We start from the raw sequence: 144,179 nt of genomic DNA, 5'->3' as shown, positions 1-144,179 counted from the left end.
CAACAGTGGTAAGCCTGATCACAGACAATGATGAGACAGCCTATAAGGAGGAAGTCAGAGACCTGGCCGGGTGGTGACAGAATAACAACCTATCCCTGAACGTCACCAAGACCAAGGAGATTATTGTGGACTACAGGAAAAGGAGGACCGAGCATGCCCCCATTCTCATCGATGGGGCTGTAGTGGAGCATGTTGAGAGCTTCAAGTTCCTTGGTGTCCACATCACCAACAAACTAGAATGGTCCAAACACACCAAGACAGTCATGAAGAGGTTACGACAAAGCCTATTCCCCCTCAGGAAACTAAAAGGATTTGGCATGGGTCCTGAGATCCTCAAAAGGTTCTACAGCTGCAACATCGAGAGCATCCTGACTGGTTGCATCACTGCCTGGTATGGCAACTGCTCAGCCTCTGACCGCAAGGCACTACAGAGGGTAGTGCGTGCGGCCCAGTACATCACTGGGGCTAAGCTGCCTGCCATCCAGGACCTCTACACCAGGTGGTGTCAGAGGAAGGCCCTACAAATGGTGAAAGACCCCAGCCACCCCAGGCATAGACTGTTCTCTCTCCTACTGCATGGCAAGCGGTACCGGAGTGCCAAGTCTGGGACAAAAAGTATTCTCAACAGTTTTTACCCCCAAGCCATAAGACTCCTGAACAGGTAACCAAATTAATACCCGGACTATTTGCATTGTGTGCCCCCCCAACCCATCTTTTATGCTGCTGCTACTCTGTGTTTATCATATATGCATAGTCACTTTAACTATACATTAATGTACATACTACCTCAATTGGGCCGACCAACCAGTGCTCCCGCACATTGGCTAACCGGGCTATCTGCATTGTGTACCACCCACCAACCCCTCTTTTACGCTACTGATACTCTCTGTTCATCATATATGCATAGTCACTTTAACCATATCTACATGTACATACTTCCTCAATCAGCCTGACTAACCGGTGTCTGTATGTGCCTCGCTACTTTTATAGCCTCACTACTGTATATAGCCTGTCTTTTTAATGTTGTTTTATTTCTTTACCTACCTATTGTTCACCTAATACTTTTTTTGCACTATTGGTTAGAGCCTGGAAGTAAGCATTTCACTGTAAGGTCTGTTGTATTCAGCGCATGTGACAAATAAACTTTGATTCGATTTGATATCATATTCTCTTTTAAATGTCATGTGTTGGGAAATTCATCCACCTCTCTATCGTCTATTGGTCCTAAACAAGTTTGAGACTGATATGTCTGTACAAATCTCTTTATTACATTTACAATTCATATGGTCTTTGAAAATAGAATATCATTTATCTGGTTTGTAATACCAAAACCTTAGCTGCCACAGAACCTGAAAGGCTCGCATTACCAGAGGAGTTTTGACATCACTACATATGGCCTACAGTACTCCACAAGAGTCAAAACACTTAACCCGCTGCCTGTATTGCCTTGCACCTTATCTCTCAGTAATGTATTTGAAGTCATTATTTGAAAAGGTGATCATCTCTTCAGCTGCCCCAGATGTGTTGCGGGTACTAATTGAAGTGGAAGTCTCAAGCGTCATTCACTAAAATGAGCTAGCTCAAAAACTCATTCAACGCAACATTGATACTAGGACAGTGCCATGACTGGTTGAATGTCTTTCGTATTCAGTCTTCTGACAGACAAGACAGGATTAAATATGTAATCATCTGTGGTTAAATCACAGGATTATCTTCCTATGGGAGGCATAGCTGTGAGTTTGGAGGTGATGCTGAGTCTGATCCATAGCCAGAGATCCTGCTGCAGTAAAGGTAGATGTTTGTTGGAGCAGAGGGGAGGAGGGGTGGACACTGTGCATGACTAATGCCCTGGCATTTCTTCCTTCATTGCCTTTTGTTTTGTCCTCTTCTGTTTAGACAAAACAACATTTTCAACAATACTTTTTCAATCTTGTCTCATTACTGCTACTCCCCAATGGGCTCGGGAGGCGAAGGTCGAGCCATTCCTCCGAAACATGATCTGCCAAACTACGCTTCTTAATTGCTTGTGTGACAAAATTGTACCATCCTTATTTACAGTCACTCATAAACAAGATAAGTTCCTAATACATTTTTTTCCAAGAAAATTGGTCTTTCCTCTGTCAGTACATTGGAGTTTAACTCTATTATTTGCTATAATATTTGGAATTGTAACCAACTCTGTATGAATACCGTTGCCAATCCACCAGAAATGGTTAGTTTCAATGTGCATAACAGCAAAAAGCCCCCATTTGAACATTGGATGTGTGTCTTAGCAGCTTGCTGGTAAAACCATTTGGATTTAAATATAATAGATTCGGTCAAATGGATGCTTTAATTGAGAGATTTAATGTCTTCATTTTTTATTGGTTTAACCCTACAAACCAATTATATAAACTTTCCCGTTTAACTGTGTCTGTCTGGTTTGCCATTCCAGATGAAATGTTAAAAATAATTGTCACACAACTTGAAAAAAAGATTCTCCTGGAGTTGGTAGAGCCATGAATAGATACTTAAACTGCGATATCACTAGAGAATGAATCACTGTAATTTTCCTGTAGATGGACAGGTTTTTCCCTCACCATGGTTTCAAGATCTTTTCTATTTACTACGCTTTCTATCAAAGTTAATAGATCGTTAGACTTTTCCGGGATATGTACACCACAGCACATCGACTTCACCATCCGCCGATTTAATTGGGAGACCACATAGCAATTTAAAGTTTGTACATTTTAGAGACCCAATCTTTAACATAATAAACTTATCATAGTTGGGTTTTAGTCCAGAGAAACTGGAGAAATTATCCAGGTCCTCAATAAGACCCTTCAGCATCGATGATTGAGGTCTCTTGAATCATCGGCATACATTGATAATTTTGTCACTAAACAAAGGGCGAAATTGTGGTGTAGATATTAAGGGAGATGAACAGTAGACGGCGGTCTACGGGGTCCTCCACCGGATTTTTAAAAAATCGCATTTCCTGCGATTCTACACAGTTTGACATGACTGATTATGCCTCTCTTGAGGGGTATTTTGAGGGGTATATGGAGGGATATTTTGAAAGTATAAGTATAAGTGGGAGGTAGAATCACACCCAATTTCTGTTTGAAAATTGAGAAAGTGGAGGAGAGTAACTTTTTTTCATGCTTTCATGCCCAAAGTCAACCGCTAAAGGTAATTTCCAGAGGGCTTTATTTTAAATAAATGATTGGGGGAGTGGGGCTTTCTCAAAATCTGCTATAAACATTATACCTGGTTTCCTTGTATTCTCATAGTTTCCAATTATTTCTAGTAGTTGTCTAATGTTGTCTCCAGTATATCTTCCCTTTAAGCATCCTGTCTGATCGTGATGAATAATATCCGGTAGGACCTTTTTAATTCTATGAGCAATACATTTTGCCAATATTTTTGTGTCGTAACATTGAAGGGTGATGGGCTTCAAATTATTTTAAGACACTGGGTCTTTGTACTGCCCTCCTGGCTCCTGCTTCAGTAGAAGAGAGATCACTCGCTCTTTTTTGTGTCACAGATAGTTTAACATCATTTGTGGGTGAAACAGATATCACAAAACTCATCGTCAAGTGATGTTGGAAGAAAAAAGGATTCCTCCATCGTTTGTAACTATTTTATGTAGTTGTAATTTTTTGGGAGGATGTTCTCCATCCAATTTGCTCCGTTTTTAAAAAATAAATAAAACCCAATCTTTCATGAATAAGTTCTTCAAACTCTTTTGTTTTGCATCTAGAGTATTCAGTGCTTCAGTAGTACATTTGTGACGCATTTCAGGAAACTAGGCCTGTGTCGCGCGTCACTACTTCACAGGAGCGCCATTTGAATTTAAACGTTTTTTAAAGTCAAAATGCCTTCCGGAACATGTGAACAAACTTGTATGCCATCTGTAAATATGAATAAAATTGTTACATTAAGAGCCTAGTTGGTTTAGCCATGGAAAAAGCCCGCAACCTTTCTGCTAGCCATTTTTGGCTGAGATAATGAGTGGGCTGAACATGTAGAGAGATGAGTTTGGATTGATCTGCCATGTAACACATTTCTGTCCATAACATGAGCTGGTCAGTATGTGTAGGTAATACTTTCTAACTGAGCTTTTTTGAAAGATATCACGTAGAGGAACTGCATAACGGTTGCTATCCACTTTCTGGAGGACCAGGTTTTGAAATCAGTGGAATTGGAGTATGATAGCAAAGGAGATGGAGAAAATGCTGCCCTTTTATTGCAAATATGCGGACAGAGTCGAAAAGAGCACACACAGAAAGCTGTTGGATAAAACACCTGTCTCTGGATTTACAAATGCTCAACACCCATTTTTATTTATTTTATTTATTTTATTTAACCTTTATTTAACCAGGAAGGCTAGTTGAGAACAGGTTCTCATTTGCAACTGTGACCTGGCCAAGATAAAGCAAAGTGTGACACAGACAACAAACAGAGTTACACATGGAGTAAACAATAAACAAGACAATAACACAATAAACAAGTCAATGACACAGTAGAAAAATAGAAAGTCTATATACAGTGTGTGCAAACGGCATGAGGTAGGCAATAAATAGGCCATAGGAGTGAATAATTACAATTTAGCAGATTAACACTGGAGTGATAAATGAGCAGATGATGATGTGCAAGTAGAGATACTGGTGTGCAAAAGAGCAGAAAAGTAAATAAAATAAAAACAGTATGGGGATGAGGTAGGTGGAATATGGCCGGTGTCAGTAAACGTTGACAAAACAGTATAGTCAATCACCAACGCTATGGATAACATAAAAACAGCCTAACCAGCTCTTCTTGGGTGAATAAAATGATCCGAGTGAGCTGTTCTCTCCTTTGTGTCTGGAAGTAGCTAGCAAGCTAGCCAAAATTAAGTCAGTTAGCTTGGGTGCTTGACTGCTGTTGCTAGGTTAGAACACTTGGATCAACCATACTCATTGGCCAGAGCGTCCAATGTGAGCTCTGAACGCTCTGAGACCGAAACGCTCTGAATTTACGAATGGACAATCTGACAACGCTCTGAGTTTACGAACGCCCGGAACACACACTGGCACTCCAGATTAAATTTGCGAGCTCACCCGTAGTATAAACCAGCCTTTCAACTTGAAATCTTTAGTTGTTTAGTACATAGCCTCACATGTGAATCATTAAAGAGATGGGTGGGGCTAAAGCTTAAGAGGGTGTAAATAATGCAGAATGGGTGTGAACAAAGAAGAACTCACCAGTAGGTACTAAAACATTCAAGGACCATTTTCAACTTGATCAACTTTCAAAGCATAATTACTTTCCCGTTGTTCCTCAACTGTAGTGTAAGATACACCATTTTCTAACTATGAGTCTCTACTTTTATCCAATGTAAAAAAACACAATTTCTAATGTTGATACATAAGACCGAATCGAGCCGGTATGTCACATTTATCAACATCATTGATATGTAATGTTAGATTTTTTATTTCTGTTGCCCTTTTTTGTTTTTAGGATGAAAACTGAATAGGAGTGGCCTCTAATGGCAGATTTAGATTCCAATATGACTGAAACGGTATTGTGCAGAAAAAATCTGTTGTGAAATACTTTGTTTTTGTTAAGAAAGTACTGTCTGTCAATAAACCCTAGTCCAATATCCCTGTCCTCCTGTCAAGTCTGTCATAATTATCTGGAGGGATACAAGTTGATGGTCAATTTTTTTTCACTTTTGGCCAGAGGGTGATAGTTGGTCGTATGATTGGCTTTACTGTCTATTTATGTATTTGGCACATTCGTAAAGTATTCAGACCCCTGTTTATTTCCACATTTCTAAAATTGATTCAAAAATAAATAAATTCCCATCATCAATCTACACATAATACTCCATAATGAAAAGCAAAAACCAGTTGGTAGAAAGTTTTGCAAATTTGTTTAAAAAAATATTCAGACCCTTTACTCAGTTCTTTGTTGAAGCACCTTTGGCAGCGATTACAGCCTTCGGTCTTCTTGGCTATGATGCTACAAGCTTGGCACACCTGGATTTGGGGAGTTTTTCCCCATTCTTCTTTGCAGATCCTCTCAAGCTCTGTCAGGTTGGATGGGGAGTGACGCTGCACAGAAATTGTCAGGTCTCTCCGGAGATGTTCGATTGGGTTCAAGTCTGGGCTCTGGCTGGGCCACTCAAAGACATTCAGAGACTTGTACCGAAGCCACTACTGCGTTGTCTTACCTGTGTGCTTAGGGTTGTTGTCCAGTTAGAAAGTGAACCTTCACCCCAGTCTGAGGTCCAGAGCACTCTGGAGCAGGTTTTTATCAAAGATCTCTCTGTACCTTTCTCCATTCATCTTTCCCTCGATCCTGACTGGTCTCTCAGTCCCTGCCACTGAAAAACATCCCCACAGCATGATGTTGCCACCACCATGCTTCACTGTCGGGATGGTGCAAGATTTTCTCCAGATGTTATGCTTGGCATTCAGCCCAAAGAGTTTCATTAGACCTGAGTCCTTGTTTCTCATGGCCTGAGTCCTTTAGGTGCCTTTTGGCAAAATCCAAGCGGGCTGTCATGTGCCTTTTACTGAGGAGTGGCTTCCGTCTGGCCACTCTTCCATAACGGCCTTATTGGTGGAGTGCTGCAGAGATGGTTGTCCTTCTGGAAGGTTCTCCCATCTCCACAGAGGAACTCTGGAGCTCTGTCAGAGTGACCATCGGGTTCTTGGTCATCTTCCTGACCAAGGCCCTACTCCCCCAATTGCTCAGTTTGGCCCAGGCGGCCAGCTCTAGGAAACATTTTGGTTGTTCCAAACTTCTTCCATTTAAGAATACTCGAGGCCAATGTTTTCTTGGGGCCTTCAATGCTGCAGAAGGTACCCTTCCCCGGATCTGTGCCTCGACACAATCCTGTCTCTGAGCTCCACGGACAATTCCTTCGACTTCATGGCTTGGTTTTTGCTCTGACGTGCACTGTCAATTGTGGGACCTTATATACTGTAGACAGGTGTGTGACTTCCAAATCATATCCAATTAAATGCATTTACCACAGGTGGACTCCAATCAAGATGTAGAAACATCTCAAGGATGATTAATGGAAACAGGATGCACCTGAGATCAATTTCGAGTATCATAGCAAAGGGTCTGAATACTAATGTAAATAAGGTATTCTGTTTTTTATTTGCTAAAACTGTTTTGCTTTGCCCATTATGGGGGATTGTGATTGATGAGGAAAAAATATATTTCATCAATTTTAGAATTAGGCTGTAACGTAACAAAATGTGAAAAAAGTCAAGGGGTCTGAATACTTTTAGAGCGCATTGTAAACGGTGTTGTAGTCCCCTACCATTATAATTGATAGTAATTATTATTCCGTCCAGATATGTTTATGAGCCACGTGTTTAAAATAAAGTAATATATTCAATGCAATCCATCTTCCTTGATGATCTATTTTAACAGATTGCAATACAATATCTATGTTGTTTTTCAGCAGGATCGATATATGTAAGAGTCAGCATGGGTTTGAATCCTACTGCTCTTTGAGGCAGCAGGTAGCCTAGCGGTCAGAGAGTTGGACGAGTAACCGAAAGTTTGCTTTTTTGATTACCTTAGTCGACAAGGTGAAAAATATGTGGATTTGCTCTTGAGCAAGGCACTTAATCCTAATTTGCTCCAGGGGCGCTGTACTATTATGGCTGACCATGCAAAAAAACTTACTGCATCTATCAGGTAGCCCCTGATCACTCCACATCTTTATTTATTTAATGGATCCTAGAGCACACAAGTTGAGATGTGTCCCTTAGAAAGAGTACATAGTGCCACTTACAGCACGAAACCAGGTTAGTAGCAGTAAGTTAGTAGCAGTAAGCATTTCTAACCCTTTTGCCTCAGTTGTACTATATACATGATGTATTTTTGTTTATTATTCCTGAATATCTTTAATTCCTTTCACATGACATGGATAGTGTGTGTAATGCTGTAAGAATCTCCTCTAAAAGGATAGCTACCATTGACAAAGGTATCGGGCAGTGGAACATTTTGTCAAGCAGAAATTATTTTAAGTTATAGCTTGAAATTCCTCCCATAAATCAATCAAATCAAATCAAATTGTATTTGTCACGTACACATGGTTAGCAGATGTTAATACGAGTGTAGTGAAATGCTTGTGCTTCTAGTTCCGACAATGCAGTAATAACCAACGAGTAATCTAACCTAACAATTCCAAAACTACTACCTTTTACACACAAGTGTAAAGGGATAAAGAATATGTACATAAAGATACAGTGGTGCAAAAAAGTCTGGCATTCTCTGGACACAGCCACTCCATTGAATAGCAGGCTAACGTTAGTGGTTTCTTTGCAACTCTTGCAGTTAGCCACTGATTCCTTACAAATGACTCATTGTTGAATTTGTGATTTCCAACTTGTTGTGCAATCTTTATGTACAATGGCCGAAAGCACTGATACGTTTTATTTATAATTTCTCTTCATTATTTCTCTTCATATGACAAGGATTAAAAAGGATTTGCCAGTAGATTGTTGATGAGAACTGATCATGACTGCTAGCTAAGACTTTGAATGTAAGAAGTTGACATGATCAGTCCAAACAAAGCGGGGTGGCAGGAAGCCTACTGGTTAGAGCGTTGGGCCAGTAACCGAAAGGTGGCTACATCGAATCCCCGAGCTGACAAGGTAAAAGTCTGTCATTCTGCCCCTGAAGAAGGCAGTTAACCCACTGTTCCTAGGCCATCATTGTAATGAAGAAAAACATTTTAATTGACTTGCCTAGTTAAATAAAAAATGTTTAAAAAAATATTTTAAAAAGCTACAGATACAACATGATTGATGTCATTCTATCTGTGGCCAATGACCTTGAGCCTTCTTGAATTGGCACTTCTAATATAACTCTATGGCAGAACCCAAGGGGCTAACATTTTCAAGTTCTAACCTTAGAATTGGGGAGGATGTACTCTCCCATGAGTGATAGAAAACTGAGACAATCAGGCGCAATGCTCTGTATTTTCTGCTGGCTAGTCTCACCACCACAGAAAGCACTGAGCTAGGCTGAAACACCTGCATTGTGGAGCTGCCTTACTCAAGAAAGCAAAAACGAAACCATGTTTGTATGTGGCTTTATTAACTCAATTACATTTTTTTCACATTGTTTGCAAACTGATATGTGACACTTATTAATGCCAAAATAACACACAAAACAGGCAAGCCCCATATATATATATATATTTTTTTTTTTTACTTAAAAGTGTGATACTCAAAACAGGTTGGGGCTCTGCCCCACCTGCCCTGAATGATGAGTCGCCACTGAACGCAGCCATGCAAAAACAGGAAGTCTCTAGTGTAAACATACACAGTTTTATTGAATAAAACGTGATGACTTCAACATCTGCGCCGGCACGGACATCGATCACTGAGGGTTTGAAAAGGGGCTATTATAACCCCTTTGTTTCAGTATCCTATGTTTATGCGTTTAGTGGATTTTAACTGGTGGTGGGGTAACGGGGTTGACCAAAACAATTAACCAATGGAAACAATTACATCATTATGTTGGTCCTTGAAATGTCTCATCATAATATGAAAATGAGTAGCCTATTGTTCAAAAGAAGGCATAGATCAAACAGGCTCCTTTTGTCTGGCTTCTGCTTCACAACGCCTGTTCTACATACATCCAAGGAGCCTGTCATTTCCACCCTGTCACACAAACACTTTTGAAGGCGCCCAATATACTCTATTCTGTTTAGCATTTTATGTCATTTTCTTTGGTCTGATTCAAGTAGGAGGATAAAAAGCCTTAGCTTACTCTCCATGTGTGCATTACATAGGAGCTCATTAGTCAGAGAGACCTGCGTGCATTATTCCAATTCTGCAGAGTCAGTGAAGGAGTCACTCATCACTCCACTTAATCCAGACACCTGCACATCTGGTCTGGCAGCTTCAGCGTGACCTGCGCATACATACACACAGGCGCACACACAGGCACTCACACACTGGCACGCACAGACACACACACATACTAAAGCAGGTGCGCATACACACATACAGTGCATCGCCCCTAATACATGCAAAGCAATGCATACAAGCCCAGACCTACTCACACAGGCACATAATGTAGCCTACACAAAGCTATGTTCACACAAAGTCAGCACCTCCCCACATACACAGAGAAAACAATGCACACACATACATATATGTGGTTTACAGCCAACACACATACACACATACACACTCACACAAGCACACAAAACAAGCACACACAAGCGAACACACACTTCAGTTATGAAGGTTTTAAACGGTTTAGGGATTGAAGGTTTGTTGTACACACACACAACAGAGATACATTTAGACTGTGGTCACCCCCAGTTAGTATGAACGTTATACTGAATGTGCACTGCAGTATGATATCTAATATGTTGCCTATGTGCTTGTATCTATCAGAATACTATGTTGCCTTTATCAGAGTACAGCAGCATCAAGTTAGAAGGTTTTTTCTCATTCTTGAACCTGAAGTAAAACAGAGTTAAGAAGATAGGACAGTTCAATCCCATACTGAGAGAGAGATGACGTGATAGTATTGAGAACATGTCACTATATATTCATCTGACGGACATTCAGGCATTGTTCCAATGGCATCACACTGACAAAATAAGAAACAAAACAGAGCAGTGGCAGAGGCTATCAAATTGACTGAGAGTTTCAGCTTAGATGAATAGCTTGAGCAGCCATTTCCAAAGCCGTAATGAATCAATGGAGTCCATTGGAGCAGCCTCAACATAATTGCGCTCACAGAGGGCAGTCGTTTCAGATTAAAGCCACAATTAGAAATCAATACTTCTGAGTCTCTTTTTCTTCCAATGCCACCGGCAAGATATGGTTCTAGCCTTAGCATAATACTGTGAGGCACAATTAATTACTTTTCAAATTGGGTTCCTGAGGTTTGCGGATAAGCTAAAAGTAAATTATTCCTTCACAGTGGGACTATTCATTTACGGTAATCAATAAACTGATGTTGAATGTCTGAAACTAAAGGGGATTCGTACTGTACATAAAGGTTTTTTGATGTACTTGGTAGGCTGATTCATTCTCTCAGCTGAGTGCACATGTTTGTACCCCAAAATCCTGAAGACAGCTGCAGCTTTGGAGAGTACCACTTTCCCTTCACCTCTCCATCCGTCAAGCTCTCTGCCAAGCTGGAGAGGTATTTTGGCCCAGCCTGTGATGGCCATGTGTGTTTCATGACTGCAACACATCTCTGGTACCATGGCAACCATTTCAGCTGAGTTTCCATTGTCCCGTGGACAGATAGCCTCAACTAGTGAGAGTATCTTTGACCCGCCAACATCACCATCACTTCTGGTTACTTTTGGATCACTAATAATTTAGGCAAGCAGTGAGTTCAGACTTTCTTTTTTTTTTACTGTAAATTGTTTTCTGTCACAACAGCCCTCCTGAAAGCTACTAATTGGAAGGTATTTGCTCATTTTGAAAAAAGGAGAGAGAGTGAAAGAGAGGGAGATAGAGGGGGAGTGAGAGACTAAGATGTCTAAGCTTTGACTGCCACAGAGTTGCATGTCGCTGCTTCTCCTTAGAGCATTGCTGCTGTGAAAAGTGTACAAAGGAGCTCTATGGCAGATTCCTCTGTTAGCTTTTTTGGGCTCTGGAAAAAATACAGCTGTCAACGCAATCAGAATATAGTAGTCTAAAATCTTGCATAGGATTCAAATTCGCTCTGATATGTGTCATCCACAGACGTGAATATAATAATAACTAGATGGTTACTATACATGAAGTAAAGTTGTGTGGCTTGCTTTAGTTCTTTAAAGGTATTTTTGTGGTAGTGGAAGAAGTTTAAAAAGTTTAAAGTTAAATGTTATTTCTTTCATCACATTCCCAGTGGGTCAGAAGTTTACATACACTCAATTAGTATTTGGTAGCATTGCCTTTAAATTGTTTAACTTGGGTCAAACGTTTCGGGTAGCCTTCCACAAGCTTCCCACAATAGGTTGGGTAAATTTTGGCCCATTCCTCCTGACAGAGCTGTTGTAACTGAGTCAGGTTTGTAGGCCTACTTGCTCGCACACGCTTTTTCAGTTCTGCCCACAAGTGTTCTATAGGATTGAGGTCAGGGCTATGTGATGGCCACTCCAATACCTTGACTTTGTTGTCCTTAAGCCATTTGCCACAACTTTGGAAGTATGCTTGGGGTCATTGTCCATTTGGAAGACCCATTTGCGACCAGGCTTTAACTTCCTGACTGATGTCTTGAGATGTCTTGCTACAATATATCCACATAGGTTTCCTTCTTCATGATGCCATCTATTTTATGAAGTGCACCAGTCCCCCCTGCAGCAAAGCACCCCCACAACATGATGCTGCCACCCCGGTGCTTCCCGGTTGGGATGGTGTTCTTCGGCTTGCAAGCATCCCCCTTTTTCCTCCAAATATAACAATGGTCATTATGGCCAAACAGTTATATTTTTGTTTCATCAGACCAGAGGACATCAGACCAGAGTATGATATTTGTCCCCATGTGCAGTTGCAAACCGTAGTCTGGATTGTTTATGGCGGTTTTGGAGTAATGGCTTCTTCCTTGCTGAGCGACCTTTCAGGTTATGTCAATATAGAACTCGTTTTACTGTGGATATAGGAGACAGAACCCGTCTCCTTCCTGAGTGTTATGACGGCTGCATGGTCCCATGGTATTTTTACTTGCGTACTATTGTTTGTACAGATGAACGTGGTACCTTCAGGCATTTGGAAATTGCTCCCAAGGATGAACCAGACTTGTGGAGGTCTACAATTTTTTTCTGAGGTCTGTCAGACTGGCTGATTTAATTTGATTTTCCTATGATGTCAAGCAAAGAGGCATTGAGTTTGACAGTAGGCCTTGAAATACATCCACAAGTACACCTCCAATTGACTCAACTGATGTCAATTAGCCTACCAGAAGCTTCTAAAGCCATTACATTTTCTGGAATTTTCCAAGCTGTTTAAAGGCACAGTCAATTTAGTGTATATAAACTTCTCACCCACTGGAATTGTGATACAGTGAATTATACGTGAAATAATCTGTCTGTAAACAATTGTTCGAAAAATGACTTGTGTCATGCACAACGTAGATGTCCTAACCGACTTGCCAAAACTATAGTTTGTAAACAAGAAATTTGTGGGGTGGTTGAAAAACGAGTGTTAATGACTCCAATCTAAGTGTATGTCAAATTTTGTGTATATACGTCCGTGCATGTCCATGCACAAAAGTGGTCTGTTGTCGGAGATTTAGAGGGTGTGTGCAGGGCCGAGCACAGCTGGACACTTGCCCACAAATTTCCAAAAAATTGTATGTTTTCGGGCTTGTGCACTGGATTATTCTACCTGTAAATTTGCCTTTTCATGCTGTGTGAAGTGTTCCAAAACCACATAGCTTCACATGTGAAAGGCTATGTGATCACATGTGAAAATCCACATGTGAAATCATGTTGTTTTTCTGTAAGTAATCAACGTGGTGTAGTCCTTTGAGAGACAAGGGATGCAACCTCAGTATCTTTGCTACTTATCCCATCCCACTGGGCACAGACTATCACATTTCAAGGTAAGACCCAGATGCAGACAATGTTGAATTAACAACTGTTTAATAATCCAACAGGGGCAGGCAAAAGACAGATCAAGGACAAGCAAGGGTAAATAGGCTGGAAACAGGAGACAAAGGGATGTGAAACATGAGTTTAACTCTTGGCACATGAGAGGTTGGGTGTATACAAAGGGCACGGGGCAGAGGAAGACAAACAGCAGAGGGGCTAATCATTTTAGAGATGGGAAAAGGGTCCGTTAAACTGGGGGGAGAGTTTGTGGGATTCCACACGGAGGGGCAGATCCTGTGTGGATAGCCCTACCTTCTGCTCGAGATGATACTGGAGAGCCGGGGTCCGATGGTGATCCGCTTGTCGTCGATACCTGGAGGTGGTCTTGAGGAGGGCCGACGGACTCTCCTCTAGGTACGACAACAGCGGCGGACAAACATCTGGGCAGAAAGTATTGCCGACCTCTTCTTCCTGCTCGGAAATGAGTGGGGGCTGATACACCAGGGAACACTCAAATGGTGATAGGCCAGTCGCAGAGTAGGGAAGGGTGTTGCGGACGTATTCCACCCACACAAGCTGCTGGCTCCAGGTGGTGGGGTTGGTGGAGACCAGGCAGCGCAGAGTAGTCTTGAGGTCCTGGTTGGCTCTCTCCGACTGGCCATTTGACTGGGGGTGGAACCCAGAGGACAGGCTGGCCGACGATCAATGAGGGTGCAGAACGCCTTCCAGAACTGGGACAAGAACTGAGGCCCCCGGTCGGAGACCATGTCCACGGTCAGTCCATGGATCCGGAAGACGTGCTGCACCATGAGCTGGGCCGTCTCCTTGGCCGAGGGTAGTTTGGGGAGAGGAATGAAGTGGGTGGCTTTGAAAAACCGGTCAATCACAGTCAGGATGTCAGTGTTGTCCTCAGACAGGGGGAGACCCGTGACAGAATCCAGGGATATGTGGGACCAGGGACGGTGAGGGACAGGCAGTGGTTGAAGAAGACCAGCCGAAGCTGGTCTCGCGAAAGCCAGGGTTCGCGGGAGCCTGGGTGGCAGGTAAACCTGGAGGAATGGGCCCCCTCCAGGACCACGGAGTGGACAGTGTCAGCCACAAACATCCGGTTATCTGGGCCTCCCCCCAGGGTTTTGTTGAGACAGCTGCGCCTCCCGGACCTGTTTCCCTTTACCCCAGCTGAGAGAAGCTCTCAATTCCCCACATCATAATTCCTCTCCGTGGCGTTGAGGCGGTGGGAGAAGAAGGCACAGGGATGCTTAAGGTCAAGGGCAGAACGTTGGGCCAGGACAGCCCCCCACTGCGACATCCAAAGCATCGGCCTCCACCACGAACTGGCGGGAAGGTTCAGGATGAACCAAGATAGGAGCAGTGGTGAAGCAATGTTTGAGGTCCCGGAATGCCCGGTCAGTGGCAAGGGGCCACATGAATGGAACCTTGGTAGAGGTGAGTGCAGACAGGTGGGAAGCCAGTGTGCTGTAACACCGGATAAAGCGACGATAAAAGTTGGCAAACCCCAGGAAACGTTGCAGCTGCACCCTGGACGTAGGCTGGGGCCAATCCACTACCGCTCTCCCCTTCCAAAATCCTTCGGGACACTCCCAGCAGAGAAGATGTAACCCAGAAAGGGGATGGTGGAGCGATGGAATTCACACTACTCTGCCTTCACAAACAGCTGATTCTCCAGAAGACAACCTCTCTGCGCACAGAACCCATTAGCGGGATAAAATCCGACAACATACGGTGATCGCTACATAAATAGTCATATTAAACATTCATGAAAATATAAGTGTCTCACATGTTTCAAAAGCCTAGAATCTTGCTAATCCAACTGCGTTGTCCGATTTAAATAAGGATTTACTGCGAAAGAATACGATGCGATTATCTGAGGATAGAGCCCCATAAAAAACAACTATTTCAACCAGCACAGGCTTAACAAAATCACAAACTGCAATAAAATTATTTGTTTACCTTTGACGATCTTCCTCTGTTTGCAATCCCAATGCTCATTGTTACACAATGAATTTGTCTTTTGTTTGATAAAATCCATTTTTATAGCCTAACAGGAAACATTTTCTGAACCGCTTGTGTCGTGAATTCCGTCTCATTCCATTTTCGACGACACATTTCAGGTAAATACACACACAAAACGTGATTTTTCCAGTCATGTTTGGTTTCATTGCAATCAACTGGTTTGTTTGTAACACAACCAAACCTGGTGGGTCATTTCGCGGGACGTATTGACTGAAAGAAACCGATTTGAAGACAACAAGTAATGACGTCATTGTGCACCAATGATTTGTCCGCTGTTTCGATGATTGACTGTATTTTAACCCAATGACCACTGATCGTCTTGAAATCTAGCTGGGTAGATAGCCAATGAGCTGAGGTAAACGGCAATATGTAACGTTCATGTGTTGGAAGACCAACCCATGTAGTAAACTCCAGCATAAAGAGGGTCTTTCGCCATTGACGTTTCATACCGGAAGGAACAACGCATGTTGCGCACAGCATTGTTTTGGTAAAACCCATATTCAGCTGTTTATATATGAATCAGTATGGCGACTAAGTCAGGGAAAGCTAAATCTAAGTCTAGATATACAGATGTACACACAATTTTAGAAGAAATTGATCGAGGACGATTCATTTAGCGATTCCCAAATGGAAGAATATTTTTTGAATGGAGAGAACATCGTTTTGGACTGGTAAGTTCTTCTCATGCTAATGCCGTTGTTTGAAATGAATAATATAAAATATTATTTGTGAAATGAAATAGCCTATTTGAGGCTGTTGATGGGAGGGCAGGCCCACAACAATGGTGAAAGTGAAATGGTGACAGTAGATATAGCTGGTCTGTTGTAATATAATAAAGACAGTAGATATAGCTGGTCTGTCATAATATAATAGAGACAGTAGATCTAGCTGAAATGTCATAATATAAATGAGACAGTAGATCTAGCAGGTCTATAATAATATATTCAACCTTATGTTCCCTGTACTCTATAAATATCTGTTTATTATACCTGTTGATATAGGGCTCATATGTGAAACTATTCTAACTGAACATTTTCTTTCACAGTAACACTGACTCCGAATGGGAGCCCCCAGTGCCAAGGTGTCCATCCCCCACTGAAGCTGGTTCATCCAGCTCCTGCCACATGTGGTGTTCATCTGCCCAAATGTATTTCTGCGGGCATGGATGTGCTATGGCACCTTGCATGAGCAGCACAATATTGTGTAGAGCACTGAGGGTCTTCCAAATATTGAAAGTGTTATTTTGTAAATGTATATATTTTTTTCATGTTTTTTCTCAATTTTTTGGGGGATGTGTTAGAATACCATTTTGGTATTTTGTACATAGTTATTCCATTCAAAATGTATAACTTCACTAATTTGGCCACTTGGGTACGTTTGGGCTACTTGTGTGGGACACCTGGGTGACTTCATGATACATGTCATGTAGCACACTCATTTTGGAAGTTATCATTCTGAAACTGTACTGTTGCCCTCTTATGTTTTTCACTGAAATTGTCCCCATCATCCTATCTGAATGTTTGTTTTATCTGGTTCATTTTAAAGATGATGATACAACAATTAAAATAAAAAACATATGTTGTTTTTCATTGTATTATCTAAACCAGATCTATTGTCTTATATTCTCCTACATTCAATTCACATTTACACAAACTTCAGAGTGTTTTCTTTCAAATGGTACCAAGAATATGCATATCCTTGGTTCTGTGCCTGAGCTACAGGCAGTTAGATTTGGGTATGTCTTCAGGCGTAAATGAAAAAAAGTAGGGGGGTAACTCTAAGAGATTTTAAAGAACCTGCCGGGCGTGGAGCACGTGTTCTTGGGGGGAGTGGGAGAAGACGAGGACATCATCAATGTATACGAAGACGAACCCGTTCAACATGTCGTGGAGAATATCATTTACCAGAGCCTGCAACACAGCAGGGGCGTTGGTGAGGCCAAAAGGCATGACCAGATACTCGTATTGGCTGCTGGCCATGTTGAAGGCGGTCTTCCACTCGTCCCCCTTTCGTATCCGCACCAGGTGGTAGGCGTTCCGTTGATCCAGCTTAGAAAACATAGTGGCTCGAAGACTGAGGAAATGAGAGATAGCGGGTCATGGTTCTCAACAGTTATGTCATTGAGTCCCCGATAGTCAATGTGGGTGGAGGGTCTTCGAGGAAGAGGGACGGAATGAATCCTACAGCTATGGATTCCCCAATGTTAGTATCCATAGCCTTGATCTCCTGTCCCGACAAAGAGTATAGATGTCCCCGGGGCGGCATGGTGCTAGGGTGATGGACAATCCCGCAGCCATAGGGTTTATGCGGTGGTAGTGAAGTGGCCCAGGCCTTGCTGACACCTCCCGGAGGTCCTGGTACTCCGCAGGGTTGGCATAGAGGTCCGGGGGACCTTCCGAGCCCACAGGAAGAAGTCCTGAAGCAGGTTGTGCTGAATTCAGACAATGGGCATGGCAGAACTGAATCCAGCCCATTATGGGACCTGTAGACCAGTTGTTGAGGGGATTGTGTCGTCAGAGCCACGAGAATCCCAAAATCACAGGAATCTGAGGAGACTTGATGAGCAGAAATTGAATAGTCTCGCTGTGATTCCCTGACACCCGTAGGTTGATGGGAGTGGTATTATGAGTGACCTGACCTATAAAGTGCCCATCCAGCGCGCTAACATCCAGGGGAATAGAGAGGGGCTGAGTGGGGATATTCAGCTCGGAAGCCAGGGTAGCATCCAAAAAGCTCTCTTCAAGTCAATGAGGACCCGGAGAGATTTAGACTGGTTTCCCCACAGCAGAATGGCATGAAAAGGGGTGCGAGCAAGGGAAGCAGAAAAGTTCTCCATATGGCCCACAAGAGTACTCGCTCCTACCGGTGAGCCTGGTCTTTTTAAATGACAAGAGGACACAAAATGACTAAGAGTCCTGCAATACAGACAACTCTTCGTGTTGATCCTGTACTGCTGTTCCGCTGGCGACAGCCCAGCTCTGCCTAGTTACATAGGCTCGGGAAGCGGTGATTCAGCCGTCTTCGGAGAATCTCGTGGGAGGTCAGGAAGCCCCGGGTTCTCTCGGCAATGGGACCGTCTGGGACTTCCGGGATGACTCGGAGACCAGGTGGAATCCCTGGACATGCGAACGAAATTGAATTTCCTCTCCCTCTGTCATTCCTGTAATCGCCAATTGATGTGGATGGTCAATGCGATGAGGGAATCGAGATCTGTAGGTAACTCCCGAGCAGCAAGCTCGTCCCTGACGCCTCCGAGACGCAGTGCAGGAACATATCGAACAGCGATTCCTGGTTCCAAGCACTCTCCACTGCCAACGTGCGGAAATCGACCGCATAGTCTGCCACACAGTGGGAGTCCTGTCAAAGCTGGGGAGCTATGTGGTTACCACCATGGTAGACTGCCTCCTAGAAAACCTGTGGAATTGCTCCAGCAAAATGTCCAACGCCCGGTCATGGTGTTCAGCCACATTTAGACCCCCTCCATAAGGCCATGAAGCAATTCCTTGTGCCAAACGATGGTGGCTCTAAGCGAGGAGATGGCGTTGCGCAGCTGGCCTGGGTCTGCTGGGTCAGTCATGGCCAGTTCGTACTATCATGTTTCAAGGTAAGAACCAGATGCAGACAATGTCGATTTAACAACAGTTTAAAACGGGAACGTTTTTCATTCAAAAATGTAAATAGCGCCCCCTAAATCCAAGAGGTTAATAATCCAGGAGCAGGCAAAAGACATGTCAAGGACAGGCAGGGGTCAATAATCCAGATAGATGGGGCAAAGGTTCCGGACAGCAGGCAGGCTCAGGGTCAGGGCAGACAGAAAAGGTCAAACCTGGAAAACTAGAGAACAGGAACAATCCAGAGACAGGAACAGAGGGAAAAACGCTGGAAGACTTGATTAAACAAAACTAACTGGCAACAGACAAACAGAGAACACAGGTATAAATACACATGAGATAATTGAGAAGATGGGTGACAACTGGAGGGGGGTGGAGACAATCACAAAGGCAGGTGAAGCAGATCAGGTTTTGACAGAGACTTCAATTCAACGTCTATTCCAAGTTGGTTCAATGTCATTTCATTGAAATTACGTGGAAACAACTTTGATTCAACCAGTGTGCCCAGTGGGATATACTACCCTGGTCCCTTTAGCCCTTTGACAAAGAATGGCTGCCTTCAATCATCCTAATGAGAGCCTCCCATTGAGGGTGGATGATATGTTATGGAGATCTGATGACAGGAGCAGTAAAAATGCAATTCATCATGGCAATTATTAATTTGTCCCTTCTTGTCTCCCAAGGCCATGACATGCCATTTGAAATATTCCAGGAAGTTTTAAAGCAGAAGATATCTGAGGAGTGCACACTTTTTTGTAAACCTCTCTAGGGTAGGGGGCAGCATTCAGAATTTTGGATGAAAAGCATGCCCAAATTCAATGGCTTGCTACTCGGGCCCAGAAGATATGATATGCAGATTTTTTCTGGTAGATTTGGATAGAAAACACTCTAAAGTTTCCAAAACTGTTAAAATAGTGTCTGTGAGTATAAGAGAACTGATTTAGCAGGCGAAAACCTGAGAAAAATACATTCAGGAAGTAGTTTCTTTTTTGGTTTTGTAGTTTTCTATTCAATGCCATTACAGTATCCAATGACTCCATTTGCAGTTCCTGTGCCTTCCACTAGATGTCAACAGTTTTTGAAATCGTTTCAGGCTTGTATTCTTATAAATGAGGGAGTAAGACCAGTCTGAACGAGTGGACCCTAACGTGTCGCAGAGCTTTTTCAGGCGCATGTGCATTTCTTGTTTACCTTTTATATTGACGACGTTATTGTCCAGGTTGAAATATTATAGATCATTTTGGCTACAAAACAACCTGAGGGTTGAATATAAACATCGTTTGACATGTTTCTATGAACTTTACGGATATAATTTCGATTTTTTTGTCTGATTGTTTTGACTGAGTTTGAGCCTGTGGATTACTGAAGAAAACACGCTAACAAAACTGAGGATTTTGGATATAAAGAGACTTCATCGAACAAAGGGAACATTTATTGAGTAAATGAATGTCTTCTGATTGCCACCATATGAATATCATCAAAGGTAAGGGATTAATTGTATCTCTATTTCTGAGTTTTGTAATGCTTCTGCTTGGCTGGTTACTGTTTGTAATAATTTGTCAAATGGGCTATGTTCTGGGCTAGGTATGTTCTGGGCTAGGTATGCTTTCGCCGAAAAGCATTTATAAATATGACACTGTTTTTGGTTTAAAAGGGAGTTCATCTTTAAACCTATGTAAAATATGTTTTGTTTTCTGAATTTTTATAATGGGCATTTCTGTAATTGGATTTGGTGCTCTGCAACCTCACTGGATGTTGGCCAGATGGGACGCTAGTGTCCCATGTACCCTAGAGAGGTTAATAGAGTGTCATGACGTTGCCCTCTTTGGCTACAGCAAGCCCCATACCCCCTCTCCCTGTCTCCTACACCCAGGGTGCTATGGTCTGAGAGAGGTCGTAAATTCCTGGAGGAGATTATCTCCTCATGGCCACAGTATAGAGAGAAGGTAGAGTTTTCATAGAAGACAACAAAGGAATTTCTTCCACCTCACAGAACTTGAGGTCCAAACAACATTTATGTTCCGGAGAAGGTATAAAAGATCGGTGAAGAATCGAGCTATGAACTGGTCCGTTTGGTACAATTTTGTGAAACTCAGGGGAGACAACACGGCCACATTACCATAACGCTGTTTATATTATAGCCCCAGTTATGAGGCTTACATCTAATTGTTGTATAAAATGAATGATTGAGGATGGAACTGTTTGTGAAATTGTATAATGTGATTTTGGACTGTTTAATGAAGGAAACTCCAATTCCCTAAAAAGTTTCACTAAGTCATTGGCATGCCCCCAGGTGCACAGACAGGACCGGGTGTCATGAGACAGCCCTTTTCAATGTTCTGAATAAAAACCCTACTTTGAGAATTTCTCAACAGACCATGTTTCCCTCAATTACGTGAGGACAAAGGTTGCAGACCAGCTTATCTCGATAACGAGAGGGCCAAGGTTTGAGTAGATGGCTCTCTTTTAACCATACCACCAGTCTAAACTCTTAGACTATCGATACCGACAGCATAAGAACAAGTCTTCGATATTAATTACTAGTCTGCAGCTAGGAATTCGGTATCATTGAACGCGAAGACCGACATCCGCCGAAACATCTATCCATAACGACATTAATGAATGTCACTCTGAACTATCCATTCTAACCGCGACAGAAAGGGAGGACAAACTCTCCAACAGAAACTAAGTTTTTAACAGAGATCCCGGCGACACACTGAGCGTAAGTCGCTCTGGATAAGAGCGTCTGCTAAATGACTTAAATGTAAATGTAAATGTAAATATATATATATTGATTGCAATTTGTCCTGAATGAGTGAGCGTTCATGTGCAAAGGAATAGCATTTCATTTGTTATAATTATCAACTGTGTGTTATCTTATCTCAGTCAACCCCCACTTCCCTTTTGTCCACCAAGCCGCGATGCCGGTTTATCCCACTAGGGAAACTCCGTTATCATTTCCTTGTAACTATCTACTGTTTGTTTATGCATTTCTGTGAATGACTTAGTTAGTAAATAAATGATTTAAGACAATTGATGTATGGATGACTGGGTTCATGCAGATAACCAACAATTTACGACATTTGGAATGAGACTAACATGAGGTAGAGAAGAATTCATTAATCAGAAGACTATTGATCAGATATGAAAATATCTGAAAAGTTATATTAGGAAAATTATAACTTTGTAATATTAATCTTTTCCTTGGTGCCCTGATTTCCTAGTTAATTACAGTTACATGATTAATCAGTTTAATCGCGTAATAATAATTACAGAGAGTCATTTAATAAAGATGAATCTTCAGTTTAATGATGCCAAAGACATGACAAGAGCCAGCCAAAGCCGGTGGGAATGTCTTTCATTCTTTTCATAAAAATGTCACAGATATAGCAATGGTCATGCCAATATTGAAATTGCTAATTTTACGCAAATTAAATGTATCATCCGAAGAACATAAATGTAGCTCTGAGTTTAAACAAATCAAAATAGTTTTTCTATTTGAGATTCTTCAAATAGCCACCCTTTGCCTTGATGACAGCTTTGCACACTCTTGGCATTCTCTCAACTAGCTTCATGAGATAGTCACCTCTAATCTATTTCAATTAACAGATGTGCCTTCTTAAAAGTTAATTTGTGGAATTTCTTTCCTTCCTAATGCGTTTGAGCCAATAATTTGTGTTGTGACAATGGGGGGGGGGGGTATATAGAAGATATCCCTATTTGGTAAAAGACCAAGTCCATATTATGGCAAGAACAGCTCAAATAAGAATAGCAAGTCAACAGTCCATCGTTACTTTAAGACATGAAGGTCAGTCAATACGATACATTTCTTGAAATGTACTTGAAATGTACAGTCAAGTACAGTTGCAAAAACCATCAAATGCTATGATGAAACTGGCTCTCATGAGGACCGCCACAGGAATGGAAGACCCAGAGTTACCTCTGCCGTAAAGGATAAGTTCATTAGAGTTAACCTGCCTCAGAATTGGCAGCCCAAATAAATGCTTCATAGAGTTCAAGTAACAGACACATCTCAACATCAACTGTTCAGAGGAGACTGTGTTAATCAGGCCATCATGGTCGAATTGCTGCAAAGAAATCACTACTAAAGGACACCAATAAGAAGACGAAACTTGCTTGGGCCAAGAAACACTAGAAATGAACATTAAACCATGGAAATTTGTCCAAGTTGGAGATTTTTGGTTTCAAAAACCGTATTATATCTGCATGTGTATTTCCCACAGTAAAGCATGGAGGAGGAGGTGTTGTGGTGTGGGGGTTCTTTGCTAGTGACACTGTCTGTGATTTATTTAGAATTCAAGGCACACTTAACCAGCATTGCTACCACAGCATTATGCAGCGATACGCCATCCTATCTAGTTTGGGCTTAGTGGGACTATCATTTGTTTTTCAGCAGGACAATGACCCAACACACCTCCAGGATGTGTAAGGGCTATTTTGTCAAGAAGGAGAGTGATGGAGTGCTGCATCAGATGACCTGGCCTCCACAATCCCTTGACCTTAACCAAATTGAGATGGTTTGGTTTGAGTCGGATTGCAGATTGAAGTAAAAGCAGCCAACAAGTGCTCAGCATATGTGGGAATTCATTCAAGACAGTTGAAAAAGCATTGCAAGTGAAGCTGATTGAGAGAATGCCATGAGTTTGCAAAGCTGTCATCATAGTAAACGGTGGCTATTTGAAGAATCTCAAATATAACATATAATTTGGTTTATTTAACACTGTTTTGGGTACTACATGATTCCATATGTGTTTTGTCATTGTTTTGATGTCTTCGCTATTATTCTACATTGTAGAAAATAGTGCAAATAAAGAAAAACCTTTCAATGAGTAGGTTTTCTAAATCTTTTGACCGGTACTGTATATACTTGGTAGGCTGATTCATTCTCTCTGATGAGTGCACATATTTTAACCCCCAAATCCTGGAGACAGCTGCAGCTTTGGAGTGTACCACTCTCAATTGACCTATCCATACCTCCATCCGTCAAGTTCTCTGCCAAGCTGGAAAGGTCTTTCGCCCAGCCTGCAATGGCCACATGTGTTTCATGACTGCAACACATCTGTGGTACTATGGCAACCATTTCAGCTGAGTTTCCATTGTGCTGTGGACAGATGTTCTTTCTAGATAAGGCCACGTTTGCCAACATCACCTCATCACTTTTGCTTACTTCATAAAGTTAAGTGGGTTATAATTTGGCTCACTTATGATTTAGGTAACAAGTGAGTTCAGATTTTTCTTTACTATAAATTGTATTCTGTCGCTGTCACAACAGCCCTCCTGAAAGCTGGTAATTGGAAGGTATTTGCTAGTTTTGAGAATGAGAGAGAGAGAGAGAGAGAGAGAGAGAGAAGAGAATAAAGGAGTCTTTGCCACAGAGTTGCATATCGCTCCTTAGAGCATTGCTGGAGTGAAAGTATATACAAAGGAGCTCAGATTCTTCTGTCAGCTTTTGGGGGCTCTGGGAAAAAGTACAGTTGTCAACGCAATCAGAAAATAGTAAAGAAAAATCTTGCATCGGATTCAAATTAGGTCTATGTTGTGTGTCATCCACAGACATGACTATTACAATATAATTAATCATTATATCATATTTATATCATATTTGCCCAGGATTTAATACGGTATCAACAGAACAGATATGAAGGCAGATGAAAGCATTGATATATACTTAAAACATTGTATTTCTGAGATATTGATTATGAGTCACTGTCAAAATTGTCATTATAATACCTATTTGCCTGAGAATATTAAAAATGGTTAAACAATTGCTCAAATTAGCCTAAGCTATTTCTTGTGATAGCATACTAAAATTGAGATAGAGTATGGAGAGTTTTGATCTACTGTGTGTTGTACATTTTAGATGTGACTGCATTGGACTGATTGCTAACATCAAAGGGGACAATTTGGAGGATTTTATTTTTATGTTCAAAACTTAAAACTGTCACTGATATCAGTCATTTCAGTCTCCAGGATGTGACAACATGGAAACTTTTATTGCTGAGTAAAATACAATATGCAAAATATGCTGAATATAAAAAACATTAATAACACCTGCTCTTTCCATGACTGACCAGGTGAATCCAGGTGAAGGCTATGATCCCTTATTGGGTGCTGGCTCATCTCAGGCTCATGTTAAAACTCAATATTCAGAGGGTGTTCTTAATGTTTTGTACACTAATTGTACAGTGAGGCAAAAAGCTATTTAGTCAGCCACCAATTGTGCAAGTTCTCCCACTTAATGTAATTTTCATCATAGGTACACTTCAACTATGACAGACAAAATGAGAAAAAAAATCAAGAAAATCACATTGTTGGATTTTAAATGAATTTATTTGCAAATTATGGTGGAAAATAAGTATTTGGTCACCTACAAACAAGCAAGATTTCTGGCTCTCACAGACCTGTAACTTCTTCTTTAAGAGGCTCCTCTGTCCTCCATTCATTACCTGTATTAATGGCACCTGTTTGGACTTGTTATCAGTATAAAAGACACCTGTCCACAACCTCAAACAGTCACACTCCAAACTCCACTATGGCCAAGACCAAAGTGCTGTCAAATGACACCAGAAACAAAATTGTAGACCTGCACCAGGCTGGGAAGACTGAATCTGCAATAGGTAAGCAGCTTGGTTTGAAGAAATCAACTGTGGGAGCAATTATTAGGAAAGAAAAGACATACAAGACCACTGATAATCTCCCTCGATCTGGGGCTCCACGCAAGATCTCACCCTGTGGGGTCAAAATGATCACAAGAACGGTGAGCAAAAATCCCAGACCCACACGGGGGGGGGGGGGATCTAGTGAATGACCTGAAGAGAGCTGGGACCAAAGTAACAAAGCCTACCATCAGTAACACACTACGCCGCCAGGGACTCAAATCCTGCAGTGCCAGACGTGTCCCCCTGCTTAAACCAGTACATGTCCAGGACCGTCTGAAGTTTGCTAGAGAGCATTTGGATGATCCAGAAGAAGATTGGGAGAATGTCATATGGTCAGATAAAACCAAAATGTAACTTTTTGGTAAAAACTCAACTCGTCGTGTTTGGAGGACAAAGAATGCTGAGTTGCATCCAAAGAACACCATACCTACTGTGAAGCATGGGGTGGAAACATCATGCTTTGGGGCTGTTTTTCTGCAAAGGGACCAGGACGACTGATCCGTGTAAAGGAAATAATGAATGGGGCCATGTATTGTGAGATTTTGAGTGAAAACCTCCTTCCATCAGCAAGGGCATTGAAGATGAAACGTGGCTGGGTCTTTCAGCATGACAATGATCCCAAACACACCGCCCGGGCAACGAAGGGGTGGCTTCGTAAGAAGTATTTCAAGGTCCTGGAGTGGCCTAGCCAGTCTCCAGATCTCAAACCCATAGAAAATCTTTGGAGGGAGTTGAAAGTCTGTGTTGCCCAGCAACAGCCCCAAAACATCACTGCTCTAGAGGAGATCTGCATGGAGGAATGGGCCAAAATACCAGCAACAGTGTGTGAAAACCTTGTGAAGACTTACAGAAAACGTTTGACCTCTGTCATTGCCAACAAAGGGTATATAACAAAGTATTGAGATAAACTTTTGTTATTGACCAAATACTTATTTTCCACCGTAATTTGCAAATAAATTCATTAAAAATCCTACAATGTGATTTTCTGGATTTTTTTTCCTCATTTTGTCTGTCATAGTGTACTATAATGAAAATTACAGGCCTCTCTCATCTTTTTAAGTGGAAGAACTTGCATAATTGGTGGCTGACTAAATACTTTTTTGTCCCAGTGTATATGCTTGTCATGGTACAAAAAAAATGAGGTAAGACTTAAATGACACTTTCCTGGTGCTGTGGGATGAGATTTAAAGAAGATATGTCTCCATTTTATGTACAATTCAAATATACCCTAACAGCTTCATACCGCACTCGTCACCTTTAAGCTTTGGATACTCTGATATGAATATTATGAGTACGTTATCAGTAGTTTCCACCAATCCATTTTTGCCCCTGAAGTTTTAACACTGACATGTTCATTCTGACCATAGTGAAGATAATACTTTATATAAGAAAACTTTTCTTAACCTACTGGTATATTGAAAGACAAGGGTTCTCTCCCTTTAGCTACCTAGGATCCTGTCCAAAAAAATATGTCAGGTAGGAGAGTCTTGCAGGGGCAAAACAGTCAGGCCAGCTTATAGAAAACGAACCATAGCTTAGCTCGTATATTTACTACATGGAAATAGAGAGATCAGTGGGGGACACCCTCGTTGGACTGCACCATAGAAATCTATATTTGGGATACAAAGAGAATTTTCCTTAAACACAACATGTCTGAACTCCCCTTTCTGAGAGGAGCTATTAAATCTTTCATGAGTGTCATCCACCCGTTGAGCGTAGGAGCTCTAGCCTTCTCCGTGGCACTCTTTCCAGACTTATGAATAACATATGGCGTTCACATGGGTATGCTTAAACAACAAAAAGAAACACTGTCGGGATTGTTCTGCTATTTTTTCAAATGGAGCTTTAGGAGAAAAAGATTCCAAAAAACTCACATCTACGTATATTCTCAAATGATTACATTCTCGAGTGGTCAAGACTTCCCCATGTATTTGACCTGACATGAATCAAAGGCAAAGTTTTGGAGACTTGTGTTTTGCTATCATGAGTCTTGTGAATTGGATGCCTAATGACGTGATTAAACAATAACAATAATGAGTTGATTTCCTGTTTGTTAGATAGGTCTGAGGTATAATTAAGTATTTTTTTGTTACTACTGTACATGATTCCATATGTGTTATTTCATCATTTTGATGTCTTCACTATTATTCTACAATGTCAAAAATAGTCAAAATAAAGAAAAACCCTTGAATGAGTTGGTGTCCAAATTTGGACTGGTACTGTATATTTTTATATACTGTATATTTACAAAAAATATATAAGGAGGATTGGAAATTAGGCAAACATTGATGGAAGCCACAATCTATCTGCAATATTAAAGCTGATCTACAGTGGCTTGCAAAAGTATTCACCCCCCCTTGGCATTTTTCCTATTTTGTTGACTTACAACCTGGATTTAAAATATAGTTTTTTGGGGGGTTGTATCATTTGATTTACACAACATGCCCACCACTTTGAAGATGCAAAATATTTTTATTGTGAAACAAATAAGAAATAATAAAAAACAGACAACTTGAGCTTGCATAACCATTTAACCCCCCCCAAACGCAATACTTTGTAGAGACATATTTTGCAGCAATTACAGCTGCAAGTCTATTGGGGTATGTTTCTATAAGCTTGGCACATCTAGGCACTGGCATTTTTGCCCATTCTTCAAGGCAAAACTGCTCCAGCTCCTTCAAATTGGATGGGTTCCACTGGTGTACAGCAATATTTAAGATATTCCAGAAATTCTCAATTGGATTGAGGTCTGGGCTTTGACTAGGCTATTCCAAGACATTTAAGCAGGGGGACACGTCTGGCACTGCAGGATTTGAGTCCCTGTCGGCGTAGTGTGTTACTGATGGTAGGCTTTGTTACTTTGGTCGCAGCTCTCTGCAGGTCATTCACTAGGTCCCCCCGTGTGGTTCTGGGATTTTTGCTCACCGTTCTTGTGATCATTTTGACCCCACGGGGTGAGATCTTGGGTGGAGCCCCAGACCGAGGGAGATTATCAGTGGTCTTGTATGTCTTCCATTTACTGATAATTGCTCCCACAGTTGATTTCTTCAAACCAAGCTGCTTACCTATTGCAGATTCAGTCTTCCCAGCCTGGTGCAGGTCTACAATTGTGATTCTGGTGTCCTTTGACAGCTCTTTGGTCTTGGCCATAGTGGAGTTTGGAGTGTGACTGTTTGAGGTTGTGGACAGGTGTCTTTTATACTGATAACAAGTTCAAACAGGTGCCATTAATACAGGTAACGAGTGGAGGACAGAGGAGCCTCTCAAAGAAGGTCTGTGAGAGCCAGAAATCTTGCTTGTTTGTAGTTGACCAAATACTTATTTTCCACCATAATTTGCAAATAAATTCATTAAAAATCCAACAATGTGATTTTCTGGATTTTTTTTCTCTCATTTTGTCTGTCATAGTTGAAGTTTACCTATGATGAACATTACAGGCCTCTCTCATCTTTTTAAGTGGGAGAACTTGCACAATTGGTGGCTGACTAAATACTTTTTTGCCCCACTGTATGTATATACTGTATTATATACCATCTATTGCATCTTGCCTATGCCGCTTTGTCACTGCTCATCCATGTATTTATATGTATATATTCTTATTCCATTCCTTTACTTAGATTTGTGTGTATTAGGTAGTTGTGTGGAATTGTTAGACTACATGTTAGATATTGCTGCACTGTCAGAACTAGAAGCACAAGCACTCACAATAATGTCTGCTAACCATGTGTGAACAATACAATTTGATTTGATTTGATTATCAGTTGAAAAAATGAATAGGAGTATATATGAAGACTGTTTAGTAGCAAAAACAAGTGGTTAAATACATTTAAAAAATACAATCTAATGTTTCCTGGTCTTTCTTATATCTCTCCGATATAGGACAGACACTTCAGAATACATTTCCTTTCATTTCTTTGGTGAGGGGGACGGTCTGTTGTTCCACGTAGTGAATATGCCATTCAATGCGTTTGTATGGGCTAAAACCAAGTATATATATATATATATATTCTTTTTTTGATACTTCAAGGGGTTTTAAAATTCTAAATAAAATAGCAAAATGACCCTTGGTATGACCTTCTTAAAACAATTCCATATAGCTTAATAGAGGAAATCAAATATTATATTCGTTTTTTCACTCCCCATTCCCGGAGTCCTCCTTGATAGCTAGCGGGAGCTACGACAGTAAAGTGTTTTATGGTCCCGCCTGCCAAAAACCTGCCCTCACAGTTGTTAATAACAGAACTACGGGAAAATGGTGCCACTGTCTACCATTCGTCTCCCACCTTCTGTGTGCCAGAGAAAACTGTGCCTGACAGGCGGTGGTGAAGAACACTGTCTATCGGTCGCCCCAGCCTCCCTCTAGCACAGCGGGCAGGAAGCTAGAGCAACACCGTGTGTTAGCTTACTAGCTAGCTTGCTAGTTAACTAGCTAGTACACGGTGTCGCTCCCACAGGCTGTGTACTGGACTAGCAAAGCTAGCACACAGTGTCCTTCGCTCCCATTTGCCGAACACATGCCCTCGCCGTCGTTAACAGAATTGGGGGAAAACAGTGACCGACAGGCAGGGGCGAAGGACACTGTCTACCGGTGTAAGGCCAGCTAACTACAGTTGTTGATCCCACCCCTTATTCTGTGGGGTTTATCGGCAGCTGGCATCCAACGTTATTGTGCATTAACGCCACCTACTGTCTTCCACCTGTCCTAGCTTAAAAATGTACCAGATGCAGGAACACCAGTGGGGTAAATTAAAGTACCTAAGTAAAAATAGTTTTTTGGGGTATCTGTACTTTACTTTAGTATTTATATTTTTGACAACTTTTACTTCACTACATTCCTACAGAAAATAATGTACTTTCTACTCCATGCATTTTTCCTGACACCCAAAAGTACATTTTGACTGGAAAATGGTCCAATTCATATCTAGAGAACATCCCTGGTCATCCCTACTGCATCGGATCTGGCGGACTCACTAAACACAACTGCTTCGTTTGTAAATGTCTTAGTGATGGAGTGTGCCCCTGGTCATCCGTAAAGAAAAAAAGAAGAAAATGGTGCTGTATGTTTAGCTTAATATAAGAAATTATAAATTATTTATACTTTTACTTTTGATCCTTAAGTACATTTTAGAAATTCCATTTTACTTTTGATAATTAAGTATATTTAAAACCAAAGACTTTAAGACTTTTACTCAAGTAGCCATTTACTGGGTGACTTTCACTTTTACTGAGTCATTTTCAATTAAGGTTTCTTTACTTTTACTCAAGTTTGGCAATTGAGTACTTTTTCCACCACTGGGAATGCCCACTTGCAGGATGCCCCGAATTACAGGCCGCAATTGCACCCTTCTCACCCTTTGTGTGCGAGTTGACAAATCATGAGGCAAATCTGTCAAAGTGGTGAATAAAAGGTGCTGTGGCATATGCCGCCTCAACAAATCTTTTCCAGGGGCCCTGGACATTGAATTGAAAATGCTATAACAACATTATTAAATGCGTTATCATCTGCCTCATCCATATTGAAACACAATATAAACTGACCACCAATATATTTGGGGATTTTGAAATAATTTTGCAGCACAAGTAGTTTTGTTTTTAAAGCACAGTGGGATCAAATTTGTCTCAAACTGAAGGAGCAAAATTCGTTGAGGAGTTAATGTCCAGCCTGTGAAATGCAGCTCCCGGGTTATGTCTGTATGCAGATTCCTATAGAGACATGGAGGAAGTCTCCTGCCTGTACCTTGGGTGCAGTAAAAGCTTTTGCAGAGAGAGAGGGGGGAGAGAGGAGGGATCAAGAGAGAGAGAAAGAGAGAAGGAAGGAGGGAGGAGAGCTCTAAAAATATGTATTTTAGTAGCTGTATTTACCTTAGCTTGCCCTGAATGATATTGACTTTGAATCTTTCATCGTCACACACACAATTATTTATTTAACTAGGCAAGTCAGTCAAGAACAATTTGTTATTTACAATGACGGCCTACATCGGCCAAACACAGACAGCACTGGGCCATTTGTGCTCGCCCTACAGGACTCCCAATCACAGCCAGTTGTGATACAGCCTTATAGGTCTGTTGATCTTGAAGTACACAGTACCTCAATAACTTAGTTGAGTTATTTGACTGATTAGATTTTGGCTTGTTTAGCTCTTTTCAAGGCTGAAAATAAATTGACTCAATAATGAATAGTCTCACCATAGCTAATGCCCCATCTACAAAGGTGTTCCTTCCTATGGGATGTATGATCATCATCTTTTTTTTCAAGAGCATTAGTAATGCATCTTTTAAATATATGGTGGGCTTTATAAACATAAATGTTCTATTCCTTTCTTTTTTTAATAAATGTTTAAAAATAGAGATTCTGGTGAGAGGTACAACTGAAAAGTGCATCGTGGGTCTATGGCCCTTTCACAATAATTTTTCACTAGATGGCAGTGTAAGCAAGCATTGGAGTTACAGATTTTTCCAACTGAAGTAATAGGCCTAAACTAAATCCAAAATCTTATGAGTCCAAGTGTTGTATTACTTAGTGTTTAGGATCCTCTAATGAGAAAGTGTTGCTTACATTATCATTCATGTATTAAAGAGATCTCAGCCATTGACATGGGCCTGTTTCCAAATGCTGAATTCCTAGTTTTATATCAACATAACCACTCTTAACTTTGTGACACTAAGCTTTTAGGTTGTGTTCCTGGGATGGGGGGTTATCCTGCAGTGTGGTTTACTGATTGGAGAACATTCAGAAAATAATGTTTTATCAGTAAATTAAAAACAACAGGTCAACATTCACAAGGCCGCTCGGCCAGACGGATTACCAGGACATGTACTCCGAGCATGCGCTGACCAACTGGCAAATGTCTTCACTGACATTTTCAACCTGTCCCTGACTGAGTCTGTAATGATTCAAGCAGACCACCTTAGTCCCTGTGCCCAAGAACACTAAGGTAACCTGCCTAAATGACTATCGAACCATAGCACTCACATCTGTAGCCATGAAGTGCTTTGAAAGGCTGGTCATGGCTCACATCAACACCATCAACACCATTATCCCAGAAACCCTAGATACACTCCAATTTGCATACCCCCCCAACAGATCCACAGATGATGCAATCTCTATTGCACTCCACAATGCCCTTTCCCACCTGGACAAAAGGAACACCTACGTGCTCAGCGTTCAACACTATTGTGCCCTCAAAGCTCATAACTAAGCTAATGACCCTGGGACAAAACACCTCCCTCTGTAACTGGATCCTGGACATCCTGACGGGCCACCCACAGGTGGTAAGGCTAGGTAACAACACATCTGCCACGCTGATTTTTTAAATGTAGCCTTTATTTAACTAGGCAAGTCAATTAAGAACAAATACTTATTTACAATGACAGCCTAAATCAAATCAAATGTACTTATATAGTCCTTCGTACATCAGCTGATATCTCAAAGTGCTGTACAGAAACCCAGCCTAAAACCCCAAACAGCAAGCAATGCAGGTGTAGAAGCACGGTGGCTTGGAAAAACTCCCTAGAAAGGCCAAAACCTAGAAAGAAACCTAGAGAGGAACCAGGCTATGAGGGGTGGCCAGTCCTCTTCTGGCTGTGCCGGGTGGAGATTATAACAGAACATGGCCAAGATGTTCAAATGTTCATAAATGACCAGCATGGTCAAATAATAATAATCACAGTAGTTGTCGAGGGTGCAGCAAGTCAGCACCTCAGGAGTACATGTCAGTTGGCTTTTCATAGCCGATCATTAAGAGTATCTCTACCTCTCCTGCTGTCTCTGGAGAGTTGAAAACAGCAGGTCTGGGACAGGTAGCATGTCCGGTGAACAGGTCAGAGTTCCGTAGCCGCAGGCAGAACAGTAGAAACTGGAGCAGCGGCATGGCCAGGTGGACTGGGGACAGCAAGGAGTCATCATGCCAGGTAGTCCTGAGGCATGGTCCTAGGGCTCTGGTCCTCCAAGAGAGGGAAAGAAAGAGAGAAAGAGAGAATTAGAGAGAGCATACTTAAGTTCACACAGGACACAGGATAAGACAGGAGAAGTACTCCAGATATAACAGACTGACCCTAACCCCCCGACACAAACTACTGCAGCATAAATCCTGGAGGCTGAGACAGGAGGGGTCAGGAGACACTGTGGCCCCATCCGATGATACCACCAGACAGGGCCAAACAGGCAGGATATAACCCCACCCACTTTGCCAAAGCACAGCCCCCACGCCACTGGAGGGATATCTTCAACCAACAACTTACCATCCTGAGACAAGGCCGAGTATAGCCATCAAAGATCTCCGCCACGGCACAACCCAAGGGGGGGCGCCAACCCAGACAAGAAGATCACGTCAGTGACTCAACCCACTCAAGTGACGCACCCCTCCTAGGGATGGCATGGAAGAGCACCAGTAAGCCAGTGACTCAGCCCCTGTAATAGGGTTAGAGGCAGACAATCCCAGTGGAGAGAGGGGAACCGGCCAGGCAGAGACAGCATGTGCGGTTCGTTGCTCCAGAGCCTTTTCGTTCACCTTCACACTCCTGGGCCAGACTACACTCAATCATATGACCCACTGAAGAGATGAGTCTTCAGTAAAGACTTAAAGGTTGAGACCGAGTCTGCGTCTCTCACATGGGTAGGCAGAATGGAGCTCTAGGAGGCCTGCGTCTTGTGACCGTAGCGTACGTGTAGGTATGTACGGCAGGACCAAATTGGAAAGATAGGTAGGAGCAAGCCCATGTAATGATTTGTAGGTTAGCAGTAAAACCTTGAAATCAGCCCTTGACTTAACAGGAAGCCAGTGTAGGGTGCTAGCACTGGAGTAATATGATAACATTTTGGGGTTCTAGTCAGGATTCTAGCAGCCATATTTAGCACTAACTTTATTTATTGCTTTATCCAGGTAGCCGGAAAGTAGAGCAACCTAGAAGTAACAAAAGCATGGATCAATTTTTCTGCGTCATTTTTGGACAGAAAGTTTCTAATTTTTGCAATGTTACCTAGATGGAAAGAAATCTGTCCTTGAAACAGTCTTGATATGTTAGTCAAAAGAGAGATCAGGGTCCAGAGTAATGCCGAGGTCCTTCACAGTTTTATTTGAGACGACTGTACAACCATCAAGATTAATTGTCAGATTCAACAGAATATCTCTTTGTTACTTGGGACCTAGAACAAGCATCTCTGTTTTGTCCGAGTTTAAAAGTAGAAAGTTTGCAGCCATCCACTTCCTTCTATCTGAAACACAGGCTTCTAGCGAGGGCAATGTTGGGGCTTCACCATGTTTCATTGAAATGTGCAGCTGTGTGTCATCCGCATAGCAGTGAAAGTTAACATTATATTTTCGAATGACATCCCCAAGAGGTAAAATATATAGTGAAAACAATAGTGGTCCTACAACGGAACCTTGAGGAACACCGAAATGTACAGTTGATTTGTCAGAGGACAAACCATTCACAGAGACAAACTGATATCTTTCCGACAGATAAGATCTAAACCAGGCCAGAACTTGTCTGTGTAGACCAATTTGGGTTTCCAATCTCTCCAAAAGAATGTGGTGATCGATGGTATCAAAAGCAGCACTAAGGTCTAGGAGCACGAGGACAGATGCAGAGCTTCGGTCTGACACCATGAAAAGGTCATTTACCACCTTAACAAGTGCAGTCTCAGTGCTATGATGGGGTCTAAAACCAGACTGAAGCATTCCGTATACATTGTTTGTCTTCAGGAAGGCAGTGAGTTGGTGCGCAACAGTTTTTTCAAAAAAAAATTGAGACGAATGGAAGATTCGATAAAGGCCAATAGTTTTTTATATTTTCTGGGTCAAGGTTTGGCTTTTTCAAGACAGGCTTTATTAATGCCACTTTTAGTGAGTTTGGTACACATCCGGTGGATAGAGAGCTGTTTATTATGTTCAACATAGGAGGGCCAAGCACAGGAAGCAGCTCTTTCAGTAGTTTAGTTGGAATAGGTTCCAGTATGCAACCTGAAGGTTTAGAGGCCATGATTATTTTCATCATTGTGTCAAGAGATATAGTACTAAACACTTGAGTGTCTCTCTTGATCCTAGGTCCTGGCAGAGTTGTGCAGACTCAGGACAACTGAGCTTTGGAGGAATACGCAGATTTAAAGAGGAGTTCATAATTTGCTTTCTAAGGATCATGATCTTTTCCTCAAAGAAGTTCATGAATTTATTACTGCTGAAGTGAAAGCCATCCTCTCTTGGGGAATGCTGCTTTTTAGTTAATGTCACAGCTGTTGAAGGAAGTGTACCAAGGTGCAGCGTCATGAGCGTACATTTTATTTTATTATAAAAAATGACGCCAACAAAACAAACGCGAAAACAACTGTGAAGCTACAGGCTATGTGCCATAAACAAAAGTCAACTTCCCACACTGAAAGGAGGGAAAGGGCTACCTAAGTATGGTCCCCAATCAGAGACAACAATAGACAGCTGTCCCTGATTGAGAACCATACCCGGCCAAAACATAGAATTACAAAATCATAGAAAACAAAAACATAGAATGCCCACCCCAAATCACACCCTGACCAAACCAAATAGAGACATAAAAAGGCTCTCTAAGGTCAGGGCGTGACAGTTAGCTTTGCGACAGTATCAAAAATAGATTTCGGATTGTTCTTATTTTCCTCAATTAAGTTGGAAAATAGGATGATCGAGCAGCAGTGAGTGCTCTTCGATACTGCACGGTACTGTCTTTCCAAGCTAGTCGGAAGACTTCCAGTTTGGTGTGGCGCCATTTCCGATCCAAGTTACTGGAAGCTTGCTTCAGAGCTTGGGTATTTTCGGTATACCAGGGAGCTAGTTTCTTATGATAAATGTTTTTAGTTTTTAGGGGTGCAACTGAATCTAGGGTATTGCGCAAGGTTAAATTGAGTTCCTCAGTTAGGTGGTTAAATGATTTTTGTCCTCTGACATCCTTGGGTAGGCAGAGGGAGTCTGGAAGGGCATCAAGGAATATTTGGGTTGTCTGAGAATTTATAGCACAACTTTTGATGCTCCTTGGTTGGGGTCTGAGCAGATTATTTGTTGCGATTGCAAACGTAATAAAATGGTGGCCCGATAGTCCAGGATTATGAGGAAAAACATTAAGATCCACAACATTTATTCCATTGGACAAAACTAGGTCCAGAGTATGACTGTGACAGTGAGTAGGTCCAGAGACATGTTGGACAAAACCCACTGAGTCGATGATGGCTCCGAAAGCCTTTTGGAGTGGGTCTGTGGACTTTTCCATGTGAATATTAAAATCACCAGAAATTAGAATATTATCTGCTAGGACTACAGGGTCCGATTGGAATTCAGGGAACTCAGTGAGGAACGCTGTATATGGCCCAGGAGGCCTGTAAACAGTAGCTATAAAAAGTGATTGAGTAGGCTGCATAGATTTCATGACTAGAAGCTTAAAAGACGAAAACTTATATATTTTTTCTGTAAATTGAAATTTGCTATCGAAAATGTTAGCAACACCTCCGCATTAGCGGGCTGCACGGGGGATATGGTCACTAGTGTAACCAGGAGGTGAGGCCTCATTTAACACAGTAAATTCATCAGGTATAAGCCATGTTTCAGTCAGGCCAATCACATAAATTTTATGATCAGTGATTAGTTAATTGACTATAAGTGCCTTTGAAGTGAGGGATCTAACATTAAGTAGCCCTATTTTGAGATGTGACGTATCACAATCTCTTTCAATAATGGCAGGAATGGAGGAGGTCTTTATCCTAGTGAGATTGCTAAGGCGAACATCGCCATGTTTAGATTTGCCCAACCTAAGTCGAGGCACAGACACGGTCTCAATGGGGATAGCTGAGCGGACTACACTGACTGTGCTAGTGGCAGACTCCACTAAGCTGGCAGGCTGGCTAACATCCTGCTGCCTGGCCTGCACCCTATTTCATTGTGGAGCTAGAGGAGTTAGAGCCCTATCTATGTTGGTAGATAAGATGAGCGCACCTCTCCAGCTAGGATGGAGTCAGTCACTCCTCAGCAGCCCAGGCTTGGTCCTGTTTGTGAGTGAGTCCCAGAAAGAGGGCCAATTATCTACAAATTCTATCTTTTGGGAGGGGCAGAAAACAGTTTTCAACCAGCGATTGAGTTGCGAGACTCTGCTGTAGAGCTCATCGCTCCCCCTAACTGGGAGGGGGCCAGAGACAATTCTTCAATGCCGACACATCTTTCTAGCTGATTTACACGCTGAAGCTATGTTGCGCTTGGTGACCTCTGACTGTTTTAGCCTAACATCATTGGTGCCGACGTGGATAACAATATCTCTATACTCTCTACACTCGCCAGTTATAGCTTTAGCCAGCACCATCTTCAGATTAGCCTTAACGTCGGTAGCCCTGCCCCCTGGTAAACAGTGTATGATCGCTGGATGATTCGTTTTAAGTCTAATACTGCGGGTAATGGAGTCGCCAATGACTAGGGTTTTCAATTTGTCAGAGCTAATGGTGGGAAGCTTCGGCGTCTCAGACCCCGTAACGGGAGGAGTAGAAACAAGAGAAGGCTCGGCCTCAGACTCCGACCTGCTGCTTAATGGGGAAAACCGGTTGAAAGTTTCTGTCGGCTGAATGAGCGACACCGGTTGAGCATTCCTACAGCATTTCCCTCCAGAAGCCATGAGAAAGTTGTCCTACCAGGGAACAGTGGGTTAAATGCCTTGTTCAGGGGCAGAACAACAGAACAACACATTGTCAGCTCAGGGATTCGATCCAGCAACCTTTCAATTACTAACCCAACACTCTAATCATTAGGCTGCCTGCCGCCCCAGCTGATACTCAACACGGGGGCCCCTCAGGGGTGTGTGCTCAGTCCCCTCCTGTACTCCCTGTTCACCCATGGCTGCATGGCCAGGCAGGACTCCAACACCATCATTAAGTTTACCAATGACACAACAGCCTGATCACCGACAACGATGAGTCAGTCTATAGGGAGGAGGTCAGAGACCTGGCTATATGGTGCCAGGATAACAACCTCTCCCTCAACGTGATACAGACATATGAGATGACTGTGGACTACAGGAAAAGGAGGACCGATCACGCCCCCATTCTCATTGACGGGGCTCTAGTGAAGTACGTTGAGATCTTCATGTTCCTTGGTGTCCACATCACCAACAAACTATCATAGTCCAAACACACCAAGACAGTCGTGAAGAGGGCACGACAAAGTCTATTCCCCCTCAGGAGACTGAAAAGATTTGGCATGGGTCGTCAGATCCTCAAAAAGTTCTACAACTGCACCATCAAGAGCACCACTGGTTGCATCCCTGCCTGGTAAGGTAGTGTGTACGGCCCAATACATCACTGGGGCCAAGCTTCCTGCCATCCAGGACTTCTACACCAGGCGGTGTCAGAGGAAGGCCCTAAAAATGTTAAAAGACACCAGCCACTCAAGTCATAGACTGTTCTCTCTGCTACTGCACGGCAAGCGGTGCCGGAGTCTAGGTCCAAAAGGCTTCTTATTAAGGATCTGACCCTTATTTGCAATTTTCACCTAAAAGACATACCCAAATCTAACTGCCTGTAGCTCAGGACCTGAAGCAAGGATATGCATATTCTTGATACCATTTGAATGGAAATGCTTTGAAGTTTGTGTAAATGTGAAATACATGTAGGAGAATGTAACACATTAGATCTGGTAAAAGATAATACAAATAAAAAAAAGTTTATCTTTTTTTTATAGTCTTTGAAGTGCAAGAGAAAGGCCACAATTTAGAATTTGGCCACGAGATGGCAGCAGTGTATCTGCAAAGTGTTAGACTGATCCAATGAACCTGATCCTGTGAACCATTGCATGCTCTTTAATTGTTTGTTATTTTTATTTAAAAAATGACTTAACACTTATTTTTCTTAAAACTGCATTGTTGGTTAAGGGTTTATAAGTAAGCATTTCACTGTAAAGTCTACACCCGTTGTATTCTGCGCATGTGGCGCATTGGATTTGACATCCAGGTACTTTTTGCAGGTGCTGGAGTTTCCAAATCTAAATTTAACGCAATTTTAATAGAATCACTACCTAAAATCACTACTTATACAATTCCTGTTTTCTCTCCTTGCAGATTGTGATTCATTGTCAATGTTGGTTCTTTGTGTTAAAGTTATATTGTCTATGCTTGTTTAAACTATATGTACAGGTATTCTATTGTCTTCATAATTTGTAATATACACTGTCCACACAATATCTACAATACTGGCTTCCCCTTTAACAGTGTGAGAATACCCAGTACCCTATATGATAGGTGTTCATATCTCGTATGTCAAAAATAACATTTCTGTCTCTATCTGTTGGTTTCCTCCCACAAAAACATACTTTTTGACCATCTCTCTCTCTCTCTCTCTCTCTCTCTTTAGTATTGTTTTTTTTGTAGTATTGCTATACTACTTCTCTATGCCACAATGTACTGAGTAAAATGTGCTATATATGTCATGATGATTATCATTCTCCACCATGTGACTGATGTATTCAAGCAGGCAGCACAGTGGAGAGGGGAAGCAGTACTCTCTTACTCATCCACTCTTGAAATGTGTGGGAGTGTTAAGTGATAGTGGGTAAGCATTCTCTGCAATGTCCTCCGAGCTGCTCAATAAATGTACAAAATATCTGCACGCAGAAAAGGTTGAAAATATCTCATCTAGACAACTGAAAGTGGATATAGCCATAACGTATAAATTGATAAGATGATTTAGTCCATTGATAATCCCTCATTATTGTAATTTCATAGATCCCTTTGTGCAACACTCCACTACAATTTCTCTAATTTGATATGGAGTATTTAGTCATTAAAATCCCGCTCTCCAAAAATGGAATATTTATTTTTGAGTAATCTATATACATGTATGCCAGAACATATCTGGTGGGTGTGTGACTGTGTTGCTCCTCCCACTTTTGGACAATACAGTCCCATACAACAGATTGTTGTCTCCTCAACCTCCTCTGACAAGTTTGGAAGTTTTTCCCAGCAAGCTGTGCGAATGTGCATCACATGACATTGAGGAACAGATAGAGTAGGAGATGATAGGCAAAGCATCGGTCACTCATCCTAGTTGAAGCTAGATCAGGACCCTGGCATAACTGTGGGAGTTTGACCTCAAAAGGTGAGTGGGGCAGCATTTGTTACAATGGTGGTTGTTGAGACAAGTCAACTGAACAAGAATAGTAGTTTGCAACTGCAAACAGAGCAAGGCAAATCATATTTTATGTAATATCAGTGAATCAGGAAATGTTTTGAAAATAGCTTCTCATTTTAAGCAGTTACTTTGGACTTTATAAGGACTTGCTCAATGTTGTATCAAAATGAAAATCTCTTTCATGGGTGGATGGAGTGAATCACCTGTGAGTCTGTTAAGAAGGAAATGTTGGACTGATAAGGCTTTCACTTACCAGATGTGTTATCTTATTCTGTATTACTCTACAGCAATACTGTGTGTATAGTGCTGTGTATGCTATAGTACACTTTCTTAGGATAGTAAATGCTGTTTTTACAATGTTGTCGAGATATAGCTTTATTGTTTGGCTGTAATAGACCAGAACTACATCAGTTCCAGATGCTGAGTTAAGTCACGAACAGCTGCTTTCAATGAATGTCTCTCTCTCTAGAAACATTATACACTGGGTAAGTGTGTGTTTACTTTAGATGTGGAATTGAGGCATACAAGATTTCATAGCTAATTTGGTACATTAATGTAGGTTTTCAGAAACCCATCAAGTTCACATGCAGTGGGTGGTGACCAAAACCATTTTAATTAAGCGTTAGCAATTCATTTGTCATGTTTAAGTGATTATTTGGAACATATTGGATATTTTCTACACAAAACAAGTCTATTTTAGCCATGAATTTAACTCAAATAGTTGCCATGTTCTTAAAAGTAAAGTTATTTAGGTATACACTGAGTATACAAAATATTAGGAACATCGTCCTAATATTGCGTTGCACCCCTTTTGCCCTTAGAACAGCCTCAATTTGTTGGGGCATGAACTCTACAAGGTATCCCTGTTCCACAGGGATGCTGGCTCCAATGCGTCCCACAGTTGTGTCAAGTTGGCTGGATGTCCTTTGGGTGGTGGACCATTCTTGATGCACATGGGAAACTGTTGAGCGTGGAAAAACCCAGCAGCGTTGCAGTTCTTGGGAAATACCGGTGCGTTTGGCACCTACTACCTTACCTTGTTCAAAGGCACTTAAATATTTTGTCTTGACCATTCACCTTCTGAATAGCACACATACACATTCCGTGTCTCAATTGTCTCAAGGATTAGAAATCCTTCTTTAGCCTGTCTCCTCCCCTTCATCTACACTAATTGAAGTGGATTTAACAGGGGGATTTATAGCTTTCACCTGGATTCACCTGGTCAGTGTAGTTTGTCATGGAAAGAGCAGGTGTTCAGTTTTGCATACTCAGTGTACAGTATATCCTCAGCTTTGTCTTCTCATTGTCTATGTTTATATGATAAATCCACCATGCGTTAAATTTGGCCAGACCCTTTTACTCCCCATAGTCAACCGCACCCTAAAGCACATCTTAGGGTGGAGGCAATCAAAAGAAAACCACAAAACAGTCTCGGCCAGGTCCTCCATGTACTGTAGATGAACAAAGCTTGACCACTCTTGTAATTCTTCTTCATCCAGCTCAGTCCTCTCTCCTAGCCGTTATGTATACTGAACAAAAATATGTAAAGATTATAGAGTTGGTCCTATTTTTAATGAGCTGAAATAAAGATCCAAGAAATGTTTAATACGCACAAAAAGATTATTTCTCCCATATTTTGTGCACAAATTTGTTTACATCCCTGTTAGTGAGAATTTCTCCTTTGCCAAGATAATCCATCCACCTGACAGGTGTGGCATATCAAGAAGCTGATTAAACAGCATGATCATGATACAGGTGCACCTTGTGCTGGGGACAATAAAAGGCCACTCTAAAATGTGTTGTTTTGTCCCACAACACAATGCCACAGATGTCTCAAGTTTTGAGGGAGTGTACAATTGGCATGCTGACAGCAGGAATGTCCAACAAAGCAGTTGCCAGATAATTTAATGTTAATTTCTCGACAATAAGCCGACCTCCAACGCTGTTTTAGAGAATTTAGCAGTACATCCAACCGGCCTCACAACAGCATTTGGCTTCCTCCACATCTGGCTTCGTCACCTGCGGGATCGTCTGATGAGAGGGAGGGGGGCTTGCTGAGGAGTATATCTGTCTGTAATAAAGCCCTTTTGTGTGGAAAAACTCATTGTGCTTGACTGGGCCTGGCTCCCCAGTGGGTGGACCTGGCTCCTAAGTGGGTGGGCCTATGCCCTCGCAGGCCCACCCATGGCTGCATCCCTGCCCAGTCATGTGAAATCCATAGACTAGGGCCTAATTGTTTTATTTGACTGATTTCCTTCTATGAACTATATCTCAGTAAAATATTTGAAATTGTTGCATGTTGCATTTATATTTTTGTTCAGTTTATGTGTTGATTCAATATTAATCTCTGCCAGTTTCAAATTCTATATAAAGCTGTGAAAATACTGTTTTTACTGCAACAATGTAAATTGCTCCAGGTCCCTAGTTTCCTGTACACGAGGTGTTACTTACCACCCACACTGCTAAAGTGAATAGCAGAACCATGTTCATAAGTATTGTGATGGTTTTGAAAAGATAAACATTGCTCCACTGTGGACTTGCCGTCAGAGGGTTTGTGATTTAAAAATGCCTTATGATTATGTTCGTCATATAGCATGTTCTTCATTTTATACAAAGTTTTGCATAAATGTAACTGTTCGAAACAGTGGTCCTCTTTTTTGCACATTTGACATCAGTACACTTAGAACACTACAAGGGAAAAGAATAGCTCAGACCAAAGGCAGGAGTAGCCTTCAGTTAAGCTATGCAGTATTCAAAATCCTGAAATAGGGCTTCGGAAATAGACGTTTCTCACTGAATGGGTGAAACATTCAGTGGTTAAGACGCTGTATCAAAGCAAATGTTTTTAAAGTTACATTTTTATGCATATCTAGGGAGTTGTGAAGTGATGTGAATTTGTTAAACATTTGTCCATGGCTGTATTCTCTTCAAAGAACTGCTGTTGATGGATGTTTTTTCTCAGTGGAACCGACTTGAAGGCACTGTTGTTGAAATTAGATGAGGTATCCTTTTCCTCAAACTCTGAAACTATGTGGTAGGATATTTTACTGTATCGAATAAACTCATAAACAACACGTTTTTATTCTCACAAGGGGACTGTGGTTCTGTTGGTTCTAAACAGTTGGTATCAATTCGTTGGGGTTAGGGTCAAAAGTAATTTTGTTGATAATAAATTAAGGGGTTCCCCATCACAGAGGCCACAGGAAAATTACCATAAATGTAGGCATGGGAGGGGACAGACATGGATGTAAAAGTGTCTGGCAATATTTCATAGACCCCAGAGAGAAAAGTTCCCCTTTCAATCTTTAAATAGTCAACTAGACACGAGAAAATCACCAGATATGATGTGACTGCGATTGGCTGATGAGAGGATATGACCTTTAACATTTTCCTCTGACAGAAGGAATAATCAGTCAAGAAGGCAATATAACCTGTAATTTTGTCTGAGGAGAATAGGATGTGTCCACCTCCTAGACTCCCCCTGAAAAGTGAAGTTTGGGGTAAGATATTGCTGATCTGCATATTATTATTTTTTCTGAGATGACAAAGATTATTTTTCTGTCTGGAAGCCCGGACTTCACCATTGGACTTCCTGTGAAGAGTTTTTCTCTTTATCCCTTCATTAGAAAGCCACTATGATGCAGAAATTATTTCCTGTGTTTGAGCAACAGACTTAATAATGATACCTGTAAACTCTAAAGGCCTCTCTCCAACGAACCAGAAGTCTTGTCAACTGGAAATATTTGGCAGAGTGGAGATTCCATGATTAGCTTCAGTGATAACTAATGTTGTGTTACATTTCAGATTGGTACAGAAATTACAATTACTATAGCTTGAGAAATAAAAGTCAAATCCTTTAGAGAAAGATGAAAATTAAATTTGAACACTAAAATTGAAGAACAAAAAATAATTATGGGTGCTTCTGACAATCGAACAATTACTGACCCAAAAAAGGCATACAGTAGATGGTCTCTGATGGAAAAGCAGCTAAGGAAAATAAAAGGGAAAATTAACACATTGTGACAAAACCAAATGTAGAGAAAGATATGAATTCATGATTTTAGTAATTTCATCATGATAAAGTGTGTACTATGTCTTGCCTACCAGAGCTCTGGTCCAGTAGCTCATTAAAGCTTAAATCTCATTCAATTCCAGCTTAAATTTCTGTTTCACAATGACTTTTTGAGCTGTAAAAATATACTGTCGGGTAGTTATTATGCGCATTATGATAATGAGAAGAGAAAAACGACATATTGTAACTGATCCAAACAACATGCAGCATATTGCATCTTCTGGAGTGGATGTATATACGTAACCTGAACATGAGTCTAGTCTAGTTGTTATTATTCTTAGAGTGGACATTTTATGAAGGTCATTGGAAGCCTTTGGAAGAGCAGCAGGACTTGTTTCTGTAAACTCGTCCTTTTATATAAAGCAGCCTTTTATATGGTTCCCTCTGTCAAGGAGTGAGGTCAAGTTTATGCCATTGATGACGTAGGATCCCATGAACACTTTTGCTGTTATCGCTCTAGGTGTTGTCCTAAGATAGTGTGGTATTCTTCATGTCTATTAACTATTAATCAAGTGCTTTGGGGTGTTGTATTTATGCACTAAGAAATCAATCATAAGAAAGGTGTGCTTGTTTTTCTGATATACTATATAGATACAGTACCAGTCAAAAGTTTGGACACACCTACTCATTCATGTTTTTTTCTTTATTTTTACTATTTTCTAGATTGTAAAATAATAGTGAAGACATCAAAACTATGAAATAACACTTATGGAATCATGTTTTAACCATAAAAGTGTTAAACAAATCAAAATATATTTTATTTTTGAGATTCTTCAAAGTAGCCACCCTTTGCCTTGATTACAGCTTTGCACTCTCTTGGCATGCTCTCAACCAGCTTCATGAAGTAGTCACATGCATTTCAATTAACAGGTGTGCCTTGTAAAATGTTAATTTGTGGAATTTCTTTCCTTCTTAATGCATTTGAGCCAATCAGTTGTGTTGTGACAAGTAGGGGTGGAATATAGAAGATAGCCCTATTTGGTAAAAGATCAAGTTCATATTATGGCAAGAACAGCTCAAATAAGGAAAGAGAAATGACAGTCCATCTTTACTTTAAGACATGAAGGTCAGTCAATCCAGAAAATGGTTGCTACATGATTCCATATGTGTTATCTCATAGTTGTGATGTCTTCACTATTATTCTACAGTGTAGAAAATAGAAAAAATAAAGAAAAACCCTTGAATGAGTAGGTGTTCTAAAACTTTGGACTGGTACTGTATGTACTGTATCTTACCGTGCACCTTATAAATGAGGTCTCTAGTAATAACACCAGACATCTGGTCAATGTTACACAAGAAGGACTGCCCTTCCAAAAAATATCCAAATAGAGTTACAGAGAATGTAGGGGTTCAGTAAGAGTATGTTGAAAGTATGTGTGTGTACGTGCACCACATTTTTTTGTGAGTGCATATTTCAGTCCCCATAGGGTTGCAGCTAGGGTAGCAATGGGGACTTGAAGGGTCATTCAGCTCTTAATTGAGAAAGTTCTGCTTTTCATTACATCAAGCCATATGTCCCGGTATCTGCCTTGCTATGGACACTCCACTCTGCTTCCTGGAAGTGTTATGTCAGTCACTGAACTAATCTCTCTCTCTCCAATTGTGTGTGTGTGTGTGTGTGTGTGAGAGACACCTTTTGGACCAGTTAGATCAGTTAGAGGTCCTTGGGGCAGCAAGAAATGTTTACATTGGTTCATTGGGAGACCAAATGTTACTGTAAATGTTCTGTGTGTTTGCGAGCAAGTTATTGCATCTGCATTCGTATAGTAAGTTTATGTTATTAACTGCTCTTAAAAGTTGACATGAGTTCATGGTGGGATTTGTTGGAATTCTGTGTCTGTCTTTGTGTTGAATGGATTGATCTCTAGTTTTCTACAATAAAGCCAATTTCATGTTTCAAAACAAAAACATTTTGGGAGTGTCACACCCTGATATGTTTTACCTGTCCTTGTGATTGTCTCCACCCTCCTCCAGGTGTCGCCCATCTTCCCCATTATCCCCTGTGTATTTATACTTGTTTTCTCTGTTTATCCGTTGCCAGTTCGTCTTGTTTGTCAAGTCAACCAGCGTTTTTGTTATCAGCGCCTGCTTTTCCCAGTGTCTTTTTCTTGCCCTCCTGGTTTTGACTCTTGCCTGTCCTGACTCTGAGCCCGCCTGCCTGACCACTCTGCCTGCCCCTGAGCCTGTCGACCTGTACCTTTGCCCCACCTCTGGATTGTTGACCTCTGTCTACCCTGACCCTGAGCCTGCCTGCCATTCGGTACCATTGGTCCACCTCTGATTTCCTGACCCCTGCCTGCCTTGACCTGTCTATTGCCTGCCCCTGTTGGAATAGTAAACCATTATCTATTCCACGTGTCTGCATCTGGGTCTTACCTTGATTCCTGATAGTGAGTGGTTTGGACACAACCCACAGTGAGATTCCATTAAGAGTTAACAATTCAATATGATTATTTCCTGAATAGACTAGTGAATCACATTCCCAAGTGACCAAAACAGGGGACAGAGAAACACATTTAATCACATAACAGTTTTAAAAGGATGCCAGCATTTACTATTACATTTCATTCAAGTAAGGAATACAATTTTGACATGAATCTGAATAAGTAATGAACTGTAATTTCTAGTTTTTTATTTTTTTTAAAAACATTCTCTGGAACTTTGGTGACTACTAAGTCTTTTTTTAAACCTCCCTCTTTGAGCTGGATGTGTCAATGTGTAGTTCATGAATGCATAATGTGTGAGCAGAATTACTGTCTTACCTCAATTAGCCACGAAATTCCTAGTTTGAAAGCAGCTGTTTTTCTGGAAGCTGTGCAGCGCCATTTTCCATACATTTTCCCCACATGTGCCAGCCCCCTAGCAATTTGAGTTCTAGCCAACGAGCATGCAGCCCCTCGCCATTTGAGTGACAGCTAGAAACAGATGCCCACACAGCAGAGCGAGTGAGAGAAAGCAATAACATGGTGCACATATTTACACATAGGTGATGTAGTACACAATTTTCAGTGACCACTTTTGGCTTGTGACCTCTATTTTGCTAAAAAAAAGTATACAAAGTACCGGAAAATCTCTTTCAGTAATTCAACACTTGACTAGAACTAGAATAAATTTGACTGTGTCTGTAGGCTAATCAGCTAAGCAGGAGATGTGCACAATCACACCAGTGCTTTAGGGGCATATCACAATGTTGCTGTTCGAAATGTGATGTACATTGCCTTCAGAAAGTATTCATGGTATTCATAGCCCTTGACTTATTCCACATTTTGTTTTGTTACAGCCTGAATTCAAAATCGATTACATTTATTTATTTTTCTCACCCATCTACACATAATACCCCATAATGACAAAATGAAAACATGTTTTTAGAAAATGTTGCTAATTTATTGAGAATGAAATACAGAAATATCTCATTTACATAAGTATTCATACACCTATATGTTAGAATCACCTTTGAACAGTGATTACAGCTGTGAGTCTTTCTGGGTAAGTCTCGAAGAGCTTTGCACACCTGGATTGTACAATATTTTCCCATTATTCTTTTCAAATTTCTTGCCAGTGATTTTCAAGCAGATTTAAGTCAAAACTGTTATTTGGCCACTCGGCATCATTCACTATCTTCTTAGAAAGCAACTCCAGTGTAGCAACTCCAGTGTAGATTTGGCCTTGTGTTTTAGGTTATTGTCATGCTGAAATGTGAATTAATCTCCCAGTGTCTGGTGGAAAGCACACTGAACCAGGTTTTCCTCTAGGATATTACCTGTGCTTAGCCCCATTCCATTTATTTTTTATTCTGAAAAACTCCCCATTCCTTTATGATTATAAGCATACCCATAACATGATGCAGCCACCACTATGCTTGAATATATGGAGAGTGAAACTCAGTAATGTGGTGTAATTGGATTTGCCCCAAACATAACACTTTGTATTCAGGACAAAAAGTTTCTTGGCCACATTATTTTCTGTATTACTTTAGTGCCTTGTTGCCAACAGGATGCATGTTTTGGAATATTTGTATTCTGTACAGGCTTCCTTCTTTTCACTCTGTCAATTAGGCTAGTATTGTGGAGTAACTACAATGTTGTTGATCCATCCTCAGTTGTCTCCTATCACATCCATTAAACTCTGTGACTGTTTTAAAGTCCCTATTGGCCTCATGGTGAAATCCCTGAACCGTTTCCTTCCTCTCCGGCAAGGAAGGACACCTGTATCTTTGTAGTGAGTGGGTGTATTGATACACCATCCAAAGTGTCATTAAGAACTTCACCATACTCAAAGGGATATTCAGTGTAAAAAAAAACAACTACCAATAGGTTCTCTTCTTTGCGAGGCATTGAAAAACCTCCCTGTTCTTCGTGGTTGAATCTTTGTTTGAAATTCACTGCTCGACTGTGGGACCTTACAGATATTTGGATATGTAGGGTACTGTGATGAGGTAGTCATTCATCATGTTAAACCTTATTATTGCACACCGTGTGAGTCCATGTAATTTATTATGTGACTTGTTACACCAATGTTTACTCCTGAAGCTAATTAGGCTTGCCATAACAAAGGGGTAGAATACTTATTAACACTTAAGACACTTCAGCGTTTCATTCTTAATGAAATTGTAAAAATTTCCAAAAACATAATTCCACTTCGACATTGTGAGTTATTGTGTGCAGGCCAGTGATTAAAGAAAATCTCAATTTAATCCATTGTAAACTCGGGCTGTAACAAAATCATCATGTAGAAAAAGTCAAGGGTTGTGAATACTTTCTGAAGGCACTGTATGTGTGCTCTCTATAGTACAGGAAATATCATTTTGTCCATTCAATACATCATTTTCCAATCATTACATTTCTGAGTTGTATCTGACTGAAAATACCCTTGAGAATTAGACTTGGTGTCAATCGTGTTCATAGAACAGCTAGATTATTCAAGAAAATTAACAGATCAAGGGCCCCATGATGTCTAGACTGCCAAATATTTGATGCCAACCATGGGAATGCTAGATTTCTCAATTATTAGTTCAAATCTAGTATGCTAGTGAATATTTACAAGATCGTCATACACATGTATTCCCCACAAACACACCTGGCACACTTCTCCAGAAAACAGTGACATTATTCCTGTGTTCCCATTGGTATAAAAGTGTTTAGGAAATCAGTTAATCAGCAATACAAATGGATGTAGTCATGATCTGTTTGACCTTAGCATATATGGATGTATTTGGGGGGGATATGAGAAGTCACATGGTTTCATTTTTTCCCACACAAACACACCCACTCACAACATGCGGACTTGCTTGCATTCAGGGATGTCATCTTCATTAGTCCAAACGAGAGCTTCTATTGGACAAATGCAAGTAGGTCTCGCCCCGTTACGTTCTGTTTGTTTCCGTTTAAGAAACGTTTTGCTACATAATCGGCTAAATGAATTCGCCCCTGCAAATTTAGAAACACACACACAGCTGTTTACATGCTTACTGCAACGACATAGGGCGCACATACGGAGTAATATTTTACACGTTTGCAGAATGCACCGAAATCTGGAATACATTTAACACTTTTAGTCTCGATCTTTTAATTCTGTCCAGGACATGTGGGGTTTTTCTGTCGTTAGATAGGCTACGGAGATACGATCACTGGCAAAAAAGGTTTGATGTTTCAAATAGTTACTGTATACAATGTCGCCTATTTCCTGTGGATAGGTTTAGTGCAAAGGGTCTAGGGTTACTTTGTAGCACAGCGTATTGATAATACTCATGGAAGTTTAAAGTTACGAGTCGATGGTCAATTCAATGATGGTATATACTGTACATGCTCAACTTTTTTGTCGTGGTGCTCCTCAATGGAGTATCCTATTTCGTCGGTGAGTTGAGTATCTCCTTTGATTAAAGCGTAAGATGCATCATGCAGCACATTTTTCCTCTTCTTCTGTTGTTCCTTTCATCATATCACATTGTTGGATCTGATTTTAATGTGTTAACTCTTACGTAATGGTATATTTACGGGACCTGGGTGTCTTTTTTTGTGCTTCTTGCCGTTCGTATTAGCGGAACTCGATATCTTTGACTCTTTGAACATATGGTTGAATTCTTGTAGCCTAGCCCTACTGTTTATTTTGATTAGATGTCTGTATAGAAAATAAGAAAGTTTACCGATTTTCTGGACAGAAGTTATTATATTTGTGTAATACAGGAAATGCTCTGCTGCTGTTTTCTGTAATGTGCCTTTTCTGTATATCTTCAGATAACATGTTTAATTATCTGTATCTGGCTTTTCACTGCAGAACAGACACATTGAATAGACCAGTTTTGACACCTTAAAATGGGTAGAATATCTGTTCTAATTGATTTGTCTAGCCTCCATCACATGTAGACCTTCACAACAGACCAATTTGTAGTTGTGTTGATAAGAACTTGGTGAGATATTGAACAGGCATAATAGAGCAAAATAAATCCAGGTCACAGACTGTTTTAACCCTTTACTTATCCCCTGTTGATTCCCCCCCCCCCCCCCCCCCCCACAAAAAAAGGTGTAACTTTAACACAATAGGTGCTAAATTCTCTCCCAAACTAGTTGATTTTATATGAGGCGATAATGCAAAGGCCCCCTGTGACATTCTATTGACATGCTTTCTGGCTGTTTGCATGACAGTAAACATTGGTGATTGATGTTCCCTTCCCCCACCCCACAGATTACAGTAGACACACAGGGGTTTCTCTGTTTCTCTTCAGAGATAGAGGTGGATTTTGCAAAAGCAGCAGAAACTCTTTATGGGGTCCTGTGTGTTTTTCCTTCCCTGTGTGTTTGTTTACAACTTTATGCAAGCCTATTAGTTTACCTCCGCAATAAAATAATTGATTTAGTATGAATCAAGTTTCCTGTGGAATTTTTAATTTATTTTTTATGTCTAACATCTGGCATCATCAGCACTGGTGGAAAACTAAAGTTTTTGTCTGTCCCCAACAGATTCCCAGTGCCAGCAGTCCTGGAGTGTGGCAGGTGAGGATCAGAGAGAGTGAGGCTGTTGTGAAGACTTGGACAGTATGAGTTTGGTGGAGATCAGACATACGGTTGGGTCCATGACCCTGTCCTTATCCAGCACAGACTCCAAGGAGAGGTACTTTGACCGGGTGGACGAGAGTGACCCTGAGTACCTCCGCAGCAGGAACATGTCACCTGAAATACAGCAGGACTTCAACATGATGGAGCAAAAGAAGAGAGTCACTCAGATCCTACAGAGTCCAGTATGTCTCTTGTTCTTTATGTCTATGTTAATGTGTGTACACAGTACAGCCATTTTCATTATCTGGCTGCAGACCATCAAATGGCCTGAAAAGTTTTTCTCTTCGAGGTCCAGGCCTGTGTCATTGGCTCTAGTAGAGACACTACATCATTGATGTCTTCAGTTTTCATTCTGATGGCTACATTTGAACTGATCTGCAAATAAAGAGGCTATTACTTTTACATTTTAGACATTTAGCAGATGCTCTTACCCTTGAGGTAGCTAGGTAAGACAAGTTAGGCAACTCAGTCATATTAAGTAGTACGGTGTTTGTACAGTGTAAATCTTTGTTGCAATGCAGTACAATGTGCTACTGTCAGAGGAAACAGCCAAGCTCCACTGCTGTGGTTTTAAATATTTAAATATGAACCAGTCCGAATAGATTTGAGCCTTATTATACTTTGCCTGCCAAATGTCCTTGTCAAGTTCACAGCTTAGCTCATCAAACATTTTTGTCAAATTGAATTCTTGAGAGACAGAACAATATAGGCATGAACATAATTTTGGGCATCCACTGTATGTACATATATATATGTGTATATATATATATGTGTATATATATATATATGTATATACTTGTATTTTTGTAGTATAAGCAGTAAATGTTGCCTATATGCACCCATGATAAATGCATATATGCAATTGTGAATCGGAGGCATAGATAATCGAGCAGTAAAATGTGGTTAGAGATGCTGCTAGGAGGTGCAACAAACACATGCCCGTAAAGTGCATGGAAATAAGATGAGCCCACGCATGTCTGTGATTGCATAACAGACCCCAACAAGTGGCACTTAGCTCATCACCATGGGAACCGCACTGAGATGGGGCGGAATGCTGGCGTTCCACCAAAGAGGCTTGCAGGAGAATCGTATATCTTGGGTATCCTTCCCAAAAAGACAACGACACTGGGTATAAATTAATAGGCTGGCTTAATGAGAAGGATACTTCCCAGTTACCTCTAGTGACATTGGCACAAAGAGGGTTTTAGAAGAATCTAATGTGATTTAATGCAGGAGGGCTTTTTTAGGGCTGAGAGTACACTGGAAGTACATCGTCCTAATGTGAATGGCTGAATAGACAGGGAGTTGGAACAGGGTCAAGGTGAGAATAATTGCATAACTACACAACAGTAGACCATCCCAGAAGTTGTAAGATTAAGATAACTTTCTTGGTCAATTGTACACAAGACTTCCACTTTAAACCCAACCCTTCTGAAAGACGCACATATACAGGTTTTTGGAGAGGTGCAGGGGCTTCAACACTGAGCACCCAGGAAGCTGTTGTTGTGGGATGTTAAGGGTCCTTCTCAATGGTATCTAGGATTTGAAACCAGCAACCCTCCATTTGCCAGCCCACTTCCCAGCAGACCCGGGATTTGACCAAGCAACCCTCTGGATGCTGGTTCACCTTTCTAACCACTAGGCTACCTTCCGCCCTACTTCCTTCCCTCATCTTATTCTTTGTGACCAGTGACCACTATCCTGGACTGGTAAAGATTGATAGATGTAAGCCAGTGACTATTGGGACTGTTTTCACTCAGTCATTTTAATATGTCATTGTTTGGTTTCCAGGTGTTTAAGGATGAGCTGGAAGGACTGGTCCAGGATCAGATGACTAAGGGCAGTAATCCAACAGGGCTGCTGGCTCTTAGGCAAGTAGCTGACCTGATCATGGCCAGTTCTGTGGGAGGGACAGGCTCCTTCACATCTCCTCTCAGTAAGTAGCAGTGTGTGCGCACACATGTGAGAGAGTACATGTGGGTCTGCATAGTCTTTCAGTGATGCATCCTGATTCTCTGCATTGTCAATGTTTTGGAACAAGGTATTCACAAAAACCCGTGACATTGAGAGCCCGTATGCAGCAAAATTCTGCTCAAGTACTTGTTGACAACATTCCACATGCCAAATGTTTCTCATAAGTCGCCCACATGTCCTGGACTTTATAATGAATTGCAGCTGTCTGGATTGTCAATTATGTTTCCCTCCATCTTTCAATGGAGATCGTCCACGTAAAAAAAATACTACGGTTTACTATAGAATACTACAGTACTTATTATAGAATTCTGTAGTAAAATGTAGTATACTGTAGAATATTACAAAACGGGTGGGTCTAATAATGGATGTTGATTGGTTAAAACCGCATTCCAGCCGGTATCTATTCCACAATTTACCACCAGTATACTACAATCTGCAAAGACACTTAATTAATTACTGTAGTATATACACTACAGTTTTTTTTTACGACAGTAATTACAGTGCATTCGGAAAGTATTTAGACCCCTTCCATTTTTCCAAATTTTGTTACGTTACAGATTTATTCGAAAATGTATTAAATAAACATGTTCCTTGTCAATCTACACACAATACCCCATAATGACAAAGTGAAAACAGGTTTTTAGACATTTTTGCACATGCATTATAAATAAAAAACTAAAATAGCTTATTTACATACAGTTGAAGTCAAAGTTTACATACACCTTAGCCAAATACATTCAAAATCAGTTTTTCACAATTCCTGACATTTAATCCTAATAATAATTCCCTGTTTTAGGTCAGTTAGGATCACCACTGTTTTGTAAGAATGTGAAATGTCAGAGTAATAGTTGAGTTATTTATTACAGCTTTTATTTCTTTCATCACATTCCCAATGGGTCAGAAGTTTACATACACTCAATTAGTATTTGGTAGCATTGCCTTTAAATTGTTTAACTTGGGTCAAACGTTTCGGGTAGCCTTCCAAAAGCTTCCCACAATAAGTTGGGTGAATTTTGGCCCATTCCTCCTGACAGAGCTGGTGTAACTGAGTCTGTTTTGTAGGCCTCCTTGCTGGCACATGCTTTTTCAGTTCTGCCCACAAATTTTCTATAGGATTGAGGTCAGGGCTTTGTGATGGCCACACCAATACCTTGGCTTTGTTGTCTTTAAGCCATTTTCCCACAACTTTGGAAGTATGATTGGGGTCATTGTCCATTTGGAAGACCCATTTGCGACCAAGCTTTAACTTCCTGACTGATGTCATGAGATGTTGCTTCAATATATCCACATCATTTTCTTTCCTCACGATGCCATCTATTTTGTGAAGTGCACCAGTCCCTCCTGCAGCAAAGCACCCCCACAACATGATGCTGCCACCCCCGTGCTTCACGGCTGGGATGGTGTTCTTCGGCTGCAAGCCTCCCACTTTTTCCCGCAAACATAATGATGTTCATTATGGCCAAATAGTTAAATTTTTGTTTCATCAGACCAGAGGCCTTGAAATTCATCCACATGTACACCTCCAAATGACTCAAATGATGTCAATTATCAGAAGCTTCTAAGGCCATGGCATCATTTTCTGGAATTTTCCAAGCTGTTTAAAGGCACAGTCAACTTAGTGTATGTAAACTTCTGACCCACTGGAATTGTGATACAGTGAATTATACGTGAAATAATCTGTCTGTAAACAATTGTTGGGAAAATTGCTTGTGTCATGCATGAAGTAGATGTCCTAACCGACTTGCCAAAACTATAGTTTGTTAACAAGAAATTCTTGGAGTGGTTGAAAAACTAGTTTTAATGACTCCAACCTAAGTGTATGTAAACCTCCGACTTCAACTGTAAGTATTCAGACTAGAGGTCGACCGATTTATGATTTTTCAACACCAATACTGATACCCATTATTGGAGGACCAAAAAAAGCCGATACCGATTAATCCGTTTATTTATTTGTAATAATGACAATTACAACAATACTGAATGAACACTTATTTTAACTTAATATAATACATCAATAAAATCAATTTAGCCTCAAATAAATAATGAAACATTTTCAATTTGGTTTAAATAATGCAAAAACAAAGTGTTGGAGAAGAAAGTAAAAGTGCAATATGTGCCATGTAAGAAAGCTAACGTTTAAGCTCCTTGCTCAGAACATGAGAACATAGGAAAGCTGGTGGTTCCCTTTAACATGAGTCCTCAATATTCCCAGGTAAGAAGTTTTAGGTTGTAGTTATTATAGGACTATTTCTCCATATACCATTCGTATTTCATTAACCTTTGACTATTGGATGTTCTTATAGGCACTTTATTCGGACATGATTTGGAAATGCACACACCTGTCTATATAAGGTTCCACAGTTGACAGTGCATGTCAGAGCCAAAACCAAGCCATGAGCTCGAATGAATTTTCTTTAGAGTGCCGAGACAGGATTGTGTCGAGGCACAGATCTGGTGAAGGGTACCAAAACATTTCTGCAGCATTGAAGGTCCCCAAAGAACACGGTGGCCTCCATTGTTCTTAAATGGAAGAAGTTTGGAACCACCAATACTTTTCCTAGAACTGGCTGCCCGGCCAAACCAGGAATTCGGGGGAGAAGGTAGGTGACCAAGAACAGGTAGTTGACCAAGGTAGGTGACCAAGAACACAATGATCACTCTGAGTGAGCTTCAGAGTTCCTCTGTGGAGATGGGAGAGTCTTCCAGAAGAACAACCATCTCTGCAGCACTCCACCAATCAGGCCTTTATGGTAGAGTGGCCAGATGGAAAGCACTCCTCAGTAAAAGGCACATGACAGCCCGCTTGGAGTTTGCCAAAAGGACCCTAAAGGACTCTCAGACCATGAGAAACAAGATTCTCTGGTCTGATGAAAACAAGATTGAACTCTTTGGCTTGAACGCCAAGCATCACGTCTGGAGGAAACCTGGCACCATCCCTACGGTGAAGCATGGTGGTGGCAGCATCATGCTATTGGGATGTTTTTCAACGGCAGGGAGGCAACCCGAAGTGGCAACCCGAAGTCTAAATATTGCTGTTACATTGCACAACCTTCAATGTTATGTGATAATTATGTAAAATTCAGGCAAATTAGTTCGCAACGAGCCTGCCGGCCCAAACTGTTGCATATACCCTGACTGCTTGTACTGAACATAAGAGAAGTGACACAAATTTCCCTAATTAATATTGCCTGCTAACATGCATTTATTTTAACAAAATATGCAGGTTTAAACATCTATACTTCTGTGTATTAATTTAAGAAAGGCATTGATGTTTATGGCTAGGTACATTTGTGCAAAGATTGTGCTTTTTTCAGCAATGCGCTTTTGTTAAATTATCACCCGTTTGGTGAAGATGAAGTAGGCTGTGATTCGATGATAAACTAACAGCCACTGCATTGATTATATGCAATGCAGGACAAGCTAGTTAACCTAGTAATATCATCAACCATGTGTAGTTAACTAGTGATTATGTGTAGATTGATTGATTGTTTTTTATAAGATAAGTTTAATGCTAGCTAGCAACTTACCTTGGCTCCTTCCTGCACTCGCGTAACAGGTGGTCATCCTGCCACGCAGTTTCCTCGTGGATTGCAATGTAATCGGCCCTAATTGGCCCTAATTTATCGGCCATTCCGATTTAATCGGTCGACCTCTAGTCAGGATCGAGGGTAAGATGAACGTAGCAATGTACAGACAGATCCTTGATGAAAACCTGCTCCAGAGCACTCAGGACCTCAGACTGGGGAGAAGGTTCACCTTCCAATAGGACAACGACCCTAAGCACATAGCCAAGACAACACTGGAGTGGCTTCGGGACAAGTCTCTGAATGTCCGAGTGGCCCAGCCAGAGCCCGGACTTGAACCCGACCGAACATCTCTGGAGAGACCTGAAAATAGCTGTGCAGCGACGCTCCCCATTCAACCTGACAGAGTTTGAGAGGATCTGCAGAGAAGAATGGGAGAAACTCCCCAAATACAAGTGTGCCAAGATTGTAGCGTCATACCCAAGAAGACTCAAGGCTGTAATCGCTGCCGAAGGTGCTTCAACAAAGTACTGAGTAAAGGTTCTGAATGCTTATGTAAATGTAATATTTCCGTTTTTATTTGATAAATGTACATAAATCAAAAAAACTGTTTTTGCTATGACATTATGGGGTATTGTGTGTAGATTGAAAAATGGATTAAATACCCAATTTAATCCATTTTAGAACAAGGCTGTAATGTAACAAAATGTGGAAAAACTCAAGGCGTCTCAATATTTCCATAATATACTGTATACTATTGTTAAAGCTGCAATATGCAACTTTTTGAGCAACTTGACCAAATCCACATAGACATTTAGTCATAGATCTGTCACTCATTAAAAGCAAGTCTAATAAGTGGTAGATCTGTTCTATGTGCGCTATATTTATGCTTCCCGGTCTTTAGTTTCATTTTTGCCTTATTTACTTTCATTTTTTAACACCGGCTTCAAACATGAAAATCCAATCTTTTTGGTTATGGAAAATATATTTCACAGCGGTTTAGGTGGTACAGTGATTCTCTACACTATACTTGCTTGAAATTAGGCAAACTCTTAGAATTTTAGCAACCAGAGCCATTTCTGCATAGTGCATATTTAACTGTAAATACTACAGTATACTGCAGTAAATACTACAGTATTGCCTGTAGTGGTTTTGCTGACTTTAGTCCGTAAAAACACTACAGTGAATACTATAGTAATTATACCGTAGTATAGTGTTTTAAAAAACACTAGAAATGTTTACTGAAACTGTTAGGAAATGTAAACATAACGGTTGTCTCTTATGGCTTTGAGGTTGAGGCAGCACTGTCTCTTTATTAACCAACAGTCACTGTTGAAGTGGTTGTAAAAGATTAGGGTTCCGTTTTGTTGAATGCCCTTTAAAGTATAAAGTCAAAAAATATATACTACTCAGAACTCATGAGACGTTCTGAGAACAGCCCTATTATGATCCAAAAGTTAAGCAAGGAATGCTGAGATGTAGTGATTTAATGAGAAAGTCATTTTTATAGCAATCGTTTGAGCTAAATGTTGTTAGAGGAACTTGAAAAGAGAGACATTTTAAGAGCTGTTCATGTTGAACGAGTAGTCATGGAGAAAGCTAATTCCATTGACCATGTTATAATACAACGTGAACATGAAGAAAGCTCTTGTTTCATGAACATTCATAAATGTTATCTCTCTGAAGTATTATGAATAGTTTAGCTTGTTTAGTTTGAACAAAGGTGGCCGTTTAGAAATTTGTGGTGCTTGTCACGAAGGCTGTAGCGTGTTAGTGACTGTGCTCTCGGTCACATCAGTTCACCATGAATGCAATGCGTTTTCTCTCCAGGCACAGGGATGGTCGCCCCAGTCAATGACCTCTATGGGGAAGAGTCTCCATCCTTTACCAAAGGGGAGAAACAGTGTCGCTGTAAGCTAGCCAGTATCTACAGACTGGTGGACCTTTTCAGCTGGGCCCATTTCACCAGCTCATACATTACTGTGAGTAGAACCCACATAAAAAAAAACGTATTATAGCAACTTAATGTAGCATCAAGGAAAGGGGAATACCTAGTCAGTTGTACAACTGAATGCATTCAACTGAAATGTGTCTTCCGCATTTAACCCAACCCCTCTGAATCAGAGAGGTGCGCAGGGGCTACAGTATACTACAGTGAATACTATAGTATTTATACCGTAGTATAGTGTTTTAAAAACACTAGGAATGTTTACTGAAACTGTTGTCTCCTATGGCTTTGAGGTGGAGGCAGCACTGTCTCTTTATAAACCAACAGTCACTGTTGAAGTGGTTGTAAAAGATTAGGGTTCCGTTTTGTCGAATGCCCTTTATAAAGTATAAAGTCTCTGAATCAGAGATGAGCGGGGGGCTGCCATAATCGGCATCCATGTCTTCGGGCGCCTGGGGAACAGTGGGTTAACTGCCTTGCTCAGGGGCAGAACAACAGATTTTTACCTTGTCAGCTTGGGGATTCGATCCAGCAACCTCTCAATTACTGGCCCAACACCCTAACCACTAGACTCATAAGCACAGTATGAATCTTGATTACTGTAGGCACGTCATAATGACACATGGAGTTCTCAGTCACCCAAGACACATTCTATTTTTGCAATTGGCAAGCATTGTTAAAGAATAAATAGTCATTTTTATCTTGATAATTGTCTATATCCAGTAGCAAATGATATAGCTGGTACAATGTTGCTCTTGGCAATGCATGCCTTTTGACATTTACTTGTTATATACGTTTTCCTTGTACAGGTCCGGGTTAGCAAAGAACAAGACCATGTTCTTATCATCCCACAAGGGCTCTCTTTCACTGAAGTGACGGCTGGCAGTCTGGTAGGTATAATGGTCCATGCGCTTTCATATTCCAGATACACATGGCTTAGAACGACCCTAGAAAATAATAGCTTGTGCTTATCTCCAGTGGGTGAACAACACAATCATTAACAATACAAAACAACCCTATTCAGATGTGGGAATTGTGCAAAATATGTGTTCAGACTATTGACAGGGCCTCATAATCAATGGCCAGCCACTCAAACAGACCCTGGCTGTGCTGAGAGACATGCCTCACTACTTCAGCAAGGGGTCAAGGAGAATTGACAATTGTGTTGAATGGATGTTTTCTAGTTTGTTGTCAGCATGTAGATGCCGTAATACAGTATTGATGGAAGTCCCAATAGAAGGATAACTAGATTCCTCTTGCAATATAATCATAATAACTGAATACAGTGAGTAACAGCACAATGAGTTGGAATAATACCCAATACATTAGTGTGACTTTGTATCCGACTCAGTATCTTGCTGCCATAGTAGACCTAGAGGTGTTGTGTCCTGGTCTGTTTCCAGGTGAAAGTGAACATGATTGGTGATGTTGTCGACCAAGGATCCACCCACCTGGAGGTGGACCACTCTGGCTTCAGCCCTCACGCTGCTGTCTATTCCATGCGCCCTGACGTCAGGTGTATCATACACATCCACACCTCTGCCACTGCTGCTGTGAGTACACTTTAAACTAAAGCTCAATGAGTGGCCATGTCCCTTCATGACTGAATGAAGAGCAACCGCTGGAAGTGCATTTACCATCTTTACCATCTCATCTTTGTTTCATTATTGTATATACACTAAGTGCACCTAATGTAATTGTGCTGTTGCCTTCTAAAGTTCATAGTTACTAGTTTATAGTTGTCTGATGTTTTACTAGCCGGAAATAACTTTTGTTAGTTGTTGGTGACACAGCATAGCCACGGTTGCTTTTATCCTGAACTCACAGGTGTCCTCGATGAAATGTGGCATCCTGCCCATTTCCCAAGAGGCTCTGGTTCTGGGCGATGTTGCCTACTTCGGTTACCAAGGCTGTCTGGATGATCAAGAAGAGAAGGTGGAGTTCCAGAAAGCCCTAGGGCCCACTGCCAAGGTAACGCAGAATGATGGGTTTCCTTAACAACAACAGGCTCACTGTCGTGTGTGCCAAACATAGAAACAGAACATTTCATGCGTTTAATCAAATTGTTCTGTTACTGTAGTAATTGCTCTTTCAACACAGGTATAAGAGCATTTAAAATGCATTTTCACATTACAAGAAGTTGTATCCACTTGCTAAACTGCTTTGCCTTTCATGTCTTTGTATTTACTTCTGCATTCATATGGCCTTTTTTGATGTTGTTATCCCACGCTTAATCATTTTGTAGGTGCTTGTTCTGAGGAACCATGGCCTGGTTGCTCTGGGGGAGACTATTGAGGAGGCTTTCCACTACATTTACCACTCACAGCAGGCTTGTGAAATCCAGGTAACACTTGAATTCATCAGCCACACCTTTTCTACCACATTATTGTATAGGTCATGGAATAGTTCACTGCTATTTCTTTTTTCTTACCTTGGAAATAGGATGTTGGCGTGCTGCAATCCAAGATATATGCGTGTTTACTTTGCCTCGGTAAACGTGTGTGGTCTAAACCCACCAGCATGTATTACATGTGAATAAAAATGCTCCCAGGTTTTTGGAAACAAATCAAACTTGGTGTTGGTCATTTTTCAATTGAATGATATTGTGTTACATTCCCTGTGTGAGAGAGAAACAAGTAAGAAGTCAAACATCTGTTAAAACAAAGCTAAATCAAATACTCTATGTGTGATTAAAGCCACTGTTCTCAAACAGCACCAGGTGGAGTTTAGTGTTCTAGGACTTGGTTGAGTCCCCATGTAACTCATAGCTCTATGTGGAGCAGACAGATAATGTGTTCTCTTGTCATCATATGAGTGGCGCAGCGGTCTATGGCACTGCATCTCAGAGCTAGAGGCGTCGCTACAGACCCTGGTTCGATGCCGGGCTGTATCACAACCGGCCGTGATCGGGAGTCCCATAGGGCGGCACGCAATTGGCCCAGCGTCGTCCGAGTTAGGGGAGGGCTTGGCCAGGGTAGGCCGCCATTGTACATAAGAATTTGTTCTTAACTGACGTGCAGAGTAAAATAAAAATGTGTCTGGGATAGTGTTGGTTTATCCATTGAGCAGGTTATTCCATGTGTGGTCAGTCTGGGATTCCTCTGTTTTCTTTACTACACTCTAGTGATGCCTCGTGACACATTTTACCTCATATTTTCACTATAATAGCCCATTTTAGACTTTACTCATTATCCGGTTAACCTGGTGAATTCAAATGGTCAGGAAAAAATCCTGACCTTGACTATATGTGTTTTTGATGTGGTCATTCAGGTCAGTGCTCTGCGGTGCTCTGCAGGAGTAGAGAACCTGGTGCTCCTGGACAGGGAGAGGTTCAAGCCCCTGACCCATGGAGTGGCTGCTGCTGGGGTCACCGTGGACAGAGAAATCAAGTGGAAAGTGGGCGAGGCAGAGTTTGAGTCGCTCATGAGGATGCTGGACAACCTGGTAGGTGACCTGACCATTATACCTGACCTTTCCCACAATGCTTTGGGTTTCCTCTCCCATGCACATCCTGAGGATGTGTGTGAATATATTGACATCATAATCCCAACCGGAAAGTAATATTTTTAACTCGTGAATCAAACATGGGGGATCATCAAGGCCAGCTGTAGCTCCTTGAACTAATGCACCATTTTTTTGTCCCAATGTGCCTTATTAAAGACCGTTGCGTGTTTATCAAAGATGAGCATCTAATCTTAGCCTGTAGCTATCACGCTGTTTGTTAGCGATGGGTCTGTGTTTAGCATCCACTGTAGATAACTGTGTGATGTTCAACGGGCTTCCCCTTTAAACAATACTATCTCAACAACACTGCTATTGACTAGGGCCAGACACATTCTGTGGCCACAGCAGACAATGAGCAAGCCTGATCTCTATTGAATCTACTGATGACATGTCACTTGCTGGGGACTGGGGCTGGTGTAGGCTACAGCTGTGTTAGCTTGTACAGCTCTGTGTGATCATAGCCCGCCTCCCCCATCATGGATTCCAGGTGCCAGGCCATGCTGTGTGGAGTTAAGAGCACAGACCACACAATCCTTCAGAGTCAATTGACTGGAAAACTCAACACACTCCCTGAGTTCCGCTCAACATGGTTGGGTTTGGGGTTTGCGATCCCCCCTTTTCTTTGATGTGTCCCTAACAACAGTTCCCCTGCCAACTGCACTGTGTTACCAGGCGTGATCCATTCCCTATGAAATCAGGCACTTTTGAAAGTGTTGTTTATATGTACTGTACAAAGTGTTCCAACAATGGAGGCTAAACATTGGGTGGTCTAGGATCCCCTTAAACCACAGGCTTTAGTCACTGATATGAAGTGTATGTTCACATTGTTAAGGATGAAAATAATCTTACAAATTTGTGATGGGAAACTGCAGGACCAATGTTTGAAAACGTGTCCTTGGGAGATTGTTTTTATATGCTGTCGAGGGCCATTCACTTAACAGAGAACACCTTGTGTTTGTTTTGAGCATAATTAAGTTGCACAAACCTTTTCCTTGAAAATCTATTAAACATTCTCAGCACTAACAGAGACTTTACAGTTGATGAATAACAGGTGTCCGAGTTTTCGTGGAATCCATTTTGACAGGTGGACTGAAACATTGTCTCTCTGTGTTGCTAGGGTTACCGTACAGGCTATACGTACCACCACCCAATAGTGAGGGAAAAGATTCGGACCAAAAATGATGTGGAGATTCCTGCCACGGTCTACACTGTCCCTTTGCAGGACAGTGATCTGGGTCAGAGAAACCCCTTTAACTTCCTGGTGCAGAAACAGCAGAGGGAGAGGGCGCGCTGGCTCAACTCTCCCAACAGCTACCTGAAGGTCAATGTGCCTGAACGCTCACTCAGTGGAGAGTGTAGCCCCAGAACCAAGACCATGGTGAGCTGCTATAAACCAGTCTTCTTCAATCTACCTTGTGTACCGGTAGACTACATTGTGTACATGCAGTATTGCACCTCTATTGCTTCCACCTGACAATATGTCTTCCTATAGCAGAGATGCAATATCACATGTTGTAGGTTAGCCTGCCCTCTTGTGGAATCTTGTATAACTACATGTATGAAACATATTTCCCTACATAACATCTTCTAAAGGTGTCCGCATGCTTCCCACCCGGAACAGTTTGTGCATATATTATGAAGACGTTTTGTGACGTTTTTGTTCGTTTTGTGATTGGTCAACAATTGGTCAAGCTGCTGCTACTCTTTGTTTATTATCTATGCATGGTCACTTTACCCCTACCGACATGTACATATTATCTCCACTACCTCGACTACCCAGTACCCCTGCACATTGACCCGGTACCCTTTGTATATATACTCTTTATTGTTATTTTTGTGTTAACATTTTTTCCTTTAGGTTATTTAGCAGATTTGTCTTACTTTTTAAAAACTCTGCATTGATGGTTAAGGGCTCGTAAGCATTTCACGGTAAGGTGTGTGACAAATTTTATTTGAACAGTATTATTCAATGAAGTGTTTGCTGCCATTCAACAAGAGATTAATCATTTTCATACACATTTGCGACTAAGACCTCTGCTGAGTGATCTTGGATAAATTCTGATTATTTTGAGGAAGTGTATAGTGCCTTCAGAAAGTATTCACATCCCTTTTTTTCTCCATTTTGTTGTGTAACAGACCGAATTTAAAATGGATTTAATCAAGATTTTTGGTCACGGGCCTACACACAATACCACAAAAATGTCAAAGTGGAATTATGTTTTGAGAAATGTTTACAAATTCATAAATTAAAAGCTGAAATGTCTTGAGTCAATAAGTATTGAAATAAGTTCAGGAGTAAAAACAAGTTGAATAATAAGTTGCATGGACTCACTCTGTGTGCAATAATAGTGTTTAACATGATTTTTGAATTACTAACTCGTCTCTCTACCCCACACATACAATTATATGTAAGGTCCCTCAGTCGAGCAATGAATTTCAAACACAGATTCAACCACAAAGACCGGGGAGGTTTACCACTGCCTAGCAAAAACTGGAACTTATTGGTAGATGGGTAAAAAAAACATACATTGAATATCCATTTGAGCATGAAGTTATTAATTACACTTTGGATGGTGTATCAATACACCCAGTCACTACAAAGATACAGGTGTCGTTCCTAACTCAGTGGCCGGAGAGGAAGGAAATGGCTCAGGGATTTCACCATGAGGCCAATGGTGAAGGTTAAATAATTTAATGGCTGTGATAAGAGAATTGAGGATGGATCAACAACATTGTAGTTACTCCACAATACTTACCTAATTGACAGAGTGAAAAGAAGAAGCATGTACAGAATAAAAACATTCCAAACATGCATTCTGTTTGCAATAAGGCACTAAAGTAATACAGCAAAAAAATGTGGCAAAGGAATGAGATTTTTGTCTTGAATACAAAGTGTTGTTTGGGGCAAATCCAATAGAACACATTACTGAGTACCACTCTCCATATTTTCAAGCATAGTAGTGGCTGCATCATGTTATGGGTATGCTTGTAATTGTTAAGGACTGGAGAGTTTTTCAGGATAAATTATAAACTGAATGGCGCTAAGCACAGGCAAAATCCTAGCAGAAAACCTGGTTCAGTCTGCTTTCCACCAGACACTAGGAAATAAATTCACCTTTCAGCAAAAATGATTTAATAAGCTCTAGACTGAAGTATCTTTATTAAACCAGTATCTTTCCTTTCAGTGGATGAAATCTGAAGAGACCAGCAATGGCACTGGCACCTCCATAAAGATCGAGGACCCCAACCAGTTTGTTCCCCTTAATACAAACCCCACTGATGTTCTGGAGAAGAGGAACCGGGTGAGCTAGAATATCATGTTCCTTATTGACATGTTCAGACATATTGGGCTGGGATACATTTTGAGTTCAACAGCTTGACCATTTGCTACACACATTGTAAAGGAGGTACTATTGAACTCTCCTCCCAAGCAAATGAGTGTGGATTGCAGTGACCTATAGGATGAAGCCTGTCTCCCTCTGGCATGACAACTGGGTGGTTCAATCAGTCATGAAGCATTTGTATACATTTTTATGGATGCTTAACAGAACTTAAAAGAATTTGTAATGGAAATCTGTATTTTAGATAAGGCAACAGAACACTGTTGATCACATGACTCCAGGACCAAAGTCCCATCTTCTAGCTGGCATCGTTGTGGACACCATACCAGGACCAGTAAGTACTTGGGTCAGCTTCACACCACACAACACTAACATGATATGGAGGTGAGTTCCATGACGGTCATGATCAGAAGACTGTAATGTGGGTCTTCATTGGTCCATCCTTATATTGTATTCAGTGACATAGTTGGGTTGGAGCTCACTGGTATGGACCTTCCCATTGGTTTAAGGTTTGACTGGGCATTTGCTCATTAGTCACTAAGCAGTATGTATAGCAGTTAAGTTTAACCCCATTGTTCTGTATCTCTCCCCTCAGGCCTTTATCATTGAGGATGAGGAGCAGATGCGCTCTCTTCCTCCCAACCCCTTCAGTGAGCTGACAGAGAAGGTGCTAGAAGAGTATAAGAGCATTGTGGAGCGAAGGCAGTTTTGCCAGGATGGTACGATTCTCCCCTATCCAATGCAAATATCAACACTGTCATCATGATGTAGAACACTCACTTCATCAACATTTCATTTAATTCTCACCTCTGTTATCTACAGTGCTGCTACTGTATTTGTGTTGCTGAATCTGTGATGACTAGGGACCAATGTTTTATCTGGCCAGGTCACATGGTCAGGAAAACTCCAGGCCCTATTGATAACCCTTGAACTTGCAGATGCTGATATCACAGATGCCGATGAGATGACAACATTTGACGATTCCACCATCTCACTGTCCCTGTCTCCACTCATGTCTCCTGCCAAAGGTAGTATTTCATAAGAAAGGAGCAAGACCGGTGTGTCCAATAAAATTTCCATGAGAAGATGAATTCCTAAATCAGGGCATTCCTTCTCATAAACCTTTTATTCGTTCACATTTTTTGGAGTTATGGAAAGGGTGCACTATAGACAAAATGGTCATCTTCATTCTTCCTGCAGGTATACACTTTTCTACAAGCCCCCATCTTTCCTCACTGACTTGGTTTCTTCCCATTAACAGAGATCATACCCAATGGGAAAGATTATATGGAAGAACTGGAAGAGAAACTAAACATCAAAGTATCCAAGCTCAGTATAAGCACCACAGAAACGGTTGAAATATCCATAACCTCAGAGAAATCAGGGGGAGACGAGACCCCTGACAGCCAAACCAAGTCCCCCAAGAAGAAAAATAAGTTTCGCACTCCCTCCTTCCTTAAAATTAATTGTAAAAAGGAGAAGGCTGAGGCCTAGAGGGAGACACACTGAAGAATGACATGTCAGCTTATTTGGTATGAGATGAGCTCATGGGATGAGATGTGTTCCTTAGAGGAAATGTATGAGTCACTAAGATCTTAATAGATCTCCAGCTTTTGGGAAGGAGCAACTGTAACAATAAGCCTGTTATTACAATCTTCTTATTACTCAATCACTTCCTCTGAGGGCTCCACATATGAATAGGGCTCCAGGCATGAAGGGTTGAACATGTAGTATATCAGCTGCATTGTTCTTAGTACTGTAGCCAATTCGCAATTCTGTAATACAAATCAATTATAATTACATTTACATTTAAGTCATTTAGCAGACGCTCTTATCCAGAGCGACTTATACTGTGCAGATACAGAACCTCATTCTTTAAAAGATAAAACTCTTACTGAAATACCACATTGCCTGCTATGTATTTGTGGTCAGAAACTTTTTAAAATTCAGCTCATCATTGAACAGTAGGCCATAGATGAAGGTGACACATATAAACGTCATCTATGTTGTGCATGACACAAGTCATTTTTCCAACAATTGTTTACAGACAGATTATTTCACTTATAATTCACTGGATCACAATTCCAGTGGGTCAGAAGTTTACATACACTAAGTTGACTGTGCCTTTAAACAGCTGAGAAAATTCCAGAAAATTATGTCATGCCTTTAGAAGCTTCTGCTAATTTACATAATTTTAGTCAATTGGAGGTGTACCTGTGGATGTATTTCAAGGCCTACCTTCAAACTCAATTCCTCTTTGCTTGACATCATGGGAGAATCAAAAGAAATCAGCCAAGACCTCAGAAAAAAAATTGTAGACCTCTACAAGTCTGGTTCGTTCTTGGGAGCAATTTCCAAACGCCTGAAGGTACCACGTTCATCTGTACAAACAATAGTACGCAAGTATAAACACCATGGGACCACGCAGCCGTCATACTGCTCAGGAAGGAGACGTGTTCTTTCCCCTAGAGATGAACATACTTTGGTGCGAAAAGTGCAAATTAATCCCAGAACAACAGCAAAGGACCTTGTGAAGATGTTGGAGGAAGCAAGTACAAAAGTATCTATATCCACAGTAAAACGAGTCCTATATTTACATAACCTGAAAGGCCGCTCAGCAAAGAAGAAGCCACTGCTCCAAAACCGCCATAAAAAAAACCAGACTACGGTTTGCAACTGCACATGGCAACAAATATTGTACTTTTTGGAGAAATGTCCTCTGGTCTGATAAATGAAAATAGAACTGTTTGTCCAAAATGACCATCATTATGTTTGGAGGAAAAAGGGGGAGGCTTGCAAGCCAAAAAACACCATTCCAACCGTGAAGCATGGGGGTGGCAGCATCATGTTGTGGGGGTGCTTTGCTGCAGGAGGGACTGGTGCTCTTCACAAAATAGATGGCATTGTGAGGAAAGAAAATTATGTGGATACATCAAGACATCAGTCAGGAATTTAAAGCTTGGTTGCAAATGGGTCTTCCAAATGGACAATGACCCCAAGCATACTTCCAAAGTTGTGGCAAAATGGCTTAAGGACAACAAAGTCAAGGTATTGGAGTGGCCATCACAAAGCCCTGACCTCAATCCTATAGAACATTTGTGGGCAGAACTGAAAAAGCGTGTGCGAGCCTACAAAACAGACTCAGTTACACCAGCTCTGTCAGGAGGAATGGGCCTAAATTCACCAACGTATTGTGGGAAGCTTGTGGAAGGCTACACTAAATGTTTGACCCAAGTTAAACAATTTAAAGGCAATGCTACCAAATACTAATTGAGTGTATGTAAACTTCTGACCCACTGGGAATGCGATGAAAGAAATAAAATCTGAAATAAATCATTCTCTCTACTATTATTCTGACATTTCACATTCTTCAAATAAAGTGGTGATCCTAACTGACCTAAGACAGGATTTTTTTTTCTATGATTAAATGTCAGGAATTGTGAAAAACTGAGTTTAAATGTATTTAGCTAAAGTGTATGTAAACTTCTGACTTCAACTGTATATGAGGTCAAGCCTTAAGGAGTGTGGTTCGTTTTTATCTGGGCCTATTCATAATAGTGCTGTCTTAGTTTTAGTTGATATAAAGTAGGCTAACGTATGGGTTGTAGTAGTGTTTATAATTATTCAGTATTTGGTTCACATTTTGATATACACTCCATGTCTTCTTAATAATAATTGTACTATAAAATAATACTTTTAACAATGTAAGACAGAGAAGGCAATTTTAGCTGGGTATGTTTTTCAGAAACTTTTATTTATGCCAGTGATATTATTTTAGTGGTTGCTACTTCTTCATTATTGTGACAAAATTAACTGAAAGTGTGAAGATTTGAAAAATCTCCAATCTATATGAGCTCAATACTGCTGAATCCTTTTTTTTCTGCATTCACTGATATCTTGGCATGGATATCACTACTGAATGCAAAATTACAAATGTAAAGATATGAAATAGGCCTTTATCAGATTATAAAATGTATTATGAATGTGTTGTGTATGTGAAAGATTTGTTAAGACAGTATTTTGATAGATAATTTGAAAGTTGGCCATACAAAAGTAATAAAATGTTTAATGTTACCATTTCCCCCAAAATTAAGAAAGAAATGCAAGATTATGGCAAAATGGTTATGGTTGAACTATGCCTCTTTTTGCCTCCCCAAGAGGCTTAAATGTCTTGATTTTGTCACTAGGTGTTGAACTAAGATTGCTTAATAAGGTTCGCTCACTCTTCTGACTTTTCAAAAACATTCATTTACATTTGTATGGCCTTATGGCAGATTAATAGCAATATGTTATAAAAAGCTGTTCTCTGGACCAGAGTTAAACTGAAGACAAAGTCAAACATCCAGAGACGATATAAATCGAGGATTTATCCCAATTAGCAATGTGAATGATTTTCTTCGATCCAAAGGGAGAAACTTGGTTTTCCTTTGTAGATACTACGTTTTGTGAAGCAGTTTTAAATGCAATACTGAAATTAAGGTTGATTAATTTGCAACGGTTGCTTTAACATTTATGTTGTATGTTTTTATGCTTGTCAGTTTATGCTCTGTTAAAGTATTACGAACATGCCTCCCGAGTGGCGCAGCGGTCTAAGGCATTGCATCGCGGAGCTAGAGGTGTCACTACAGACCCGGGTTCGATCCCAGGCGGTATCACAACCGGCTGTGATCGGTAGTCCCAAAAGGCGGCGCACAATTGGCCCAGCGTCATACATTTTTGGCCGGGCTAGGCCGTCATTCCCAAGCCCGTTGGGGAGTTGCAGCAATGAGACAAGATCGAAATTGAGGAGAAAATAAGTCGGTAAAATACAAGAAATTAAGTATCACAAGCTAACTGAATTGAATATACCCAGTATATCATGTTCACAGTCCCAGTTAACTTGTATTACTAATGCTATTTTGTTTGAATTGCTTTTGTATTGACTGAGCTTTTGTAATGTGTGCTCTGTATAGCAGCTTCATAGCTTTTCATTACATTCCTTATGAGATTACATTTCACCATATGTAATAAAAACCGTGTGTTTACATGATTGTATTATTTTACCAAGGTTGATTGAAACATAGTGTTGCTTACAATCTTTTAACTCGTTTTGCATTCCTATGTCATCAAATCATGCAACAAACATTGACATACATGTAACTGCCAAAATAATGGAAACACTTGAGTAAACGAGGGATACAAAGTATATTGAAAGCAGGTGCTTCCACACAGGTGTGGTTCCTGAGTTAATTATGCAATTAACATCCATTCACCTTTAGGGTCATGTATAACGATGCTGGGCAGGCCATTATTTTGGCTACATGGCTATGGCCCCATCCACAGGGCACAAGTTGTCACTGAATGGCTTGATGAGCATGAAACTGATGTAAACCATTTTGCTCTTAAACTCAACTCTGGACCTCAAAGCCAGTTTCACTGCTTTTTTAAATTGTTCCTCTAATCAGGGACTGATTTAGACTTGGGACACCAGGTGTGTGCAATTAATTATCAGGTCGAAAAGAGAACCAGCAGGCTCTGAATTTCGTAGAGTAAGCGTTGAATACCCCTGCCATATGCCATGGCTGTCTTAGTAACCAGATCTCAAACCAATTGTAGACTTATGGGAGATTCTGGAGCGGCGCCAGAGTCAACGTTTTCCACCACCATCAACAAAACACAAAATTATGGAATTTCTCATGAAAAAAATGTGTCACATCCCTCCAATAGAGTTCCAAACTCTTGTAGAATCTATGCCATGGTGCATTGAAGCTGTTGTGGCGGCCCAACACCCCATTAAGCAACCTGGGGCCTGTTGCACAAAAGTAGAATTAAGACATCCGGGATAAATGACTCAGCTGAGCTCAATGAAGCCAAAACATGTGCGTCCAGGCTTAATTGGTTGCACAAAAACCAAGCCAGGATGAGCAGACACGGATTCATTAAGCCAGGTGAAACCAATCCTGGATAGGTGCGCGCTCACGGCTCACTCAAATAGACCCCGCCACAGATCACAGATTAACTGATTTACCATGGCAACTAGAGCCGCGTACTTTTCCCCGTCGGAAGCACAAATCCTCATGGAGGCATACGAGGAGGTAAAAGATATAATTAAGAAGAAAGGCAACACCGCCACAGTGATAAAGCAAAGAGAAAAAGCGTGGCAAAGTATTGCAGACCGCCTGAATGCGTAAGTAGTGCACAATTACACACTCACCGCTCCGCTGAAACATCACAATTACAATTCAAATATTTAATTCACATCTCCAAAAATGCAGTTGTACTGTAATTATGAAACGGTTAAATTTTTTAATTGAAATGCACTGCAGATATGAGTGAAATTGTGTAAAGTAACTCCATCACACTGTATAAAGCTATGATACATTTTTTGATATTTTTACTGAAAACAAGACAAAAATACCAAGTAATTTTTTGCAGTGTGACTCCATTAAATGTGGTGTGTGTGTGTGTGTGTGTAGATTAAACATGAACGGGCCAAAACGGACATGGCAGCAGGTCAAAATCAAATACAAGAACATTCTGCGGAATGGTATGGTCCCTGACTAATATTTAACAAAGCACAAGCATATATTGTACCCAGAAGGTGCCTGCTCACACATTGTCTGTACTGTTTTAGCAGTGAAAAGAATACCCACAGACAAGGCACGGGTGGTGGGTCACCAAAGGCTGACCTTACCCCAGCAGAGGACATGGCCTTGGAGCTAAATAAAGGCAGGCCCGTCTTAGAGGGGATCCCTGGGGGAAAGAGACGAGCATAGGTTCCTCCCAAGATGCCACCCGCTTCATTCAAGGTATGTCCTTCCATCTCTACATGGGATACAACCACATTCATATTGAATCAATTTGGACTGTCTGACTTTGGTTTACCTATTGCCTTGCAGTGCCTGGCAGCACTGTGTTCCTGTTAGAGCCACCAGCACAAGCACCAGACGATGCTGATCCAGTGAGTACTCCATCAAAGGCATACTGTAGGCCTGGCATGTCTTGTCTACTAGCTTCAATATGAATCCGATTAAATGTGATAGGGTGAAGGCCCCAGTGCAACAGCACATGATGGAGACGATTATGAGGAGGAGACCAATTCCAGAAGGCATGAAGTATCATGTTAAGACTGTGAAAGTACTATTTACTCTACAATGGTGAGGAGTCCTCATCAAAATCAAAAAATCTAATTTCTTTACAGGACCCAGATGCTATACAGTGGGAAAACCAGCCTGGCAACAGTGCGTATTAATAAAAGGACACCACATCCTGCCAAATTCCAGCTGCGCTAATTGTATTGTGTTCACAGAGCTCACAAGCTATCAGAAAGTTGTATGGCAACCACCTCCGGCGCCAAATAGAACTGGCAGACATAGACATTCAGTACAAGAAGAAAAAGATGGAAAATCTTGCACTGGAGTCCGAAATAAAAAAGAGGACAATTGAAACTGGACCTTGAAATAAAAAAACAGGTGAGATATGCCTTCAATGTACACTGTATGCTAACTGTAACACAAATGTATTAATCATTATTTTTCTTTCCTCCCCCAGCTCCAAGAAGATGACACAGCTCAAAATAAAAATTAGGTATATTCTCGTAAAGTCAAGTGAGCCATGACATATGAGCTCTTATTGTGAGCACACAGGACGGTGGCATCTTTCTAAGGTTTTTTTATTTTCCCAGCAATCAGTACAACCAAGTCATCGTTATAAGGCATCGCCCTCTTTTGCCCACCCCCAGCACCAGGTGTGGCCACTAGCCTATATGAAGGCCCAAAATTGTGTGTTCCTTTCTGCTCTGACAATGGCATGCCCATTCGTGCGAGATGTGGTGGATGAAGAAGCACTTGTGCTGAGGAGAGCCTTCAGGCGAGAAAGGGTCTTCAGGGACCGGTTGGACCCACTGGCCTTCCCTGATGACCATCTATATGAAAGATACAGGTTTTCTGCAGATGGCATCAGGTATCTATGCAGACTACTGGGTCCCAGGATTAAGCACTGCACTGCACGGAGCCATGCACTGAGTGTGGAGCAAATGGTTTGTGTGGCCTTGCGCTTTTTTGCTAGTGGAGCCTTCCTGTACTCAGTGGGGGATGCAGAACAGCTGAACAAGGCCACAATTTGCCGCACAATAAGGAGTGTGTGTCTGGCTATCAAAGCATTAGCAGATGTCTTCATCTCCTTCCCTGGCCACAGAAGACTCTGTGACATCAAAGAGGAGTTCTATAGGATTGCAGGTAAGAGGATCTACAAATTACAGGACAACTGTTAACACATAGTAGGATACTCATTACTTTGTGTGACAGGTTTCCCCAATGTCATTGGACTGCACACACATGGATAAAAGCCCCCTCAGGTGCCCATGAGGCCGATTTTGTGAATAGGAAATCCTTTCACAGCATTAATGTTCAGGTGAACATAACTTTTTGATATTGTCCATTGATGAACATTCTGCATTGCCAGTGATGTGCATTGATTGGTGTAATATTCCTCATCTTATGATTTCAGATGGTCTGCAATGCTGACTGTGTGATCAGCAATGTTGTGGCAAAATGGCCTGGCTCAGTCCATGACTCCAGAATCTTTCGGGCCTCTGAAATCTATCAGTGCCTATCACAAGGTAAGCCACACAACCCCTATTTATAACCATCATGGCTGTGTCAAGAATATCACTGTTTGAGGTAGTAATGATGAGATTTTGTGTTGACAGGTGAATTCTCTGGTGTGTTGCTGGGAGACAGGGGGTATGGCTGCCAGCCTTTTCTCCTGACACCTTTCACAGACCCCCAGGAAGCACAGCAGGCCTACAACCATGCCCATGCCAGGACCAGGGCCAGAGTTGAAATGACCTTTGGCCTCCTGAAGGCACGCTTTCACTGCCTTCACAAATTAAGGGTCAGCCCTGTTAGGGCATGTGATATTACTGTGGCTTGTGCTGTCCTCCACAATGTGGCCTGCCTGAGGAAGGAGAGGGCCCCCAGAGTGCCACCAGCCATGGACTGGGACAATCCGGCAATCTTCCCTGATGACGACAGTGGTCGGCTGCTGAGGGACCAATATGTGTTGAATTATTTTAGTTAGTATGTGTGCTTTCAATTTTCAATTAAATATGTCCTGCGGTGGCAGAGGAATTTGTTTTTTTTTGGGTTCGTTTTTTGACGAATTTGGCCTCTTATGATGTTTGTGCGGTATACTGTGTGTAATACAAGGCTGCAGGGAGGCTACTGCATCCATTCATTTGTCTGTTCAGTTGATGTGTATGGATTTGTCCTGCATTTATTTTAGTGTGCAGACATGCAGGGTGTGTTATATACAGACCTTTGAATGTGTATGTATCATTTTGTATAATATGCTTGGATTCTGTGCTTTCCATCTTGTAGAGTCACTGTGACTTCAGTTTCGAAAGGAGCTGATGGTTTACCTGCTTTGTTTTGTCCTTATTCAATAAAGGAACATAATGTTACACATTGTGTTTTTATATTCATATGGAATGTGTATTTGTTTATATGACAGAGTACTAGGGCCACACTGAAGAAAAAGGATAAAGTCATAAATTTATGAGGCTGGTTCTTTCTGCAGAGAAAAGCTACATATTGTTTTTACAGTTTTGATACTTATGACAATGTGATACTTAATATTCTGGCACATCAGCATGTCTTTGTTTATGAAACCATACTGAAGTACAATTTCACGAAATGCCCCACATCTGTCATTTTAACAACTGTCCTCCTTTAAAACAACTGGTTACAATATTATGACTTGTGTTTTTCCCCTCTGTGGCCCTAATATTCTATCATTTTATATATAGCCTTATAGTCTATGGGAAACTGTAAATTATCTAATGATAGCAACATCATCTAAAAATCATTTTTTATCCAAAATCATTGAAATTAATGATCACAAACGTTTAAAAAATAACAGTGGGTCTAGTTATGTGATAACAATGTATAGTGAGCAGTGAAATAACTATTGGTTTCCATTTGTGGTGACTGCTGACTGACATTAGGGATGAGATTAAATAGATCCTGGAATTTAGCCTGGTCTGGAGCAGGCTAGCTCCACAGAATAAATCTCCATGGTAATTTATACCATAACATATCCTCCTGCCCCCTATCCATCTTTAGTGCAACCGGATTACGGATCAATTGAGCCAGGATCACCAAGATATCCTGGCTTAATCCCTTATCCTAGTTTTGTGCAACAGGCCCCTGGTCTCAGATAGGGCTGTTGCGGCAGTCATGACCACAGTACTATTCCACGGTAATCTCCTTTTATGCACTCTGGACATGCTTTGGTAGTACCCAACTTGTTAACTACCAACAGGTCTAACAGGTCTGCAAATCTAACCGAAAATCACATCAAACATATCAAAACAGTAGGCCTATCGTACTTTTAAAACACCTCACTGTGATGATCAATTTGAAGAAAGTTCAACAGGTTGAAACTGTAAAACATGGTTGTTGTGGATGTTGTTTCAAAGCCTAACTCAACGAAATGGGCAGCTCTTTCTAAGGTGACGATTAATTCAAAACACCCATACACATATTAGCTTATACATAGGCTTATGAACATATTTCACTTCAATTCCCAAATTAAGCACTGGATAGCTGCAGCAACAAGGCTGGAGAGCCCATGGCATACATCATTACAATCTCACACTCAATTTGTGCAAATATGTACAACAAGAATTTCATCAGTTTTTGTGTGCCTTAATTTGTGCGAAGACACACATCTTTGTGCCACTTAATTCGTAGGAAAAATGACACATTTTTGTGCGACGTCATTCAATTGAAAATAATTTTCTGGGGGACAAACTTCGAATCAGTCTTTTGAAAGATGTTGGAGCAATGCATCTTGGGAAATGGTGTTCTACGCTGCCCTTTTTGTGTCCACGTGTATTTATATTAGTAAACAAACCAATTATTGTTAATCAACCAGGTTGTCACTGAAATACCTATAGTAAAATAGTAGCCTGACGTTTTTTATATTTTCTATTCATGCCAATGCTGTTTTCTATGCTCGTTTTCGCTTAATACGTTGGGATACTTGTGAGCTTGTAGTCAGAAAGGCCATTTTTTTCGTGTACTCAACAGTAGACCTACATGATTTTCTTCATACCGTATTTCATAATTTATGGAGCCTACATTACACAATTTTATTCAATGCATTTAATACAAGGCCAATTGAATTGTAATGAATAGAGCTGCCTATTCTAATTGGCAGAAAATCATACAGGTTCTACATCATACATTAAGAGCTAAACATTCTGTAACGTTGCATCCTCCTATCAACAGGCTCCAGGTAGAATAATCCTGGCAGGCCTTCTCCTTAAAAACACCCACACATACAAAACCCCAGGGAATAAGGCTTTCTTTTAAAACTTGTATTTACACAGTAGTCTACTAGAAAATGGCGGTGTCACCTAGAAACAATGCATCTTCCTGATTGATAATTATCTATGTGAAGCCCCTCTATATGTAAATATAAAATATAATATTCAGTAGGTCTATTGCCATTGTCTGTGAATAGAGGTTGCTATGGTAATCGAATAAGAGGGGCTGTGGAGACAAAGAGGGGATTTGCCGTCCAACAGGTGTTCCTGTCAGGGATGTGAGACGATCATACCACCAGCCCATCTCATCTCAGGAGGTGACATTAGACGACTGACTATAATTGGGACTGGGCTGAGCCTGTATTAAGCAGTAGTCTACATGATTCATGTTTTATTCTCACTAGAAAAAGTAGGTGACAAACTTCCTAAGTTTTTCTGATCAACAAACCTCGCTGTGTCTGTGGAGTACAAAGCTTACTGTTCAGCAGCTCTCTCATCTCCTGCCTGTGTTAATGAGTGTTAATGAGAGGAGGAGTCGGTGGGGGCTTGCTTTAAGGAACAGGTGACACACTCTGGTCCGGTGGAGTGACCGCATGATGTGACCTCAGGGTAAAGAAGAACTATTGTGTTCAGACAATGGGCACAACTGCATAATACCTAACTGCAGACAGATATAGATAGCAGATGACCACCATGGTATGTAATAACATAGTCATATAGAGTAGACAATATGTTACAATAAGGTTATATAGGAAATATCTTACTCTTCAAAGTAAAATACATTATATTAGAACACTCTTACACAACATTTTACTTCATGTACCAGTCTTCGGAACAGCCAGTCAGGGGACAGTATGTTTGAATCATATAATATCTTATTTTTGATCACTATCTGATGATAAAATGTCTGGAGACAGAAATCGGACTTGCACGTGCCTATTATTCACAGTTTTCTTCCTCTTTAAGAATACAAATCTTGCTGTTCAGAACATTGCATGCAATACACTCCCTACTGAGGGTAACCATAGGCACTGCTGCCACATGGTTTGACTGGCACACACACACAACGTGTGACTTTGCCTCTTCTGTGACAGCTGAGCCGACTGGTATAATCCTCAGGCTTTTCAGATTACTCCAGTTGGGGTCACATTCGACACTATCCTACAATGGGTCAGCTTTCTATGCTGTCTGTGTCAAAGCAGAGAGCTGACAGTCTGTCCACGAGCCCAGTATGTAATATGGACAGATACCTAAACCCAGTCCTCATATGTTTTCAACATGAGCATCTGTCTCGCTTTCTTTCTCTAATTGTGTGTGTGTGTGTGTGCATCAGTCCTAGCCAAGCAGCTGAAATAGACTCCATGGGAGGGTGTTCTCTCTCCCAGGCGTCCGTTACAGCCATGGCCACATCTGCAGTAAGGCAGCCATCTGCACCCATTGTCTCAGAGGCACAACACAGGCTCATACGCATGACTGCCCCCCTAAAGGCAACCCCTCTACCCTCTGTCTTCCTCCCTCCTTCTCTGCCAAGGAGAAAATGACTTCTTAATCAATCAAAGGCACAATGGTAATAGACCGTCCAACTAGAAATTCATTCAATTTCAAGGTAAGCTTTATTGCATAGCTCTGGGGCTTTCACATCAGATGATGAAATATGGTAACTTCATGGTATCCTTTATATCACGTGTCAAACTCATTCCATGGTGGGCCGAGTGTCTGTGGGTTTTCGCTCTAACCTTGTAGTTGATTGATGAATTAAGGTCAATAATTAGGATGGAACTCCCTTCACCTGGTTGTCTAGGTCTTAATTGAAAGGAAAAACCTACAGACACTCGGCCCTCTGTTGAATGAGTTTGACACCCTTGCTTTATATGGAGCAATAAATATTATTGTATAGTTCATTTGAAGTGGTCCCACAATGGATTAATTTATTTAGATTGGACCTTTTCAGAAGTCAAGTCTATTGAAGTAGGTTATTGTAAGTCAAACATACAAATACAAAATGTTAACATTGAAAATAATGCTTGTCTCCAGAAAATGGTATGTTTATGTATTCAAAGTAGCAACAGGGGGTGCTAAAGTGACTAAACCTTGTGGAAGGAATGTGGGATATTATATATTATACAACGGGTGGTTGTAATCCTGCATGCTGATTGGTTCATGCTCTACAACTAGCCGGTGTCTATGCCTCACACAGTTACCAGGTCCTAAATCCAGGCACATTAAAATGCCTATTTACTCTGTTGGCCATCTGCCTGTGCCATTAAACCCCACAACTCATCCATTAGCCCAGCGTCTGGTGTTCAACTTTATAAACATGATTCTCTCACGTCACCCCGTCCTCCATCCCTCCACTTTCAGTTTAAGACTAGACCATTTAGTTTTCAACAGCTGTGAGGGGATTTGTATCAAACCTTCCAGGCTCTGTCAGGCCCTACACCCAAACAAGGGCATTTGTTCAATATTCACCTCTTGATCTCCCTACCACTGAGGAAGTACAGTTGAGTCAGCCCAGTCAAAACTGGCAGCGTTTCTGGCCCCCAGTGGAACAAATCATGAAGGACAGCGGAGCAATCATTTTTCCGGATATACACCTGAAACCCCACCTCTTTAAGGAAAAGGATAGGATAAAAACTCAAACTCCCCTGAAAAGATTTAGTTTGCAGTCTTTCCAGCTGGAGTTTGAATGATTTGTTAGTCGCTCTGGATTGGCGTCTGCTAAATGACTTAAATGTAAATGTAAATGTAAATGCTGATTGGTTAAAACCGCATTCTAGCCGGTGTCTATTCCACAAGTTACCACCTGCTAAATCTATGACATTAAAATGCCTATTTAATGTTCCATCTGAGAATCCACTGTCTCAAATAGCCCAGGGGCTACTTTATAAACATGATTTTCTATGTCCACCATTATCACACATTTCTTTAAGACTAACATTTAGTTTTCAACAGCGGAGATTTGTATAAACCTTGCAGTGTCTGTCTCTCCGACATTTGCAACATTTGTTCAATATTCAAATTTGATCTCCAGCTGTCCCATAGATGAACAGAACAAAAAGACTGAGGCAGACTGTAGCTTTCTCAGCCAGTGGAAATCATGAACACTGGCCTCATTTTTATGGATATCCTCAAAAGAAATGTCCATTGAAAAAGGTAAAATCAAACAAAGTAGCAAGTTTCTTTTCCAGCTTCAGTTTGAAGTGATTGTGTTAGCTGTGTTGTTGGCTAACTTCTCCGAACAACAGTGTCCTGACAAGTGAGCCCATTTTCTATGCCAGGCAAAATTATCATATCAAGGCCCTGCAGAGCATCCTACTTCAATACATTAAAGCGATTGAGGCCAGATGACAATGCACGTTATGAGAGGACTTGATGTGATAGGTAGAGGAAGACATTTTCAATAGGTTTAAATTCCTCTGTCCTTGTTAAGCAGGTCACACTATGGATTTTCTTTAAACTGATGTGATCACCTGCACGCCAGCCTCATTTGTTTTTACCCCATCACTAGTAAATGCTTTGATGCAGATGCTAGTCATAAAGGGAGTAACAATGTACTGTACAAGTAGAGCAATTATTTAAACTAGTCTAAAACAAATTACATTCATGCATTACACATTATGTGAGCCAAACGTTCAGTCCATTTTGGGGAGTTATAATCAGGATTAGCTATATTGTGAATTCTGATGTGGTAATGTGTAAAACTATACATACATATACATGTTGCTTTCCTGCAATATGTTGAAGACGAGGCTTGCATACAGTTGACTATGGTGAATGCAATGTGCATGCTTTGGTGGGAGGGATTAACCGCCAACTAGGGCAAGTGGCTCAAGGACTGCACAATTCCATCTACTCCAGTTCAATGCAGTATCTCCCTCATTCTGCACATTGCACAGTTTGGATAAGGAGACCAAATTTAGACTGCTGCCAGCTCTCATAAAAGAAAATGGTTAAATATATGAGACAGCAGATCGAGTTGAAATCAGACGAGATCCTTTTGGAGTCGGGTGCGTCTATGGACCAACAGGATTTTAGCGATATGTCTGGATATTCCGACATTCTATATTCCGAATGTTCCGCAATGGACCAAATCGACACTTTTATGAAAAACGTTCAGGTGTTGCTGGATGCAGCAAATTACATTGAGAACAATGAAAAGAACAACGGAAGTAAGTAATGTAGGCTATTCTGGTTATTTCAGAGGCAGGCTCGCCAAGGCAGACAACAATGGACCGAAATGGTTAGGGCGACAAAAGACGCGTAAACATGAGAGGCAACTGTCTGACTCCCCTGCTTCCATTTGTCTGATTGTGAATGGGCCTAATATTTCAACCTATTCTGCCAATGCACATTTGTTGAGATAATGCAAGTAAGTTTTTCAAATGAATCATTTGGACTGAACATATTTTGATTGGTTTGTGAATGAGATATAGCCTACAAAAAAAAAAACAATCCATGGTCAAAAGCAAACCCGTGACATAGAATTATGCTCTCACCCGCTATGGCATTTTCTACGAATGGTAGCATAATTTAAATGGCTATTCAAGTGCGCATTTACCAATTGGATGAGACTTGACTATGGCCCCATTAATTCATTTTCTTAGAGACATGAATATGCCTAAAGTAAACATATTCTAATGATATCCACGACGGTTGCCCTGTGTGCGTTGGACTGTCTTCCGTTGAGCTATGTCTTCCTAAATTGTAGGCTACTTATTAAAATATTTAGGCTACATAATAGGCTTGTCGATTTATCAAGCTCCCACTCACCTTATTTTAAAACCTAGCCTAGCCTACTCAACACTGAGCATAGGTTTTCATTACATTTCTGGCAGTGGATGTGGACGCCTGCAGGCCGAAGAAAAGCAAATAATTCGTAGGCCTATGCTTATTTATCTCAGACCAAATCCAACTGTCAAATGAGGCAAATAAACCCTTAAAAATGTGTTGAAAAGTCGGCATGTTGTGCAGAGGCTGAATAGAGAAGCCCTATAATGCCAGCCCTATACTTTCTTTATTTCAATCAATTGCGCTTCCTCGTATCTTCACTGTTGCTCACATGGTTTCCACATGGAACAAAATTGTCCGTTTTGATTGGACTAAACCCATGTTCCCGTCTCGAGTCCTTGCAGATACCCAATCAAACCCAGGTTAAACTTTGACGTCACATGTATTATGTGGGATTTGTAGGTGTATACACAATTTAGGATTAGATCAAATAAATAAAATATCACATTAAAACAATTCTGTTGTCATCAATCTCATATTGGATATTTTATTAAACCTAGAAATAGGTAAAAATGTTTATAGCCTATTATACATGTTATAGTTTTCTATATGCATTTTATTGTCTAATGTAGCCTAATATAGCCTACTAGGTGAGATTTCAAAATTGGTAATGAATGAGTAGGCCTATGTCTTGAAGAAAGTTTGTTAGTATTTTTCAATAAACCAATAAACCATGTTGTTGAGAAAGTAAAAGACAGTGTTGGGTGAAGCTATAGGCATTTCCCCAAGTTTTACTAAACTTAAATATACAACTTTTTTCTTTATATATATGTTTTACAATAATCAACAGTATGACTACATTACTGTTTGCCAACATTGTAAGATTATTGGAAGCTGCAGCATATAGACAGGAGGGAGGGGTAGGTTATGTGAGATGTTGTTTATTCATTCCCTGTTGTTTTGGGACTAGCTTAATGTCACAAATGTTACAGACCAAAACAAAAAAAGTATTTGTCTGACAGAAATGACAGAATTACAATGTAAGGCCTAATGTGTTAAAAATCTACATTTCATCAACAGAATGTGAACATGGATATGCCTCAGCATGCCCTGCAACTCAGAACAAGCATCATCAGAGACAACGGAAATTAAAGAATAAGAAAATTGACAATATTCACAACAGGTAAATTCATCTCGTCACAATTATTTGTAAATGTGATATTACAAATACCCATGTTATTACAGTTGCATACTCACTCGTTGATTATTTGTGTATTTGTATTGTATTGACAGTTACAATACAAGACAGTTTACTGCACTGTTGGAGCTAGTAACATAAGCATTTCACTGCATCTGCTATAACACCTGCAAATATTTGGACATGACCAATACATTTTGATTTGATAACATTTCGTTTTTACCCCTTCTTCATTATTGGACTTGGAAGAAACAAAGTGCACCAAGACAGAAACTGTCAAACTAGTATTTTACAAAGCGTATTGGTAACATATCTTGTCCATGGATTTCTGTCCATAACATAGAAATAGATAGAAGACTCTAGTGCCCAAAAGCCAGTTTTAGCATGGGCAGCGCCACTTTCACCATTTTGAAGTAGTAAACTGGGAGGGATGTCCTATGGGATAAGAAAGGATCACATGATTCCATCTGGGTCATCAGGAGGGATCAGCCAATGAATTATACTTGTGAGCAAACATTCCATAACTGCAGCTGGCAGTAAACCACAAACCTTGGCCTTATACCTGTTCAAACAACACACTCTAGGTGGTAGTATGCACCGTTTCAGTTTGTTTGTTAACTCATAGGAGTAGTAGAAGAAAATGGACAACTTCAAAATGGAAATGGCCTCAATGGCACTGCCCATGCTCTCACAGATGCCATAATAAGATAGATACAATGATGAAATGTCTATCTAAGTCTATGGTCTATAACCTGTCCATTTTGTTTTACACCCAGATCAGCACACAATGAGCTGGAAAAAAATAGGTGAGTCAGAAGGGGTTGTGACTGTCATTCTGTGTTATAGAGGCCATTGCGAGTATTTCCATTGACAGTAGTTCTTGTTGATCAATTGAAGATCTCTGCAAGTACTGAATGTGCACTCATCTACCATTTTCTTCTCTACTCTGATTCCCCACCCGACTGTGATTTGGTCCATAACTGTGTAACATGGGGTAAAACACTTGAGTTACACAATAATTAATTAGTCAAAGAGATGTAGGCCTAATAAATCTGATGGTGCATAACCTGTCTTTGGTGCATATCAAACATCATATCCACATAATCATTCAACTGTGCAGACTGATACATGGTTTGATAGTGCACAAGTAACACAGGCGCGCACACTTAATATGTTGTGAAATCTGTTGTGAATGTATTGTAATGTTTAAAAAAAAATGTATAACTGGCTAATTTTGCTGGACCCTATAGGAAGAGTGCAGCAGCGAATGGGGATCCATAGTAAATACATATACAGGGATGTTGTTATGCTACACATTTCGTAACATTTTATGTGGTGTGGCAAATAGTTATATCCGGTGACTTTATCTCCAACTGTCTTTTCAAAATGGAACTTCAAGCTGATAATCCAAAATACTGTGAAGGCTGGATTTATTTAGCATATCCTGATGTTATTCTAAATATATTGACCCAGAATTTGAAAATGTAATACTGGCTAATAAAGCGGCACATTTTACAGCTGGACTTACAGTGGGGCAAAAAAGTATTTAGTCAGCCACCAATTGTGCAAGTTCTCCCACTTAAAAAGATGAGAGAGGCTTGTAATCATAGGTACACTTATTTGGTCAATAACAAAAGTATATCTCAATACTTTGTTATATACCCTTTGTTGGCAATGACAGAGGTCAAATGTTTTCTGGAAGTCTTCACAAGGTTTTCACACACTGTTGCTGGTATTTTGGCCCATTCCTCGATGCAGATCTCCTCTAGAGCAGTGATGTTTTGGGGCTGTTGCTGGGCAACACGGACTTTCAACTCACTCCAAAGATTTTCTATGGAGTTGAGATCTGGAGACTGGCTAGGCCACTCCAGGACCTTGAAATGCTTCTTACGAAGCCACTCCTTCGTTGCCCGGGCGGTGTGTTTGGGATCATTGTCATGCTGAAAGACCCAGCCACGTTTCATCTTCATTGCCCTTGCTGATGGAAGGAGGTTTTCACTCAAAATCTCATGATACATGGCCCCATTTATTCTTTCCTTTACACGGATCAATCGTCCTGGTCCCTTTGCAGGAAAACAGCCCCAAAGCATGATGTTTCCACCCCATGCTTCACAGTAGGTATGGTGTTCTTTGGATGCAACTCAGCATTCTTTGTCCTCCAAACACGACGAGTTGAGTTTTTACCAAAAAGTTATATTTTGGTTTCATCTGACCATATGACATTCTCCCAATCTTCTTCTGGATCATCCAAATGCTCTCTAGCAAACTTCAGACGGGCCTGGACATGTACTGGCTTAAGCAGGGGGACACGTCTGGCACTGCAGGATTTGAGTCCCTGGCGGCGTAGTGTGTTACTGATGGTAGGCTTTGTTACTTTGGTCCCAGCTCTCTGCAGGTCATTCACTAGGTCCCCCCATGTGGTTCTGGGATTTTTGCTCACCGTTCTTGTGATCATTTTGACCCCACGGGTTGAGATCTTGCGTGAAGCCCCAGATCGAGGGAGATTATCAGTGGTCTTGTATGTCTCCGTTTCCTAATAATTGCTCCCACAGTTGATTTCTTCAAACCAAGCTGCTTACCTATTGCAGATTCAGTCTTCCCAGCCTGGTGCAGGTCTACAATTTTGTTTCTGGTGTCGTTTGACAGCTCTTTGGTCCATAGTGGAGTTTGGAGTGTGACTGTTTGAGGTTGTGGACAGGTGTCTTTTATACTGATAACAAGTTCAAGAAGAAGTTACAGGTCTGTGAGAGCCAGAAATCTTGCTTGTTTGTAGGTGACCAAATACTTATTTTCCACCATAATTTGCAAATACATTCATTAAAAATCCTACAAAGTGATTTTATGGATTTTCTTCTTCTCATTTTGTCTGTCATAGTTGAAGTGTACCTATGATGAAAATTACAGGCCTCTCTCATCTTTTTAAGTGGGAGAACTTGCACAATTGGTGGCTGACTAAATACTTTTTTGCCCCACTGTATTTTATCAACACCTTCACAATTTCAAGTTTGTTTGTACATTAGCATGCTAGCATCCTGGTGGTAGAACAGAGATGTCTGTTTTGCATGGCAAATCAGGGAGTGCAGTCCAGGACAGGTTGTTCTTGGAAGACAACCATACAATGTTTTCACAGTTGGAACTGGAACTGCTTGTTTCAGACAGTGTGCTTCACTCCCCGTAAGCTAAGCTTTTCTGTGCAGTGATGAGAGCTAATATACAGAGAGCTGCCAGTGTGGGAATCATCATTGAACACAGAAGAGGGAAGGCCCAGGCCTCTGAATGATAATAGCTCAATCTCAAATTGCACTACACAGGAGGTTTCTAGACACTAGAATGTTCAGTTCTTATGGAGCAAAGGCCATGACCTTAAAACAAGATTGTCTGTATGCCTGTCATACAGGCTGACCTCAGCAGCAATGGGCCTGGACTATTAAATCTTTCTATCCAACAAAATGGAAAATAATATAAAGGGTCTGCTTTTGTAGCTCAATCTGTTACTATACTGAACAAAAATATAAATGCAACATGTAAAGTGTTGGTACCATGTTTCATGAGCTGAAATAAATTATCCCAGAAATGTTCCATATGCACAAAAAAAAACAAATTTCTCTCAAATGTTGTTCACAGATTTATTTACATCCCTGTTAGTGAGCATTTTCCCTTTGGCAAGATAATCCATCCACCTGATAGGTGTGGCATATTAAGAAGTTGGGGACAATAAAAGGCCACCCTAAAATGTGCCGTTTTGTCACACAACACAATGCTACAGACGTCTCAAGTTTTCAGGTAGCGTGCAATTGGCATGCTGACTGCAGGAATGTCTACCAGAGCTGTTGCCAGATAATTTATTGTTAATTTCTCTACCATAAGCTGCCTCTAACGTCATTTTAGAGAATTTGGCATTATGTCCAACTGGCTTCAGAACCATAGACCATGTGTATGGTGTCGTGTGGGCGAGGGTTTTGCTGATGTCAACGTTGTGAACAGAGTGCCCCATGCTGACTGTGGGGTTATGGTATGGGCAAGCATAAACTAGAGACAATAAACACAATTTTATTTTACCAATGGCAATTTGAATGCACAAAAATACCATGATGAAATCCTGAGGCCCATTGTGAGGCCCATTGTGAGGCCCATTTTTTTTAAAGGTATCTGTGACCAACAGATGCAAACTGTATGTGTTTTCCCAGTCATGTGAAATCCATAGAATAGGGCTTAGTGAATGTATTTAAATTAAATGATTTCCTCATATGAACTGTAACTCAGTAAAATCATTAAAATTGTTGCATGTTGTGTTTGTATTTTTGTTCAGTATATAATAACCAGATCAATAACTAATTACGTCCAAAGATATTCATCAATCGATGTGGAGGGGGATCATGACATTCAAATCCAGGAATTTCGTCTGGATGTAGAGAGACCATTCCTATTATTGGTTTCACTAAAGAGCAGTCTGTTGCTTCTTCGCCCTCTTAGACGAGCACATCTCCGCCTGTGTTTGGAGAGGTTGAAGACACTGATCCCACTGGGACCAGACTGCAGTCGGCACACTACCCTGGGGTTGCTCAACAAGGCCAAGGGGCACATTAAGGTACTGTAGTCAACAATGCCACCATGGTGGTGTCATGGGGACCATGGTGTTATGGGATCTGGTGAATAGTGAATGGTTCAATGGAAGCCCCTTGCCTATGGATAGAGAAGCTGTGTGCTCCCATGACCTGCCACAGCACTGCGGCACACAAACACAATGTGGTCTACTTCCTCATTCTACAAATCACTTGCTATTCCTGGCTGCACACTTGTGGGCCTGGAAACGCAAGCAAATGCAAGAGAAATGGGGATATACCTTTAATGGGTATAACTGATTTATCAAGCAGGATTGATTAGAAAACTTGAATTTTCCCATTTTATCGGAACCTATTTGTCACCCCTTGTGAACTCTGAAAAAGTGCTTCCAATTGATCTGAGAAATGTTTTGCACATTGCTGTGTTTCAGAAAGAAAATAAAAAGTGAAAGAAAGTGTGGCTTGTATGCTTAGCCTGAACCAACCCAGCCATTGCCCTTGTTTTCTTACAAGCAGCAAATCCAGCTCTACATTTGGCCATTGTACAAAAATGTCAGGAATTACTTTGCCACAACAGCTGTTTGGATCTGTTGGTATTTTTAGCCTGGTCTGATGTGGATAAATTCACATATGATTATTCAGGCTCAGAAGAACACACTCAGTTTGTCCCTCAATCTTGAATGGGCAGAATTTGTGTTGTCACAAGAGTAGAGTAAAACAAAAACAAAAACATTATTCCATTTTAAATATGTTTGCAAATGGCAGCTGTTGAAGATTCTATCATTTGTACAGTAAAACTGAATATCTGTCATACTATGCGCAGATGTCTAACAAAATGTGATAAATAGCTGCTCCTTATCCTGCACCATTTATTAATATGCAATTATTATTCATAAAATACCAGTGGTGTAAAGTACTTAAGTAAAAATACTTTGAAGTACTACTTAAGTCGTTTAGGGGGTAATTGTACTTTACTATTTATATTTTGACAACTTTTACTTGTACATCACTACATTCCCCCCTAAAATAATGTACTTTTTATTCCATACATTTTCCCTGACACCCAAAACTACGCGTTACATTTTGACAGAAAAATAGTCCAATTCACGCACTTATCAAGAGAAAATCCCTAGTCATCCCTACTGCCTCTTATCTGGTGGACTCACTAAACACAAATGCTTAATTTGTCAATTATGTCTGAGTGTTCAGTTGTGCTATCCATAAATAAATAAAAATATATATTGTGCCGTCTGGTTTGCTTAATATAAAGAATTTTTTATTATTTATACTTTTACTTTTAGCAATTCCATTTACTTTTGACATTTAAGTATATTTAAAACCAAATACTTTTAGACTTTTACTCAAGTAGTATTTTACTGGGTTACTTACCTTAATAGAAAATTACTCAAGTAAAAGTGTATCTTTACTTTTACTCAAGTATGACAATTGAATCACCACCATAAAATACCAAAAAATTCTAAGGTTGATTAACTCTCTCTCCTCTGTTTGTGTGTAGAAACTAGAGGAGTTGGACCGGAGGAGTCAGCACCAGCTGGAGAGCCTGGAGCGTGAGCAGAGGCACCTGCAGAGGCAGCTGGCCCACCTGCAGACCCCTGGAGGCGGAGACAGGGACAGAGTCCGTATGGACAGCGTAGGTTCCCCTTTGGCCTTAGAACACTCGGACCGAGGTGAGCCAACCATTGCACAGAGCTTAGTTACTCCCAGCATATTTCGGCTGACAGTGGCAATATTACAGTGCCTTCAGAAAATATTCAGACCCCTTTACTTTTTCCACATTTTGTTGTGTTACAACCTGAATTTAAAATTGATTACATTGAGATTTATTTGGTCATAGGCCTACACACAATACCCCATAATGTCAAAGTGGAATTATGTTTTCGAGATTTTTTACAAATTCATAAAAATTCAAAGCTGAAATATTATGGCAAGCAATAATATCTTCATTAGTAAAAATGTGCATAACTCACATAATAATGTGCATGGACTCACGCTGTGTGCAATAATAGTGTTTAAAATGATTTTTGATCGACTACCTCAGTCAAGCAGTGAATTTCAAAGACAGATTCAACCACAAAGATCAGGAAGGTTTTCCAATGCCTCACAAAGAAGGGCAACTATTGGTAGATAGGTCAACATAAAAAAACAGTAATTGAATATTAATTTGAGCATGGTGAAGTTATTCATTAACTTTGGATGGTGTGTCAATACACCCAATCACTACAAAGATACAGGTGTCGTTCCTAACTCAGTTACCGGAGAGGAAGGAAATGGCTCAGGCATTTCAACATGAGGTCAACGATGACTTTAAAACAGTTAGAGTTTAATGGTTGTGATAGGAGAAAACTGATGATGGCTCAACAATATTGTCGTTACTCCACAATACTAACCTAACTGACAGAGGGAATAGAAGGAAGTCTGTACAGAATACAAATATTCCAAAACATGCATCCTGTTTGCAACGAGGCACTAAAGGAATAATGCAAAAAATGTTGCAAAGCAATTAACTTTTTGTCCTGAATACAAAGTGTTATGTTTGGGGCAAATCCAATACAACACAATACTGAGTACCACTCTCCATATTTTCAAGCATAGTGGTGGCTGCATCATGTTATGGGTGTCCTTGTAATTGTTAAGGACTAGGGAGTTTCAGGATAACATTTTTTTTACAGAATAGAGGCACAGGCACAATCCTAGAGGAAAACCTGGTTCAGTCTGCTTTCCACCAGCACAGGGAGACAAATTAACTTTTCAGCAGGACAATTTATTTAATTTACATTTTTTATTTCACCTTTATTAAACTATGCAAGTCAGTTAATAACAAATTCTTATTTACAATGACGGCCTACCCCGGCCAAACCTGGACGACGCCGGGCCAATTGTGCGCCTCCCTATGGGACTCCCAATCACAGCCGGATGTGATACAGCCTGGATTTGAACCAGGGACTGTAGGGACACCCCTTGCACTAACCTAACAATAACCTAAACACAAGCTTACCAAGAAGACAGTGAATGTTCCTGTGTGGCCGAGTTACAGTTTTGACTTAAATCTAAATGAAAATCTATGGCAAGACCTGAAAATGGTTGTCTAGCAATGATCAACAACCAATTTGACAGAGCTTGAATAATTTTGAAAAGAATAAATGGGCAAATTATGCCCAATCCAGGTGTGGAAAGCTCATAGAGACATACCCAGAAAGTATGCTTCTACCAAGTATTGACTAAGGGGTGTGAATACTAATGGAAATGAGACATTTCTGTATTTCAAAATCAATTGAATCCATTTTGAATTCAGGCTGTATCATGAAAAGAATGGGGGAAAAGTCAAGGGAAGTGCATATTTTTTTAAGGCATACTGTTCAAATAAAATACAATTGTATTTATCACATGCGCCGAATACAACAGACCTTACTGTGAAAGGCTTACTTACAAGTCATAACCAGTTTTTAAAAAGTTAATAAGAAAAATTTGCTAAATATACAAAAGGAAAAACAGTAGCACAATAAAAAGAACAATAACAAGGATATATACAAGGGGTGCCGGTACCAACTCAATGTGCAGGGGTTCGGGGTAGTCAAGATAATGGAGGTAATATGTACATGTACAGTGCATTCGGAAAGTATTAAGACCCCTTGACTTTCTCCACATTTTGTTAAATTACAGACTTATTCTAAAATGGATTAATTCAATAAAAAATGCTCATCAATCTACACACAATACAAAGCAAAACCAGGTGTTAATAATTCTTTTGCAAATGCATTATAGATAAAAAGCAGAAATACCTTATTTACATAAGTATTCAGACCCTTTGCTATGATACTTGAAATTGAGCTCAGGTGCATCCTGTTTCCATTGATCATCCTTGAGGTGTTTCTACAACTTGATTGGAGTCCACCTGTGGTAAATTCAATTGATTGGACATGATTTGAAAAGACACACACCTGCCTATATAAGGTCGCACAGTTGACAGTGCATGTCAGAGCAAAAACCATTCCATGAGGCCGAAGGAATTGTCTGTAGAGCACCAAGACAGGATTGTGTTGAGACACAGATCTGGGGGAGGCTACCAAAAAATATCTGCAACATTGAAGGTACCCAAGAACAGAGTGTCCTCCATCATTCTTAAATGGAAGAAGTTTGGAACCACCAAGACTCTTCCTAGAGCTGGTCGCCCGGCCAAACTGAGCAATCCGGGAAGAAGGGCCTTTGTCAGGGAGGTGATCAAGTACCCGATGGTACCTCTGACAGAGCTCCAGAGTTCTTCTGTGGAGATGGGAGAACCTTCCAGAAGAACAAACATCCTTGCAGCAACCCCACCAATCGGGCCTTTATGGTAGAGTGGCGGAAGCCACTCCTCAGTAAAATGCACGACACACTTGGAGTTTGACAAAAAGCACCTAAAGGACTCTCAGACCATGAGAAACAAGATTCTCTGGTCTGATGAAACCAAGATTGAAGTCTTTAGCCTGAACGCCAAGTGTCACGTCTGGAGGAAACCTGGCACCATCCCTACAGTGAAGCATGGTGGTGACATCATCATGCTGTGGGGATGTTTTTCAGCAGCAGGGACTGGGATACTAGTCAGGATTGAGGGAAAGACAAATGGAGCAAAATACAGAAATCCTTTGGTGAAGACCAAAACTCACAAACATTTCACAATGTCATCATAATATACCCAGAAACTGTTCCCGAACTGTTTCAGGTGGGAAGCATGCGGAGGGAGGCCTTTAGAAGATTTTATGTAGAGAAATATGTTTCATACATGTAGTTATTACATGCATCCACTAGAGGGCAGGCTAACCTACAAAATCAATGTAACCCTTTTTGAATTCTGTCTGTAACACAAAATATGGAATAAGTCAAGGGGTATGAATCATTTCTGAAGGAACTGTATATTATACTAAGAAACCGTTTGGTTCAGTTCCATTTCAAAACAGTAAATATAATTTACATGTGTTACAGTCTATAATGTAGCATTTGTTGTCATCAAGCAGTAGTTGTCAATCAATATGATTATCTGATTACTAAGTGTGGGATGATCATAATAAAAAAATGTAACTCACCCCAATTTCTGTAGAAGAGATCGAGGTGGACGTGGAAAGCACTGAATTCTCCCATGGAGAGTTGGACAGTATCAGCACCAGTGGCTGCAGTGACTTGGATGACCACAGCAGTCGGCAGAGCCTGGCCAGTGATGAGGGCTACTCCACCTGCAGTCTTAAACAGACCTTTTCCTCCTAAGAACCAGCCTAAAGCTCCTCATCCACAGCTGCATTCTAAACTGGCCTTCTCCTAAGAACCAGCCTAAAACTCCACCTGCAGTCTATAACTGGTACTGTACAAATAATCAGCCTGAAGTTCAACTCCTCTTGAAGTTTAAAACTGGACCACTCCTCCTATGAATCAGCCTAAAAATCAACCACCTGCAGTCTAAACTAGCCTTCTCCTCCCAAGAACCAGTAGTTTAAAGCTAAACCCCACCTGCAGTTAAGTGGACTAATCCTACTACAACAACTGTAAATCTTGCCCGATGTGGGCGACTGCACTTAGAGTCTAATGTTACCTGTATCCTCCTAAAACCAGCACAAAAACCACAAAACCAGCCAGAAGCTCACCAGTGCCACTTTTCCCCCCACTTTGGAAACCTCTAGCAGATGACCCTCTAGTAAAAAAAACTATTCTCATCCATCACCAAGCAGGTCACTCGCACTTCTATATCTGCACTCCAAACCAGTTCTCTAAGGTACCTACAGGTTGAATAAACAACAATTACACTTGAAATCTTTGACACAAGTCACCAATGTTATTCCTAATTTATTAGAATATAATTGAGAAATGTAGTATTTATTTTTCCAATATTTATTGTGTTGTACTGTATGTCTTGGTCACACTTGAATTATTTAGATGTTTTGACAAATGTAAAGTTAAGTCTGAACTGAGCATTGTTTGACAAGTTATCCCAGACAAAAGCTAGTGCAATGGTACAGGACAGGCTAAACGTATCACTCAGTGGCCTCTTTTGTGAGATGATTGACATCAATCCCCCTTGAGATTTCAAAAGTAATATTGTTTGTATACGGTAGGCAGCTATAATAAGCTATCCCGCACTTCCCAAGCACAATTCGGAAGCAATAACACTCATTGACAGTTAAGTCAACTCTTAAGTTGGCTGTTAATTTTGTCCGTCCAACACCACTTGCTTGTTTTGTATGCAACTTCAATAGATGTATTAATTACAAATAGTAATCAATAGTAGGATAAAATGGCTGTAAAAGTTGGAACAAAAAAGTAAATGGTGCATGTGTATTGAATGTAGCTTTCAATTGTATTGTCATGTGCTTTGGATTGACCAGTTTTGAGAGCTCATGTCTTTGTAGCATGAACAATATAGCACATGGCAGAATGGAATTTGAGTTTTGATTCGCATCCTTATTTAGTAACTTATTTTTTGTATTGTAGTTGAGAAGCATTCCAAAGTTAAAACCACGAAGCTGTATATTTTGAGTATTTGTCTACAAAAATCACACACACACTGCAAGACTATTCCACTAACCAAATTGGACATTTCATCTTATGACCATACCCATATTTTTGTGGTACAACTAAAACTATTATCACCACCAACTGTGTCTTAAAATGGCTAAATTGAATCTTGCACAGGTTTCTTAGTTCCAGGAATTTATTCAATGTCAGTTTTGGGTCATTTGTAAAATGCATTTTGAAAAAGACTTGGGACTTAGAAAGTGTCTCTGAACACTCTCCTGTGCTAAAGCAGCCATCAAAGGTGACTTTTACAAATAATATATTGCTGGTCCCCTGCTACTATTTTGTGTGGTTCGTGGTAATGGTCCCTTGAAAACTTGATCAATAAACCTCTACCACCATATGTACCTATACAGTGTTCAGTTGTTCCTTGTTATTGTGATGTCCAGAGCTATAAGATACAGTGGGGGAAAAAAGTATTTAGTCAGCCTCTCTCATCTTTTTAAGTGGGAGAACTTGCATAATTGGTTGCTGACTAAATACTTTTTGCCCCACTGTATATACTCTTCGTGATTGAAATCATGTATTTTCTATACAATACATTTATATCTGCAGATTGTACATTTATGCACCAGCACCATAGACAAAACCTCACAATAAATCAAACATGAAGGTTTAATAGGAGAATCCACAACTCATCCCTGATTGTATTTTATTTTTTAAAAAGCTTATATCACCAGCAGTGGCATAAGGTCATTGACATACATCACAGAACAAAGACGGTATAAAATACATTACTGCCATCTGGAGGAACTGTGTTAAACAACATTCAGTACCAATATGAAAAATTCAGGGTTCAGGGAAAAATGAGTGTAACATCTTACCTCTAAACAAAAAACAATTTGTTTCCCTATAAATGTACAAAAGTCAGATGTAAAATTAGCTTTATAGGACTTGCTTTAAAAAGGGGTCTTATCACTAAATCGTAAAAATGTATATTATAGTCTAGTTCAACATGAAAAATGTGTAACATTGAAAACATGGAGAAAAAAAATTGGCCTTTGTTGCATTCAGAAGGATACAGCAACCGAGACTAATTTCACCACAACCATTATTTGTGCTGCAACTCCATTACAGTGGTAATATATTTGATCAAGAATTCTGCTGTTCTATGTGATAATACTGGTAAGGACAATTTCCCAATGAGGCAACCAATGGTGAGCAAGCAATTTGTTTCAAAGCTCCTTTACTGTGGTAACCCAAACCATATAAACACAAAGGTAAGCAATGATCTTGCTACTATACAATAGGATACTTTTACACGAAGATAAAATGTTAGGTCACTGTGGCATTAGATGCCTGACGTTATATTTGGATGTGTCGTGATACGTGGTCATAGGTTTGTCTGCTATGCCACATGTTCCTACTCCCACCTTGCCGTTTACACTCTCCGGCGATGCAAATATACTCCTCTTCACCTGCAACAGACAATGGAAATCTCAGTAAGACCATTTGTGATGGTACTTCTCCTGCGAAAAAGCAACAGCTGAAAATGTGCAAATAACATTTGAAAAGTTACTTAGTTTAACACGAAGCGCAGACAGTAATTTTGATTTCATATTAATTTAAAATGGTAATAGCTCTGCAATTTTTTAAGTCTTGTCCCCCTCCATCCTTAAATAGACTTATTTAGGAATATTCAGCACAATGACTTTGTTAGAACTTTGATTACAAAGAGATCGTGTTATAAGCAGTATTAGGAAGACATGTCATTTTCTCCCCTGCCCTTCCTTCACATGAGAGTTCGCTGCCCATCTGATTATAGCCCATCGAAACTACAGCTAAACTCTATCTAAACCAACTTCACACATAGACATTTTAATTTACTTAACTAGGCAAGTCAGTTAAGAACAAATTCTTATTTACAATGACGACCTACACCGGCCAAACCCGGACGACGCTGGGCCATTTGTGTGCCGCCCTATGGGACTCCCAATCATGGCCGGTTGTGATACAGCCTGGATGTAACCTAAACACAACATTAAATTGACAGAAGTCTGATGGGTGACCATATTATCAATTGTCAATGAAGAAACTGATGAACAGCGAGGCATGTGTAATTGACAAAGAGAAGAGCTTACCAAAAAGCTACTTTTCCAAATCATCTTATAGAGAGGTTCATGCAGCTTAGATTAATATTACCCATCAGAGAGCATATCTATGGTTTCAAAAAAACTAACTTTTCACAAAACTCAAATTTGAGTGGATGGGCTGTATTTCTAAAGCTAACTTTTCCCATGAATAACTAAGAGTCCATGCTTTCAATCGATGCTTTCAACATGTGAGCACTCCCTGTGATTGGTAACATGACACTTAAAATATGCTATTCTGTTCTTTTAAAATGCATCGTCTTAGGATCATGTTTCTTAAAGGCCCAGTGCAGTCAAAAGTGCTTTTCCTTTGTTTTATATAAATCTCTGAACTATGAGGATGAAATAATACTGTGAAAATTATAATGCCCTTTTAGCGTAAGAGCTGTTTGAAAAGACCACCTGAAACTTCAGACTGTTTTGGTGGGTTGGAGTTTTGGCCTGCCTGGTGACATCAACAGGCATTAAATTAGTTAATCAACCAATACGAAAGAGTTCCAAACCTCTCTGCCAATGACAGCTAATTTCTAGTATTCCCCTCCCACTTAGACATACCTAGCAAAATTCTTTCTTGAGAAATTGTTCTTTTTGAAAATTTAAACTGAAATCACAGTAAGATCGTTAATGAATTATTTGACATCGAGGTAAAAACGGCTGCATTGGATCTTTAAGACATGCCAAAAAAAAAGGATTTCTTTGCGATGGATATACCACTGAATTGTGGCGTTTGTGTTTTAGTTTTTAATGTACAGGAACTCAAGACTGTTTGTTCACCCGACCTAGAATATCTCAATCAAATGCCGACCGCACTACCTCCTGAGAGAATTCTCTTCGGTCATCGTCACAGCCATGTATATTGCCCCTCAAGCCGATACCATGATGGCTCTCAAGGAACTCAAACTGGAAACCGCATATCCTGAGACCGCATTTATTGTAGCTGCATTTATAAAGCAAATCTGAGGAAAACACTAGCAAAGTTATATCAACACGTCACCCACTCCAATCGCTTCAAAAACGATCGACCATTGCTACTCTCCCTTCGGGGTCGGCTACAAGTCCTGCTCCACCCTCCCTTCGGCAAATAGATCACACCTACATCCTGCTCCTCCCTTCCTATAGGCAGAAACTCAAACAGGAAGTACCCGTGGTAAGGTCTGTTCAATGCTGGTCTGACCAATCGGAATCCATGCTTCAAGATTGATTTGATCACATGGACTGGAATATGTTCCAGGTTGCCTCTGAGAATAACATTGACACGGTGACTGAGTTCGTCAGGAAGTGTATAGGGGATGTTGTTCCCACTGTGACGATTAAAACCGATTAAAACCAAAAACCGTGGTAAGATGGCAAGACACCTTCTTCGAGGGAAACGATGGGTCAACACTGCTTTTGTGGACTGTGAGCTCTCGTTCTCCATGGCCAACGTGAGTAAGACATTTAAGCATGTTAACCCTCGCAAGGCTGCTGGCCCAGACGGCATCCCTTGCCGCATCCACAGAGCATGCACAAACCAGCTGGCTGGAGTGTTTAAGGACATATTCAATATCTCCCTATCCCAGTCTGTTGTCCCCACTTGCTTCAAGACATCAACCATTGTTCTTGTAACCAAGAAAGCAAAGGTAACTAAATTATTATTATCCCACTGCACTCACTTCTGTCATCTTGAAGTGCTTTGAGAGGCGAGTTAAGGATCATATCAACACCTTTAACAACACCCTAGACACACTGCAATTTGCATATCGCCCCAATAGATCCACGGATGACGCAATCACCATTGCACTGCACACTGCCCTATCCCATCTGGACAAGAGGAATACCTATGTAAGAATGCTGTTCATAGACTACAGCTCAGAATTCAACACCATAGTACCCACCAAGCTCATCATTCTTTGACAAGCCACCCCCAGGTGGTAAAGGTAGGCAACAACATCGCCACTACACTGATCCTCAACACCAGGGCCCCCAAAAGGGTGCGTACTGAGCCCCCTCCTGTTCCAACTCAAAAATCAAGTTGACAGACAACAGTGGTAGGCCTGATTACCAACAAATACAAGACAGCATACAGGGAGGTGGTGAGGGCCCTGGGGGAGTGGTGCCAGGAAAATAACCTCCCTTCAACAAAACAAAGGAGCTGATCGTGGACTTCAGGAGATAGCAGAGGGAGCACACCCCCATCCACATCGACTGGGCCACAGTGGAGGTGGTGAAAAGCTTCAAGTTCCTCAGCGTACACGTAACTGACAATCTGAAATGGTCCACACAGATAGTGTGGTGAATTTCTTCTGGCGGCTGAAGAAATTTGGCTTGGCCCCTAAGATCCTCACAAACTTTTACAGATGCACCATTGAGATCACAGCCTGGTACGCAGTCTGACCAATAGAGCACCAGGGGCACACTGCCTGCGCTCCAGGACATTTACAGCACCCGGTGTCACAGAAAGACCAAGGAGATCATCAAGGACCTCAGCCAACCAAGCCATGGCCTGTTCACCCCGTTACCATCCAGAAGGCGGGGTCAGTACAGGTGCATCAAAGCTGGGGCTGAGAGACTGGAAAAATAGCTTCTATCTCAAGGCCATCAGATTGTTAAGACAGTGACAACTAGCCAGCCCCCTGAATTTTAGTCACCATCACTAGACGGCTAACACCTGGGCACTCTACCATGCACCTTAGAGGCTGCTGCCCTATGTACATAGTCATGGAACACTGGTCACTTAAAAAAATGTTTACATACTGTTTTACCCACTTCATATGTATATACTGTATTCTAGTCAAGGCATATCATATTTAACTATTGCTGTACATATACTATTCTTCAGGTGTACTACATATTCTATCGATATTGTCTCTTCACCCCATACCCACTAATACCACAGCATTGCTTGTCCTAATATTGCTTAATTCCATTATTTTACTTTTTAGATGTGTGTATTATTGTGTATTGTTAGCTGCACTGTATTTCGCTACACCCTCAAAAACATCTGCTAAATATGTGAATGCGACCAACAACCTTTGATTTGATTTAGAACAAACTAATGAAAATGTTTTTGTATTCTTTTGGGGGAAAATGCATATTCCAATGTTACCTAAGATCTTCATAAACACAACCAATAGAATATACGAAATGTATTTATTAGACTGTTAGGATGTTATTAGCTCAAAACGGGATGGCTCAAGGCCCGGAATTTCTAGTGTGTAAAGTAGATGAATATGCGAATGAATGAATATACCTGTCCTTTCTTGTTCTTGTTATAGGCCTTGTTGTTAAAACTCTGCCACTTGGATTTCTGGTCTTCTCGCTCCTGTTCCAGTTCCTTCATCCTCAGCACCTTCTTCTGGGCCTTCTTCTTCTTGTACTCCCTCTGGTCTGCTATCTGCTCCTTCCTGTCATGGCGCACACACCCACACACAAAGTTACCATTTTAGATCAGCCATGGACTCTTCTGGACATCAAGAACTGGAAACAAGGGAAACTCCTGACCCAACACAGGACCTATTTTATTAACATATACGTTGTCTCTCCTACCTGGACTTGGATTTCCCGTCATCCTCAGAGTGCTTGCCCTCCTCGGCAGGCTTGAGGTTCTGCAGTGGCACCACCTCTGCGTTCCCGTAGCCGGAGAAGGTGATGGCCGCCGTGCCGTTCTCGCCGTCTATCTCCTCAATCTCAGCTTCATACACCCTGTCAAAGAATCCCGGCTGTAAGCAGGTGAGTACAAGCAAGACTCAAGCCCTACTACACAATTATAAAGAATGACAGATTCTGAGAGTTTCTGTTATTGTTCTTATTCATGGGCTAGACCCTTCTTGCAAAATAGTCTTGTCATGTCTATCACTGCTTCACTGAACAAATACATTTGAATAGTGTAGGTCAAATGAAGTCAAGACCCTATATGTGCAAGCAAGACGAACAAAGATGACATTGTAAAGTTGGTAAATTAACAGTTGAATATTCAGGTCGACTATGGACTGAGGAGCTTCTGGGTGATACTCACTGTCCATCCTGACTCCACACAGTCATACACCTGTCCCCGACGCTCCACCTATGTTTCAGGGGGGCTGCATCTGAGCTGTTGGCAGTAGCAGTACCTTCGGAGGGCTGCGACGTCAGGAGGTCTTTTGTTAAGTCTATGACTTCCTGTGAAGGATACGTAATTGAGGTCATTCAATTGCTGGATAATAATTGCATTTGAAAACAGACACACTAAGAAACATATTGACACTCAATGATTTAAAAACGATGTAAAATCTAAAATGTTCATGGCCAATACAGGTGACACATGGCTAACTAGTTACCGATAAGTCTTTCTGTAATTTGAGAAGGTCTTCATTTTCAGGGTCGGTTGATAAGGCGGCTTCCACTTGTTGCAACTGTGCTTTGTAGCTGCCCAACTGTTTCAACAAATCCTCTGACATCTGAAAATTCACAATGAAAGAGGGGCGGGGGGTAAAACGATAGTTGAAACAAAGCAATGATAGCAAATAACACATAGCCCAATAACATCTTTAAGTGTTGCACATCATAGAGAATTGCTACTAGAGGTCGACGGATTATGATTTCTCAACGCCGATACCGATTATTGGAGGACCAAAAAAAGCAGATATTTGTAATAATGACAATTACAACAATACTGAATGAACACTTATTTGAACTTAATATAATACATAAATAACATATATTTAGTCGGAAAATAAATAATGAAACATGTTCAATTTGGTTTAAATGTTGCAAAAACAGTGTTGGAGAAGAAAGTAAAAGTGCAATATGTGCCAAGTCCCTTGCTATGAACATGAGAACATATGATGCTGGCGGCTCAATATTCCCAGTTAATAAGTTTTAGGTTGTAGTTATTATAGGAATTATGACGCGTCAACTATTTCTCTCTATACCATTTGTATTTCATATATATATGACTATTGGATGTTCTTATAGGCACTTTAGTATTGCCAGCCTAATCTCGGGAGTTGATAGGCTTGAAGTCATAAACAGCGCTGTGCTTCAAGCATTGCTAAGAGCTGCTGGCAAACGCAGTAAAGTGCTGTTTGAATGAATGCTCACGAGCCTGCTGCTGCCTACCATCGCTCAATCAGACTGCTCTATCAAATATCAAATCATAGACTTAATTAGAATAAACACACGGAAATATGACCCTTAGGCGATTAATATGGTCAAATACAGAAACCATCATTTCGAAAAAACAAAACGTTTATTCTTTCAGTGAAATACAGAACCGTTCCGTATTTTATCGAACAGGTGGCAACCCCAAGTCTAAATATTGCTGTTACATTACACAACCGTCAATGTTATGTCATAATTATGTACAATTCTGGCAAATTAATTACGGTCACACAGTTCACAACGAGCCATGCGGCCAAAACTGTTGCATATACTATGACACAATTTCCCTAGTCAATATTGGCTGCTAACATGAATTTATTTTAACTGAATATGCAGGTTTAACAAATTTACTTCTGTGTATTGATTTTAAGAAAAGGCATTGATGTTTATGGTTAGATACATTTGTGCAACGACTGTGCTTTTTTCGCGAATGCGCTTTTGTTAAATCATCACCTGTTTGGCGAAGTTGAAGTAGGCTGTGATTCAATGATATATTAACAGGCAGCGCATTGATTATATGCAATGCAGGACAAGCTAGTTAACTTAGTAATATCATCAACCATGTGTAGTTAACTAGTGTTAACGTGAAGATTGTTTTTTTCATAAGATCAGTTTAATGCTAGCTAGCAAAGTACCTTGGCCTCTTGCAGCCACAAGGTCCTTTTGACGCTGCACTCGCGTAACAGGTGGTCAGCCTGCCACAGTTTCCTCAAGGATTGCAATGTAATTGGCCATAATCGGCATCCAAAAAGGCAGATTATCCATTGTTATGAAAACTTGAAAATCGGCCCTAATTAAATCGGTCGACCTCTAATTGTTACGTTACCTAACAAAGGGCAAAAGGGCTATGTGGATAAAAGCTGTTTAGCTTTCATACCAGCTGTGTGATCAAGCTGTCCGTAGCCAATGTGAGCAAGACCTTTAAGAAGGTCAACATCCATGAAGCCGCAGTGCCAGACGGATTACCAAGATGTGTGCGTGCCAACTGGCAAATGTTTTCACTGACATCGTCAACCTCTCCCTGACCGAGTCTGTAATACCTACATATGTTTCAAAGAGACCACCATAGTCCCTGTACCAAAGAAAGCGAAGGTAACATGCCTAAGTGATTACTGTCCCAACAGATCCACAGATCTCAATCTCAAATTGCACTCCACACTGCCCTTTCCCACCTGGACAAAAGGAATACCGATGTGAAAATGCTGTTCATTGACTACAGCTCAGCGTTCAACACTATAGTGCCTACAAAGCTCATCAAGCTAAAAGACCCTGGGACTAAACACCTCCCTCTGCAACTGGATCCTGGACTTCCTGACGGGCAGCCCCAGGTGGTAAGGTTAGGCAACAACACATCTGCCAAGCTGATCCGCAACACTGGGGCCTCTCAGGGGTCCGTGTTTAGTTCTGTAATCCCTGTTCACCCACAACTGCATGGCCAAGCAAGACTCCAACACAATCAACTTTGCTGACGACAACAGTGGTAGGCCTGATCACCGACAACAATGAGACAGCCTATAGGGAGGTGGTCAGAGACCTGGCAATGTGGTGCGAGGACAACAACCTCTCCCTCAATGTGATACAGACAAAGGAGCTGATCGTGGACTATAAGAAAAGGAGGGCCGAACAGGCCCGCATTAACATGGACGAGACTGAAGTGGAATGCGTAGAGCGTTTCAAAGTCCTTGGTCTCCACATCACCAACAAACTATCATGGTCCAAACACACTAAGACAGTTGTGAAGTGGGCACGACAACACCTTTTCCCCCTCAGGCCTGAAAATATTTGGCATGGGTCCCCAGATCCTCAAAAGTTTTACAGCTACACCATCAAGAGCATCCGGACTGGTTGCATCACCGCCTGATATGGCATCTACTCGGCATCTGAACGTAAGGCGCTAGAGGGTAGTGAGTACATCACTGGGGCCAAGCTTCCTAACATCCAGGACCTATATACTAGGCAATGGGTGTCAGAGAAAGGCCCCAAAAAAACGTCAAAGACTCCAGTCACCCAAGTGATAATTCTCTCCATTACCGCCCAGCAAGCGGTAACGAGACACCAAGTCTAGGATCAAAAGGCTCCTTAACAGTTTCTACTCCCAAGCAATAAGACTGGTGAACAATTAATCAAATGGCCACCTGGACAATTTACATGGACCCCCCTTTGTTTTTACACTGCTGCTACTCGCTATCTATCGTCTATGCATAGTCACAAATTACCTTGATTAACTTGTACCCCTGCATACAGCCTCATTATTGTTATGTAATTTTCTTGTGTTACTTTTTGATTTGATTATTTTACTTTATTTATTTAGTCAACATTTTCTTAACTTTATTTCTTGAACTGCATTGTTGGTTATGGGCTTGTAAGTAATCATTTAATGGTTAGGTAATTACCTGGTAGGTACCTGTTGTATTCGGCATGTGACAAATAACATTTTATATAGGAAAGGGCCTTCCCCAAACTGTTGCCACAAAGTTGGAAGCACAGAATAGTCTAGAATATCATTGTATGCTGTAGCGTTAAAATGTCCCTTCACCGGAACTAAGGGGCCTCACCCGAACTATGAAAAACAGCGCCAGACCATTATCCCTCCTCCACCAAACCTTAATCAGGAAGGTAGCGCTCTCCTGGCATCCGCCAAACCCAGATTTGTCCGCCAGACTGCCAGAAGGCGAAGCGTGATTCCTCACTCCAGTGAACGAGTTTCCACTGCTCCAGTCCAATGGTGGTGAGCTTTACACCACTCCAGCCAACGCTTGGCATTGCACATGGTGATCTTAGGCTTGTCTGCGGCTGCTTGGCCATGGAGACCCATTTCATGAACAGTTTTTGTGCGGACGTTGCTTCGGTAGAGTGTTGCAACCGAGGACAGACGATTTTGACTGGGGCAGCTCTAGCAGGGTAGAAATTTGACAATCTTACTTGTTGGAAAGGTGGCATCCTATGACTATGCCATTTGACAGTCACTGAGCGCTTCAGTATGCGCCATTCTACTGACAATGTTTGACTGTGGAGATTGCATGGCTGTGTGCTTGATTTTATACGCTGGTCAGCTGCGTATACGGGTGTGGCTGAAATAGTCGAATAAACTAATTTGAAGGGGTGCCTGCATACTTTTGGACATGTGTAGCTACACAACAAATTCCAGCTGGCTAGTTAGCTTAATTGGCTATCTAGCGTAGCTAGTTACATTTCGGTGGAGGGTTAACACATTTTCAGCACTCGGTTCTCATGTAACTAACGTTAGTTCTCTTTATTTCCTTACTCTGATAGGTATCAAATCTAGCTATTGACTTTCAAATACATTTCAAATAGGCATCGCTGGCAAGAATGTCAGCTAACTAACGTTACCGCTAGATGGCTAACGTTAGTTAATTTGTAGGCCATCGCCACAACACAGTGACAGCTGGCATCCAGTGCCATTTTTGCAAAAGAAAACACATTCAAAACGGCTAAATGTTCATTAATAATCTTACCTTTCTGTATTTGTTTCAACTGAATAAATACGCACATTCAGATTTTACTGAAATAGGTTCTCATATATCAGCAAAAATAAATATCTTAAAAATAAACCGGAAATGTCGATTATTTCTTATAACATGTTATTCTCGCGATAGTAGGCTGCCAAAGTGTCATTTCGCTCATTGTCAGCAGATGGGGCTTTATCCCAATAAATTATGTCCCTGGTACTTAAAATGGACAATTGGTATTTGAATCGACATCCTAACGAATTCACTGTAAAGGTCAACTGACTGTAACTCATAGGGTCCGTTCGTAAATTAAGAGTGTTTCACTCTCGGTGTACACACTGAACGCTCTGGAGAGGGGTAGGTTTGATCAGAGCGTTCTGACCTCACAACAGCACTCAAGCTAACTGGCTAAATTTGGCTAGCTTGCTAGCTACTTCCAGACACAAATGAGTAACACCTCACGCTGACCATTGTGCTTACCCTAGCAGAGGTGGTCAGGCTGTTTCCATGTTACCTAGAGCATTGGTGACTATAACTGCAGCTGACTTTGGACACCGATCATATTCAGCGGTGTTGTGTGTGTATATAAATGCACCAGCAAAACTGGTTATGCTGTTTTCATGTCATCTAGAACGTTTTTTGCCTACGTTTACTGACACCGGTCATATTTGACCAGTTTTGCAGGTTCGTAAATTCATAAATTATTCTGCACACTTAGACGAGAGTACTCTCAAATCGGAGTAGATAGCCAGAGTGAATTTACAAACGCACCATTTAATAAGAGCCGTCAGTTTGTCTTCAACAAGTCATATCAGGGTGCGTTCGTAAATTGCCTCCGGTGTGTCTGTTACGTTTAGTAAATTCAGAGCATTGACAGATTGTCTGTTCATAAATTCAGAGCGTTTTGCTCTCATAGTGTTCAGAGCGCACACTGGACGCTCTGGCTGAGGAGAATGGTTTACTGACAAGTCATATTCAATGGGTGTTGCACCTTCGTAAATGAATCAGTTATTCTGTGCTCTCGCACACGCAGAAGAGAGTGCTCTGAAATCGGAGTAGAGCGCATAATAATATATGAAGCTATTATTTAGGCCTACTGTTTGCAGCAATTAATTTAGGCTACTTGCTGTCATTAGCATTTTTTTTTACATAAAAATAAGTAATTTACAAGACGCTTTTATCCAGGGAGACTTTAGAGTTAAGTGCCTTGCTCAAGGGCAATTCAACAGATTTTTCACCTAGTCGGCTCGGGGATTATTGGATTAACTCAAGGTTCCTAGCGTCTCCACCGAGCCAGGTACATCTGCTTTGAGTTTTAATGCACCGTATTACTGGAACAAAATTAAAAATGCATTTCATCTTAATGTTCTGGTGCCCCTTCGGACAATTTCAAGTATTGATTGGGGACTTATTTGTGGAGTAATGTAACTTGTTTTTCTGGGTGATTTGTGATTGTTTATTTGTGCTTCCCATGACTGTGTTTTTGTATATGAATGTGTATGTACAGTGCATTCGGAGAGTATTCAGACCCCTTGACTTTTTCCACATTTTGTTACGTTACAGCCTTATTCTAAAATCTTTTCAATAGTTTTTGAATCTACACACAATACCCCATAATCGCAAAGCAAAAACAGGTTTTTAGACACGTTTATCATATTTACATAGGTATTCAAACCCTTAACTCAGTACTTTGTTGAAGCACCTTCGGGAATGATTACAGCCTTAAGTCTTCTTGAGTATGATGCTACAAGCTTGGCACACCTGTATTTGGGGAGATTCTTCCAATATTTTCTGCAGATCCTCTCAAGCTCTGTAAGGTTGAATGGGGAGTGTTGCTGCACAGCTATTTTTCAGGCCTGATCGGGTTCAAGTCCAGGTTATGGCATGCTGACTCAGGGACCTTGAAAGACTTGTCCCGAAGCCATTCCTGCGTTGTCTTGGCTGTGTGCTTAGGGCCGTTGTCCTGTTGGAAGATTAACATTCGCTCTGAAGCAGGTTTTCATCAAGGATATGTCTGTACTTGGCTCTGTTCATCTTTCCCTCGATCCTGACTAGTCTTCCAGTCCCTGCCGCTGAAAAACATCCCCACAGCATCCCCAAGGCATTTCGGTTTTTGGTTTTGAATAAATTAGCAAAAATGTCTAAAAACCTATTTTCACTTTGTCATTATGGGGTATGGCGTGTAGATTGATGAGGGGGAAAAAATGTAATACATTTTAGAAGGCTGTAACGTAACAAAATGTGGAAAAAGTGAAGTATCTGAATACTTTCCGAAAGCACTGTGTATATAAAAGCATATATATATTAGTTTGGGTTCAATGTGTATATTTGCGTTGTATATACAGGGTGCATTTGTAAAAGCGACCCAGGTCTCAATATGTCTTCCCTGTTAAAATAAAGGTTAAATATAAAAAAATATATATTGGAACCAGCGACCTTTCAGTTACTGGCTCAACAAAGCCTCCTTCACTCACGCCGCCAAACTTACCCTAGTAAAACTGACTGTCCTACCGATCCTTGACTTAAGCGATGTCATCTACAAAATAGCTTCAAATACTCTACTCAGCAAACTGGATGCAGTCTATCACAGTGCCATCAGTTTTGTTACCAAATCACCTTATACCACCTACCACTGCGACCTGTATGCCCTAGTCGGCTGGCCCTCGCTACATATTCGTCGCAAGACCCACGGGCTCCAGGTCATCTATAAGTCTGTTAGGTAAAGCTCTGCCTTATCTCAGTTCACTGGTCATGATAACAACACCCACCCGTAGCACACATTCCTGCAGGTATATCTCACTGATCATCCCCAAAGCCAACATTTCATTTGGCCGCCTTTCCTTCCAGTTCTCTGCTGCCAGTGACTGGAACAAATTGCAAAAATCGCTGAAGTTGAAGACTTATTTCCCTCACCAATTTTAAACATCAACTATCTGAGCAGCTAACCGATCGCTGCAGCTGTACATAGTCCATCTGTAAATAGCCCACCCAATCTACCTACCTCATCCCCTTTTTATTTTATTTACTTTTCTGCTCTTTTGCACACCGGTATCTCTACTTGCACATCATCTGCTCATTTATCACTCCAGTGTTAATCTGCTAAATTGTAATTATTCGCTCCTATGGCCTATTTATTGCCTACCTCATGCCTTTTGCACACACTGTATATAGACTTGATTTTTTCTACTGTGTCATTGACTTGTTTATTGTGTTATTGGCTTGTTTATTGTTTACTCCATGTGTAACTCTGTGTTGTTGTCTGTGTCACACTGCTTTGCTTTATCTTGGCCAGGTCACAGTTGCAAATGAGAACTTATTTTCAACTAGCCTACCTGGTTAAATAAAGGTGAAATAAAATAAATAAATAAAAAACACTTAACCACTAGGCTACCCGAGATTATGAAATAAGATTACTAATATCTCATGTGGTTCATTAATAAACACTAGCCTAGACATAGTCACAAAATTAAAAAAATATAGATATATTTGGAATGACAAGGTATTTTGTCAATGTACAATTTGGAAAGCAACAATGAAACTCTTCTGTAGCTCCGATAGTAATTGGACCCCGCCCATTATTCCCACTAAGATATACTGACTAGGGAGATGAGGCTCACCACCATATAAAAAGCGGCAATCCCCTCCTCTGCCACATACATATCTGCTTCACCAACTACTGTTTCAGTGGCAGAGAAATATAATCCTGTCGATGCTATTCCATGCACAACGTGGGACAATTTGAAGTGTTTGAAGCTCGAAGGAAGAGGATAACGAATTACCACTTTTTTCCTGAATGTGTAAATGGAGGAAATTACATTTTTGGATGCTAGAAAACAAAGGAGTAAAACCACATTTTGAGATTATTTGTATGTGAGATTGTTGATATGACATTTTCCCCAGTGGGCAAAACTTAAAGGCTACGTTATCGTGGGACGCTTAATTAACGAATGTGCCATAACAGTGGATTGGTTGACTTGTCTTGTAAGGACCCCAGCTTCAACCTTATGGGGTGTGATAACTTGACCAACAGCAACAAGACTTTGCCTGGCAGGCTCCCTTACACTGTGCAGACTTCTGTGCCTCTGACAATACTGGTGGGTATCCTTATTCTCCTCACAGTGTTCGGTAATGTCCTAGTGGTCATCGCTGTGTTGACCAGCCGAGCCCTAAGAGCCCCTCAGAACTTGTTTTTAGTGTCCTTGGCATGTGCAGACATTCTAGTGGCCACTCTGGTGATGCCCTTTTCTCTGGCTAATGAACTGATGGGATATTGGTACTTTGGTCAAGTGTGGTGTGAGATCTACCTGGCCCTGGATGTTCTGTTCTGCACCTCGTCCATCACGCATCTGTGTGCCATAAGTCTGGACAGATACTGGTCAGTCACTCAAGCCATTGAGTACAACTCGAAAAGGACACCACGCAGGATCAAATGTATAGTGTTATTCGTGTGGGTGCTGGCTGCCATTATATCATTCCCACCTCTCATTTCAATGGAGAAGGAAGGGGCCAAAGAGGAGGGTCCCACATGTAAGATCAATGAGGAGAAGTGGTACATCATATTCTCCAGCACCGCCTCATTCTTCGCCCCCTGTGTGATCATGATTCTGGTCTACGTTCGAATTTACCAGGTTGCAAAGAATAGAACCAGGGCCCCTCTGGGTGAAAGGAGAAGGGGAAACAATAATCCAGATAAAAGTCAGTATGGCTTAGTTCAGCAGGACCCCCTGGAGAGAAGGAACAGAGGAGGTAGAGATGGAGTGGAGGAGGGTGAGGAGGTCAATGGAATCGACGTGGGGGAAGAGTGCTCCTCGTCTGATGGGAATGAGAACCAGTGCTCCATCAAAATGAAGCTGAGAAAGGGAAAGACCAAAGTGAGTCAGGTGAAACTAGAAGACCCGTCCCCTAAAGATTATGATGCACAGCAGTGTGTGAAAGTGAGCCGGTGGAAAGGAAGGCAGAACAGAGAGAAGCGCTTCACCTTTGTTCTGGCTGTGGTCATGGGAGTGTTTGTTGTCTGCTGGTTCCCCTTCTTCTTCACGTACACACTCACCGCCATATGTGAGTCCTGCTGTGTCCCCGAGACATTGTTCAATTTCTTCTTCTGGTTTGGATACTGCAATAGCTCGCTGAATCCAGTCATTTACACTATTTTCAACAATGACTTCAGGAGGTCTTTCAAAAAGATCCTTTGCAAGAAGGATAGACGAGGGCTATGAATATACTTTTTTTGGACTAGCTACTGTTTCTTGTCTGAATACAGATTTAATTGTTTACAAGTTGGAGTCATGTACAGTTTCTCATGGAAAGAAAATATACCTATTGGGAAATACTTGTATCATTAATTTTGTACATGTGTGTCAATGTACGATCGTTTTGAGATCATTACAATCTTTAATCCCACCACATACATTTAAATGTATTTGACATTCCATGTTTTACTTCATGCTTATGTAGTGAGGCAGCTGGCTTGTATCTCCATGGAGGATGCTTAATGTTATTATGTAGGCTACAATTCAGTCATGCATAATCGATTAGCTGTGCAGATATACAGGGAGCATATGTGCGTATAATGAATAAACATATTTACACATGTATTCAATTTTACAGTATGTTCTATCAGTTTACGTTCGTTGGGGTACCCATTGAGTTTTAGGGGTATTGTTGTACATTAAGTAAATGTTCCAGAAAACAAATACTCAAACTTACAACACTGCACTCTAATCGTTTCAATTGTATTCTACTTATTGAATAAGGACAATCATGTTTCAACCACAACTGCGTTTCCTTCATGTACCATATTGCACAGAGGCACAGACCCAGAGGAGCCAACAGAAAGAGAGAACCTGGGTTCCCACAGGGCAACAGACTGAATCATCTACTGTGTGCTTATCAGTAGAGAGAGGAAACACCATGCCAATAATCCACCCACAATCAACAGATTTTATGGTGTATACTGTATACAGTGTATTATTTTTTTATAATCTTTCACGCACAGCCTGCCAATATTCATGATGCACACAAAAGAGAGGTTATCACTTTTTTTTTTTTTTAAGTAAAACAGTACATTAAGTGATGGGATGTTGGATTTCTGCCATCAGAGAGAAGTTAATTATGTTAGTGATGCACACGAGTCACTGCAACCCCTGTCGATGAGCCATAGCAAAATTAACTCTATTGCTCATAAATCAAAATATGCATGCAGTTGCCTTCACTTCCCTCTTTCTGGGGTCTTGCATTTACTTTATCGCCACCATTTCAGGTATCTTGAAAAAAAAAAAAACAATAGAGGAACTCTATCGCCTTATCGATGTGACTGAAATAAAACGGGTTTCCCATACTATAACAGTAATTGTTCTGCTTACATTATCACATAAGTGAGAATTATGCAACATGCTGTGGAACTATTCTTAAATTCTTCACACAACATATTCTGTTGCTTATCAGGCTAATCGGACTAGAAATGGTCTCGGTATGAAATAAGCCTTTGTATAAAAACTTATGAGACATATTATTACATATTATGACCACGAGCAGGGGAATATAGCACTGAAATCAACACAAAATGGCAGAGAATGAACATGAACATTACATAAAGCCCTATTCATGAGGGCCATTGGAACATGATAAGTGTATTCTGAGGAGCCATTATCTCCCTGTGTTTCATCGTCTTCTCTCAAGTGGGTGATGAAACTCTCATCAAAACAAATTGCATTGCCTTCAAAGAGCCCCCTCCCACCAAACTACCAGTAAGAACAATGCAAATCAAATGAGAGGGAAAGTATGCCTACAAGGTAATGGCTGGCACAACAATATTGAACACAGCTCAGTTCAGCTCAGCAGAAATAATAATTCTACAGTTGCAGATATCATTAAATCCTTCCCCCAAGTCAAACAAGAAACATATCAAGAGCCAAATGTTATTGGCCCTGTACTCCAAACATTAAGGTGTGTGTAATTGCATTGTGATGTAATATTCACAGCCTTATTTAGGCCGGCCTCGGTGTCAGACAGTTTCTTTGATTAGCATTCTCTTTTCTTCTATGGAAACATTAGAGGCTTTGAAATTCGTTTGCATTGGTTCTTCTAGTGTTATACTGTACAACAGAATTATGGTGGCATTCTCATTATCCGTTTCAATATGTGTTATTTCATTTGAATGTTTTTGCCAGTGAGGAAGGCACACAGTAAAATACACACCATTAGGGATTATCATAACTCAGCTCCAACAGTCCTTTCTCATTCCAATAGATAGAATATGCCTCAGTTGCAGCAGTTCTGCTGTTTAACATTCCTGTGGTACACATACTTGGGTTTAGCCATGTAGCCAGTCTTAAAATACAACAACTATTACTCACCAGTCACCACGGATGTTAAACTATAGACCCATCTTTGATGGATTCCCACGAACCATCTGACATGTCAAATGTACACAACAAAACCCGCTGGGCACAAACTGGTTGAATCAACATTGTTTCAATGTCATTTGTCATCATATTGTGACATGGCATTGGGACATAGCTACTGTTTTTGTGCGTTTTGCTCTTGAAGACCATTAAAAACGAAACGGAAGTGGTCACACTTTCCCATCAGATTAGAGGGAAGATTTGTGTAGTCTGTAGTTTGCACCCCTCTCCCCATTCTGTTCCATCATCCTCCATCATTATCCTCCTGAGGCAGGTGTCAGATATGCAGGAAATGGATCACTCATTACTTTTTTACCTCTAATGTTAAAAGCCCATTCAGTTAACAAGATAGATTGCCTCTTATCAGAGTAAAGAACCAAGGGAGAGGGCAGGAGAGGAGAGAGAGAGAGACAGATGGAGAGACATAATGAATATATTGCCTGTGAAACTCAGATCCTCTAAAGATGTAATTTGCTTGACTTCCCAAAATCTGCAGAGGATATGGAATATATCCGAAGTCATTAGCATTCATCGTGTTTAGCTTCTGGATGTTCTTAGTTCTTTTAATCAAAATAACAACCAGGAGAATAATGAAGGCATGTGCCATGCATTGCCAGCTGTGCATACATTACAATTAAAAGTTTTGGTTGAGCAGTTTTTAACAGATACTAAAAAGGTTGAATGTGAATGCATATGTATATTAATCTCAATTGCTCAAAGTAGTAAGAGGGAATTGTGGAAACAAAGACCGTATTTGTTGAACCTTTGACTAGATAAAGCAGTTCTTCCTACAGTTGATAAAAGTAATGTGGTCATCACAGGTAAGTTATGTTCTTTTAAACATGTATGTGCAAAACAATTATGGCCTTTTAACCTAAAATCACTTTGATTTAGCATCATTTCAACACTGAGTTTATATTTTTACAGGTTACGCTAGCACTGTAGTGCTATCCTCATTGCCACACTTTCACACACACACATTTTTTCTTCTGGGTTTCCGTCAATAATTTATTTCCCAGTCTAAGGTCCTCGAACAGGGCCGCAATTTATGGCTATGACACCCAGGCTTGTATGCTTAATAAGCTGTGTATGGCAGTAGTTCCCACGATTTTCACATTGATCTCAAGTCTGCCTCTCCCCATTTAACTCCCTAAGCCACATTAAGTCACAGTGATTCTGGAAAATTCAACTGTACTGTGTCTGAATCATTGCTGGTGTAGTCAGTGCTGGAGGGGGTTTCACGCACTGAGATGGTAAAACACAATACTGAGCAGGTTTAGGGGAGGAGCGCCTGTAAAAATGAGAAAAACTATGAAACCAAGGCAAAAAGTGTCAGAGCACATGCCAGGAATACTAAGAGGGTAAAGCAGTGTATCGAATCAAACAAAGAACCTGCAAGACCACAACAAAGAGTAGCTGCTATCATACTTGAAATGGCTTGGAAAGGTCAACATATTGATATGAATGCCATGAGAAGAGGGGTGGATTATCATCAGCATATACTGAGCAGAAGAAAAATAAGTAGCAGGAGCGCTTCAGGTATTCCAAAACAAGTACAGGTGCTCTTGGAGGGGAATAGTACTAGAAAAGCTAAAGGGAAAATTATACCCACAAATGTCGGCGCTAAGTAGAATACAAAATCCAAGTTGAGGCACTTGTGTGAGTTTGACTTCCGGCGCCGACAGAGATGGCCGCCTCGCTTCACGTTCCTAGGAAACTATGCAGTTTTTTTTTTTTTTTACGTGTTATTTCTTACATTAGTACCCCAGGTCATCTTAGGTTTCATTACATACAGTCGAGAAGAACTACTGAATATAAGATCAGTGTCAACTCACTATCAGTACGACCAAGAATATGACTTTCGCGAAGCGGATCCTGTGTTCTGCCTTTCACCCAGGACAACGGAATGGATCCCAGCCGGCGACCCAAAAAAACGACTTCGTAAAAGAGGGAAACGTAGCGGTCTTCTGGTCAGACTCAGGAGACGGGCTCATCGTGCACCACTCCCCAGTATACTTCTCGCGAATGTCCAGTCTCTTGACAACAAGGTTGATGAAACGAGCAAGGGTAGCATTCCAGAGGGACATCAGAGACTGTAACGTTCTTTGCTTCACGGAAACATGGCTCACTGGAGTGACGCTATCGGAGTCGGTGCAGCCAGCTGGTTTCTCCACGCATCGCGCCGACAGAAACAAACATCTTTCTGGTAAGAAGAGGGGCGGGGCGTATGCCTTATGGCTAACGAGACGTGGTGTGGTCACAAAAGCATACTGGAACTCAAGTCCTTCTGTTCACCTGATTTAGAATTCCTCACAATCAAATGTCGACCGCATTATCTACCAAGGGAATTCTCTTCGATTATAATCACAGCCTTATATATTCCCCCCCAAGCAGACACATCGATGGCTCTGAACTAACTTTATTTGACTCTTTGCAAACTGGAATCCATACATCCTGAGGCTGCATTCATTGTAGCTGGGGATTTTAACAAGGCTAATCTGAAAACAAGACTCCCTAAATTGTATCAGCATATCGATTGCGCAACCAGGGCTGGCAAAACCTTGGATCACTGCTATTCTAACTTCCGCGATGCATAAAAGGCCCTGCCCCGCCCTCCTTTCGGAAAAGATGACCACGACTCCATTTTGTTGATCCCTGCCTACAGACAGAAACTAAAACAAGAAGCTCCCACGCTGAGGTCTGTTCAACGCTGGTCCGACCAATCTGATTCCACACTCCAAGACTGCTTCCATCACGTGGACTGGGATATGTTTCGTATTGCGTCAGACAACAACATTGACGAATACGCTGATTCGGTGTGCAAGTTCATTAGAACGTGCGTTGAAAACATTCCCAAACCAGAAACCGTGGATTGATGGCAGCATTCGCGTGAAACTGAAAGCGCAAACCACTGCTTTTAATCAGGGCAAGGTGACCGGAAATATGAACGAATACAAACAGTGTAGCTATTCCCTCCGCAAGGCAATCAAACAAGCTAAGCCTCAGTATAGAGACAAAGTAGAATCTCAATTCAACGGCTCAGACACAAGAGGTATGTGGCAGGGTCTACAGTCAATCACGGATTACAAAATGAAAACCAGCCCCGTCACGGACCAGGATGTCTTGCTCCCAGGCAGACTAAATAACTTTTTTGCCCGCTTTGAGGACAATACAGTGCCACTGACACGGCCTGCAACCAAAACATGCGGCCTCTGCTTCACTGCAGCCGAGGTGAGTAAAACATTTAAACGTGTTAACCCTCGCAAGGCTGCAGGCCCAGACGGCATCCCCAGCCGCGCCCTCAGAGCATGCGCAGACCAGCTGGCTGGTGTCTTTACGGACATATTCAATCAATCCCTATCCCAGTCTGCTGTTCCCATATGCTTCAAGAGGGCCACCATTGTTCCTGTTCCCAAGAAAGCTAAGGTAACTGAGCTAAACGACCACCGCCCCGTAGCACTCACTTCCGTCATCATGAAGTGCTTTGAGAGACTAGTCAAGGACCATATCACCTCCACCCTACCTGACACCCTAGACCCACTCCAATTTGCTTACCGCCCAAATAGGTCCACAGACGATGCAATCTCAACCACACTGCACACTGCCCTAACCCATCTGGACAAGAGGAATACCTATGTGAGAATGCTGTTCATCGACTACAGCTCGGCATTCAACACCATAGTACCCTCCAAGCTCGTCATCAAGCTCGAGACCCTGGATCTCGACCCCGCCCTGTGCAACTGGGTACTGGACTTCCTGACGGGCCGCCCCCAGGTGGTGAGGGTAGGCAACAACATCTCCACCCCGCTGATCCTCAACACTGGGGCCCCACAAGGGTGCGTTCTGAGCCCTCTCCTGTACTCCCTGTTCACCCACGACTGCGTGGCCACGCACGCCTCCAACTCAATCATCAAGTTTGTGGACGACACAACAGTGGTAGGCCTGATTACCAACAACGACGAGACGGCCTACAGGGAGGAGGTGAGGGCCCTCGGGAGTGTGGTGTCAGGAAAATAACCTCACACTCAATGTCAACAAAACTAAGGAGATGATTGTGGACTTCAGGAAACAGCAGAGGGAACACCCCCCTATCCACATCGATGGAACAGTAGTGGAGAGGGTAGCAAGTTTTAAGTTCCTCGGCATACACATCACAGACAAACTGAATTGGTCCACCCACACAGACAGCATCGTGAAGAAGGCGCAGCAGCGCCTCTTCAACCTCAGGAGGCTGAAGAAATTTGGCTTGTCACCAAAAGCAAACTTCTACAGTTGCACAATCAAGAGCATCCTGGCGGGCTGTATCACCGCCTGGTACGGCAACTGCTCCGCGCACAACCGTAAGGCTCTCCAGAGGGTAGTGAGGTCTGCACAATGCATCACCGGGGGCAAACTACCTGCCCTCCAGGACACCTACACCACCCGATGTTACAGGAAGGCCATAAAGATCATCAAGGACAACAACCACCCGAGCCACTGCCTGTTCACCCCGCTATCATCCAGAAGGCGAGGTCAGTACAGGTGCATCAAAGCTGGGACCGAGAGACTGAAAAACAGCTTCTATCTCAAGGCCATCAGACTGTTAAACAGCCACCACTAACATTGAGTGGCTGCTGCCAACACACTGACTCAACTCCAGCCACTTTAATAATGGGAATTGATGGGAAATGATGTAAAATATATCACTAGCCACTTTAAACAATGCTACCTAATATAATGTTTACATACCCTACATTATTCATCTCATATGTATACGTATATACTGTACTCTATCATCTACTGCATCTTTATGTAATACATGTATCACTAGCCACTTTAACTATGCCACTTTGTTTACATACTCATCTCATATGTATATACTGTACTCGATACCATCTATTGCATCTTGCCTATGCCGCTCTGTACCATCACTCATTCATATATCTTTATGTACATATTCTTTATCCCCTTACACTTGTGTGTATAAGACAGTAGTTTTGGAATTGTTAGTTAGATTACTTGTTGGTTATTACTGCATTGTCGGAACTAGAAGCACAAGCATTTCGCTACACTCACATTAACATCTGCTAACCATGTGTATGTGACAGATAACATTTGATTTGATTTGAAAGTTTTAAAAAACCTTAATGTGTGGGCCAAGCAATTTAAAAAAACAAATACATCAACATATATCGCCTCACGCCTTCATCAGAGTTTCGGACACTCTGATGAAGACTTAAGCCAATACACATTGGTTAATACATTGAGCAGAGTTGTGCCAATATACAGTATATCATGAATGTAAAAAAATATTGATAATGAATTGAAAATACTGAAAATATTGAAAAATCAAATACTCATCTGTGGACCATCTCTGAAAAGAGATGATTCCTGATCCTTGAGTGCACATAAGTAGATTAGTGTACATTTGATTTGATGGGCACATAGATTTATTCATTTCAGTCTTTTATTTGTATGCAGTAGGATAGGTTATATTGTGTTGGGGCTATTGCAGTATTTGTTTTAATGTAGGACATACAGAAAAAGTACCTCTTTTGCCAAACAGTACTGTATCACTGCCAAAATGAATGAAATAGCTACAGCACTTTGATTGTGTTTTTATGTACTAGAGTTCATTTCCAATATTCTTAAGATTTAGCAGATATAACATATGGTACATTAACCATTTTCTACGCCTCTACTTCATTGATGACAAACTTATTATTCACAGTGGCGATTAAAAATTCTGCCACTGTAATAGCATAGTAAGTTGAAGAACTTAATGTTTGTATCTTGGCATTCCCTTCAGATTTTATCTGAATGTGATACAATGGTTAATTCGATTTTTTATCTCTACAGCACAGCACCCACCTCAGGGGACAGTTCTACATAGAACCAATACATACAGTATATTAGGTAACATTACGGTATTGGGAATTGGATAGTCCAATCTGCAAATGAGCAGCAGAGCATAGTTTCTACTATGGAAGTGTTCATCCATCTGCTTCTCTGCTGTGTGAATGCTTGATAGAATGAAAAAGAGCACTACTAAATCAAATCAAATTCTATTTGTCACACGCGCTGAAGTAAAAAATAAAATAGAAACAATAAAATAACAATAGAGGCTATATACAGGGGGTACCGGTACAGAGTCAATGTGCAGGGGTTCAGGTTAGTCGAGGTAATATCTACATATTAGGTAGGGGTAAAGTGAGTATGCATAGATAATAAACAGCGAGTAGCAGCAGTGTAAAAAAAAAAGGGGGGGGGGGGGTGTCAATGCAAATTCCCGAGTAGGCATTTGATTAGCTGTTCAGCAGTCTTATGACTTGGGGGTAGAAGCTGTTAAGAAGCCTTTTGGACCTAGACTTGGCGCTCCGGTACCGCTTGCCGTGTGGGAGCAGAGAGAACAGTCTATGACTAGGGTGGCTGGAGTCTTTGGCAATTTTTAGGGCCTTCCTCTGACACCGGTATAGAGGTCCTGGATGGCAGGAAGCTTAGCCCCGGTGATGTACTGGGTAGTACGCACTACCCTGTGTAGGTTTTATGGGTATTATGACTCATACTGTGGTACTCGTGAGCAAACATTCCATAACTGTAGGTGGCAGTAAATCACGAACCTTGGCTTTATACATGTTCGAACAACATAAGCTGGCAGTATGCACCCTTTCAGTTTGCCAACTAGATGTAGTAGAAAAATATGGAGATGGCCTCAATGGCACTGCCCGTGCGCTCACAGATGCCATAATGTGACATGCACTGAGTGTACAAAACATTAAGAACACCTGCTCTTTCCATGACATAGACTGACCATGTGAATCCAGGTGACAGCCATGATGCCTTATTGATGTCACCTTTTAAATCCACTTCAATCAGAGTAGTTGAAGGGGAGGAAACATGTTAAAGAAGGATTGTTAAGCCTTGAGACAATAGAGACATGGATTGTGTATGTGTGCAATTGAGAGGATGAATGGGCAAGACAAAATATTTAAGTGCTTTTGAACCGGGTATGGTAGTAGGTACCAGGCGCACCGGTATGAGTGTGTCAAGAACAGCAACGCTTCTGGGTTTTTTACACTCAACAGTTTCCCCTGTGTATCAAGAATAGTCCACCACCCAACTTGACACAACTGTGGGAAGCATTGTAGTCTACATGGGCCAGATGCCCAGTTGAATGCTTTAACACCTTGTAGAGTCCATGCCCTGATGACTTGAATGTGTGCTGAGGGGGGTGCAACTGAATATTATGTTTTGTACACTCCGTATATATAATGGCACAAGGCGAGACCCAGATGCCGACACAGGAGGCAGATATTGATTAATAATCCAAAAGGGGTAGGCAAGAGAATGGTCGTGGACAGACAAAAGGTCAAAATCAGTTCAGAGTCCAGGAGGTACAGTGTGGCAGGCAGGATCAAGGTCAGGGCAGGCAGAATGGTGAGGCCGATGGGTACAGAGTCCAGAAAACAGGCAAGGGTCAAAACCGGGAGGACTAGCAAAAGAGAATAGAAAAGGCAGGCGAGCAGGAAAATCATGCTGGTTGACTTGGAACACACAAGAGAAACTGGCACAGACAGACAGAAAACACAGGTTTAAATACCCAGGGGATAATGGGGAAGATGGGTGACACCTGGAGGGGCTGGATACAAGCACAAGGACAGGTGAAACAGATCAGGGTGTGACAGTATATAAAGATGATATCTCTATCATTCTCTCTGTTTACCAAATATGACTACGAAAAATCCATTTGAATGGTAATTACTAGTGGGAAACGTGTCGATCATCCTTGAGCTCCAACTTCTCCCACATGGTGACCTCTGACCTAAATAACAGCATTTTTGGCAGCCTGCTTTTCTGATTGGCTGAGCTGGCACAAATTCATATTCAAAGTCTAACACTTATCATCAGAGAGAGTGAGACCCGCTCTGACTCTGTCAGTCACTCAGTCGAAACAGAAAAACAGAAGGGTGGTGCTGAAAAAGTTAGAGACCAAAAAAATCTTGAGGCCAACATTGCTAAATGTATGAAATTAACACATTTATTTAGTAAAAGTTCTGGTTCTGCTGGGCCGAGTGCTGTGTCTGTGAGAAATGACAGATCATCTGCTGTGGTACACTGGCAATAACATGTCTTTAGATTGGCTTTTATAAAACATAAGGCAAGGCAATATAGCCATCTACTAGACATTTATACAGTGCTTTTTACTAAACACAAGTCATCGTGTATTACAATAAAGGTCCATTCGCGGACTGTCTATGTATTTGTTTTATCAATGTTTATTCGCTTCTGAGTCTCAGTCTCTTTAACTCAGCTAGTGAGTTTACGATTTGTAGTAACAAGTGACTATGGTGTCGGATTACATTACATTGCCACTGCACTGAAGGCTAGAAAGTCCCTCCTATCTCCCACTTATTTCATTCTCTGAAAGGCCTGTCACTTCCTGGCAGAAATATACATATATGCGCACGGCACTGTCAAACGAAGCACAACACTAGTCCCGGCATTGTTCGTTGACAAACACAGAATGTTGTACTGTATTTTGAATTCAGTAGAAGAAAACAGAGAGAGAGGGAAAAAAGAGACTGCCAGGTTCTTAATGTAGCCATTGGCTACAGCCTAAACTCACCCTCTCTCCTTTTTTCTCTCTGTTTTCTTTGATTGAATTATATGCAATCTAATATTTAAACACTTATCTAAAGTGGGCAGGGGAGAACACTTGAAATGCACAAATTTGAAATATGTAGTACTAAGATATTATATAAGCCAATATTCTTCTATAAGGCATTTATTTTGTGCTTTTCTTCTTTGTCTAATATACATCCCAGACACCCTAGAACCATTACAATTCGCATACCGCCCCAACAGATCCGCCGATGACGCAATCTCAATTGCACTCCACACTGCCCTTTCCCATCTGGACAAAAGGATGCTGTTCGTGGACCACAGCTCAGCGTTCAACACCATACTGCCCTCAAAGCTCATCAATAAGCTAAATACCTCCCTCTGAACCTGGATCCTGGACATACCGACCCCAGGTGGTATAGGTAGGCAACAACACATTGCCACGCTGATCCTAAATACGGGGGCCCCTCAGGGGTGTGTGCTCGTCCCCTCCTGAACTCCCTGTTCACCAGGACTGCATGGCCACTAACGACTTCAACACCATCATTAAGTTTATTGATGACACAACGGTGGTAGGACTGATCACCGACAATGATGAGACACCCTACAGAGAGGACGTCAGAGACATGGCAGTGGGAAGTGTGGTGCAAGGACAACAACCTTGCGCTCAACTTGAGCAAGACAAAAGAGCTGAACGTGGACTACAGGAAAAAGGGGTCCAAGCACGCACCGATTCACATCAATTGGGCTGTAGTGGAGCGGGGTTGAGAAGTTCAAGTTCCTTGGCGTCCACATCACTAACAAACTCTCACGATCGAAACACACTAAGACAGTCGTGAAGAGGGCACGACAATGCCTATCGAGAGCATCCTGAATGGTTGCATCACAGCTTGGTATGGCAACTACTCGGCATCCGACCGCAAGCCGCTACAGAGGGTAGTGCGTACAGCCCAGTACGTCACTGGGGCCAAGCTTCCTGCCATCTGCTCCCGAGTGGCGCAGTTGCTGCAGCTCAGTGCTAGAGGCATCACTACAGACACCCTGGTACGAATCCAGACTGTATCACAACTGGTCGTGATTGGCCCAGTGTCATCCAGGTTTGGCCGGTGTAGGCCGTCATTGTAAATAAGAACTTGTTCTTAACTGACTTGCCTAGTTAAATTAAGGTTACATTTAAAATAAAATCCAAGAACTCTATGCCAGGTAGTGTCAGAGGAAGTTCCTAAAAATTGTCAAAGTCTCCAGCCACCCTATTCATAGGCTGTTCTTTCTGCTACTGCACGGCAAGCAGTACCGGAGCGCCAAGTCTAGGTCCAAAAGGCTCCTTAACAGCTTCTACCCCCAAGCCATAAGACTGTTATCACGCCCTGACCTTAGAGATCCCTGTTTATTCTCTATATTTTGGTTAGGTCAGGGTGTGACTAGGGTGGGTACTCTAGTTTTTGTAAAGCTATGTTTTCTTTTTCTTTGTTGGCCGAGTATGGTTCCCAATCAGAGGCAGCTGTCTATCGTTGTCTCTGATTGAGGATCATACTTTTCCCACCTTCTGTTGTGGGATCTTGTCTTTGTTTGGTTGCATGTATTTTGCACGACGAAGATTTTCTTTCGTTGTATTGTTTATTGTTTTTTTGCTGGTTCACATTTTAATAAAATATGATGAACCCAAATCACGCTGCGCCTTGGCCTTCCCTTAACGACGAACATTACAGTTGAAGAGTTAATTAAATGGCTACCTGGACTATTTGGACTGGACTGTTTATTATCTATGCATAGTCACTTTACCCCTACCTACACGTACACTAATGTTCAAAAGTTTGGGGTCACCTAGAATTGTCCTTGTTTTTGAAGGAAAAGCTCATTTTTTGTCCATTAAAATAACATCAAATTGATCAGAAATACAATGTAGACATTGTTATTGTTGTAAATGACTATTGTAGCCGGAAACGGCAGATTTCTTTATGGAATATCTACAAAGGCGAACAGAGGCCCATTATCAGCAAACATCACTCATGCGTTCCAATGGCACGTTGTGTTAGCTAATCCAAATTTCTAATTTTAAAAGGCTAATTGATCATTAGAAAACCCTTTAGGAATTATGTTAGCACAGCTGAAAACTGTTGTTCTGATTAAAGAAGTTCAGAGCAGCTCACAGATTACTGCACCTGTACATAGCCCATCTATAATTTAGCCCAAACAACTACCTCTCCCCCTACTGTATTTATTTATTTTGCTCCTTTGCACCCCATTATTTCTATCTCTACTTTGCACTTTCTTCCACTGCAAATCTACCATTCCAGTGTTTTACTTGCTATATTGTATTTACTTTGCCACCATGGCCTTTTTTTGTTGCCTTTTCCTCCCTTATCTCACCTCATTTGCTCACATTGTATATAGACTTTTTTTATTGTATTGACTGTATGTCAACAACACTGCACCCCCCACAGCAACTCGTCCAAGCCTTCCCCATTTCTCCTTCTCCCAAATCCAGTCAGCTGATGTTCTGAAAGAGCTGCAAAATCTGGACCCCTACAAATCAGCCGGGCTAGACAATCTGGACCCTTTCTTTCTAAAAAATTATCTGCCGAAATTGTTGCCACCCCTATTACTAGACTGTTCAACCTCTCTTTCGTGTCGTCTGAGATTCCCAAAGATTGGAAAGCAGCTGCGGTCATCCCCCTCTTCAAAGGGGGGAACACTCTTGACCCAAACTGCTACAGACGTATATCTATCCTACCCTGTCTTTCTAAGGTCTTCGAAAGCCAAGTCAACAAGAAGATTACCAACCATTTCGAATCTCACCATACCTTCTCTGCTATGCAATCTGGTTTCAGAGCTGGTCATGGGTGCACCTCAGCCACGCTCAAGGTCCTAAACGATATCTTAACCGCCGTCGATAAGAAACATTACTGTGCAGCCGTATTCATTGATCTGGCCAGGGCTTTCTACTCTGTCAATCACTACATCCTCATCGGCAGACTCGATAGCCTTGGTTTCTCAGATGATTGCATCGCCTGGTACACCAACTACTTCTCTGATAGAGTTCAGTGTGTCAAATCGGAGGGTCTGCTGTCCGGACCTCTGGCAGTCTGTATGGGGGTGCCACAGGGTTCAATTCTTGGACCGACTGTCTTCTCTGTATACATCAATGATGTCGCTCTTGCTGCTGGTGAGTCTCTGATCCACCTCTACGCAGACGACACCATTCTGTATACTTCTGGCCCTTCTTTGGACACTGTTAACCTCTTCCCTCTACTCGGGACGCTTGCGTCCCAACTAGAGCTCTGGAAATGCAAATGTGCTACGCTAAATGCTAATAGTATTAGTTAAAACTCAAACGTTCATTAAAATACACATGCAGGGTATCGAATTAAAGCTACACTCGTTGTGAATCCAGGCAACAAGTCAGATTTTTAAAATGCTTTTCGGCGAAAGCATGAGAAGCTATTATCTGATAGCATGTAACACCCCAAAAGACCCACAGGGGACGTAAACAAAATAATTAGCATTTCGGCGTTACACAAACCGCACCTTAAAATAGAAAACATTCATTACCTTTCACCATCTTCTTTGTTGGCACTCCTAGATGTCCCATAAACACTATTTGGGTCTTTATTTCGATTAAATCGGTCCATATAAAGCCTAGATATCGTTATATGTAGACTGTGTGATAAACGAAAAAAACATCGTTTCAAAACCTAACGTCATTTTTTTAAATTCAAAAAGTCGACGATAAACTTTCACAAAACACTTCGAAATACGTTTGTAATGCAACTTTAGGTATTAGTAAACGTTAATAAGCGATAAAATTCATCAGGAGGCGATGTAAAGATCATTAGCTGTCCGTCTGGAAAAATGTCCGGCTAGAAACTCAACGAAAATATCCGGTCCTAGACCGGATTAGATACGGTGTCCTGTATGTGTTTGACCAAGAAAAAACTCGAAGGGAAATGACAAGACTCTAGACACCGTGTGGAAGCTGTAGGTACTGCAACCTCAGTCAATTAATTGTGGTTCACCTTTATCAATGGGTTCAAGTAGCGCATGGATATATTTTCCCATTTTCAGTGATCAGTTTTTCCTGTGCTTTTCGATGTAAATGCCGTTCTGGTAAAGCCACAGCAGTGATTTAACCAGTTTTATAAACGTCTTAGTGTTTTCTATCCACACAGACTAAGCAAATGCATATACTATATTCCTGGCATGAGTAGCAGGGCGCTGAAATGTTGCGCGATTTTTAACAGAATGTTCAAAAAAGTAGAGGGTCGACTTAAGAGGTTAACAACCCTCCAGGCAAGCTTCAATGCCATACAACTCTCCTTCCGTGGCCTCCAATTGCTCTTAAATACAAGTAAAACTAAATGCATGCTCTTCAACCGATCGCTGCCTGCGCCTGCCCGCCTGTCCAACATCACTACTCTGGACGGCTCGGACTTAGAATACTAGGACAACTACAAATACCTAGGTGTCTGGTTAGACTGTAAACTCTCCTTCCAGACCCACATCAAACATCTCCAATCCAAAGTTAAATCTAGAATTGGCTTCCTATTTCGCAAACAAAGCATCCTTCGCTCATGCTGCCAAACATACCCTTGTAAAGCTGACCATCCTACCAATCCTCGACTTCGGCGATGTCATTTACAAAGTGGCCTCCAATACCCTACTCAGCAAATTGGATGCAGTCTATCACAGTGCAATCCGTTTTGTCACCAAAGCCCCATATACTACCCACCATTGCGACCTGTACGGTCTCGTTGGCTGGCCCTCGCTTCATACTCGTCGCCAAACCCACTGGCTCCATGTCATCTACAAGACCCTGATAGGTAAAGTCCCCCCTTATCTCAGCTCGCTGGTCACCATAGCATCACCCACCTGTAGCACGCATAGTATATCTCTCTGGTCAAGTATATCTCTCTGGTCACCCTCAAAACCAATTCTTTCTTTGGCCGCCTCTCCTTCCAGTTCTCTGCTGCCAATGACTGGAACGAACTACAAAAATCTCTGAAACTGGAAACACTTATCTCCCTCACTAGCTTTAAGCACCAACTGTCAGAGCAGCTCACAGATTACTGCACCTGTACATAGCCCACCTATAATTTAGCCCAAACAACTACCTCTTCCCTACTGTATTTATTTATTTTGCTCCTTTGCACCCCATTATTGTTATTTCTAATTTGCACATTCTTCCACTGCAAATCTACCATTCCAGTGTTTTACTTGCTATATTGTATTTACCACCATGGCCTTTTTTTGCCTTTACCTCCCTTATCTCACCTCATTTGCCTTCATCGTATATAGACTTGTTTATACTGTATTATTGACTGTGTTTGTTTTACTCCATGTGTAACTGTGTCGTTGTATGTGTCGAACTGCTTTGCTTTATCTTGGCCAGGTCGCAATTGTAAATGAGAACTTGTTCTCAACTTGCCTACCCGGTGAGAGGTGAAATATATATTTTTTTAAAGAAGCAATTAAACTGGCCTTCTTTAGACTAGTTGAGTATCTGGAGCATCAGCATTTCTGGGTTTGATTACAGGCTCAAAATGGCCAGAAACAAATAACTGTCTTCTGAAACTCAGTCTATTCTTGTTCTGAGAAATGAAGGCTATTCCATGCCAGAAATTGCCAAGAAACTGAAGATCTCGTACAACGCTCTGTACTACTCCCTTCCCAGAACAGAGCAAACGTGCTCTAACCAGAACAGAAAGAGGAGTGGGAGGCCCCGGTGCACAACTGAGCAAGAGGACAAGTACATTAGAGTGTCTATTTTGAGAAACAGATGCCTCACAAGTCCTCAACTGGCAGCTTCATTAAATAGTACCCTCAGAGTCAACAGTGAAAAGGCGACTCTGGGATGCTGGCCTTCTAGGCAGAGTTGCAAAGAAAAAGTCATATCTCAGACTGGCCAATAAAAATAAATGATTAAGATGGGCAAAAGAACACAGACACTGGACAGAGGAGCTCTGCCTAGTAGGCCAGCATCCCGGAGTCGCCCCTTCATGTTGACTTTGAGACTGGGGTTTTGCATGTACTATTTAATGAAGCTGCCAGTTGAGGACTTGTGAGGCGTCTGTTTCTCAAACTAGACACTCTAATGTACTTGTATATAAGAGACAGATTTCGACTGATATTAAGCAACCAGCTGTCTTATGTTACCATACCAAACGTAACATATCATACTAATTTGAGTGTCCCGGATTTACATTTACTAAGTTACATCGTCTATGACACCAGGCTGTTTTGATGCATCTTCTGGTTTGGTGGTAAATTCCCATTCTAACTTTAAAGTGTAATGTCGTGGTGCGGTACAACAAAAGAGACAAAAGTAGGGGTGTGCCGAGTAGTCGGACAAAACGAGTATCGTAAAGGATATGGGCAATTTTCTGGATACGATTATGATCCTAGTATTTTTCATTTGCTAGCATTCATCTTTCTCATGCCATTCAGGTTATGTGTGAGTTCCTACGTGGACTAAATCAGTTGTTCCTAAACTCTGGGGTGTGGACTCTATTGGGGAGCGAGGTGTCGGCATGGGGTCGCGTGGGTCCCCCACCCCAAAAAATTAATTAATTAAAATAATGATAATATTTGTATTTATTTTTGGGAACTTAGTCCGGCTTTCAACTTACTCTTGAAAGTTATAATAGTATAATGTATGAGGTGCAATTTTGAAATTGTTTGTGCATCATGAGTTTTCCTTTTGCCATCTCAGTCATAGCCTACTTTAGAGAGTTATTTATAACTTGTCAGAAATGTCCAGATCAACAGTGGTTCCCAAACGTTTTATAGTCCCGTACCCCTTCAAACATTCAACCTCCAGCTGCATACCCCCTCTAGCACCAGGGTCAGCGCACTCTCAAATCTTGTTTTTTTTTGCCATCATTGTAAGCCTGCCACACACACACTATATGATACATTTATTAAACATAGGAACGAGTGTGAGTTTTTGTCACAATCCGGCTCGTGGGAAGTGACAAAGAACTCTTATAGGACCAGGGCATAAATCATAATAATCAATAACTTTGCTCTTTATTAGGCATCTTACATAAAAAACGTTATTTGTTTATCAAAAATTGTGAATAACTCACCACAGGTTAATGAGAAGGGTGTGCTTGAAAGGATGCACATAACTCTGCAATGTTGGGTTGTATTGGAGAGAGTCTCAGCCTTAAATAATTTCCCACACATTCTGTGCTTGTATTTAGTTTTCATGCTATTGAGGGCTGAGAATCCGCTCTCACATAGGTACATGGTTGCAAAGGGCGTCAGTGACATAACAGCGTGATTTGCCAAGGCAAATCAGCCCTATCCAGAAATTGCCAGTGGCTTCTGATTAAATTACATTTTCACATAACCGCTTATTGCAATTTCGATAAGGCTCTCTTGTTCAGATATCGGTAGGTGGACTGGAGCCAGGACATGAAAGGGATAACGAATCCAGTTGTTTGTGTCATCCATTTTGGGAATGTACCTGCGTAATTTTGCACCCAACTCACTCAGGTGCTTCGCTATATCACATTTGACATTGTCCGTAAGCTTGAGTTCATTGCACACAAAAATCATGCAATGATGGAAAGACCTGTGTGTTATCCTTGTTAATGCAGACAAAGAAGAGCTCCAACTTCTTAAATCACAGCCTCAATGTTGTACCGCACATTGAATATAGTTGCGGAGTGTCCCTGTAATTTTAGATTCAGATCATTCAGGCGAGCAAAAACATCACCCAGATAGGCCAGTCATGTGACAAACTCATCATCATGCAAGAGGTCAGACAAGTGAAAATTATGATCAGTAGAGAAAACATTAAGCTTGTCTCTCAATTAAAAAGACAAAGTTAACCATTTTCACTGGTGTCCAAAACGTCTTTCAAGCTATAGGGCATTCCCTTGGCAACAAGAGCCTCTTGGTGAATGCTGCAGTTTACCCAAGTGGCGATGGGAGCAAATGCTTGCACACATATTACCACTACATTATGTCTCCTTGTCATGGCTTTTGCGCCATCAGTACATATATGAACACATCTTGACCACCAAAGTCCATTTGATGTCACAAAGCTGTCCAGTACATTAAAAATATCCTCTCCTGTTGTCCTGGTTTCTAGTGGTTTGCAGAAGAGGATGTCTTCCTTAATTGACCCCCATAAACGTAACGGACATATACCAGGAGCTGTGCCAGGCCCACCACGTCTGTTGACTCATCCAGCTGTAACACATATAATTCACTGGCTTGTATGCGAAGCAGTAATTGTTTCAAAACATCTCCTGCCATGTTACTGATGCAGCATGAAACAGTGTTGTTTGATGAAGTCATTGTCTGTATAGTTTTTTGGGCCATTCCCCCAGCATTGTCCCAGCCCTATCTGCGGCTTTCCTGTCCTAGTCACTCGGTAGCTCACCATATAAGACTCATCTAGCTGCTAATTAATGGTATCTGTTGCTTTTATACATGTCTTACTACTCGAAAGTTGTCTTAATTCTCGCTCAAAAAACTCCTGTGGCTTATTTTTTCTAATTGGTATGCTTTGTTTCTAATGACTGCGCAAGAGTGGTTTGATTGAGTTGTGAGATTTTTTACTTTTGCACATGTAACACACTGTGGCTGAGGAAAGGCACTACTTCCAATATAAGTGAACCCCAAATCAATGTAGTTTTCATCATATTTGCTCCTCTTCGATGGTCCAACGTTCCTGTCCGTTGTTCTCTTCGGCTGCATCAGATTCACAACTGTCAGTGTCCATGCTAGCTGGGCTAACAACAAATGTAGTAATGTATTGTAATAAATGAATAATGAATAATAATAATGTAGTAATAAATGTAATGTCATCCTTCTGATGACCAGGTGGCGAATCGCATCTCTGCATGTCTGGCAGACATATCAGTGTGGATGACGGATCACCACCTCAAGCTGAACCTCGGCAAGACGGAGCTGCTCTTCCTCCCGGGGAAGGACTGCCCGTTCCATGATCTCGCCATCACGGTTGACAACTCCATTGTGTCCTCCTCCCAGAGCGCTAAGAACCTTGGCGTGATCCTGGACAACACCCTGTCGTTCTCAACTAACATCAAGGCGGTGGCCCGTTCTTGTAGGTTCATGCTCTACAACATCCGCAGAGTACGACCCTGCCTCACACAGGAAGCGGCGCAGGTCCTAATCCAGGCACTTGTCATCTCCCGTCTGGATTACTGCAACTCGCTGTTGGCTCCCTGCCTGTGCCATTAAACCCCTACAACTCATCCAGAACGCCGCAGCCCGTCTGGTGTTCAACCTTCCCAAGTTCTCTCACGTCACCCCGCTCCTCCGCTCTCTCCACTGGCTTCCAGTTGAAGCTCGCATCCGCTACAAGACCATGGTGCTTGCCTACGGAGCTGTGAGGGGAACGGCACCTCAGTACCTCCAGGCTCTGATCAGGCCCTACACCCAAACAAGGGCACTGCGTTCATCCACCTCTGGCCTGCTCGCCTCCCTACCACTGAGGAAGTACAGTTCCCGCGCAGCCCAGTCAAAACTGTTCGCTGCTCTGGCCCCCCAATGGTGGAACAAACTCCCTCACGACGCCAGGACAGCGGAGTCAATCACCACCTTCCGGAGACACCTGAAACCCCACCTCTTTCAGGAATACCTAGGATAGGATAAAGTAATCCTTCTCACCCCCCCTTGAAAGATTTAGATGCACTATTGTAAAGTGGCTGTTCCACTGGATGTCTTAAGGTGAACGCACCAATTTGTAAGTCGCTCTGGATAAGAGCGTCTGCTAAATGACTTAAATGTTAAATGTAGAATTGCTGATGCTAGCATTGGATGTGCTCGTGGAAGCAGAACAACTTGTCATCGCCAGGTGCAGTACTACTGTTAGTAGCTCTACTGCTGGGAGTCACTTTTTTTAACCATTTATCAATTTTCGAGCAAACGGATTGAGAAGCAGCTACGTTTGGCTACATGCGGACCGTTAGTGGAATTATTTGAATAGGCTACCTGTATTTGACTTTGTTGTTATTTCACTAAACACTAGATGGTTTAATTTTATTTATGACAGTGAAACGAGGCTACTCAGGCGAGAAAAAAAACACCCAAATGTATAGCCCCATTGGAAAATAGAAATGGACTGTTTGAAGATGTGAGGGATGTTTCAAAACAGATTATTATTTGGTGTACCCCCAGTGGCATTGCGCGTACCCTAGTGTGGGAATACCTGAACTAGGACATATCAGCTAGGTTTTTTTCGCCCATAGATTTTGTTGTGATGTTTGAGTCACTAAAGTATCACATGAATACTCATTAGACATGGCAAAATGTATAGAATTGTGATCAACCGAAGCACATTTCCTCGCAATCAGCTGGTAGTGTTTGCTTTCCATTATGCTCAGCCATATAGTGCAAGTGCTTGTCACATGCGAATTGCATCAGTACTGAAAGTAAAAACCGGATACAAACAATATGCAGACCAGCATAATGAAGTTCGGGTTGATAACACTACTCTGTGGATATTTTGTCTCACATTCCTAACGTTACCTGCAAAAGGTCCAACTACACGGACAACAGATAAAGTTTCATTTTATTCAGCATTCTGACTTATAGAGGTCATGAGAGGAAACGTTTGTGATCCAAACGCACATTTTTGCCTGACGTAGAATTCTATGCAATTCAACATCGGGTGTTCAGCCTAGTTAGCCAGCTACATAGAATTAGATATTAGTAGGGTCTCTATGGCCACCTGTCAAACAATTATTTGTTGATGTTAGCTAGCTAACATTAGCTACTTACCCTGCAATCTCTCAGATTGAATTTCCTTATGAAGCAACATTATTATCTCAGAAACGTTAACATCTACCGGTTGCACTGTGTCGATTAACTATAAAACAGTTTGGTCTCATTTAATTGATTACATGAGTAAGCTAAAAGTTATGAGAAACACCAGGCAGCAGGAAAAAAATGATAAAATGTTGTGAAACGTGATTGCCTAGGAACTGATGAGCGGTCATTGGTGAACATCATGCATGTACAATACTAAGAACGTTATAACTGACCCAAGATAGACCACATTCTGTCATTTCCTATAGAGCCCCACAGCGGAGGTGTCATAATATCCATAACACCTATTTGTCAAACAGTTCCAATGGATCCAATCGTTTTTCTACCATTCAATTTTAGAAACACTTAAAATAAGGGCTGTGTTTCGGTAGGCTTACCCTGGTTTGACATTTTGATAACCATGTAAATCTCTCTCGGACAAGGTGACTTATGAATATATTCACCTCTGTTTACTCTTAGATTCGAAAATGCTCATTAGTATCAAAGTAGACATCATGCAAGACTACAAATCCATGCAAGCTCCTGCACATCTCTAGCTGACACCTTTGCTAACTGGTATTGTGTCCATTTAAAAATAAAAGAAAGCCGCACACGCTAGGAGCTCAGATGCAAAAATTTAATACCAACGTTTCGACAGCCAAGCTGTCTTCATCAGGGTATAATCACAAACACTGCGGAATGACTTGTTTATATAGTGTCAAAAGACACAGGTGTCTGTAATCATGGCCAAGAGTGGCCTACTATCATTGGTTAATAATCAAATATTAAAATGTCATACAAAGAACAGCATACAAACAAATGGATAGCATACAATCATAGATTAATTTGACTACACAAGTTTACAAACAATTACAATGGCAAAGTCACAATAATCACAAAAATGGCTTAAGATCAAAGTCTACGTTGAGACCGAAGGGCGCAAGGGTCTTTAAATTAAAGATCCAGGCAGCCTCTCGTTTTAACAATAAATTATCAAGGTCACCCCCTCTCCTAGGGAGGGTGACATCATGTTCGATGCCAATATAACGCAGAGACGAAATCGAGTGGCCTGCCTCCAAGAAGTGGGCCGCAACTGGATAAGTAAAGTTTTTACACCTAATGGTGCTACGATGCTCTGAGATATGTACTTTTAATTTGCGCTTTGTTTTACCTACATAATTTTTACCACAAGGACAAGTTATAAGATAAATAACTGCCTTAGTTGTGTCCATTTAAAACTTGCATAAGACAGTTCACATGATTGTCAGTTTAAAGTAATGTTGGCAATTTATTCATTACTAAATTTAGCAAACAATAATCAACAGATTGTTCACCTTTACCTTGATTCGGCGGTCTCGTCCATATCATCAAGGCATTTGTAGTTCTTTGTGATAGCTACATTAACAGCTAATAGCATTTCATTTGGGGGGGGGGGGGTAAATACAGGTTGATAAAATATTGATAAAAGCCACCTTGACCTAGAGAGATTTATGCAGTTATTAAAACGTCACGCCAGGGTAAGCCTATACAAAATACAGCCCTTAATTTAAGTGTTTCTAAAATCCCCTATGTGAAAAATGTATGGACTTAAAATTATTGGAAACATTTTCTTGTTTGACCTCTAGATTTTATGGGTATTATGACCAAATTTTTACTTTTTCATTTTTTTAATTTAACTAGGCAAGTCAGTTAAGAAGAAATTCTTATTTACAATGACAGCCTACCAAAAGGCCTCCTGCGGGGACGTTGGCTGGGATTAAAAATTTAAAATGAAATAAAAACACACATTACGACAAGAGAGACACCACGACACTACATAAAGAGAGACCTAAGACAACAACATAGCATGGCAGCAATACATGACAACCCAGCATAGTAGCAACACAACATGACAACAACATAGTAGCAACACAACATGGTAGCAGTACAAAACATTGTACAAACATTATTGGGCAAAGACAACAGCACAAATGGCAAGAAGGTAGAGACAACAATTTATCAGGCTAAGCAGCCACAACTGTCAGTAAGAGTGTCCATGATTGAGTCTTTGAATGAAGAGATGGAGATAAAACAGTCCAGTTTGAATGTTTTTTGCAGCTCGTTCCAGTCGCAAGCTGCAGCGAACTGAAAAGAGGAGCGACCCAGGGATGTATGCGCTTTGGGAACCTTAAACAACAAAAATACTTAAATACATGTAATTTTTGTCCTTGAAACATTTAATTGAAATACTGTAGGATTCCATTCATTCCTATGGTGGACTGCTTACTAGGAAGTGCCAATATGGCCGACCGGTGGCTTCAAAGCCTCTCAATGGCCAAGACATAGCATCAGCAATCCAGGGATTAAATACTTAATTGGCAAAAATGTAATTCGCCATTGCACTCCTTCTAAAGAACACATGTTTTTATATCTTGGGCAAAGGGTAAAGTCTACAAAACATTGTCCACTTTGTTCATAACAGATTCTAGTTTTGAAAACAGAGAAACATGTGCCCCCTGCTGATCCCTGCGGGCCCCACATTTTGGGAACCACTGGTTTAAATAACTAAACTGGCTGTCTGTGAAGAGAAGGGTGGGCTGTACGTTGATCCTACTGCTCTGATTGAAACTGTATTTCTCCTTCCACTCGCTTCATAATTTCACCCAATCAGTTTACCTTGCATGTTTTCGATCTGATCATTTCGATTTCTGCTGTCTGCTACTATGATAAACCACATGTTGAGGAGGTTTGCTATCAAGCTGTGCATAATATCTAACAAATTGGGCAAGAGCAGACAGCAGAAAAGCTCATTTACTGTACTTCTACACAATTCTAAAACTCTAAAATGCTATTTGGAGAACAAACAAAAATGTCCCCCTACAATTAGGTTTATTGGGTTTAAGGGTATATGTAATGGAGTGTACAATGTACTACTCAACCTCATTATACATAGGCTAGATGACGCATTTAGCCTGCTTGAAGAATAGCACATACAGTACAACATGAAATAGATGCATAGTACACGCTATCAAGGCTGACTTCAAATACCGAAATCAATGTGAAAGTAACAGCTGACTGCTAATGCTAACTTTGCCAGATGAATCCTACATATGCATTGAAATAAAAGGCATACGTCAAAGGAATGACTTAGGCCTACAATCGACGAGGCCGCATAAAGACAAACAAACTCGACCATGGCATGAAGAAACATCTATACATTAATGCTGCGCCCATGATTCAGCACCGCTGAATGGACAGTGCCTCGGTACAGTTAGGCATAGTGGAGCTCCGTGGGGTGTGGCTGAAAGGACAGAGTCTCTGTCTAGTAGCCAGCTAGAATTAGACATTTTCTTGGCACAGATTAGTAGCCTACAATGCTTATATGAAAATCATAACTGGCACGCATATCTTGAGAAATTGTAGGATAAATTGTAAATTGTCACTTATATGAAAAACGTTACAGACCTCCTACTATAGGCTGAAGTCACCATACAGTGTACTATGACAGTGTCATTATTGCGTCAACGAACTAGGCAGCTCTGAGAATATTGAAACATTTTGTATCAACAAGACTGCTCTGAGAATATTAATATTGTAAAATAGTAGCCAATGCAGAGGCGGCCCGCAAAAATGTATCCCCGGGCCAGTTTGTCTCTGTCTGATATTATTGTGTTGCCTACGCAGCATCTGGGTGCTCATTATATACACTGAGCAAAAATATAAATGCAACATGTAAAGTGTTGGTCCCATGTTTGTTTCATGAGCTAAAAAAAAGATCCCAGAAATCCACCTAACAGGTGTAGCATATCAAGAAGCTAATTAAACAGCATGATCATTACACAGGTGCACCTTGTGCTGGGGACAATAAAAGGCCACTCTAAAATATGCAGTTATCACACAACACAATGCCACAGATGTCTCAAGTTGAGGGAGCGTGCAATTGGCATGCTGACTGCAAGAATGTCCACCAGAGCTGTTGCCAGATAATTTTATGTTAATTTCTTTACTATAAGCAATGTAGTTTTATAGAATTTGTCAGTACGTCCAACCAGTCTCACAACCGCAATATGGCATTGTGTGGGCAAGCAGTTTGCTGATGTCAAAGTTGTGAACAGAGTGCCCCCATGGTGGCGGTGGGGTTATGGTATGGGCAGGCGTAAACTACGGACAACGGACACAATTGTATTTTATCAATGGAAATTTGAATGCACAGGGATACCGTGACGAGATCCAGAGTCCCATTCTGAGGCCCATACATGTAAAGGTATACGTGTCCAACAAATGCATACCTGTATTCCCAGTCATGTGAAATCAATAGATTAGGGCCTAATTAATTCATTTAAATTGACTGATTTCCTTATATGAACTGTAACTCAGTAAAAAAAAATATATATATATATTTCAGGGAGTGCTGCAGCACTATCAGCACCTCTACTTCCCGTGACTATGGGAAAGAGTAGGGAAAAAATAAAATCCCCATTCTGACTGAGTGACAGCAAACTTGTCTGCCTGCTGCAAGTTGAGGACACAGACACCAATCCAAGTGCTGCTGAGATATATATATATATATATCCAGGACCTTCAATGCCATCTGCAGACCAACTAATGAACTGCCTTGAAGGATCCATCTTACTATCTTATTTTCACCCAGAGAGAATTGAAAGATATATTTCTATAAATGGATTAAAATGATCCAGTGTAAACCTTCTCATTCCAAAGGGACAGTATTTGCATTATGATACGTTTCCCATTGTTTGAAGCTATATTTAATTAGCTAGTTTAATTTAATTTCAATCAAAGCAAGTATACATTAAAATGGCTATCGATGCTGACAGCTTTGATCTGGGGGCAATTTGTAATAAAATAGTCCTCACAATAAGCAAAAAGCCCAACTTCAACCGACTTATCCTGCCAAGATCCAGTACCTTGAGGTAGCTGGCATATAATTGTTATGACAGCTCCTTATATTACCTATCCTCCTAGCATTAGAGAACACCACCACTGTTCACAAGTTATTCAAATTAAGTTTGTCTTTATTCCAGAGCCTTTCGAATGCAAAGTACATTATCTGTCCATTCATGACATAAATTTAAACAAAAAGCCAATTTTCAAGAGACCAATAAGCCAGACTAATATGGTTGCGGTTATTAAACAGCACACTCAGAGAGAGAGAGAGAGAGAGAGACCAGGAAAGAACTTTACCATATCGACCTTCACTGCCATCTGCAGAGAGACAAACTACTGAACTGCTCTCAAGGATCTTATGGCAATGTTCTCTCTCTTTTCCAGATATAGGTATTCAACTATTTATATAACTATAACTTGTGAATCTGTTAATTAAAAGTATCTCTATGAGCTCCTCCGAAGAGACATGAAAAGAAGTGACATTCTTCTCTGAGTATTTATTTCTCTAATAAGAATATTTGACCCAAAAAAAGTTGCTGCATGTTTCACCATAGACATCATTGCTCATAAATGCTTTTCCTAAGGAGTTAATTAATAAACAACCTTATTTGTGGCGCTACAGTGGTGACTCAAGTTTGTACCATAGATAGAACAATGAGCCAGATATTTCACTTGATGTATAAATGTGAAGCATTCTGCCGCTGCCACTCACTGCCAAATATGGTGATGAGAGGAAGCCCAAGTGACCCAGCAGTGGTCGAAGATGGAGCGAGATGGATTTGGCTGACATCCTACACATTTTCTCATCAATTAAATAATACCGTTTTCGGGTTTCCAAAACTAGAATCAGTATGAACAGAGTGGACAACTTTTTGTAGACTTAAGCCTTTGCCCAAGTTTTTTTATAAAGGCATTCTTTAGCAGGAGTGCAAGGGCAAATTGAGTTATTGCCAATGAAGTATAAAAGCCCTGGATTGTTGTCCTATGTATTCACCATCGAGAGACTATGAAGCCACCGGTTGGCCATATTGGCACTCCCTAGTAGGAGCAGTCCTTCATATGATTTACATTTATTTTTTAACCTTTATTTATCTAAGTACTAAATGAATGGAATTCTATAGTATTTCAATTAAAGGACATAATTACATTCATTTAAGTATTTTATTTTTTTGTAGTGGGGACAGTAACATTAGTAGTCACAAATACAACAGAAAATACCTTAAAGAAACATTTTTAATGTTGTATGTTTAGCTCACATAATATAATTTAAAAATATGCATTAAGGTGTCTGTAATAGAATAAACGTGTCAAAAACTAATGTAGATGTTAATAAATGCATTTCTATAGCTTCCTAGATCTTTTTTTTACAATTGAGGAGTACCAAGATGGCTGGATGGTGTCTCCAAGACAACTCCCTTAGGAAATCATCCAGGGTTTATACACCTCCTTGATTATTACACACGCGCACTTCAGAGTAGGCGTTCCCTATCGGAAATATGCAAATACATGCTATAACGCACCAATAGGATCTCACTACTTTGTGTTGGCTCTGCCCACCTTGCTTGTTCTGCCCAGGCACTATGATTATTTTTCTCCCAACACTAACAACAGGCAGTGATCTATTTTGGGTCAGTTATAAAATTATTCGTTTGTACTGTACACATGAGCAGCACATGCGTGATGTTCATAAATGACAGCCCATCAGTTACAATAAATCGTTTTCCTGCTGCCTAGTGTTGCTCATAATTTACAGAGGTAAAGACAGTTTCAAGTTGAATATTCGGCGGATATTCGGACATTCAAACCTCAATAGCTTTCAAACCACTTGAGCCACATTCTCCAAATAAGTGTCATGTTGTTGGAAAAGTTGCACAGGTCTTATTTTCACGATTTGGACATTAATTTGCTTTCCAAAGCTAACAAACACGTGGTAATGTAAGCAGAATTTTGTATTCATAGTTGAATTAGTTAGGGACCGTAAACAAAGTACAAACTTTTTTACATTCGAATTTCAAAAGCTCCTTGGTCATGTGACCTACTTGACTCAAACAAAGTTCAGAATGTCCACTGACTACCATTCTGTATTGCACACCCTTTGATTTGTCCACTTTCAACTCACACGGTTTTACATACATTTTTCAGACTTTCCCATTTCAATAGCTCCTTTGTCGTGTGACCTACTGACTTCAAACAAGGTTCAGTGGGCCTACACATTGCACATCCTTTAGTTTGTCCATTTTCATCTCTCGCGTTTTTACATACATTTTTCAAACTTTCTAATTTCAATAACTCCTTGGTCATGTGACCTACTGGACTCAAACAGGGTTCCCGAATGCACAGTCAGTGGGCCTACACATTGCACACCCTTTAGTTTGTCCATTTTCATCTCACACGATTTTACATGAATCTTTCAAAATGTTACATTTCAATAGTTCCTTGGTCATGTGACCTGTTAGCTAGCTAAAATCAACAAAGCTGTTTTGCCAGATGGCCACACAGAGATCCTATTAGCTAATATCTAATTATATGTCACTTGCTAACTAGGCTGAAGACCCGACGTTGAATTGCATAGTTAAAATTCTATGTCGGGTAGAAATTAGCGTTTGGATTAGGAACGTTTCCTCTCACAACCTCCACAAAGTCAGAATGCTGAAGTGGTACTTTACCGGTCGTCCGTGTGCTTGGTCCTTTTTGCAAGTAGGCATGTGAGACAAAATATCCACAGAGTAGTTTTATCAACCTGATCTTCAGTATGATGGTCTGTATAGTATATATTTTGTATCCGGGTTTTTTCCGATACTGATGCAATTTGCATGTGTCAAACACAATATTGCTGAGACTAACCGAAAGGCAAACACTAATAGCTGATTGCTATGAAACGTGCTGTTCAGTTGATTACATTTGGCTGTTGTTTGCATTATTGTGCAGTGTGTCACCAGATTGAAAATAGAAGTGACAGAACCTAGTACCGGCGCCGCAAAAAGTCTGATAAACAACACTTTCCTGTGGATACCCTATCTCCACCTCCTACCGCCAAAAGTATCCTGGACGCATAGAACGCCCCTCTGAATAACGGGCGTGGTTTTGGCTTACCTGAGTTTGGGATCAAGAAAGACAGGCTGGACAATCAAGGTCTGAAAAACGGCTAAAGAATGTTGGCTGAGCTGGAACACAAGCATGAGGCCACAGCAAATTCATTGAAATGAACCGTCTTCTGACTAAAGTGATGCTAATTATTCAATTTCCCCTAAATGGCACCAAAAAATGTCAAACTTTTATTTTATCACTACAATCAGTTCTTAGGACGAAACTGAAAAATAACAACTCATGAAGAAAGTAAACATCCGCACCTCTGGTGCCAAGTGTCCTTACAGTGCATTCGGAAAGTATTCAGAACCCTTGACTTATTTCACATTTTGTTCAAATCAAATCAAATATATTTATATAGCCCTTCGTACATCAGCTGATATCTCAAAGTGCTGTACAGAAACCCAGCCTAAAACCCCAAACAGCAATCAATGCAGGTGTAGAAGCACGGTGGCTAGGAAAAACTCCCTAGAAAGACCAAAACCTAGGAAGAAACCTAGAGAGGAACCAGGCTATGTGGGGTGGCCAGTCCTCTTCTGGCTGTGTCGGGTGGAGATTATAACAGAACATGGCCAAGATGTTCAAATGTTCATAAATGACCAGCATGGTCGAATAATAATAAGGCAGAACAGTTGAAACTGGAGCAGCAGCACGGTCAGGTGGACTGGGGACAGCAAGGAGTCATCATGTCAGGTAGTCCTGGGGCATGGTCCTAGGGCTCAGGTCCTCCGAGAGAGAGAAAGAAAGAGAGAATTAGAGAGAGCATATGTGGGGTGGCCAGTCCTCTTCTGGCTGTGCCGGGTGGAGATTATAACAGAACATGGCCAAGATGTTCAAATGTTCATAAATGACCAGCATGGTCGAATAATAATAAGGCAGAACAGTTGAAACTGGAGCAATTATAAAATGTATTACATTGTCCCCCCCCCCTTCATCAATCTACACACAGTAGCCCACAATGACAAAGCAAAAACAGTTTTATTTCTTTTACATTTTTAGGAAAAGCACATTTAGTTACTCAAATGGCTACCTGGACTATTTGCATTGACCCCTTTTTTATGCTGCTGCTACCCGCTGTTTATTATCTATGCATAGTCACTTTACCCCTACCTACACGTACACTAACGTTCAAAAGTTTGGGGTCACTTAGAAATGTCCTTGTTTTTGAAAGAAAAGCAAAACCAATTGTTTATTAAAATAACATCAAATTGATCAAAAACACAGTGTAGACATTGTTAATGTTGTAAATTACTATTGTAGCTGGAAACGGCTGATTTTTATAATGGAATATCTACATAGGCGTACAGAGGCCCATTATCGGCAACCATCACTCCTGTGTTACAATGGCACATTGTGTTAGGTAGAATAGAAAGTGGGAAGCCCCGGTGCACAACTGAGCAAGAGGACAAGTACATTAGAGTGTCTAGTTTGAGAAACAGATGCCTCACAAGTCCTCAACTGACAGTTCTGTGAAGGTAGTAGTACACAGCGTTGTACGAGATCTTCAGTTTCTTGGCAATTTCGCGCATGGAATAGCCTTAATTTCTCAGAACAAGAAATAGACTGACGAGTTTCAGAAGCAAGTTCTTTGTTTCTAGTCATTTATTTAACCAGGTAGGCTAGTTGAGAACAAGTTCTCATTTGCAACTGCGACCTGGCCAAGATAAAGCATAGCAATTCGACACAATACAACAACACAGAGTTACACATGGAATTAACAAAAAATACAGTCAATAATAGAGTCGAACAAATACTCAACGAGTCTAAAGATGGCCAGTTACAGTGGGGAGAACAATTATTTGATAGACTGCCGATTTTGCAGGTTTTCCTACTTACAAAGCATGTAGAGAATGGTAAATTTGTATCATAGGTACACTTCAACTGTGAGAGACGGAATCTAAAACAAAAATCCAGAAATTCACATTGTATGATTTTTAAGTAATTAATTTGCATTTTATTGCATGACATAAGTATTTGATACATCAGAAAAGCACAACTTAATATTTGGTACAGAAACCTTTGTTTGCAATTACAGAGATCATACGTTTCCTGTAGTTCTTGACCAGGTTTGCACACACTGCAGCAGGGATTTTGGCCCACTCCTCCATACAGACCTTCTCCAGATCCTTCAGGTTTCGGGGCTGTCGCTGAGCAGTACGGACTTTCAGCCCCCTTCAAAGATTTTCTATTGGGTTCAGGTCTGGAGACTGACTAGGCCACTCCAGGACCTTGAGATGCTTCTTACGGAGCCACTCCTTAGTTGCCCTGGCTGTGTGTTTCGGGTCGTTGTCATGCTGGAAGACCCAGCCACGACCCATCTTCAATGCTCTTACTAAGGGAAGGAGGTTGTTGGCCAAGATCTCGTGATACATGGCCCCATCCATCCTCCCCTCAATGCGGTGCAGTCATCCTGTCCCCTTTGCAGAAAAGCATCCCCAAAGAATGATGTTTCCTCCTCCATGCTTCACGGTTGGGATGGTGTTCTTGGGGTTGTACTCATCCTTCTTCTTCCTCCAAACACGGCGAGTGGTGTTTAGACCAAAAAGCTATTTTTTTGTCTCATCAGACCACATGACCTTCTCCCATTCCTCCTCTGGATCATCCAGATGGTCATTGGCAAACTTCAGATGGGCCTGGACATGCGCTGGCTTGAGCAGGGGGACCTTGCGTGCGCTGCCGGATTTTAATCCATGACGTCGTAGTGTGTTACTAATGGTTTTCTTTGAGACTGTGGTCCCAGCTCTCTTCAGGTCATTGACCAGGTCCTGCCGTTTAATTCTGGGCTGATCCCTCACCTTCCTCATGATCATTGATGCCCCACGAGGTGAGATCTTGCATGGAGCCTCTACAATTTTACCCCTGATGTCCTTACACAGCTCTCAGGTCTTGGCCATTGTGGAGAGGTTGGAGACTGTTTCATTGAGTGTGTGGACAGGTGTCTTTTATACAGGTAACAAGTTCAAACAGGTGCAGTTAATACAGGTAATGAGTGGAGAACAGGAGGGCTTCTTAAAGAAAAACTAACAGGTCTGTGAGAGACGGAATTCTTACTGGTTGGTAGGTGATCAAATACTTATGTCATGCAATACAATGCAAATTAATTACTTAAAAATCATACAATGTGAATTTCTGGATTTTTGTTTTAGATTCCATCTCTCACAGTTGAAGTGTACCTATGATACAAATTACAGACCTCTACATGCTTTGTAAGTAGGAAAACCTGCAAAATCGGCAGTGTATCAAATACTTGTTCTTCGCACTGCATATTGCTTCTTTAATCAGAACACAGTTTTCAGCTGTGCTAACATAATTGCAAAATGGTTTTCTGATCAGTTAGCCTTTTAAAATTAGAAACTTGGATTAGCTAACACAACGTGCCATTGAAACACAGAAGTGATGGTTGCTGATGATGGGCCTCTGTACGCCTATGTAGATATTCCATAAAAATCAGCCATTTCCAGCTACAATAGTAATTTACAACAATAACAATGTCTACACTGTATCTCTGATAAATTTGATGTTATTTTAATGGCAAAAAAATGTGCTTTTCTTTAAAAAACAAGGACATTTCTAAATAACCCCAAACTTGTGTGTGTGTGTGTGTGTGTGTGTGTGTGTGTGTGTGTGTGTGTGTGTGTGTGTGTGTGTGTGTGTGTGTGTGTGTGTGTGTGTGTGTGTGTGTGTGTGTGTGTGTGTGTGTGTGTGTGTGTGCGTGCGTGTGCGTGTGTGTGTGTGTGTGTGCGTGTAACTGTAAAGTAATGAAGTACCATTTTTGGAAAATCATGGGACAAAAAGTCTTTGGTTGCATGCTATTTTATGTCAATCATATTGCTGCTTGTTGGCTATAAATTGCTGATCATGGTCTTATGCTGCCATCTATTGGAAATATTTAGCAATTAAAGGTTATTGTTTCACAGCAGACCATAAAGTCATTGGAGATGCAGTTGAGAGATTGTGTATTTTGTCTTATTAATTGC

The 144,179-nt window shown here is 41.1% G+C and overlaps 5 protein-coding genes and 1 long non-coding RNA gene across 11 annotated transcripts; 5 read left to right on the top strand and 1 right to left on the bottom strand.

Moving 5' to 3' along the window:
- Positions 1-40,852: 40,852 nt before the first annotated feature.
- Positions 40,853-71,428, top strand: LOC115113215 (gamma-adducin-like). 2 transcript variants are annotated; one of them, XM_029640606.2, is made up of 15 exons: positions 40,853-40,956; positions 52,018-52,295; positions 53,905-54,049; positions 59,442-59,593; positions 60,369-60,449; positions 60,963-61,112; positions 61,387-61,530; positions 61,805-61,903; positions 62,830-63,003; positions 64,181-64,441; positions 66,249-66,365; positions 66,649-66,738; positions 67,000-67,123; positions 67,343-67,432; positions 67,666-71,428. In XM_029640606.2, exons 2-15 carry the CDS (start codon positions 52,095-52,097, stop codon positions 67,896-67,898), a joined length of 2,061 nt encoding a protein of 686 aa, XP_029496466.1. In that variant the 5' UTR covers positions 40,853-40,956; positions 52,018-52,094; the 3' UTR covers positions 67,899-71,428. The 2 variants fall into 2 exon arrangements, with proteins under 2 accessions (XP_029496466.1, XP_029496464.1); XM_029640604.2 differs by lacking the exon at positions 40,853-40,956 and adding an exon at positions 50,464-50,699.
- A 1,600-nt stretch (positions 71,429-73,028) lies between these two features.
- LOC135565524 (uncharacterized) lies at positions 73,029-73,481 on the top strand. The gene is made up of 3 exons (XR_010461638.1): positions 73,029-73,192; positions 73,283-73,344; positions 73,427-73,481. It is a non-coding gene; the product is annotated as an uncharacterized LOC135565524 (long non-coding RNA).
- Positions 73,482-73,859: 378 nt separating this feature from the next.
- On the top strand, positions 73,860-75,846 carry LOC135565523 (putative nuclease HARBI1). The gene is made up of 3 exons (XM_065012581.1): positions 73,860-74,620; positions 74,892-75,003; positions 75,094-75,846. The coding sequence occupies exons 1-3, from the start codon at positions 74,552-74,554 to the stop codon at positions 75,462-75,464; spliced, it is 552 nt and encodes a 183-aa protein (XP_064868653.1). The 5' UTR covers positions 73,860-74,551; the 3' UTR covers positions 75,465-75,846.
- Positions 75,847-81,542: 5,696 nt separating this feature from the next.
- On the top strand, positions 81,543-95,115 carry LOC115113213 (max-interacting protein 1-like). 2 transcript variants are annotated; one of them, XM_029640599.2, is made up of 6 exons: positions 81,543-81,884; positions 83,524-83,626; positions 84,418-84,447; positions 88,115-88,229; positions 89,720-89,891; positions 93,299-95,115. In XM_029640599.2, the coding sequence occupies exons 1-6, from the start codon at positions 81,662-81,664 to the stop codon at positions 93,460-93,462; spliced, it is 807 nt and encodes a 268-aa protein (XP_029496459.1). In that variant the 5' UTR covers positions 81,543-81,661; the 3' UTR covers positions 93,463-95,115. The 2 variants fall into 2 exon arrangements, with proteins under 2 accessions (XP_029496459.1, XP_029496460.1); XM_029640600.2 differs by lacking the exon at positions 84,418-84,447.
- A 259-nt stretch (positions 95,116-95,374) lies between these two features.
- Positions 95,375-139,835, bottom strand: LOC115113214 (survival of motor neuron-related-splicing factor 30-like). Of its 4 annotated transcripts, none has more exons than XM_065012793.1 (7): positions 105,449-105,573; positions 104,528-104,865; positions 101,150-101,269; positions 100,849-100,991; positions 100,380-100,535; positions 100,084-100,237; positions 95,375-96,182 (listed from the first exon to the last, which is right to left on the bottom strand). In XM_065012793.1, the coding sequence occupies exons 3-7, from the start codon at positions 101,267-101,269 to the stop codon at positions 96,045-96,047; spliced, it is 711 nt and encodes a 236-aa protein (XP_064868865.1). In that variant the 5' UTR covers positions 104,528-104,865; positions 105,449-105,573; the 3' UTR covers positions 95,375-96,044. The 4 variants fall into 4 exon arrangements, with proteins under 4 accessions (XP_064868865.1, XP_064868866.1, XP_029496461.1 ...); XM_065012794.1 differs by having other exon boundaries at positions 104,576-104,865; XM_029640601.2 differs by lacking the exons at positions 104,528-104,865; positions 105,449-105,573 and adding an exon at positions 139,782-139,835.
- LOC115113212 (alpha-2A adrenergic receptor-like) lies at positions 108,930-111,431 on the top strand. Its single transcript, XM_029640598.2, has one exon. It carries the CDS (start codon positions 109,390-109,392, stop codon positions 110,656-110,658), a length of 1,269 nt encoding a protein of 422 aa, XP_029496458.2. The 5' UTR covers positions 108,930-109,389; the 3' UTR covers positions 110,659-111,431.
- Positions 139,836-144,179: the final 4,344 nt, after the last annotated feature.

This window comes from Oncorhynchus nerka, linkage group LG28 (genome assembly GCF_034236695.1).
Source record: "Oncorhynchus nerka isolate Pitt River linkage group LG28, Oner_Uvic_2.0, whole genome shotgun sequence".
NCBI classification, from domain to species: Eukaryota; Metazoa; Chordata; class Actinopteri; order Salmoniformes; family Salmonidae; genus Oncorhynchus; species Oncorhynchus nerka.
Note: the sequence above shows the minus strand (reverse complement) of the source record. Positions and strands in the feature narration are given on the sequence as shown.

Excerpts from the sequence above, each read along its gene's own strand:
- LOC135565523 (XM_065012581.1), top strand. The coding sequence starts at position 74,552 with ATGTCTTCATCTCCTTCCCTGGCCACAGAAGACTCTGTGACATCAAAG. Across the intron at positions 74,621-74,891 it reads GGAGTTCTATAGGATTGCAG|ATGGTCTGCAATGCTGACTG; the intron begins GTAAGAGGATCT and ends TTATGATTTCAG. Across the intron at positions 75,004-75,093 it reads CTATCAGTGCCTATCACAAG|GTGAATTCTCTGGTGTGTTG; the intron begins GTAAGCCACACA and ends TTGTGTTGACAG.
- LOC115113213 (XM_029640599.2), top strand. The coding sequence starts at position 81,662 with ATGGTTAAATATATGAGACAGCAGATCGAGTTGAAATCAGACGAGATC. Across the intron at positions 88,230-89,719 it reads AGGCCAAGGGGCACATTAAG|AAACTAGAGGAGTTGGACCG; the intron begins GTACTGTAGTCA and ends GTTTGTGTGTAG. Across the intron at positions 89,892-93,298 it reads CTTAGAACACTCGGACCGAG|AAGAGATCGAGGTGGACGTG; the intron begins GTGAGCCAACCA and ends CAATTTCTGTAG.
- LOC115113212 (XM_029640598.2), top strand. The coding sequence starts at position 109,390 with ATGTGCCATAACAGTGGATTGGTTGACTTGTCTTGTAAGGACCCCAGC.
- LOC115113214 (XM_029640601.2), bottom strand. The coding sequence starts at position 139,820 with ATGCCTACTTGCAAAAAGGACCAAGCACACGGACGACCG. Across the intron at positions 100,992-101,149 it reads AATTACAGAAAGACTTATCG|GAAGTCATAGACTTAACAAA; the intron begins GTAACTAGTTAG and ends TATCCTTCACAG. Across the intron at positions 100,536-100,848 it reads GTGTGGAGTCAGGATGGACA|GGTGTATGAAGCTGAGATTG; the intron begins GTGAGTATCACC and ends ATTCTTTGACAG.
- LOC115113215 (XM_029640606.2), top strand. The coding sequence starts at position 52,095 with ATGAGTTTGGTGGAGATCAGACATACGGTTGGGTCCATGACCCTGTCC. Across the intron at positions 54,050-59,441 it reads CTCCTTCACATCTCCTCTCA|GCACAGGGATGGTCGCCCCA; the intron begins GTAAGTAGCAGT and ends TTTTCTCTCCAG. Across the intron at positions 64,442-66,248 it reads GCCCCAGAACCAAGACCATG|TGGATGAAATCTGAAGAGAC; the intron begins GTGAGCTGCTAT and ends CTTTCCTTTCAG.